General features: G+C 44.0%; 1 protein-coding gene across 3 annotated transcripts; it reads right to left on the bottom strand.

Annotated features, from left to right (window-relative positions):
- Window positions 1-6,549: 6,549 nt before the first annotated feature.
- On the bottom strand, window positions 6,550-114,791 carry grm3 (glutamate receptor, metabotropic 3). Of its 3 annotated transcripts, none has more exons than XM_079567806.1 (12): window positions 114,754-114,791; window positions 74,552-75,082; window positions 68,765-68,908; window positions 56,360-56,629; window positions 51,518-52,100; window positions 21,772-22,014; window positions 20,549-20,738; window positions 19,712-20,021; window positions 19,129-19,322; window positions 18,920-19,052; window positions 10,855-11,032; window positions 6,550-7,264 (listed from the first exon to the last, which is right to left on the bottom strand). In XM_079567806.1, exons 2-12 carry the CDS (start codon window positions 74,897-74,899, stop codon window positions 7,188-7,190), a joined length of 2,670 nt encoding a protein of 889 aa, XP_079423932.1. In that variant the 5' UTR covers window positions 74,900-75,082; window positions 114,754-114,791; the 3' UTR covers window positions 6,550-7,187. The 3 variants fall into 3 exon arrangements, with proteins under 3 accessions (XP_079423932.1, XP_079423933.1, XP_079423934.1); XM_079567807.1 differs by lacking the exon at window positions 114,754-114,791 and adding an exon at window positions 114,665-114,683; XM_079567808.1 differs by having other exon boundaries at window positions 7,161-7,264; window positions 10,797-11,032.
- Window positions 114,792-125,963: the final 11,172 nt, after the last annotated feature.

Below are 125,963 nucleotides of genomic sequence, written 5' to 3'. Positions count from 1 at the left end.
ACTGACACATATTATATACACAGATCACTTTTAAAGGGGACATACTAACATGGGTCATACTGGATGAACCATTTATCTGTTGGCACTAGGTCGACAAGTAATTTCTAAGGGATTTCCCACTGTTTCCAATGAGCACACATTGAACATAATGTGACAAAATGTTGAAATGTGAAATACCAAGTGAAAAGTGTCACTACTTTTAATATGTCCCCTTTAAATCCTCATTCTCTCCCTCAGCATAAGTGTGCCATTGTAAATATATGTACAACAACTTCGGTTTAAAGAGTCCCAGTATCATTTTTCTGTCAAATTTAGGTTCAAGGGAAGTAACTACTTATCATTTTACAGTTCATATAAAATTGATAATGTGTATGTTTCTTTTGGCGTTTTCACAACATTGATTTTGATTCGAGTTGTTGAACGTTTGATTTAGATTTGACAGTATTGTATTTCCATTTCTTAGACATGATTTCCAAGAGTTTGAATTTGAGTTTAATTTAAAAAAAAAAGTATTGGTATCGTAACAACGTCACGATACTAGCCCTATTCCTCAGTATCAGGTCCAAGCATAAAGAACTAGACCTCATTTGTTATGTTCAATGAAAGCAATATTTTTTTTTTACTTTTTTACATGGAAACACAATGACTGGTTGCATGAACATGTTGTGCTAGCTCCGTTATGCTAGCTCCGTTAAGCTAGCTCCATTATGCTAGTTCCGTTAAGCTAGCTCCGTTATGCTAGTTCTGTTATGCTAGTTCCGTTATGCTAGTTCCGCTATGCTAGCTCTGTTAAGCTAGCTCCGTTAAGATAGCTCCGCCAAGCTATTGTTCAGATTGAACGCAGCTTGTTGTTAGGCTACAGGCTGCAAACTTTTCTTTAGCTTTTCAAAACCTCATGATATTTTGTAAAAAGGTGAACCGGTTTGCGCTTGTGCTTCACAGCAAGAAGGTCCCGGGGTCAATTCCCACCTGGACGGGGCCTTTCTGTGTGGAGTTTGCATGTTCTCCCCGTGTCGACGTAGGTTTCTTCCGGGTAACCCGGTTTCCCCTATCGCTAAAAACATATACAATAGGGGAATCCTCCAGCCAGTTGACCATCAGTCTGGCTCCACATCTGGAGATGGGCCCTGGGCGCGGTACTGCCGTCGCCCACTGCTCCCTGCGAGTCGTCCCAACGGCGTAGAAGGATGGGTCAAGTTTCGTTGTGCAGTGTTGTATAAATAAAGAACCTTAACCTAAGGTTAAGAGGCTAAAACTAAGTTGAAGATCTGCTTTTGACTGCTAATTGCACATATGTAACTTATATGTTTTCTCTATTTTCAATTAAAATAGTTTTTTCTAGTACACTGCACTTATTGAAAGCACTATGGTTCAGGTGATGTAAAGCACTATACCAAAAAGGTTGATTGATTGATTGATTCCAACTCCTCTCCATCCTCCACCAGAGAAGCTCCATCTGCTTTATATGTGGCCACCACTTTTTGGCAATTCACAGGGCAAATGCTGGGTGTCCATTGCATGATTTTGTCCGTCTGCGACGAACGACCACTGGTTGTGGGGGGAAAATCCCAGGTTAAGGTCGTACAGTGAGACAGGGACAAAGATTTAAAATGGAACCGCTGTACGACCAAAAACGCAGAACTTGCCTCAGCTAAACACGTGCCGCCTGTAGCCTGAAACTGATACAACAAAACTTTGAACGTCTCTTTGAACCATCGCACAGTGGAGACGAGAGCAGCTCACGATTTTACAATCCCCATGTCGTGCATTGTGATGTCTTATAATCTTAACAAAATAAATCGCACAGTGGACACCAGCACATGGGTAATTTGAATTATGCAGCTTGTAAATCTGTTTTCTCTCCTCGTTTTTTTTTTTTTTATCCTCGTAAGGAACAACTAACTGGTGTGTGTAAGTTTCAGGGTAACGGAACTAGCGCTTTAGTGCAATGAGACACTCACAAGAGTTTCAATGGATTTTTTCATACAAAACGCGGCGGGATGGTGAGAACATCATAGCCCTATATTCCTCAGTATTGTAAAAAACATTAGTATAGAGTCATTGCAGAGCCGTACCCAGCGCTGCCAGACTGAGATGAAATGCATGTTTAAGAAGCGCATGTGGCGAGGCCTGTTGGATTATTATTAGCATTCCACATGAGCAGAGCCCGCGGCGCGAGTGGGAGGAGGCGCCGGCTGCGTCGGGAAACACACGCCTCACTATGGCCATTACGATAAAGGGATTCCATGATTAGAAATAGAAAAAATAACATTTGTATCAAAAGGAAAGACAGGAAAAACAACAACCACAACAACAGAACGGTTCGTAAAAGATCAGAACAGGTGAGTGTGTCGCCGTGTAAACAAATATTTAAGTACTTTATACATGTTAACTCAGCTGCCCTTCCTCCCCAGTTTCTCCCTTTGTCAGAGTCTTAAAGGGGCCACATCAGGCAGAAGCCACTTTTTAAAGAGTACTTCCACTGGGCACGCAACTTCCTCACTTATATTTGATCTTGCGGTCAAATGGCGTCACAATGAAAATGTGTTGGATTTTGGATTGGTTTTCATTGGCGCTCGAAGGCGGCTCACTGCAAACAATGGCCACGTCACTGCAAGTGTTTCCTTTACGTTTTCAGACACTGATTCGTCTGTTAATTTGACCCAATCTCAACCTTTTTCGGCCCACGAGCGTCTATTAAACACATCGTGGTCCAGGATCTACACTATAGGCGCACCAGGTGGATTTGCATCACTGAAAATAATCGAATAAAAGGATAATGAATAAAATAGAGTCCCGCGATCTATCTGCTCATCCCTTTGCTATCTCCCGGTAGTCCAGCCAGACGCTTCTCCATTTTGTTCAAAAGAAGGATCATCTGGAGAACAATCACTTCTGGATTTTACCAGTATCAGTCCACTCATGGCCCAAGAGGAGAGAGTTCATCGCACCAAGCGACGGAAACGGTCGCCATACTCTTCCAAAACATTAAAGATGGTGGCACTGTTTTCCTCTACTCTTTCATCTGTTTTAAATCATTTGGAGAAACATAGAATGCCTAAAACCGGAGCAGAAAAACTGTGTTGGAAGAGTTCCTCAAGATAAAGGAGGTTTTAGAAAAAGCTTCCTGCCGCTTGTTCCTGCAACTTATCCAGCGTTTCTCTAATTGGCTGATCCCGTCTGTCAATCCCGCCCACCAATCAATGATCACTGAGCGAGGAGAGTGAATGAATAATGCTGTGGGGGCCTTGAAAGTTGTTACAGAATAACTCTTCAAGGAAGGTTCTTGAGTCATCTTCTGTAGAGTACAGAAGATGACTCAAGAACCTTCATTGAAGATCTACAACGCCTGTGCGACTGAGAGCCTACACAGAATAAGGTTTGCTGGAGATATGGTGACATTTTCTTTTAGCTTCTTTAAAGTTTTTAAGTTTTTTACCGATCAAAAGACCAGTCGAAAGATGGCAAAAAGTATTGCATTGCATCAAGCACGCTGCAACCAAAGTTTGAATAACGGTGGAGCTACTCATTACCGAGTTCATGTCTGGAACTTTGATTTCTGGTTAAAGGGGGTTTCGGGTTTTTTTTTTTTTAGATTTTTTGTTTCTTTTTAGGTGTGGTCCTTGAAGTGATCATCTGTAAGTTTGCAAAGTGAGGAGAGATAGAAGGAAATTTGAAAGAAAACAATCAAATTCCTCCCCTCTTCAATCAGAAAGCCCTTTTTGTTTTGCAAAATCGAGAGCAGAACCTTCAAAGGTAAACGATCAAGCTCCTCCCCCTCCCTCCTGATTGGACCTGACAGGCTGGTTCACAGGAAAAGCTCGTCTCATTGGTCAACGCGGGAGGATACTACACTCTGATCAGTTAATATCCGGGAAGGAGGGACTTTACAAAAATGATATATACATTATTACTTACTTTACATCCAAATGCAAGACCATGTGGTCGATTTTGCACAGTTTTATAAAATTTGTAATACATTTAAACTTAACTCAGCCTATTCCAGATTCCTTGTTTAGTGTTGTGTTGCATACTGAAGATCTACTTGGATGCAACCGTGTAGTAAGTACGAAAGCATCTTTCAACTGGTCTTAAACTTTTGACCGTGACTGTATATTAGGCCAGCCAAAAGGTAAAAAAAAAAAAGACTCAGTGAGTAAATGAATGTTAAACTTATTAAACTAAACTAAAGTTCAGAATTCGTACCATTCTTGCTCATCTCGATCTCTCATTGGAAACAATCTGAGAGTGACGCCTCTGTGCATGAGGTCTTCAAAAAGGTGACTCAGAGCGTGACGTGGCCCCCTGCAGACGACAGTAGCGCCCAGATTGTGCTGTTTCAACCATCAGTAGTATAGTACAAATATACAGACACGTTAGAAATGCCAACAACAGTAGTTATTATTACAATGAAGACCTACAAAAAGCATGAGTAAAAAGGAGCGGGAGTATTGCGGAGATGACCAGGGTCCGAGCACGACTATGTACACCGCGGCATAACAAAGCTATCAAAACAGGCTCCAAAAAATTCTTCCTAAAAACTCTTTTTTTTTTTTTTTTTTTTAAAGTACCGTTTTTTCTTTTCTCTCTTTTTTGTTTTGTTCTACTTACAACAATGTGAATTCTCTTTATGTACAACCCTAGAAAATAATTTAAATTTTAGTTACACATTTCTACATCTGCGTTACGAGACAGTTCTAAGTCCACAGAGACATGGGAGTTGGTCTGTTTGTTTTGTGTGTGTGTGTGTGTGTGTGTGTGTGTGTGTGTGTGTGTGTGTGTGTGCGTGTGTGCGCGTGTGTGTGTGTGGGTTTTACTCCATTCATTTTCCCCCATAGACTTTAAAGGTCCTGTTTTAAAACACTGGGTCCCACCACGTGATGTCATCCCGTGTGCACACCTTTGGATCACTTAGCCACATCTTAAAAATCAGGACCGAGTAGCTTGTAGCTGTCATCTGTACTGGGTTGTTTTTCGTCAACGGGCTTCTAACTGAAACTGTACAAAAACACTAAAGTCTGGTAAATGAGTCGTTTTGATTTTTTTTCTTTTTAGATCTTCTTCAATACTTATTAAGCAGTCATTTGACAGACAATAATCTATTTTACATCATAGATAAAAAGTGAAATACTGATTCGTCTTCGTATCGCTGATGGACAATCCCGACTCCATTTCAGCGTCGAACCGCTGGTTTAATGAGCCTCGGTATCAACCTCTCTGTTCAGACTGACCCGGTGTCTGCTTGTTATTGTCCTGACCCGGACTGTGTCTAGACTCATTACAGCGTCGCCGATGTTGTGGCCACTGTAAAAAAGGGCTTGTCTGAGGCCCTGTCCATACGAAGTCAAGCTGAGGACCAAACGCAAAGATATTTCATCAGTCCGGTGTATCGTCCATACGAGCCCGGCGTTTTGGGGGTCTGTAAACAAACATTTTCCAAACTGGGTACCAGGAAAGATCTCAAAACGCCGTTTACGTGGCGCCGTTGCTACGATGTCAACTATTACTAAAACAATGATATCACAGCACCAGAGTGGTGTCTGTAATCCATCATCTACTGACCTTATAATGAGTTTTACTCATGGATCTATGATGGTTTTTCTCCGTTCCTCTTTGCTCCACTGCAGTCCACAAGCCACAGGTGACAAGTAGAAAAACACGAGTCAGTCTGTGTTTTTGGACTGACAGGTTTTTCTGCTTTAGTCCCGTTACGTCTGAAGAATAAACTCTCCTCCTCGTCTCTTCTGTAGATCGTAAATCCTTGAATCAGTTTCATTTTCACTGTTTACATTCCACATAAGTTTACTGCACATGTGCCTCTACATCTTGTTCTATTATCTGTGTTAGCGTCACAGCGCCTCACACAGGCCTGGAAGATGAATTGCAACGTTGTCACAGACCTGAGTCAACCCATGTGGACGCACACATTTACTAAGCTGGCTTCATGCTTACAAAGAAAGTTTCTGAAAATATAAGCATTTTGTCTTCGTGGGGATATAGCCTAAGTGAAGGCAGAACATCCTCAAAGCTAAGTTTATATCCACGCGAAAACAAAACGCTTAACATTTCAGAAATTGTTTTGATAAACACGAAACCAAATGTGGATTGACACGCGTCTGTGAAAACGCTGCGATACATCTGCCAGGCCTGTGTGAGGCGCTGTGACGATACCACGGAAAATAAAACAAGACTGTCGATGGGCCAATGCGCTGTAAACGTTTGGAAAGTACACAGAAACACGCCGTAAAAAAGAACCTGCTTCATGGATTTCCGATCTACTACAGAAGAGACAAGGAGGTGAATTCATTCCTCAGACGTCTCGGGACAAAAGCGGGGAAACTGTCAGTGAGTGTACTTTCACTGTCAGTCCCAAAACACAGACTGAATGGAGGCTAACCCTATGGTATTTCCCCCCGTGTCTCCTGGGGCTCGCGATGGGAAAGAGGAGATTGTGCTGTAAAACTCATTCTAAACTCAGTCGTTTACGGATAACAGACACACTCTGGGACCTAGTCTGGAAAATGTTCGTTTACAGACCCCCAAAAACGCCAGGTTCATGCGGATGATCAAATATTTTAGCGTTAAGTCCGGAGCCTGACTTTGGCGTGGACAGGGCCTAAAACAACCCGACACAGATGACGACCCGAGAGCCTTTTTCTACGACAGAGTACAACTGACACAAACATTTAAGCTAACACATCTGAAAGCACATTAAAAAGTCCGGTTCACGTATAATTTTGGATCTTTCCATGACAAGACATAGAGTTATAATGGAGTAACCCCTAATTCTATTGATTGCACATTTACCTTGTTTTCCTGTGATTGCACATTTCTAACCATCTGCACCCTACTGCGTTTTAAGAGCTGCTGTAACAAGTATTACCTGATTGTGTTGAATCAAAGAAAAAATATTGTCAGATACAAAATATGGCAACATGGCAGCCACTCTCTGTTGAAATGTGCGCCTTTTTTTTAAGTCTATGTGAAAAATGAATGGGTGGATTCCACTTTCCGAAACGGGAAGTGCGCGCCCACCTTGAGCTGTGTGTGCGCGCGCAGTGTTGCGTTTGTTACGGGGAAGGGGGGTTCGACGGAGCATTCGAGCGGCAGGGCGTGGCCTAGCAGTCGGTTGGGCGGGGCCGGTCACAGACATTGGGAGGGGTGGGGGGGTGGGGGGTGGGAGTTGGTCACAGAGAAGACGTGGTGGAGTCGACGATCTCCCTCCCGTTGCACACCGCCGGGACGAAGTGGGCACTCACCGAAGCTGCGGGAAGACAACAACAGAGCGGAGTCTGTAGTTAGCACAAAGATCCAAACGATTTGACAAACATTAGACTGATTGTTCTAAGATCAGGGCCAAGGGTAGGTGAAGGGGAGTGGAGAGTCGGGGACGGACATTCAGCCAACTGACAGAGCTGGGACTCTAACCCACAGCACTGAGGACGGAACGTTTTTTTGTGCCTTAAAGGGACAGTCTGTAAGATTGCAAAAATGAGGAGCGAGAGAGAGAGTGAAATTTGAAAGTATACAAGCCAACTCCCTCCCCCTCTCCTCCTGATTGGACCTGACAGGCCAGTTCACAGGAGAGCTCGGGATTCTGATTAGTTGCTGAGATCAACAAAGGAAAGGGGCTTTCAACATTACTCACGCTACATTAAATTGCAGGCCCAGTTCAATTATACTTGATCTTTTAAATTTGTGAAACATTTAAACTTACAGACTATCACATTAAGACTATCCCGGCTGCACCACAGTGCACATTGTAAACTTGTCTTAATAATTGCGGTCTTTGTTTAATTTGTTAATGGCATGAGACCAGATTTTGTTTTTTTCTAGTGATGAAACAAAATGTGACCTCCTTTAGTAAAATTGAATTATAAAGCATTTGTATCAATTTCATGAACTTACAGGCGAGTTCTCAAGCACTTCTGTGAAAGTGACCCTGCCCAGGGACACAACCGTATATATGTACAAACTTTTGTAAAAGAAAGGAAAAATTAAAAGCAATATTGTAGAGAGCAGACTGACACCAATACTCTTAAAGGAACAGGCCACCGTTTTTCCCAGACTGAGATATGTTCTTACCTGAGCTTAGACGAGTTGATCCGTACCTGACTGGTCTTTGTGCCCGTGGAAGAGCGTGGTAGCTTCTAACTGGGAGAGGCCAAATGCTAACAACATCTTTGGTTCATTTTGGGGGCACACACAAAGACCAGGCAGGTACGTATCAACTCGTCTAAGCTCAGATAAGAACATATCTCAGTCTGGGAAAAACGGTGGCCTGTTCCTTTAAGGTGTCAGGAGAGATTCTGAATAGTGAGTGCAGGCTGAGAAACAAAATACGCAATTTTGTGGATGTGCTGCACTCGATTTAACATTTGATGTGTGTTACAGTACTGTAACAGGGCCGCAAACCGAATATGTAAATAATTGACATGAGTAAAATATGCACAAATGACTCGGCTGCTGCTCCACTTTTGCCTGAGCTTCCCGTTTTGCACATGAGTAAATGCTTAATAACAAACCCACTTAATCACTGTTGTGCTGTGACTTGTTTATGATTTTATGTTGTTATGTTGAGCCGACTTCATAACAACATATACATGATGATGATGATCACTTTATGATAATCACATACTATTAAGCATTTGTAACACATAGGAGAGCAGATCATTCATCAATTCTTATCCTTATCATCATTCATTGTTTATGAGCACAAAATAATGAATGATGTTGTTTTCTCAACCTTAACCATTGCTGTTACTGCGTACGGCTTCTATTTAGGTGCATTGAAATGATCTACAGTTGATTTGAAGAGCCGTATTGATTAATGATTAAAAAAAAGTGTTCCCCAGTGCTTGACAAAATGCGTTACAAACTGGCGTGGCATTTTGTGGGATTTCATTTTGCTGCTGCAGAGCTCCGTGCGGGCTGTCAGCGTGAGGCCCCAGTCTAACTAGCTGATGATTGGACGTGTCAATCATGCATTAATGATAACTGCTGCGGCGGCGGCGGAGGAGGAAACGCTGGGGTGCATTTAGAGCGTGGCAGGCGCGCGACACTGGATTAGCACAACACAAGACAAGTCTCAATTTGACATTGTACTGTCACCGACCAGAGTGAGGCAAGAGATGCGTAACAGAACGAGCTCACGAGGCTTTTAGGAATGAAATGGTGTCAATCCTCGGTCTTGTAAACTTCACGCAAGCCTTTTGGAGTAGACCATGTACACATACGCAACTCTTGAAGCAAAAATCCTGGTGCATTTGCTGCCAAAAGCCAAAAGTGTCACCAAATCGAAAAAAAACAAGACACAATGGGTTACAATAAACTGAAGATCCTAGTTTTAAATGGGTTTCATTGGACAACAATCAAAGGGACGAAGCTATGTCTACACCATCAACACAACACAGATGCCGTGTGACTCTCTGGACATGTGAAGTCTCTCATTCTCTCAGGAAGTATTCATCAGAGTGAAGCTTAAATTGTCAACTGGACTGGGTTTGGTTGAGTTGAGGACATCTCGCTTCCTTTCACAGAAGCCTCTTCTTCGCTTTCATGGTCATAATGTGACAGTGGACCCAACGCTACAGCGGACTATAAAAGGCCCTTCCCCGGAAGAGGAAACCAAAACTGCCAATCTATGCAAGTTGTTACAGTTACAGTATCACTCTGTTAGCAAGTCTTTGTTTTTGTGGAGCAGGAGTAGGAGAAAAACGACAGAGGATTTTCAGACAACACAAGATCCTGGTGTATTTAAAATCTGTCAACACATTGAGACAGAAGTTAGTCCATCCTCGAGACAAGACACCCAGGTACAAACAGAATAATGTAGTGTACTCCATCCAGTGTCAGGAAGATCGCAGTGAGCAGTACAAAGGGGCCACCAAGCAGCCCCTCTTTAAAACAATGGCCCAACATTGCAGGGAAAACAGTAGTGATCCAATGTCAGCATCGCCATCCAAAAGCCACTGAGCCAGCTTAGACAAGTTCACACATACCTGTCTGGTCTTTGTGAGTGTCCGTGGAAGAGCTTGGTCGCTTCTAACTTCACTCCGTTTGGAGCTATAGGAAAAAGCTGGGAGAGGCCAAATGCTAACAACATCTTTGGTATTTTTGCGTGACTGAGGGCATGCGCAAAGACCAGACAGGTACGCATCAACTCGTCTAAGCTCAGGTAAGAACATATCTCAGTATGTAACAATGGTGGCCTGTTCCTTTAAAATACTAGCCTCTGGCTCAACAAAGACGTGCTACTTGAGTCATACTGTAAACGACTTGAATAAGAGGTTTTGGTTCCCCCTTGCTGAGAGGTGCCTGTGTCTTATATGGACCGCTCTGGATTGGGTCCAGTGTCACATTCTGACCACAAGAGCTAAGAAGAAGCTCCTGTGAATAGAAGCGACAATTTAAGCTTCACTCAGATGGACTCTCTGGAGAGTTGGTGCTTATCAGTATCGCTTCCCTAACCTTGACACTTCATGAATTCTTTGTGAAAGTCGGCTGTCCACCATTTTTATGTCCACTTCCGGGTTTCTATCCAATATTGGCATACTGCCCCCTTTTGGCAAGAGCTGTGTTACAGACCCGTGACCGCGAGGCAGATAAACCGGGTGTTCAGTTTAAAAAAGCCCATCAGACGCCCAAACATTTCAATATAGGCACCATTTTCCAAGAGGGTTCCCAATGATTCCTATACTGAAAATAGGCCAATGTCAGATCCCTGAAAATGGAGACACACTTGTATGAATAGAAGATATATCTGTAAAATTATATATATAAAAAAAGGTTATAACCAAGGTGAGTTTGGCGTGTGCAGTCACACCGCTGAAGCTCCGTCTTATGGCGCCGTACCGTGGGATGCGTAGGTGGTGGCGGCCCCGCTCACGCTGAAGCGGTTGAGGTTGAGGCGGTGGCTGGTCACGTTCTTCTGCGGCTGGAACAGGATGATGTGCACTTTCGGAGCGAACATACAGCCCAGCACCACGAAGCCGCTCAGGCTCACCGAGATGCACATGGTGGTGGTCTGCACCTACGGGACAGAAGAACACAAGAGTTTAGCGATGGGATTGGAACTACAAGACCTGTAACAGCGGAGAGGCAGAGTGGTACCGGGCTGTGATTGGCTGACAGTGACAGACAGGTGACAGGAAGTAGGAACGAAGCGCAAATCCCTGGTCTGTGTTTACACCACAACAGTATTTAATTTCCAAAGCCGTGTCAAAAGTAAATAAGATAATGTAAGAGGTCCTTACCCAGACACGCTGAGGAGCAGACAGTGCAATTAAGACGGAGACAGTGATGGATTTACTCTATGCTAATTCAGAGGAAAGTCATTTCACACAAGATGATAGATTTATGATAATCTGATCGACTCTATAAATCACTGCACTGTTCAACTCAAATCAGCTGACTGACATCAGACTAGTAAAGAGGACAGTGTAAAACAATCACGTACAGAGGTGTGCCTTATTCAGGTTTTTTCTCACTGTTATTTCTATCGAACAGGGAAAATACATGTTTTTTCATCTTGGTTTTTGGCTTATGTCTCTGCCATTACTGTGACAATCCACATGAAACAGAAATATCACAATGTTCAGTGTCTTCTCTGTCAGCGTTTATAAACTAAGGTCCAATTATTCTCTCTTAAAGGTGCCCAATAGGGTTGATTGATGAGGACCCGAACATGTATCAGAATATTTGTTGGTATAAATCATGATATCAGGTTAGTAAATGATTAAATTCACTGATTTACTAAAGTACCCTCCAGGAACCGCCACCTTAACGTGGTGGAGGGGTTTGAGCGCCCGAATGATCCTGGGAGTTCTGTTGTTGGGGGCTTCGTGCCCCTGGTAGGGTCTCCCATGGCAAACAGGTCCTAGGTGACGGGTCAGACAAAGAGCGGTTCAGAAGCCCCTTATGAGAGACCAACAGGCCCGGTTAGAACCATGAGGCCGTCCTTCTGTGGACCCACCACCTGCAGGAGGTGCCATATGGGGCTGGTGCAATGTGATTTGGGCAGCGCCAACAGCTGCCCCCACGACCCGGCAACGGACAAGTGGAAGAAAATGGATGGATGGAAGGGTCTCGACGGAATCTAAAAATGTTATAATTATGTATTTTCCACCCACGAGCTTAATATAGAGATTGCTGTTACCCTACCTTACCTTGTTTCTTGTTGTCTGGTGTAAAAGGCGAGTTTAGACGGACACCTGCACAGCGAAAGAATTGCTCTGAGAAAGCTTCCAGGATGCAGTGGTGACTTTATTAATACCCTGGAGGGTAGCACATTTGTTGCTGTTTCCAAAAGCACACAGGAGGTTTAAAAAGTGTCTAAATCTGTGTCAAAGTTGACGATGCCTGGACCAGCTCCACTCCGCAGCCTGAGCTCCCGTTTGTTTACTTGCTGCGCGTGATTTGTTATCATTCACACCGCTATGAGACAGATTGTTATCTTGGGGAATATTTCTACTGGTATAACTGTACAGTTAAAATATCGGACCAAGTGCCCACAAGTGCCCCAAGTGGTAAATATTCTAAAAACATTTGCGTGATGTTGGTCAGCAGAAAAGATTTTCAGCCGTAAGATGAATGTTGCAGGTTTGTGAATCCAATCACTTCCAAATAATGATCAATTCCAACATGTGTCAGTTTGCATTTTTTTTTCTCAAAACCTGTTTCTGTCCCATACAGTTGTACTTTTCCCTGCTCTCCATCTAATATCATCAAATAGACTGCGTTCATGTGACATCACAGCATTCTAAAGAGCCTATTGCTTTTTTTTTAGGACATTTTTGGTCTTGTACAGAGAGATCATGGACCCAGTGACTGATATTAATGATCATTTTTGTAATTCATACATTTTCTATTTAGATACGACTTGTGAAAGTGTAATGCAGTTAATAGGAAAAACTCTCTCCTGCCCCCTACTGGGTACTGTGACGTCAGAATTTATGAATTACAAAAATGACCATTAATATCAGTCATTGGGTCCATAGTCTCTCTGTACAAAAACAAAATAATTTTACCTTTATCTTTATATTATAGGCCTTTAGAACGCTGTGACGTCACCTGAAACCACACAGTTAACTACACAGGCCTCTTTGAAGAAGGGGATTGGTTATTCCTGAAAACCATCTATTTTGAGAAATGCTATCTTTATTCATGTCCAACAGTAAATTAGAAATAACATATGTTTGAGTTACAGAGGAGTGTAGAAGGATTAACACAAACGCTTAAGTGAGGTGCACATTATCAACACATTTGGGTAATGACAGTCCAGGTATTTGGTCTTGATTGATGGACTGGCAGAGTGGTGTAGTTTTATATAACTGTTGAAACAGCCTGGCTAGACTCCCCTGTCATCTTTTGAATCAACAAGTCCTGTTCACCCACCCAACAACTGCTCACCGGATCTCTCTCTGGAACCATGCAACGTGTAATGTTACAAAATGGTGCGAAACAATCCTGTCAATCATCGACCTGAAAGCGCACACTTTGGTGCTTCCGGACTAGAAATACCTTCGATAAATATTATGATTAGTGCAAGGGCAGAAGAGAGTGTGAAGTGTTATTCTATCCCTCGTTCTCTTCATGTTCACAGGCAGACGTGGCATCGTAATGACAAGCTACATCCACTGTCAGTCCTATTCCGATCTAACATGGTACATGAGCATTAAAATTAAGTATTCATTCTGGTGCTTTAGTCACTGGTGAGGAATATATTGAGGCTTTGATATTGATTCGCGCATCCTTCGGCAACGCAGCATTTCACACTGACTCCAATAGCCTTATTAATGATGCATTTTACTTCACGAAACGAATGCAACTCACACTCTCAATAAATCAGGCTCGGAGCAGTCACCTGGAAGCTCAACAACTGTCTAAACCTATGACTTTTGTGGCTGAATTTGAGTTTGAACGTGGACACGACTTGGACCAACTTCAGACATTCTCATTAGGGGTGGGAAAACTGACGCCGTGTCTGAATTCAAATATCTTGGGGTCACTCTGGATTCTAATTTAAATTAAATTAAAGTACATATTCAGGATATGATTAAGTAAATCAGATATAATGCCATTAACTGCTGACATATTCGATCTAGTCTCTCTTTGGAAGGATATTGCACGCTCTTATTTTCTCCCACCTGTTCAACTGCATCACCTGGACCGGCTGGAGAAACCGCAGTTAGACCTTTAGAGTCAGTGCAAGCCTGAACATTTGAAGATATAAAGCTGTTCAAGCACCATGCTGTGACATCTTGACTAAATACAATTTCTTTATCTTTGAAAACTATCAAACTTTTTCAAATTCATGTTTGGTGTTCAAAATTTTGATGGGTTTTGCTCCTGGATGTTTGCAAACCTTTGTGAGCCAGCGCTGAGTGAGCTCTACAAGATCCACGAGAGGAGCTTCTCCACATGACTGCATTACACCTTTTCATCACTCGACTTTTGGACATTCAGCTAATAAAGTAAAGGCCACTGTCTTGATGGTCACTTAAAAAACAGCCAGCGTTGCACACACTAACCACTATTGTGCCGACCCTCTTTGATTCATCCTCCCCAGGTACTGACTTTGTTCTGGTGTTTGTATTTGTATTGTTGATGTGTCTTGTCTGGTTGTATGTAGGGGGTGTACGTTTTTTTTTTTAATTGAATTTGTAATGTTGTAATTAGCAACATTTATGTTATAATTGTGCCTGGTCCCCTTTAAAAAAAGAAAAAAAAAAAGGAAAAAAAAGAATAAATACAAAATTCCCCTCCTGGAACCGCCACCTTAACATGGTGGAGGGGTTTGAAACACCTGAATGATCCTGGGAGCTCTGTTTTCGGGGGCTTCGTGTCCCTGGTAGGGTCTCCCATGGCAAACAGGTCCTAGGTGACGGGTCAGACAAAGAGCGGTACAGAGGCCCGTTATGAGAGACCAAGAGGCCCACCATGAGGCCGTCCATTTGTGGACTCACCACCTGCAGGAGGAGCCATAAGGGGCTGGTGCAGCTCAGACAGCCCCACGACCCGGCACCAGAAAAGTGGAAGAAAATGGATGGATGGATGGAAATACAAAATTCGATTTTAAACCTATTAAACCTCCCAGACAAAAAGACATATAATAAGCTGACATGAATACAAATACTTTTTATATTCACTTCTGCCACCTCAGGTCTTACGCGTAACTGCGGGTTCTATATTAAGCTTGTGCATGACGGCGCTTTGGACCCGAATTAACACCTGCTTTAGTGCAGTTGTGGTGAACAGGTCTGGGCTCATTCTACACATTAGGACATGGCTGGAACATGTAGGGGGATGAAAATACATCATTTTAACAGTTTTAAACTCCGTATAGCCTCTTTAAGGGAGAAAACTTGCAAAAAATGTCAACATTGAGCACTGCATGAAAAATCTATGTTTTCACCTGCCGTGTTTCGGCTTAAAAGTTCCATAATGCACCTTTAATGCTTCAAAATAAAGTAATTGAAAATGGCCACTGTGAACCGAATCATTACTTCTCAATACTTCTCAATTAGGCTGTGCGGTCCTCTTGCTAATTGTGGCCATTGAAATAGCCATTAATTTGATTCCTTTCTCCAGGTCGGGGGGGGGGGGGGGGGGGGGGGGGGGGGTGAGAGTCTCCGCTCTGAACCGGCCTTCGCTCTGGCGTTTTTTTTTCCTTCCCTTTCCTTTTGCTTTTCCGACAATTCTATCTAGTCGCTCTCCCGCAGTAGCTCCCGGTAAGCGCAGCCGCAGCCTTGTGCACCGCCGCATCAGTAATCATCCCGGACCCTGCCTGTGCCTGCCGGAGTTTGTTTATTTACCTCACTCATCTTAAAGTCAGATTCCAAGGCCGGTGCACGTGGGAAGGTGTTTGAAAGGGTTTGAGGAGGGATGTGGCGGCGGCGGTGTTGGTGTGTGTGTGTGTGTGGGGTGGGGGCACATCAGCACTGCTCTCCTATGCCCTTTGATTGTGCCTGTGTGCAGCCTGTAAGTGCGCGGGGGCTGGGGGAGAGTGTGCGTGTGGAGGGGGTGCAGGCAGGTAAACCCCATCTCTCCGCCTCTCTCTTCTCTCTCATCCGCTAACTCTGGACATGTGTCAGCACTCCGAGCAGGCCTGTCATCTCCACAGTGCAGAGTGTGGCATTTAGAGACGCTTTGAAAAAAAGGAAAAAAAAGGAAAAAAAAAGGAAAAGTCTCGAAACTCGGCGTGTGACATATTTGACTGCGTGATTTGTAAGCGGGCAGAGTGTTAAAAGTTCACGCTCGCTTTTATTCAAGTTCGAGTCAGCTTTATTGTCAGCTCTGCCGCAGTGGCCGTACAGAGATCTCAAAGTGTGTTAAACCCTCGGGGGGAACAACAAAATGTTAACAATATAGAGCGATGTCTGTAAAATAAATATATGGGGAAACGAGGGAGATACTGCAGTTTAATAGGAGGGAAATACATTTAGAGATATCAACTTCAAACTTTTCCACTAGATTATCGAAATAAATATGAGAAGGAAATTCACTGCAAGTTTCCTTTTGTTTCATTTTTTCATATTAAAACAAGGCATTCTGTATACTAAATGGCCTACAATTTATTTCATATTTTCTGTAACAAAATCCGAATTATGGATAGAGCCTGTTTTAAAGCAGTACTAAGTAACTTGTTTACCTTAATAAATCCTTTTCATAGTCCCTCTGAGGGTAATATAAGTGTTCATGGGATGAATGGAGGGTCTTTTATCTCATCCTGGTGTCTCTGGCCAGAAAACCACAATTGCAACTTGACTGCCACCGGACCGGAGCCACCAATACACACTAATGGAATCACAAAAAAGATGCTAACAGGCTAACGGGCAAAGCTAACTGTAGGCTTGCGCCACTTAAACACGTCGCCGTAGTATTTACTCTCATGGACAATTAATAAGTTAAAAAAATCGCAACTTGCTACGACACCTGCAGTTGCGCTTATGGCCTCTAGGGGCAAGAGTTACTTAGTACTACTTTAAATGTATGCTTTTATTTTGTCGATATATAATAGTTACTATGGCTGGGACAAAATATTTCATCGGATCGCATCGTAATACTTTTTGTTGCGATATCAAGTATTGATACTTTATCAAGTATTACAATACATGTGTTGCACTTTTATCATGCACTATTTTGCTTTCTAGTAACACTTTGTTAGCACTTCGTTACATTTTGTGTTAATGCACTTTTCATTCTGAACACTGTGTTCTTTTAACACATCATAATTACTTACTGTATCGCAATACGCATCAGATTGTGAAAAAAGTGTAACGTACAGCCCGAATAGTTGCAGAACAAATTTTCAAGTTCAGGCTTTGGAAAGATATTTTAAAAATCTTAATGAACCTTCAAAAACACCATTAAGTACAAGACTGGACTTTTTGGTGCTTCTAAAGTGGAGATATTGTTGCAAGAGTGTAATATAAACACATTTTAAGTTTCAAAGTTTATTACAGTATTTGAACTTTGGAGTTGGATCTTCTACAAAGGATATGACCATATTTGGATTTTAAAGCGCTGTGAAGGAGGCTGAGAACGTCACTACAATACCAGGCAAGTCATGTTTTTGTGAATGAAGACGGCACTGGACAAAATATGATGCAAAAAAATCTGACAGACAAATGAGTAAAGGGCCAATTAAATGATCGTCATTCACATACATCCTCTCCTTATTCCTTCTCTTTCAGCTGTTTGCATGTGTGTTTTCTAAGTCGCCCCAGTCTAATCTCCAAACCTTCCTCTTGACAGGTCTCGCCCGGCAATTCCTCTCCTTTTGCTGTGGCGCCATGTGACCAGTGGAAAAGTGGATTTGTGGTGCAATAACCCGGCTGCATTGCAATAGTGTCCAGATCAGCTGCAAATGTATTCAGACGTTTGGGCAAATCAATAAAGAGAATTCATGAGGTGAATCTGCAAGGACGACCAAGCCCTGCTGACCAGCCCAGCATCCATCAACAAAACTCAAGTGTGCTTATCTTATAAACAAGTTGCACAGCAGGCGCCTCTCTGGGCTTAAATTCACAGAGGCCTTTGAACCACATATACCCCTATATTGACCACCTGTCCCTCATTTATCCCCTTTTTCCTCCGTCCCGCCTATTGAGATAATGTCCCACTTTTTCAATGTTGTTTGCATAGAGAATGATATGTTATCCACACTCATTGGATATGTTTTTAAAGATATTGATGAGCTGTTTATTATACTATTATCAACTACCATGCAAAGAAGCCAAGAATAAGCATATCCATGGGACCTATTAGCATGGTCACCCTAACCCCTAACCTTAACCTTAACCTTCCTTATCAATACTGAATGAGCATCCCTTGATATAAAGTGTTCCTGATTGTTTTGTGTCCTCTCACTATCCCGATGTGTACTTTTAGGCCAAAAGACCAAACAAAATGCTTCAGTGCTAGTGTTTATGTAATCTAAGCGTTAATGTCTCAAGTCTGTCACTCCACATCACACAACTTTTCCAACTTTTACCCCTATTTGAGACGCTCACCGGCAATAGGATGAAATAGATTACTGATATAATATGGACACATGTTTTTAATTATATAACCTGGGGCTCAACACGTCCAAGTGCAACTGGCAGTAGGACGTTCTAATGGCAACTCCACCAGAATCATCACGCTGAACACAGGAGCCCCACAAGGGTGTGTCCTGAGTCCCCACCTATTCGCCCTGCAGACACATGACTACACTGCACCAGAGATGTAGGTCAGGTTATTAAAAATATTATCTACGCAAATCAAATAATTGCTTGTTTGGCATCGTTTTTATCTTGTGGTACAATCGTGGACATGGCCGCTTCGAACTGGCCTGGCTATGATTCACTTAAAACCTCAGACTCGCTTGTCCATGTATGATATTCTCCGTAATCGGGCGTAGGCGAGAGGAGCTTACTCTGTAGTCACTGGAGGTGACGTAGAAGATGGGCAGGAAGGCCAGCCAGATGATGCAGGTGGTGTACATGGTGAAGCCGATGAACTTGGCCTCGTTGAAGTTCTCCGGGCATTTCCTGGTTTTGAAGGCATACCTGGAGAGAGAGGTCGTACACGGCGGTTGTCACTCACTTGTATATCGATTGAGGAAGGTCCTGACAGCTGACTCACCATGTGCAAAGGACGACCAGCAGAACGTCGTAGACCAGGCTGAGCAGCATACTGGAGTCCCTGACATTGCACTTGAGGATGACCGTCTGCCTGCGCTCGGGCAGAGTGAACCGCCGCGTGCCCGGGACCTCGAGCAGCAACCACACGGACACCAGGAGAAGCTGCACGGAGATCAGGCTCAGGCAGATGAACACCTGGGCAGAGAGAGAGAGGAGCAGAGCTGCCAATCTGTGACACTACAGGCAATACTCGTAAGATTTTAGAGTCGTCAGAGGGAGTGGACACAGGGACCCGACAAACCAAATATTTATATAAAAGAAATGTATGAAAATTACCAACTAATAAGGAAAGATTTATTTCAATCATCATTGTTATGCCCATTTATGTGTTTAAGAAGAATGCTACATCTTCAATGTTTTAAAAATGTTGTATTTTATTTAATTTCAAACATTCATGCAATGGTTCCAAATTAGCACAAAGCTAATTAGCCTCCACTGTGATTTTGAAGAATTAATATGTTAAATTTTCCAAACATCATTATTGATTTTGCTTCTGGAATTGCGGTTGAGCCTCTTGATCTCACCTGAGACGAGGGGCTAATGAAGCGCGGTCTGGCCGGCCCTGCCCCATCCTTGACCCCGTTGAAGATGCGGCTGATGCGGTTAGTTTTGGTGAGCAAGGCGGAGTAGCACACGGCGAAGGAGGTGCCCAGGCCCAGGCGCCGCAGGGCGCACACGGCGGGCGAGGGCTTAGCCAGAAACAGGAAGGTGAGGCCATAAGACATGAAGACACCTGACAGCAGGATGTAACACAGCTCCCGCCCGGACGCCTTCACCAGGGGCGTGTCGTTGTGCCGGACAAACACCCACATCACCAGACCTGTGCACATGAACCTGGGGCAAGGGGTGGAACATGGGTGGTACACATTATATGACCTCACATATAAAGCATTTAAGCACCAAACCCGTCATGGACAACAAGAGAATTAGAATTTAGTCAAATGATTCAGTGCAAGTTTTACCTTACCTACCTTTTATTGACTGGACAAAGCAAAGAGCTCTACATGGCAGAGCCTAACTAAATAACTTTTACATTTGTCCATGACATAAATGTATATATTGAATATTAAACATGTAAAGATAATTGCAAAATGTATACATGTACTTTCCTTCCGCAAAACTAGTAATTACATCAACAAAGCGTTCCTAAAGCGCAATCAAAGTGACTTTAGGTAACTAAGGATTAAAAACATATTGGGTTTTACATTGGGTGAGGATATGGATAAGTCATATTACCATGAGATTGATGTGTGTCCTTTTATTCTCTCGTCATGATCAGAGTAACCATGTAGATCGCGGACACCCATTTAACATGCTATCACAAATTTGACATTTCTAGCTTGTCCTTTCCCAGTGCTCACCCCACACACGCGATGGTGATGGGACCGATCGCCCAGGCGTCCTCCCACATGATGTAGTCCTCAGGCAGGTCATAGCAGGCGCTCAGGTCCTGGGTAGGCCACTGTCCCGGGGCGCAGGGGGTGCACGTGAACTCGTCCGCCAGATACTCATGGGCCTCACACGCCGTGCAGATCCAGCAGCAGTATTCTCCTGCGCAGGGAGACAAACAGCCAGGGCAGGAATGTGACTGGGACAAAGGCTCCTCATTACGACGGTATGTCACACGGAGGGAAGACAAGATGGACATTCCTGCCTCACAAATACGGCCATGTTTTTGTATCCACAAAAAATGCTTGTTTACTTTGTGGAAGACGCCAGCCTTGAAAGTCCACGGGAATAAACACGCACATGTGCATACGTTTACGAGGTTTTCAATCCACTTTAAACGTTCCCGGTTTGTACTCAACGATGTTTTTAATATTTTTAATCTGATTCCTCTCCTCTCCTTTCTGCAAATTCAGCCGGAGCCTTTCTACCTCGCTTCCTCCGGCTCTTCCTATACTCTTCTTTGCCATTTCAAAAAGAAAGTAGGGGCATTAGCTTCAGTTCGACACAGGTGGGACAGAGATGGCTTCATGAAGAAGAAAGAATTACACTGAAATATTGGATCAACAACACAAGACAAGACAACAAGCGTGTTTCACATGAGAAAGGCCTTGTATCTGATTTTCCAACCCTCTTTTTCAAACCAAAAAAGGGAGCTAGGAAAGTTTGATTTGTTTGTCTGAACTTAGCCATAAATATTCCAAATGCATTCCAAACATCTCGATTCTTCTGCGGGGACGGGTTTGAGTGTTTAGCCGGTGCAGAGCCTCCTCAGTAAGTGTAGAAGCTGCTGTGAACATTAGTTTAGTTCATTTATTTAAAGAACAATGTGCACCAGACTTAGCACCGTGCTAATTTCCATCATTTAACATGCACTACAGTATAAAATACAAAACAAAAGGCAATTTGCAAATACAAGTGCTATATACATAATACTAAATAAGTGTGCAATCTCATCAAGTTACAGTATGCTGCACATGGCAGCCATTTCCCACCCCCACAAATGTCTGTGAATAGAATATATCTGTACTACAAGGAGACAAAATGGGACAGGTACTGTGTGCAAACCTTCTTGCCTCGACTACACTGGTTTATATGATTCTGAAAAATGTCACATTTTGAAAACAGCCTCTCCTACCCGCCTGCATCTTCTTCATCTCGTTCCGGGCACACGGGTCGCTGCACTGCGAGGTGGGCACCACCTCCTTGGGCCACTGGATGAGATGGCTGCTCAGGCTGAGGCTCTCGGCCCAGTCCCCCACCGGCACGTAGCCGTAGCGCTCGCCCAAGCGTTGGTAGCTGAAGATGTTGTAGCGCCCCACGCCATCGCCCTGGGAGTCGAACTTCACCATGTTCTCGCTGCCCGGAGGGGAGAAGGGGGCTGAGCGGGGAGGAAGGGGAGATAAAGCAGAGGAGAGAACAGATAAGAGCGGGCCGGGCAAACAAAAAAAGTCGACTGACGGATGTATTGATGACTTTTGGGAAGGACAGAGTAGAGTGGACGTGGGGAGACTTGACTACGGCGGTCAAAGTCAAAACAACAAATGGTTAAAAAGTTAAAGTATATTTTGAGCAGCATATTTAATATACTAAAGCTAAAATCATTTGCTATGTTATTGCACTAAGCATTCAAGTTCAAAACCCTGAATAACTTAGTGCGGAAAATATTGTCTGTCTCTGGCAGTGCTTTGTTCGTCAACAGCTCAGTTGCATCATATGACCTTAGAAGTTTATATTCTATGTGAGAATACAGTTTATTATACTTGATTTGCAAAACTAAGGACTCCTGTTACAAAACATTTTCGGCACGATATTCAAACCATAACTACAAACATTTATTGTAAGAAGGCGCTGGCATTATTGTTCCAAGCTGAATTAAAGGTGTGGGGAACAGGAAAACCTCTTCTAAATGCAGCCAGTTGAAATTTTCACATTGACCACCGATCTGTGGCCCCTCCCACTATATAGGCTTCAATATGCGGTAAAAAGATTTGGACCTCCCTGTCCTAAATGCTTTATTTGGGCTTTTGCAATCACAATATACAAACCTTATGGCCAATCCAGACTTCATAAGACTCAAGACGTTTGGCTACGCTTGAATGTCAAGAATTTCATATACTTCATAGGACGCAAGATGTGTCATTCTTCCAGATGAAGAATGAATTGGCATATAGTTTTGCGATATTTAGGTTTAGTGTTAGGATCACTCATAGAACGAAATGGAAATGGGCAATATGTTTTTGCTCCGAAAAACCTCTAAAATGCACCAAAATGTACAAAACTTGGATACGGTGTAAAGAATGGGTCCGGGTATACGAATAACTGAATATCGACGAAAATGTCAGATAGATGTGTCTTACTATGTTTAATGATACATTAAATGCAGTTCTATTTTAGGCCAGCAGGGCCCAACACACTGAGTAGGAGAACCGGTAGCAGAGGAAGAAAGTTTGGCCACGGACAGGATCAGAACATATTTGGAGGTGTGTAGACCGTAAAACACACAAGGAAATCTCGTGGTGATGTATATCGGAGTGTTGGCTGGCGTATGCAGGATTACTGAAATGTCAACATTCAATAAGAAAGGTGATAAAACCATAAATAAGTGCATTTTATATGATGTCTAAGGGGGGGACTTTCTCGATAGTTGTCTACAAACTACAAACTACAACTACAAAAGTGCAGAAAAACATATAAAACAAATTTCTTTGTGAGATTACATGATCAGTATAGATTTTTTGCAACTGACACTGGAGATGAACTCGATATTTTTTAATCTTCCAAGCAGCAATTTCAACCCCTAACTTTAAAAAGCTTCATGGCAAAATGACTGTATGTTGTATAAATACAAGCTTACCATAATTCCTCTTCAGGAATTTATAAAAAAAAGAAATTGTGAGACCAGCACTCGATCAACAGTCAGGGGGGACTGTGAGGTACAGTTCCGGAGGCAACGTGCTTTCCATTAAGGCTTGTTCTAGTTGGAACACTCTACCCATGACAGTTAGAGAAAGCAGCACCTACGTCTCATTTAAGAGACAACTGAAAGAACGGCTTTTCTGCCAACAAAGGTGTGACCATTAAAAGGCATTAGGAACATATTTTTAAATACTTGCAGGCACAGGTGTGTGAGTGGGAGGGACGAGGGGAGTGTCGTATGAAAGAGATGCACTTCATGTTTTGTGTAGTTGTTGTCCTTGCCTGTTTTGTCTGTAATGTACTTGTCTTGTTTTTTATGGGACTGCGGATGGAAATTAGCCCTGAGCTAAATCCGGCATATTTACAGCACTAGTTGTCTGTTCATTAATATGCACTGTCCCATTCAAATAAATTAATAAATGAAATGAAATGAAATGTTTTTAATATAATGCTATTTTATTTGTTTGTTTGATCATGTATTGGGAATTGCTCTTGATCAGTATTCTTTTCATTGTGAACCTTTCCTTCTGTGGCAGTGTTCTGGTGAACCATGTTTGGCCGGAGCAGAGACAGTGTAACCATTGCAGTCTGTCTGAATTGTGGATTAGAATACCAATGGACACGTTTCAGAATTTGTGCCTAATTTGAGGCCTTAATGTCAAAACAGTCACAAAATAAACCTGTAATCATGACTTGCAATCAAAGCCATCCTTCTAAAACACTCTCTAAGTTGTAAAACCCTGCAGAGAAACGTAAATATTAATTAGCATTGAGTTTACCTTCCCCTCAGCCTGGCTGGGAAACACTAAAACAAAATAATAGATTCTCTTTCACAATATGTATAAAACCATTCCCATAGTGTTTATGCCAATAAAGCCGAGTGTGTTTGCTCCCACTCTAAATGCCTGGCGCTCTTGGAGACCTCTGCACAGATCAGTGCCTCATGCCTCCCCGTGGCAACATCTTCACCAAAATGGCGCACTAAATTCCACCGTGTCCAGGTTTATTGCCGAAGACATCATTAGGAAAGGCGCCCGTGAAGCCATACGGGCGTGAAGGCGGCGCAGTGCTCCCCGGACAGCCCTGCTCCTGCCCACACGCCGATAGAATTAGCCTGCGCGGGAGGCAAACTGCTGCTGATACACGGGCGGAAACAGTTTGCGGACACGCGGGTGTGTATGAAGGGAATAGCATGTGCACATATACAGGAAATGATCAGCACAGGACGGCGCTGTTGGCGAAATGTTCTCGTGGACGAAACTTAAAAGCAGCACAGCCTTAGCATTGAGACTGAATGTAGAGAAATATTGTCAATGTAGAGAAAAAGAAAGTGTGAACTGAGGGACTGGACGGGTCAGGATATTGGCTTGGAGATCCCTCTGCAGGCAGCGATGGGAATAACAAGTAATTACACACCGAAAACAAACGTTCACTGCCATGCTAGCAAATCAATGATGCTGTGAAGAACACACTGTGAGTGCATAATGGGTCCTGGGATGGATTATGGACTTCATACAGTTCATCTTTTGAGTGGTGCGCACTGAATGGGTGCTGCTGCCGGATGCTCTCTCATCGAATGCAATTTCTCCATCTGTGAGATCAATAAAGTATCATCTTATCCCTTATGTTTCATCGAGAACTCAATCAAATCCTTGAAATGCATGAAGTTGATTTTGCATGATAGCTCTTATTCAAGGCATTGCTTTTGGATTTTTTCCCCACAAGTATAAATGGTAAATGGTAAATGGACTCAACTTATTTGGTGCTTTTCAACCTTTATCAGACCCAAAGCGTTTTTACAGTCAGGAACCAGTCACTCATTCGCACTCTCATTCACACGCCAATGTACGCAGACACTGGAGGCAAGGAGGGAAAAGCGTCTTACCCAAGGACACAATGACGGTGTGCATTTGCAGGAGCTCGAACCCATGACCTTCCGATCACGAGACGACCCGCTCTACCAACTGCGCCCCCATCGCCCTAGCCTGGTTTTACCAGACCCCCGTTCGGAACTTCTCACTTGAGCTCCGTTATCAGGTGGGAGGGTTGAACTCCTTTGAAACGATTGGATCTGATTTTCAAAGAAGACACTTTCTGTTGAATGACTCGCGGAGCAGATGAAAGCCACTGCACATCAAAAACACTAAACACTGTTCAGACAATGTTGGTTCACATGAAACAGGTTGCGTTCATGTTCTAGAACAGTGCTTCAGTAAGTGGGGGCCCCTGTTCTATTCTAGAATGTGATGAGAAACAGTTTTTGAAAGGAATGTCCAAACCTGCCACTTTCACCTTATGGCTGAAAGTCCTTGAATCTGACCAACATCATTTGGAATATTGTCTCCACTTTCTGACACCTTTTAAGACAGTCATTTGACCTCAGTTCATGTGGATTGTCCTAGTGAAGACAGAGATGTTAGCCGTCAACCAAGACCAAAAATAAACTACACGATCATGGAATTCTTTCCTGCCCACCAACTCAGGCTTATACTATGGGCTCTTTAGAATGCAGTGATGTCACAACCTATTGCAAAAGTTAATGACATGCTATACACAAACATTGCTCATAGACTAATATTAGCTTAAAACGACTAAAGAACTATCCACTGCTGAGTCACGACTGGTAAACACTTCAACAAACTGCAGTGTCCAAAGGGAAAAACAGGAGATTCAGCTGAGAATATCCCAAAATTCTTCAAACGGTGCTAACTTTGAATAGGCTGTGTTTGTGTGTGGGAGCGAGGTTGAATGGGGGTGCCACAGATCAGGGTTTGTGCTGAGACTCGGTGGTTTTGACAAAGTGCCGATCACTGGAGCGCTACGGCGTCTGTCCTTTTGCTAACGCACTGCTGACACATGCTGAGGACAGAGAGGCTGTCACGCCGAGAGATAATACGCCCGGCTCCACAAAGCATGGCCAGAGGTGTCAAATACAACGGACACTTCACTTTTATGTTGACACGCACCTGCTCCGGTACAGTTATCGAAGGGAAAGCATTTTCGAAGCACAACTCCACAAAAGATTCCAGTCACAGTGCACTTTTTGATGCATGTTAAGAATCGCTACCATTTGAGTGAAGACTGTTACATGAAGAGCAAAACCCACTGCAGAACATGTTTGTAGCGGTCTAAACTACAGATTATCTTGTTATCTTTAGAGCACATGATCTTTGCGGTTTGCCAATTTTGATGTGATAGTGATGAACCTGTTTGAGATTTGGACGTGCATAATTAAATAACTGTAATTCTAAACCTAAACCCAAGATGGCAGATAACAGGTTAATTGTACTGCCGCCACACAGCAAGAATTCCAGTTCAATAAGCCGAATGCCCATCTCGGGTCGCCCGTTGCATTATGGATAATGGAATTTCTTTTGGCTACCAAACAATGTTGATAGTTAGAGTAAAGCAACAAAGAAAGCTCTGATTTGTACCATTTTACCAGCTGGAAAGTTGATGATTTAAGGTGTTTTTGCCGTCGCTGTGGAGCTTTGCTTAAAGGGGCTAGATGAAGTTGGCCATTTTATACTTCACTACTGCCACCTCGGGTCATACGTGTAACTGCACCTTCTATGTTAAGCCTGTGCAAGATGCAACAACTTTTTGAGTGCAGGATTTTAGAGGCATTTAAGGTGAACAGGTCTGAGCTCGTTCTACATATTAGGACATTACTGTATCATGTAGGGGAAGGAAAATACTTAATTTTAACATTTTTAAACTCTGTATAGTCTCTTTAACCTCTAAAATTACAACCAGGCCTGCGTACGGAGATAGACAGACATGGAAAGAACTGAAAGGCTGTTCATAGAGATGCTTCAAAAGTGACAACCAGTCCTTGTTCACATTGTTGGAATAACTATGTGAGAAAAACATTTCTGACCCTTGAAGGCGACTGTTGGACAAAGTCCAGGGTCTGAAACTGTGGCCAATATTCCTTTTTTTTTGCAAGGAGGTGGACAGTAAACATTTTTTTTTTTTTTATTCCCCGGTAAAGGCTGAAAATGAGGTAACACAGTGGTGGTTTTGTTTGCAAATGGTTCTAATCACTTTTTAGTAGTTTAGCCGTTAATTCTTCCACGCTTGCTGTGTGCAGCCACGTCCCCAGCAGTTCGCACATGTACTACTCTGGATAAACAAAGCGCCTGACCGAGCGCACGGACAGAATCAGGCAAGAGACGGACAGAAAACTACATGAGTCTCAGTAAACCAGGTCGTTTGGGTCGAGGGCCAAAATTCAGCTCCCACGGCGGGTCGAGGGCCGCGTATATTGTAGGGACTGTGGTCTCATGTATAACAAAAAATTAAACTTTTTTTCTGCTTCATCAGCCTGTGTCACATGTTTCTCAAAGTGCTACATGAAGTCATTCTTCATTCACTCCACATTCGATGGCAGTAAGTTACTATTGTAGCCACAGCCGCCCTGGGGCAGACTGACCATTTACCACGTGGCTATAATATGCTGTTTATATCCTGATCTCTTATTATTTCAGCGCTCTCTGCTGGACACGTGTGGAATTCTTTCCTTTTGTTTTTACAGACTAAAAAGCACAACTCACCCACTGAACCTATGTCCTACTTCAACCCTTGTTACCTGCCCCCTAGTGGCTGGAGTGAGCACTGGTTGTTTCTTTAAAAATCCATAACTCCGCACAGGAATGGGCTAGAGACACCCTTTTTTTTACATGCTCAGGAATTCACGCTCCTCAAAGGGCCACATTAAATCATCTCGTGGGCCTTCATCATGAGAGAACAAATTTCCCACAGAGTACAATAAAGTAAAGTATTACTTAACCTAAACTTGAGCAGGGGGCCCGCCAAGGAGGTCCAATATCTCCCCGTATGTTTTCCCGCACCCCAACACGGCTAACCTCGCTGGTGGCGCCACTGCTGAGGGAGAACGGGCTTATGAAATCCATAAATCACCGCGACAGCCCTCTCCTCCATCTTCCTCCCCTCGCGGGCCGTCACCGGAAATTCAAACTGTCATTCCCGCTCTGGAACCGCGCGCTAAACGGTTAGGTTGACAGCCAAATGAAAATGATTTTAATAAGGCGATGTTGATCATATCTGGCGACAAAAAGATGAGATACCAATCCATTACGGAGCAAGTTGGCACTTAATAAAGTTGGGAGTAATCCAAGACGCTTCTCTTAATGAATGCTTTCACCGAAACAACTGTGTTACTTACGACATAATGGATGAGATGAGTTTTTTGATGCGTCCACAGTGATGACACATGAAGATTGCAGCAAGTGCGAATTCAAGACTAAACATTCTGTTAATGGTGAAAAGTCCTCAAAATGGCACTGTTGACAGGAAAATAAAAAACATGTAACTGAAACCCATATACGTAGTTGCAACCTTAAAGAAAAAGGGGGGTGGCAGTAGGGTGGAGCTTCAGAGTTCAATCCTCGCACCCACCAGTGAATACTTTGGTGTCCTTGTCTCTTTGAGAGTCTGAGTGGGAGTTTGTTCTTTTACCTGATTTTATTTATGACAAACAATGAAAGAGGAAGACGCTAAATTAAAATGTTAATTGTGTTCAAACTCATATTAACATATTTGTAGCTTCCCATTGGAGGAGTTTATAGGCACAGTTTACATTTTTTCAGGGTCACTGCCCAGAAATGCAAGAAAACCTGTGAGTTCATGAAATTGATACAAATGCTTTATGCACAGTGTTCTTCACACAAATGTCAGAGTTCGTAATATAGGACAAAACAAAATGTCCTCCTTTAATGTCCTCCATTCAGTATTGTAAGCTACAGTGTCCTTTATTGTCCCCACAGGGAAACTTGTCCTCTGCATTTGACTTATTCTTCGATGCTGCTGGGGCAACCCGTAAGGAGCAGTGGTCAAAGGTTAAGGTAAAGGTATACGTTATTAATCCCCGTAGGGAAATTCATTCTCTGCATTTGACCCGTCCTCAAAGCCGCTGGGCGACCTGTAGGAGCAGTGAGCTGCCAGCGTGGGCCGGCGCTCGGGGACCCATCTCCATGATGTGCAGCCGGGCTGGTGGTCAGAAACACCTGGCTGGAGGATTCACCTATTGTACATGTTTCTAGGGGTGGGGAGACTGGAATACCCGGAGGAAACCTACGCAGATACGGGGAGAACATACAAACTCCACACAGAAATGCCCCGTCCCTGGTGGGAATCGAACTTGGACCTTCTGGCTGTGAAGCACGAGCGCTAACGTACGACGGCAGTGCCTTTAAGAAAAGCTGTTTGTAAAAAGGGCTACAGAAATAAAGTAAACTGAACGCTTCATCAACATTAAAGTGCACATATACAAATGGGACTTTTGACCTTAATTGTTTTTCATTTAGACTTATTGGGAGTTGATTAAGCCTCACCCACTGAACCTGTGTCCTACTTCAACCCTCGTTCCCTGGACATGGACAAGTGGGTCACGTAAACCAACATGGCCGTGCCTCGCTGACGTGACAAAAGAATCTCATCACGAGCTGGAGGTGCTTAGAGGAGCTGACAAAAGCACCTGGACAGCCCCAGAGACAGGGAGAGCTGAGAGGGCAGGTACAAACACACGACACAAGCATCATACGCTGTGGTCTCAAAAGTGTCACAGCGAAACAAGCGCTGACAAATGGGCTCCTGCTTCAGGGCGCGGAGGTGAAGCGGGGCTCCAGAGCTGACGCGTTTGAGCTGCCAAGTTTCATTTGAAACAGCCGTATTTCTCACTTCTGGACCAATGTGCTGTTTGGTCAGGGATGATTCCAACCCCTTAGAGCCTTTTGCAATATTGCACAACCAAATTTTGCAATAGGGATAGTTTGGCAATATATTGTACAGTTGGCGGATTTGACGATGCAATCCCAAGCTCTAAAGTCTCTTTGGGCATTGCAAATTGACATGTATAAGAAACAACCCCTTGGCAAGATTATAATCATGCAAAATGAGTCTTAAGAATCATAAGTGATCTGGATTTATGTCTGTACTGCATGCCAGAGTGTGATTACACGCACTTGAGTATGCTCTATCTAATGATGGCGTTTGAAATATGTTTACCACAGAGCTTATTCCATATTTATTTGGTTTATTTGATAGAGACAGACACAAACACATAGACAAACTGTAACGTAAGTCTGATGTCTGCATCATAGGGCTTATAGCAGAAGCTAATTTGCAGCACTTTACAAAAACAGTACAAAGCATGCACTTGGTACATGACACATTATGGCAATAGCAGATCATTGGGCTACATGTTCGCTGCATGTAACCACTGTGGCAAACTCGCTAAGACAAGCGATCGCTGTTATTGTTTACTCCCGCAATTTTCGCTGGATGTTTTGGTGTATGGTCGGCAACAGCTGATGCATCCAGGCCTCTGACACGGTTTTATAAAATGATCGGTCTGTCGCAATGCCCTGTTTATGAACATTGTTTTTTGCCGATCATAGGATTCTTATCATTTGTTTAAAACATAAAAGGCCTACCACGGCCCCCAGATGCGACGACATCGCGATTGCTCGTATGGATTACCAAAACCATACCATTTTTTGGCTGTTGGACTGTCACTGGGCTGTCTTTGGCAGATGGTAGATGAAACACAACTGACTGATTAAATATACTTGAACACTTACTTCTATGGCAGGTTGATTTTATGTAGTGTTAGTTTTTTAGAGCCATAGACAATAAAAAATACTACACGACTGCTCCTCACTCCTCCCCGTTTGCCTCAATGACTACACTCGAGGGGGAAATCATGGCGGATTTATAGACTCCTCCTCCCCAGCTCTGACGAAGCTTGTTCTTAAAAAGGGCGGGATCTTCACTGTGGACTCGGCCCTGACGTGTAGTTCGCGCAGCTCCAACGCTAACAATCCGACCCTCATTAGTACATGATTTAAGACAATTAGAAACCAGGCTTTAAAGTTGTCTAAAGTGCACTGCATTCAAATGGGAGACTTGCGGCTGTATGGAGGTACTACAGCAATGGCCGCCTTTAGTGTCGTCGTCACAAAGCAGAGCAGCCAGCGGCCATTGGTAAAGCCTCGATGCAGAATTTTGCTTTGGGCCCCAGAAAATATAGATCTGGCTCTGCGTCCAATCAACTCAACTTTATTGAACGAGCAATGCAATCGGGGATCAATTGGGCAACACAGCTTGGATAAAGAATGTCCCATCATTCATTTAATTGACATGCAGTACATGTATTTCAAAATCCGTCATTGTGCAGATGTTGGTTACAAAATAATATTGAATTAGTTCTCGTGCAAAATTTACAAATGCAACAGCGGCCTTATAGGAGACAAGGATCTTCACCAGTTGAATTGTTCAGCGTTCAACACAACATGGTTCACATCCAAAATTGGTCCATCAAATTCTCGTAAATGATAATGCCAATTCAGCTTCAGCCAAAGAATCACAGTTGACTTACGAGAAGGCGCTGGTGTGGAGCCCACTCGTCAAATCGTGCGATGATAAGTTAGAGAAAAACACTCCTCGCTTCACAAGTTCACGTTAGCTGTAAGTGTTACAAAGCAATACTCTAAACAATGAAGTTAAATCACAAAGGCTTTCATTGATCAGTCGGAGTGGAGAGAAAAAAGAAGAAGACGTTATTTCAGAATAATTAGAAGCATGGCATAAAGTCATTTTTCATTTCCAGGCTGAAGAATTAATTACGTCGCCTGCCATGCTGGACTAAACCGAAGCCCAGGAGGATTGTGGGTATTAGGGAGAGAGTGGTTTGGATGAGTAAGTCATCTGAAAGCGCACAGGCGGGCTCCGGCTTTTTTCTCAATGAATGTGGACGTAAGCCATGCAACATCAGTGTCTCGACAAGCCCCTACATCCAAATCACCGATATCTTCCATTTCAAATCCAGTCTATTCAATTATATTGAAGCCTCTCCATGTTTAAGCTAGCAGTATTGGTATATTTAAAGCAGTACTAAGTGACTCTTGCCCCTAGAGGCCATAAGCGCAACTGCGCTTAGCAAGTTTTTTTAACTTATTATTTAACTTATTATTTATTTGTCTTAGAGAGTAAATACTACGCTGACAGGAAAGGTGAAGGGAGAGAGGGATATTGTACATCCAATTATACAATGGAACTAATGATGCTAGCCCGCAGTTAGCTTTGCCCATTAGTATGTTACCTTCTTCTTCATGATTCTATTAGTGTGTATCCAATTTTTTTGGACAAGCATGGTTTTCTGGCCAGAGACACCAGATGAAAGATGAAAGACCCTCCAATCATCCCATAAACACTTAAACACGGTACTTAGTACTGCTTTCAAAGCGTAAATGGTTTTATCTGTTGCAGATCAGATGTTCCACAAGTCTATCACACAAATGCTAGAGACAGAAGAAGAAAAAAACACCTCACCCTCTTGACTTTTAGTTCTTGCAGTAGTCAAAACCTTGATTGTGATTTGATATCGACAAACCTCACGTTTACTTTGTATATTGTTTTGGTTCATGTAAATCTATGGACGCGTCGAGCTGCTGTTGACCACAAACATGGCAGATTTTAACCATAACATTTCATTCTTAATAGTTCATCCCAAACGTCTTCACTGCCTGACCAAATAAAAAAGATCACACGCTCTAATATTCCATTTAGCTTTGAGTACAGCGCGCTTTCGAAGAACAGTGCAAAGTCTTCTCCAGCACATCCCTAAGATTTTCATTGGGGTTTAAGATCCGGACTCTGTGGTGGCCAGTCCATGTGTGAAAAAGACACACTCCCTGAACTACTGTTTCACACTTTACTGTAGATGCGTACGTAATATAGCAAGACTTGAAGAAAACACAATATCTGTTGAGCTGGCATTCAACATTCCTGCAGAAAATCATGATTTTTCCAAAGATACTCATAGCCTTTTCATGCCAGGGAAACTATTTTTAGCCAGTGCCAAATCTGTGGATGTGGGGGAAGGCAATGTGTTCTATGAAACTCTCCAACATTCCATCCAAACAGTGTGTAAGCGTCAGCTCAAATGTACATATTTGCTAGATTAGCACAACCTAGAGGCGGGACGATTCCTTTAAACATATTGCATCACAATCCGAGCAACGACCAAGAAAAGGAGCTGGGAATAAAGTGTGAGCCGATGAGCGATAAATTTAATAGAGCTGTGACTACAGTGAATCGTCTCACTCCTACCACAAAGGCACACACAAACAAAATAACAAAAACGACTTTGACATGATTCTTCTAGAGGAGGGTTTGTCATAGGCTTACGCGAACCCCCCATCTGAGTCTATTTTTAACGCCGCCAGAGCAGCGACAGTGGGGGAGGCGCTGTCAGCCTGTTTTGACACCTGTAGTTCCGAATGTAACAAAGTATGAATCATTTGCTGACTTCCAACAGTTGAGGACGTTTGTTTTTTCGTCCTAAAAATATGCGTCGGTCCTATAGGGTTGCTGCGATCCAGGTGTATTTGCATAATAATATTTCAGTAATTATTGGCTCACTTGAGATGAAGGAGCACAAATGAAACATGAAATTAGTGACCAATCCGGTGTCCAAAGCGCGTGAATGAAAAAGGTTTTCCATTGACAAGTCCCTAAATGCCACTGACAAGCGCCAAGCCACCAACAGATTCATTTCTGTCGGTTTGTTCAGCCCTTTAAAACAATGTCTGGTTTTGCACTGTTCCCACACTGCTTGCTGAAATCATCACATGTACACCTGAACTGAAACTGATCGGCGTTTGAGCATTGTTGAGGTCTGTCTCAGTAGCCTGCAAAAAGTAAATATCAAGCATTGGCTTAAATGACAGGAAATGTATCTTGTTTTGAGCGGTTTTCACACATTTAGACACTTTTCCTGATCGGACCAAGTTTACTTCGCTTGTTTGAGGACATTTCATACCAGTTCTAATGTAGTAATCTCGCTTGAAATAAGAAAGTAATATTGCCAATGAGATAAGACCAATTTTCTTACCCCATTGGCAACGAAAAGTACCTGAAATAAGGACGAAATGTATTGAAATGAGTCAGAAACATCTCAGAACAAGTGAAATAATCTAGGACAAATGCCCAACAACTTAACCAGTCAAAACAACAAAAAATTGGATTATTATGCTCAAATTGAGATGTTTATACTAGTCTAGTTAATTACTTTTTGCAGTGTAGCCTGGCAAGACCTCAACGATACCCTTTTTATTCTTTAATATATATCAGTCTGGGACCCGTACAATCGTTGGCGGTCAAATGATTTATTTGCGGTCACGTGTTCGCGTATGTGGTCATAAAACTGAAAAGCAGCCACACCTCGCCGATATTTTACCATGTCAAATAATAGAGGAATCTGCCCTCGGTGGCCAAAAAGAAATAGACCAAGCCAGCTTTTCACTATTCTCTGTGTAATTCTATTTCTCAACGTCATCTTGTTGGCTAGGGGACATGCTCAAGAGCCGGATTTGGCTCCTGGTCCAGACGTTGTCAACCCCCTTGGCCCCTTCGGTTGGTCATCAGTCATCAGTCGGGCGCAGTAACCGCAGTGGCCTATAGGGGGCAATATGTCAATGTTGGATGGAAGCAATGAAGTGGACAATTACAGCCGGAGAACAGTCCCAAAACAACGAACAATAAAGTTTGGCACATCAACATTGAAAGGAGAGACTTTCCAGTAATTTTTGTGACATCCGAGTCGTGTTGTATAAATAGATTTACCATTGATGGTGTTTGAGCACTTTGAGGTCTAACCTTTACTAACACACATACGCTTAAATGTCCCCTACGTTGATTTTTAGTTTCTTTTCGTCCCGTTTACCGTTCGAAATAGTTTGTATGCACCAGAGTCGGTGTGCGATCACCAGCATAGCACCAGGATTCCCTTCAAGTGTCCAAAACGTGAACATGACCTTTTAAGTTCATACAGACCTGAGCACTGGACTAAAATGATTGCATTTCCTGGTTCTGATCAGGACTCAGGCAGCAATGTTCTGAAGGAGAAGAGCTCAAACTTGATAGCAGTTTTTCATTTCATGTGGATAGGCTGAGTAATTACAGAGAAACTAGGCATAAAACCATGTCATTTATTGGCAATTCCACCGTGGAACTCTTCCTTGGCTCTTTCGAATGTTGTGTCGAGTTAAGTACAGCCTATTTACTTCCAAACCGTCCAACAAGGAGACGTCATTTCCTAGATCTTCGCTTCCCACCTGATTTTTGACAGTGTGTTGCTCTGCGCTGCGTGCTCCGGAGTGCCGTTCCTTTTCTATCTGTCTCTCTCCATCTCTTCTCAACCCTCTCTTGTTGCCATGGTAATGACGAAGCCTCCTCTCCGAGCGATCCCTCCCGCCTCGGTCCCGGGGAGCCTCGGTTCGGGTTCGCACCCTCTCGTCAGGCACGGCTGGACTTTTTTCTTTTTTTCCCTGTTCGGACATTTGTTGCATGTTAATTAGCCGGCCCCCTGCTTTTCAACCGAGTCGGGGACGGTTATTCTTCTCCTCTCACCAGCTCGGAGCCCAGACACCCCCCGGCCCACGCATTTCTCAAAGCCATCATTCAACTCCCCGCACGCGAGCCTCCTGTTCAAATAGTGTTGATAGATGCGATATCCTCGATGTCTTTCTCTTCCTCTGCGTCTCTAAGGGCCTCACTCCCCCATGTCGTTCCCCAAACATATGCAACGCTGCTGAATATCTTGGGCGTGTTATTACGTATGATTTGTCCGATGAGGAGGACGTGTGTCGCCAGTGTCGTATGTTGTGCGCCCATAAAGACATTTGCTTCACGTTCTGTTGGTGTTAAATTCACCTGTGGGCGGCCAGCCTTCAGAGATCGATAGCGGCACACAATGATGTTCCAAAGCCCTGTTCACGCGGGATTAGGATGACCTGGGGACGTCGGTATAACTGAAATGACCCAGGACGTTGGTCATTTTTAGGGACATTTGCACGGGATCAGCAATGTCAATAATTCACTCCATTTTACAGACTTTTTATGTCGGGAAATGATGGATTAGAATAGATCCTGAACATGCAACAAGCTGACTCTGCTGTTTATCCACTTTTGCACGTGATACTCGTATTGCACACGGGCCAATGCTTGGCAAATGACCCCCAAAGTGGACATTGGGAGGTGGTGGAACTCTGATCTAGAAGCCTCAGAACGCTACATTAGGCCGATATGTGGAAGGCTGTGTACAGATTGCATGTAGCAGAAGGTATTTTATATTATATATGTTATATTATATTTATATGTGCTCTTGTTTCAGATACTCTCAGAAAGTTAGAGCAACTGTCAGTCCTCCCCCATTTTAGTTAATCAGATAAAAGTTAGTTAATCTGGTGTATTTTATATATTTTGTAGAGTAATGAAAATCAGAACTGTCTACATTATTATTACTTTCCTAAAGAAACAAAACGAAAGAAAGAAAGAAAGAAAGAAAGAAAGAAAGAAAGAAAGAAAGAAAGAAAGAAAGAAAGAAAGAAAGAAAGAAAGAAAGAAAGAGAAAGAAAAGAAAAGAAACAGCTGTGAAGAGGAGACGCAGGCTTGACTACTCTAAAGACTAAACTTTAGCGACAATTCCTGACTTTTTTGTTGCTTTTAAACCGGGCAGATTAAGAGGATCAGATCAGAGGAAACATTGTGTGAAAAGGGTCGTCATTAAGCCGTAACCCTGCACTGTTTTATCGCCTTTTCTCTTCTTATACATCCCAAATTAATCTCTAAAACCAAAATATAAATCTGATTGTTGTGAAATAAAAGTGGGCAAAAGGAAGAGTATAGCTTGGGAAGAGTATAGCCTCTGTCAATGGATTAGTTGTCTGTAAGTTTTTTTTGCCGCTCATCTATCTATCTATCTATCTATCTATCTATCTATCTATCTATCTATCTATCTATCTATCTATCTATCTATCTATCTATCTATCTATCTATCTATCTATCTATCTATCTATCTATCTATCTTCCTTTTCTCTCACCCCTCTCTCCCTTCCCTGTTTCTCCTTGTCCCTTTCCTCTCTCCCACTCTTTCCATCCCTCCTCTCCCCTCCCCTCTTCCTCTCCCCTTTCCATCCCTCCATCTCTCCTCTCCTCCCTCCTCCCCTTCTTTTTTCCCTCTTTTTATCACTCCCCTCCGTCTTCTTTCTCTCGCCTGTGTGCCAAAGCAGAGGCGGCCGTGCCTTGAGGGCCTTATTGAGCACAGAGCTTACTGCGATGTTTAGATGCTAGAAAGCAACCTTCACTCTTTTCACTCATCCTCCCTCCCTCCTCCCTCTCTCCATCGCTCCGTGTCTCAGCGCCTTTTTTTTCTCCTTTTTTTTCCTTCCTCTCTCTTTCGCCCGAGCTTCTGTCCGAGAGCATTCCAAAACAGCACCTCCCACACAGACTTCACAGGGTTGCTGCTCTCTCGCTGCCTCCCCCATCGCTCGCAACTTCTTCTTTCCCTCTATTGATCGTCTGCAAAGCCTTTCCGGTCGTCTATCCATCTTTCTTTCTTTCTTTTCTTTTTTTTTTTCTTCTTCTTCCACGCTATCTCTCCCTTCCATTCTTCTCCCCCGTCACTCGCTCACCCTCTCTTTTTTTCCCTTCCTTCCCGGCTGCTTATCTTGTCACAGGGGTGCATCCTGTACGGCTGTTATCTTGGCCTCCTCTCCCCCCCCCGGTGGGACGCCGCTCCTCGGTCCCGTAAGGCCCTACGAGTCCGCGGGGAGGGTAAATATAGCCCCCTTTCTGCATATTGCTCCGCGACGGCCGCATGCGGGTCACGTCACAGCCGCGGCTTTTGCAGGGGGGGGGCGCAGATGTGGAAGGTCAGCAACCCTCCGAAGGATTGAGAGAAATTGTCCCCGTGAAGGACAATGCTGCCCCTAATGTGCCGGTTATATAAGGCGAAATGTTGAGGTTTTTTCAAGATCGAGTTGTGCTTCGTTTCCGTTGCAGTATTTTAAGTCCACCGCCTTCGCCGCCCGCGAGACGCATGCCTTTGGACGCCAAGAATGTGGCCATCTACGAAGACGGGAGGGGGGGGGGGGGGGGGGGGGTGGCGTCATGCGAAAGGGATTATTTGGAGCTTTTTACAAAATTGCCTGTCCACACGCTCTGATATTTAGTTGTAGCGCCTTTAGCTTAGATCATTGTTCAATCGTTGTTCCTATAAGCTACTGCAATGTCGAAAGATGCAATACTTTCAGCTCTTGTATTGATGATCGGAGAGTGTGGCCACCGCGCAAAGCCTTCTCCAGCACTTCCCAAACAGTCTCATAGGGGTTAAAGAAACAGGCCACCGTTTTTCTTCCAAACTGTGATATGTTCCTGTCTGAGCTTTGACGAGTTGATGCGTACCTGTCTGGTCTTTGCGCGTGCACTCAGTCACGCAAAACGACCGAAGATGTTGCTAGCGTTTGGCCTCTCCCAATGTATTCCGATTAGGGATGGGCACCGTTAAATGGTTCCTACTTGGAACCGACCGGAGGCGGTATCAAAATTTTTTTATTCTTTCGGTGCCAACTTCCGGTTCTTTTTCTCTACAAACGTCAATATATGACCAGCGCAGTGTGTTTAGAAAAGTTTAGCTGAAAGAAAACCATGTCCTGATGTGGATCTGTCCTGTCTCTGCAGCTTAAGAGGTAATAACGTCCTTTCTTTCTTTTTATTACTGCTTAAGTGGAAATTGTGCTCAAAACACGAAGTCACAGGCGACGCTGCTGCTCCTGTGTAGCTTCTGCTGTGCCGTTTTAGGATTTTTTCCTGAACTATATTTTTAATACACGTTATTTTTATTGAATTTAAATAACATAGGTATCGAAAAAAGTACCGTTAAGACACCGGAACCGAAAAGCAGGTATCGTTAAAGTACTTGGTATCGAAAAAAAAACTAACGGTACCCATCCCTAATTCCGATAGCTCCAAACGGGGGTGAAGTTGAAGCGACCAAGCTCTTCCACAGGCACAAACACCAGGCAGGTACGTATCAACTCGTCTAAGCTCGGGTAAGAACATATCTCAGTGTGGAAAAACGGTGGCCTGTTCCTTTAAGACTCTGTGGCGGCAAATCCATCTCATGCTCCCAGAACCACTCTTTCACAATGTGAGCCCGGTGAATCCTGCATTCATGTACTCCTTGTCATCAGGGAAGAAGACATCGATTGATGGAGTAACCCGGTTGTTCAGGAGGTAGTCGGCTGATCTCTTTGTTTGGGCACAGCGATCCACTCCAGCTTCACGTGTCTGGTCACAAGCAGGACTGTCAGCCCGTCAAATCTTTTGTAAAAGTTTTATATCGATTCAATCACAGACCACGCTGTCACGTCAGGAACCGAACCAACCACAAGTCAAATGTTTCCTTAGATGTGCTTAACAAGGATCTGCCTGTATTGTTTTCTCGCTGCCATGTTTTGATTGAAACAGCCATTACAGCCAAGTTTTTGTCAGCGACCCCAGATCAGAACAGTTCACTTTTGGTCAGGCAGTGAAAGTTACAATCTTGCTCCCTCATCAAAAACATATCTGGAGTTGTGTTTTGAGGCATCCACGAGTATTTGAAGCAACCTTTGGATCTTCCTCGTTGACCATTCTGAGCGCCATGGCAGCAGTTTGTACGATACTTTACCTCCAAGTCTTCCTGCGGGGGTCCATGTAACAAGAAACCTTGAACTATCTGCATGAACTGGAAAAACCCGAAATATCATTCATATTAATCATTGGAAAAATCTTCTAACCGACTTTATTACAATGGAATACACACCACCGCCTTACACACACAAAAAGTAATTAACTAGATCAGTATAAACATCTCAATTTGAGCATAATAATCCAAATTTTAGTTGTTTTGACTAGTTAAGAAGTTCTTAGGCATTTGTCCTAGATTATTTCACATGTTTCGGACTCGTTTCGATACATTTCGTCCTTGTTTCAGGTCATTTTCTTTGCCAATGGGGTAAGAAAATTGGTCTTATCTCACTGGCAATTTTATTTTCTTATTTCAAGCGAGATTTACCTTAGAACTGGTCTGAAATGTCCTCAAACAAGCAAAGTAAACTTGGTCCGATCAGGAAAAGTGTCTAAATGAGTGAAAACCGCTCAAAACAAGATACATTTCGTCAATTCAAGTCATTTAAGACAATGCTTGATATTTACTTTTTGTAGTGCAGTAACTCAGCAGAATCCGAACCCTATGATCCAACTCTTTCTGATTTGATATTGCTTTAAACATATTTCTTTTGCTCCATCTCTTACTCTTTTTCTCTCCTGTGTCTGAGAGCCAACTCCCAGTAACTCCTCTCCACTAGAGAGAGAGAAAAAAAAAAGAAACCTTCCCAAGGACCTTCCGGTCCATAGCTTTGCTCCCTCCATCGCAGGGCACCGACAAGCAAAATATCCGCTGTAGCTTCACTATAACAAAGCAACAAATCTGCACGACAAATCTGTGGCCCAGTAATAGATCCAGCTGGTCATGATTTTGAACACTCGAGGGTGCATTGGGGAATCTGATCAAAACTGTTAGAACGCACCAGTAAAACACCACTGCATCATCTCAAATCTTTCAAACAAGTGCCTGGATTCTTTACCATAAACATTGTGAGAAATACGATTATGTGTTCCCCTAAAAGAAGCTTCAAATGCGGCACTGCTCCAGGTCTGTTATTGATAACGGAATAACGTCATGACAGAGTTAAAAGCTCAATAAAGGTTAACTTTTCATCTCCCGCAGCAACCGTTTCTTCTTCTCAGGGCCATGCGTAACCCTTCACAGCTCCGTCACAGCTCACCCCTTCAGTGCAGAGCAGCGAGAGGAGATAACTGCAACGACAACTAGAAGCACTCTCCAGCATCTTCTGATTCCACCAACATTTTTCATTTGTAAACTACAGCCAGAAAGTGAGTCTATGTGCATAAAAACACAACTTCACCTCTTTTGTAGTCTGAATACTATATATTCTGAATATAAAACATTTCCCCTCTGTGTGTACAGAGTTTATAAAGAGCTCAGACAGCTTTGCTTCAACCTGGTCCAGACAAAGCTAAGTTGTGACTGCCACACTCAAAGGGAGGCTGTTTCATATAAAAAAAATGACAAATGACAACAAAACAAGCCAGACTTAGCCTCATAAGCCGATCTTACGGAGTGAGTCAGTTTTGTCAAACAGCCCTGAGGTGATGTGGCACAGTCTTCTTCATTACTGACTCCTAATGCCACAGTGCCCTGGCTGATATACAGCTGATATAGAGCACATCAGGCAGACATGGTGAGACCTAAAATAACATGGTTTAGGAGATGCCTTACTGCCCCATTAGAGCTTGAGAATAGGTAACTGCTTCCTTCCTTCTGTCTGTCTGTATGCACTTGAAACACACTAGGCATTGAAAAGAACTGCTTTTTTGGCATTCTTGTCAGAGGCTCCCGCTGTCAGCCTGGGTTAACAGCACACCACACCCTATTTGCGCCTGGTTGTCAAAAGTAGATGTATTCTTTTTTACACTAATTCTATGGTTCCAGAAGGGTTTTCTGCACCGGTGCGCCTACGTATTGTCAATGATGATGGAGCAGAGCACAGCAGCAGGTTAGAGGAGCGAGTCTGTCTCTTTTCATAACTGTCCTGATCTTTAAATGCTGATCTGAGTTAATCCTCCCGCGCACTCTTTGAAAATGCCCCGAAAACAACCCAAAAGCAGGGTTCAGCGTCGATATCCATATTATACACTTATCATTTGTAGCTGTATACTCTTCTGGTTTAATGATGCAGAAGGGTTTGGGTTTAGACTATGAATTGGTGTAAAGTAGATGTAGTGGTGGGACGCGAGTTAATGATGGTAAGTAATTCATCACAATTAATCACATTTAAGCATCATTTATTTCGGGGTTGTAATTATTTTGGATGCTTCTTTGTGTTTTCCTTCTTTTGGTGGAGATGGGAGGCCTGTGTGATCATATCAAACACTTCAAACACAATCGCAGTTTAATATCTTTTGGAGAATGATCTTTTTTAAGGTTTGGGTATTGACCGAAAGGACAAGATCGCGAATACAAGCGGCCGAAATGAGTTTCCTTCGCAGGGTGGCTGGGCGCACCCTTCGAGATCGGGTGAGGAGCTCAGTTACCCGGGAGGAGCTCGGAGTAGAGTCACTGCTCCTTCACGTCGAAAGGAGCCAGCTGAGGTGGCTAGGGCATCTGTTCCAGATGCCTCCCGCGGGATGTGTTCCAGGCATGTCCTAGTGCAGGGGTCACCAACGTGGTGCCCGCGGGCACCCAGGGGCCCTTTGGGGCATGTCCAGTAGCCCTTGGGACTTTTTCTAAAGTGTAAAACACTTAATTTTCTTGAATCTAATTCTTAAAATTACAGTTTTTTTGGTTCTTGTGACTCAGTATGAGTTTAAAATGAAGCTATTTTAATATGATATGGGGTCAATATCCTATAAGTGAACGAACAGAGTACGTTTAAGTCTTTAGGATTTGTTTTTAACTGGTAGCCCTCGAATAACTTAATGCTCTTAAAGTAGCCCTCAGCTGAAATAAGGTTGGTGACCCCTGTCCTAGTGGGACAAGGCCTCGTGGAAGGTCCAGGACACGCTGGTGGGACTATGTCTCCGAGCTGGCCTGGTGTCGCCTCGGGGTCCCCCCAGAACAGCTGGAGGAGGTGTGCGTGGATCGGGAAGTTTGGGCATCTCTGCTGAGACTGCTGCCCCTGCGACCCGGACCCGGATAAAGTGGAAGAAAATGGATGGATGGATCTTTTTCTAAAACAAATTTATGTGGCTGACAGTAAAATGTTTTTGGCTTTACACCACGTTTGTTCCAAAGTAATATCTTACAGGAAAAAGGAAACTGAACAAGTGTCTGTGCCACTAATCACAATAAACCTTATTCAATTAATTAATTGTAATTTATCGGGAAAAAAAGTCCTATAGCATTAAGTTAACAAATAAATAAATCATGGCCGGTAATGGACAGGTGCACCAGTGCAACCAAGGAAAATATCTAGTCGCACCAATGAAATTAGGGTGGACTACTCTGACTTTTAACGTCCAGATGAAGTGATCGCCGATATGAGGTGACAAGACTATACTGGAGTATTACGGCTGGTGGACAGAAAGTTTGGTCTAAGAAGTTTAGCTGAAAAAATGTTTCAATAGAGCGCAGAAAAACAACGTGTGAAAATGTTTCTACATGTGTCACTTTTTTTCCCTTTCTTGTTTGGCAAATGTACCTCGTGATGATAAAAACAGCCTCCATCTGGTGGAAAATCTGTGACATTTGAAATTCTTGACGCTAATTTATGAAGAACGAGTGTTGAACGTGATGACAGCGCGCTTCCCCCACGCTCGCCACAATGTCGACTTCACAACTTAATGATGCAAATACATTAGAGTGAAAAAGGCTACACACTGGATGCCTTCATATTCATTGAAAAAGAATATGCAGATTACGCAATGTGGTAAATATTATGGTTTAGCCCTATTTGCACGGGATTAGAATTACAGACTGACGCCCTCGGCCGATCCATCTCATGCTCCCTGAACCGCTCTTTCACAATGTGAGCCTGATGAGTCCCGGCATTGTTATCTTGGAATATGCCTGTGCCATCAGGGAAGAAGAAATCCATTGGAAGAACCTGGTGATTCAGGTCATCAGCAGATCTCATATAGTGTTGATGAAGCTAGACCTGAACAACTGCAGCGACCCCAGATCAGAACAGTTTGTCACATCCAGGTGGAGTTGTCATGATACTAAAACGCCAAACTTGAAAAAAAAACCTCAACACTGATTTAGATACCACGCCAAAAAAAAAGAATGTAATACGTAATACGAAGTCTAATTTGTTCTCTCTAATTCTTAAATTCATTATCAGCTGCAATACTCGGCGATTTAACCTATAATATAAAGTATTAACTGACTGGATTTGGCCCGTGATCATCATGTTCAACACTTTCTGTGTCGCCTTCGTGAACAGTGAACAGTCACTGCTGTCACACTCATAACAGTGCATTCATTTAAAACAACAATGTTTCAAATGCACCTTTAAAATGCCTGCAAGTGAGTCCAGTACAAACAGTAAATGTGTAACTGTACAGTTGACATTGATATCATGTAATTTTGTAGAGAATTTTAAGACAAAGCGGCTTAATAGAGTTTGGGAATGTGATGTCATATCGCTAAGCATCATGGGATTGGCAGCAATGATAAGCTAATGGAGATTTTAAAAGGTAAAATACTGGAGTTATTGTTCACATTAAAACACTTAGACACCACAGTGAGTTAGATGTTATTTACCAGCAGTAACTCAACAGCTAACGGAGTTGTTCCACGGCTTTTTTTCTCCACTTTTTAAACAGTTTTTAGCTAATGTTAGTGTATGGAAAATGTATGCAAACAGCTGAAAAGGTGGCGGATCTCCATGGTCACAGTGGTATTTTCCGAACTCTCTTGGTGCGTTCATGTGGTCCTCGGGAACTCTGAACTGCTGGGGAATTCATGTGAACGCTTGCTCAACTGGGGAAAACAAGTCAAGATGAACTTCCCGACTTCCGCACCGGACAGCGGAAATCAGCTGATTTGTTCTTTTATCGTCTAACATGAGCTTTTAAGTTAAACACTGCTACTTTTTCGGGTTTAGTGTTAGCTGTCGTCATCCTCGTAGTGCGAGTCAGACGACTGACATCAACGCTAGCAAAAATGAAACTTACGTGAAATTTTTTTAAACTAACAAACCGATGTTTAGCTTTTGAGATGCTAAGAACACATTTGAATGATAAAGGTTTTTATTTGATGACGTCAAAATCCCCTCTTTGCCACATAAAAACCACATGAACACAAACCAACAATGACGTCACATCTCGAGCACCCCGGTCCACATGAATGTATATCCAATGCTAACTGATACATGAAAACAAATGGAAGCGGCTACTAGGGATGTCACGGTTACCGGTGTAGCGGTAAACCCCGGTGGATTACCACGCCCGCGGTTTAGGCAAAGTGAGCCTTATGAGCCGCCGTCTCATCTGCTGAAGTTGCCGCGCAGGCGCCTCTGTAGCTACAACCAAAACAAAACTTTCTCGAAGCTGGAATCATGTCCGACACGACAGCGCAGGATCTATCAGCCTTCAGAGAGGACCAAGCACATTTTGGGTATTTTTAGAAAGCTGAAGGACTACCTCCGCACAATGGCACAATGCGTTACGGGGCTCCGGGTGGCAGATTGCAATACATTCACTTTCGTATTATGAATTTAATAATGATCACTGTCTGATTTTCCCAAATCTGCAAAGCGAAAGCTCACAGGAAGGACACAAACTGAGAACAATTTTCCTGATATAGATGGTTTATCTTGTTCAAAAATATTCTTCTTCGTTTCTGGCGCTATAAATAGTACATGTAATACCCTCGAAACGATCAACAACACATCGTTATAGTTCCTTTACTTTGATATGAAAAGTTTTTGAAACGATTTCAGTTTGTGTAGGACTATCAATGCTTTCTGAACATATTAACACACATTAAAAAAAATACTGCAATAATACCGAAAACCGTGATAATTTTGGTCACAATAACCGTGAGGTAAAATTTTCATACCGTGACAGCCCTAGCGGATACGTTAAGCTGTGCATAGGAATGAATGGGCTGCAAAGCTAACGTTAGCCACACTCGCCAATACGACAGTTTTTTATCAAAATGTCTGCTCTTTTCAACACGGTCCAGCAGCAGTAGTCATATCTTCATTTTGACAATGGATGCATTTAGTTTTAGAACTTTATCCAAGGTTTTTGTAACATTCAGAGAGGCATTTAGCTCGAGTAAAAGCAGTGCACACTGGCTATGTGAGCGGAGCAGCAGGAGGGGCAGCTTCGCACTAAACCGGCATCCAGAGCAAAGGACAGAAAGTATCGATCCCTGCTCAATCACGAATATTTTAGCATCAAAGTTTCAAGTTTAAAAAAGTACTTTAAAGCAGATGCAAATTCACTTTTAAACACATTAAAACAATGTTCGCTTCCATTAAACTGACAAATTGATTTACCTGGGACTAGAATTAGCCGAGGATCTTTGTCAAATTACCACATATTCCAAATTACCAACATGGCAGAATCGCACAGGCAAAGAAACTCCGAGACCTCAGAAAACTTTACTTCAAATGATGAATGAAATATTTATCACTGCAACACAATCTGCTTTATAGTGTGTAGTTACCAACGTCTCTAAAAAATGTGCTGCAAATTTATCATGCAATTTATTATACAGTGAGAATCCTCCAAATCTCCTGCTTTGACGACAAATTTTCCATTATTTGGGTGTTTTGACAATCCATGCAGGAAGCATCAAACACTTTAAGGGATTCAAACAAATAAATGCGTTTCCTTTCCATTTGCGCCGCGGTTAAGCTGTTGTTCTCGCATATGCTCTTTGACAAATATACGTTTCCGACGCACAAGGCGCCATCTGGCACAAAGTCTGGAGAGTGCTAAGATTATGACGGCGCTTTAATTTATGAGCTACAAGTGTCGAAACGTGACAACGGCACGCCTTCCCCCCACCACCTCCCTGTCACTGAAAACAGATTCACTTTGAGTTTTACAAGAAAAGTTTTTGACAAAATCATCATGAGCCAAAATTCTCTGATTTAGCTTGGAGAATATTTACATTAAGAAAAGTCTATGATTACAACTGTACGGCTAATACTACTTCTTCTTCCGACTGGCTCTTTGACGGAACAGGCCACCATTTTTACATACATATGTTTTTACCTGAGCTTAGACGAATTAATGTGTACCTGTCTGGTCTTTGTGCGTGCGCTCAGTCACGCACAAAGACCAAAGATGTTGTTAGCATTTGGCCTCTCCCAGCATATTCCTGTAGCTCCAAACGGGGTGAAGTTAGAGGCGACCAAGCTCTTCCACGGGCACAAAGACCAGACAGGTACGCATCAACTTGTCTAAGCTCAGGTAAGAACATATCTCAAAATGGGAAAAACGGTGGCCTGTTCCTTTAAAGTTAAAACGGTTCGAACTGGATCTCCATTGTGAAAAGAGCCTAAAGATGACTTGTCAGCCTCTTTTTACTAGTTGTGACGCGAGATTTAATGCACAGACATTTTTTGTGTGAATATCAGTAATTTTAGATTATTTTGATTTAAAAAGTGTGCCTTTTATTGATATTGAGTGTGTGCCTTAGATATTGTGAGGTATCTGGCTGGCTTTGCATCCCAAAGACTCCAAAGAGCTCCAGGTAAAGAGCCATAAATCCCATCACTAATGTCAATCCAAAAACAAAGACTGAATGGATTCCACTCTGGAACCTAGCTTGGAAAACTATTGTTTACAGACCCCCAGAGCGCCAGATTCATGTGGATGACATGCCGGATCAATAAAATATTTTTAGTCCTGAGCTTGACTCCGTGTGGATGGAGTTTGAATCAAAAGCGTTGCCAGTGTGGCTCATCAAGCTTCACTAACCCGACTTGGGAAAACATATTCTCTTTAAATAGCAATATTGTAAGCATACATTTTCTTATTAGGAAACGCCTGGAAGCGGCACCTTAACGTGGTGGAGGGGTTTGAGCACCCGAATGATCCTGGAGCTCTGTTCTCGGCGGCTTCGTGCCCCTGGTAGGGTCTCCCGGGGCAAACAGGTCCTAGGTGACGGGTCAGACAAAGAGCGGTTCAGACGCCCCTTATGAGAGGCCAACAGGCCCGGTTAGCATCGTGAGGCCGTCCTTCTGGGGACCCACTACCTGCAGAAGGAGCCATAAGGGGCTGGTGCAATGTGATTTCACAACCCGGAAACAGACAAGTGGAAGAAAATGGATGGATGGTTGGATGGATGGATGGATGGATGGATGGATGGAGTCTTTATATTTCTGTTTATGTCACAAACATTTCGTACACATGGCAGGTCAATCAAATGCGTGTGAATGGGCCTTTATATGTTGTAAAGAATATAAGTTCCATGCCGTTTGACTTTATAGCCTTTACAACACTGTGCCCGCATCAGCCGCAAACCTCACCAAGATACGTCTTCATCTACCAGAAATGGACTTCAGCTAATAGAAATAACACCCACAAACTTTCTTCAAACTGGCAACACGTTTAAGTGCGCACTCTCCCCAAAACTCTCCCCAACTTTCTGAGCAGCCCAACTCGAACGCAGCCTCTGTGTAAATAAGCCAGTTTCACACCTCAGCCTCTCTTCTCCATAAAAAGCACCTTAAACCTGCCTTTATAGCGCTCTCCGTCTGTGCGCGCTGTCACCCACCGCTCATCATTTCTGCAAACTCCACTCCGCTCCAACATTCCTCCCTTCCTTTCCCCCCTTCCATCCCGCCGCAGCTTTCGCCTCTTTAGATACGTCTCAGAAATTAAGGTGAAATTTTCAAAGGCATCACTTCATTCTACCTTTTTTTTTTCTTCTCCCTTCTACCTTCCTTATCTTTCAGCTTCCCCCCAATTCCACCCCAAACTGCGCTGTTTTGATGCCTGCGGTCACGCTTTTTTTTGGGAGGGGGGAATAAGCCCCTTTTTCCTCAAACCTGTGTCAGTCCGCCCCCTCCTGCCAAACGCTGCGAGATTTATTTATAACTTCCTTCTTTTTTTCATATGCCATCTGTCAGTCAAGGCTACCCGATGTCTCCTCAACTGTTCGCTTTCTCCCTGCTCTCCAGACGCCGCCGACGTACTGAGGTGGAGGGGGGGCGGCGGCTATTATAACACACACAATCTCATTACCGCAAAGAGGCGAGCGGATACGGCTCTGCGGATTATGCGCTTACAAGCGAGCCCCCCGTTCCTCAAAAGCGACTTGTCAATAATCGCGCTCGGGTAATAGGTGTCAATGGAAGCTTGATGACAATACACTACAGCAATTAAGGGGGATTTCCGCGTGTGTCGAGAGGTTTGGGGAGCCTTTTGAAGGACAGAAAAAAAAAAAAAAAAAAGACAGTGTAGTGAACATGACAGGACTGTTAACAAGCTCAGGCGCTAACAACCCGCTCCGGCTCACGGCTGGCTGCGATTCTCCAGACCGGATTCCCGCAACATGTCTATTCAGCCGCGGCTGCACCGAGGGTCTATCCGGGTTGCATTCCGGCTCAGGCATAAGGAAAGGCGCTTTCGACACGCAAACGTTCAGGACAATGCGTGAAATGTAAATGAACGTGTGATGCAATGCTTGGCACATCCCGGTGAACACTAATCCTCTCTTAACTTTCCGCAGATTAACAACACCTTCATGGTCACCTCCTAATTTCCCATTGAAAGGGAGGAGCGGGAGCTTATGGAACCCTTCCTCACAACAAGTTTTTTCCGCAGTGTTCGTGTCTGCGGGAAGACCGGTCGTGCTCTATAATTGTCGCGTCGCCCGCAAAACGCCAGAGCAGAAGTTTCTTCTGAAGCATCGCTGTGTTGTTCTTTATGACCTCTCACCGCTGATTAGCTGGATTCAGAGCGCTATCTGTTGATTCCGCACTATCTGCTGCACCGTCCTTTCAATGTGCAGTTGTTCCTTTTAATAATAGATATTTTCATTCGTGCAACCTAATGATTTGTGCAGTGGATTATCAACTTACCAAGCATAGTAACAATAGGGGTGTGTATTGCCTGTGTCGTATCCTGATACATAGGTCGTGATGTGATACGATATAGCCCGATTATGGAGTATTAGACGATTATTTTACTACTTTGGCAACAGCTAATCAGTAAACTAGTACACATCTATCGCTTCTGTCTGTCTGTCTGTCTGTCTGTAATTAAACTTAAAATGTGAAACTAACATATGATAGACTCATTACATGCAAAGTGACATATGTACAGCCTTTGTTTGTTATAATTGTGATGATTGTGGTTTATAGTCCATTTTCAAAATATTCTTCTTTTATGAGTTTTTAATTTGGTTTTTTTACAAGCGGGGCCATTATAATCAAATAAATAAAATGATATCAAATAAAGACTATACATATGTCACTTTGCATGTGATGAGTTGATCATTAGTCTCACAGTTTAAAGGGACTATATGGAGTTTAAAAATGTTAAAATTAAGTATTTTCCTCCCCCTACATGTTCCAGCAATGTCCTAATGTGTAGAATGATCCCAGACCTGTTCATCACAACTGCCTCTAAATTCTGCACTGTGTTACTTCGGGTCCGAATTGCCGTCATGCACGAGCTTAATATGGAAGGTGCGGTTACACGTATGGCCTGAGGTGGGAGTAGTGAGTATAAAATGGCTAACTTGCGTCTACCCCCTTTAAGTTGAATAACAGAAATGAATGCACTTTTTAACAAGATTCTAATTTTCCAAGTTTTGCCAGTTTCGCTCAAACACGGGGAATTCAAAACCTTGTCTACTCCACAACTAGCGTCACTCATCTCTCTGTGGCTCATCTGTGCATTAGATCGGGGACATAATGGCATCACCGTGACTTCACCACCTCGACACAAGTTTAACATACTGTAAGCCTGCTGTACTTGCTTTCCCCTCGGCTTTGCTTTGTCCCGTAATAAAATGCTACAAAGATAAATCCATTTTGCATTGTTGTGTGGTAAAAACAACACGCCAAAACATGGTGAAGTGGAGAAAGTAAGGGGATTGCGGCAGTACAGAGCAAAAGCAACAAAAGCACAAAGCTGGTGGCTCTCGTAATAATCCAGGTCTGTGTCTTTGCTCAAAGTGCCTCGGAGCATCTCAACTCCTCCTCCTCCATAGTCAAACTTTTGCAATGTTTCTCTAAACTCACATGAGATTCTATTGTTGCTCAAGCAGGCTGCACGGTGCACTGCCATCTAGTGGGGGGGAGTAAAAGAGCAGGACCAAAGAGAGGCGCTGCAATATACATTTCCCCCCAAAATAGATGTGTAAATATTATGCGACAAACTTTGATTTTCCATCATTTCGCAAACTGACAGGGAGACGCTGAAGGGAGGCCTGACAGGACCATCAGCTTCACACATCTTGGACGACGTGGATCCAAGTCATTTCCCGCTCCCCTCTCCAAATTTCAAACGCTTAGTTGTGTTTTAGCAGCGGATTGCACAGAGGAGTTTGGCGGTCTTACCTGAGAAGGTGACATTGAGGATGAACTCGCGGTAGAGCCGTCGCCCGTCCAGGGCCTTCATGGCGTCGCACAGATGGGTGGAGTTCACGCATAAGCTCCGGTGCATGTTGTGCAGCGCCTGAGCCATGGCGTAAACCGCATTGATAACAAACATGATTTTGGACTCTGGCTCGAAAGTGCTCTTGTCTATGATCAGGTCTTTGCCACAGGGGGGCAGGTGCTTCTCTCCGGCCAAAGAACACTGAAACCTCTGCTCCCAAAACTCCTTGAACCAGGGATTTCGGTGGTTCCGGTGCGGGTTCAGATTCAGGAAGTACTGGTTGAACTCCGGCACGTGATTGGCCGTCAGCTCGAGCGTGATGGCCCCCTCCGCGGTGACCTCGTTGCCCTTGACGATGCTCTCCTGCGCCCCCCAGCCGTCGCTCGCCACCCAGATGAAGGAGGTGTTGAGGCGGGCGGCGGCGGCGAGCAGCTCCCGGGCGTCGTCGCTGCGCAGGAAGAGCACAGCCACGCGGGCGTTGGGCTTCTGCAGCAGCTGACGGATCACGGCCTCGTACGACTTCTTAGCGTTAGAGCGCCCCACCTGGATGCAACGGGGAATACAGGAGGTTATACATGTGACGTCAATAAGAGCAGTCAAAGTAACGTGCACCAGTGGATTTCAAACAAGGTTGGTGTATCACTCAGGGTCATCTGTAATGTCAGACTTTCATTTTGACTAGACATTACATTGAATGCTTTAGAGTTTGTCTGGTTTTCACATGGCGGAGCAGAGGTGTGTGTTCTTCCCGTAGTTCCAGTGTCCCCCACCACTAATAACATGTACAATAGGCCCGGAAAAAAGAGAACGCAACTGTGGGACAATGGGTGTAAATTAGCCAATGGCTGCAAACTGCCTTGGCGTGTTCACGTGTTCATTGACATGCACTGTTTTGACCAGATAAACAAAAATACTTGGTTTACACCCAGTCTTGACTCAATTGAAGTCTATTTCATACCCAGTTTAGTCCTGATTTGATAATATTAAGATAGACTGCTATTTGTTTATGGTCAATTACATTATTGACATGAAGTCGAGAGAGAATCCATGTTTGCGTATCAGATTCCTCCAACACAGCATGTTCCTTAAAATCATCTATCTTCGCTGTGAACTCCGCCCTCCCGGATGGACAGAGCAGCAACGAGCCAATAAGGTTCTGCCAGACCTGTCACTCAAACTCATTGCTTAAACTTTTGAAGTTGGTTTGGATTGGTTGGTTGGTAAAGTCTCTAACCTCGCGAATGTGCGATTGATTGAACACTGCAAACATATCTGCGTGCGGTGTTTAGACTGTTCCTTGTCTTGGAAACACCACATTGACTTCATCTGTAAAAAGACAAAGCAAAGAATATATTTCCTCCGTCGCCTGCGGTGTTTCGGAGCGTCTCGTCAGGAGCTTCTTCTGTTCTTCACTTCTGTGATTCTCAGTGTCCTGCAGTACTGTAGAACCTGTGTACTGTACAACCTGAGTGTACTGCAGTACTGTAGAACCTGAGTGTCCTGCAGTACTGTAGAACCTGAGTACTGTACAACCTGAGTGTACTGCAGTACTGTAGAACCTGAGTGTCCTGCAGTACTGTAGAACCTGAGTGTACTGCAGTACTGTAGAACCTGAGTGTCCTGCAGTACTGTAGAACCTGAGTGTCCTGCAGTACTGTAGAACCTGAGTGTCCTGCAGTACTGTAGAACCTGAGTGTCCTGCAGTACTGTAGAACCTGAGTGTCCTGCAGTACTGTAGAACCTGAGTGTCCTGCAGTACTGTAGAACCTGAGTGTCTTGCAGTACTGTAGAACCTGAGTGTCCTGCAGTACTGTAGAACCTGAGTGTCCTGCAGTACTGTAGAACCTGAGTGTCCTGCAGTACTGTAGAACCTGAGTGTCCTGCAGTACTGTAGAACCTGAGTGCCCTGCAGTACTGTAGAACCTGAGTGTCCTGCAGTACTGTAGAACCTGAGTGTCCTGCAGTACTGTAGAACCTGAGTGTACTGCAGTACTGTAGAACCTGAGTGTCCTGCAGTACTGTAGAACCTGAACCAATCTGGACTGAAACACTTGATTAAAATCTGCTCAAAGATTGTAGGACAGCCCCTGGATGGACTGTACGAGGCTGCGTACCAAAACAACACTTTACGCTATCTATCTATCTACACAGTAATATCAATCTGGAAAGGCTTTGGTTTAAATCGTTTGTGAAAAGGATGGACTTTTTTGGGATATTTGCTGCTGATTGGATCAAGCGCACCTCGTATTAGTCAATCACAGCCCGGTTTCAAAATGTAGGCACTAAAGCCATAAGCAATTTACTTTTTAAGAATGTCTGTAGTAGCGTCTCGTGTTTTTCTGCAGTTGTCATCTTATTGAAAAAATTATTTTGTTGGGAAAAAGTGACAAAGTGGATCTGAGCCCGAACGTATCAGTTCAAGCCTTTTAAGGTGGGTTTTAAATGAGACTGAAAATTCTGATTTCCCCACAATCCAGTGTGCAGCGCTTGGTTATCAAGTCCACAAAGGATTCCATATTGAGCTTCCCGGTGCCGCGGGGTCACTACGGGTTGGTATTGCAACGATGTCAGCACATGACCCGCAATTTCTGCTTCTTCCATTAGGGCCTGGGAGGTTCTTTGGAAGGTCAAATACATTTCGTGAGGTAGTATTAGAGTCACATGGGTTGAGCGAGACGAACACACCTCTGCAAACAATTGGATGTTCCGCTGTATACAACAGATTCTGCATTTCCAAATAACAATTCACTTATCTGGGGTTTTACAAATCTGCCGTCGCCGCCCTGCTCCTGGCTAAATCCAATACAAATCTGAGCGTGATTGCGGCTGATACTTGCTCCCTCCGTTCTCCTCCTCGCTGATAACGCGGGCGCAATATAAAGCGCATTTGTGTTAGATCCGACAGCGAGACCGAACGCGCACATTTAACACGCTTAATCTGTTAGCCGCGCCGCTCCCAGCCATACATCAACATCTCCATGCGCGCTTCTTTCAATTTGCCATCTCCCTCTGAGCAATGTTATTTTAAATCCGCGCAGATCGGGCCGGCAGATACCTGCGCTCATCGGATTACGCGTTCGGTTCCACGCCTCACCTTTTCTCTCACTTCTGTATGGTTTTATTAATTGCGACACGGAACAAACAGCATCGAGGCGTGACGTGGAAAGGGCAGGAAAGGAAATATGATGGAAGTAACTACACGAAAACTTGCTTGCTTAGGAGGATTCCTTGGGATGGCTGTTTTTCAGATGTGCATGTGTGAATTCCTTTTTGGTGCCCAAACTTCTTCCTAACTTTCCTGACTCATTCCTGAAATCTTCACAGGGATGAGTTTAAAAGGGAGTTTCACAACTTTCAGGGAGTGGAGTGATTTCGTTACAAAACCAGGCTAATTGTTTGTTTTTAAAGGAATAGGCCACCGTTTTTACATACTGAGATATGCTCTTACCTCACTTTAGCCGAGTTAATATATCCCCGTCTGGTCTTTGTCCGTGCGCTCTGCCAGGCAAACGGAGCACATACGCAGCCTCTCCCACATGTCACATAGCTCCAAAAAAGCTCACGATAGAAGCTACCAAGCTCTTCCACGTGTTCCCTATTTCAATAAAGTTACGTGAAGTGTTTTCATGCGAAGTATATTTACACAGAAATGTAGCATGTCGATTTTATAAGCAAATATAAAGGGGCACTATATTGTGAGGCGTAATGATACGAGGAGTAAAATGTCCACGCAGTAACTCCTAAAGACTTCCCCCGCTCACTTCCGTCAATAACCTTTAGGAGTGTATGTGCTCCGTTTGCCTGGCAGAGCGCACGGACAAAGACCAGACGGGGATATATTAACTCGGCTAAAGTGAGGTAAGAGCATATCTCAGTATGTAAAAACGGTGGCCTATTCCTTTAAGCATCGGTGCTACTTCCTGGTTTACAATCACCACACTCAGACTGTACAGCACTACTGTGAAGTAACTGATGTGCAATAACTTCTATGAAAAACCACATGCAGTAACCTCTGCATCATTGTCACTTTATCAATCACCTGCACTGTGACTGCTTTAACATTTACTGTAGATACTTTCATTATCGTATAGGAACAGGCCACCGTTTTTGCACACTGAGATATTTTCTTACCTGAGCTTAGACGACATGATGTGTACCTGTCTGGTCTTTACGTGTACGCTCAGTCACGCAAAAAGACCAAAGATATTGTTAGCATTTAGCCTCTCCTACCTCTATGGACCCAAACGGGGGTGAAGTTAGAAGCGACCAAGCTCTTCCACGTTTTCCCTATTTAAATACCGTTACATGAGTTGTTACATGATCCAAGTAGAGTTAAACAAAATTAAACATGTTGATTTTCAAGTGGATAAAAAGGTACTGTACTGTAAGTCGTAATAACACCTTTGGAGCACTTCGACGCCGTTGTTTGTGTAACTATACTTGGATTGTGTACTTAGATACTTTAGATCAGTGATGTAGCATAACTGATCTAAATGGATATTTGGGTCTAGGGCTAATTTCCATCTGTCGTTCTAAAAGTCCAAGGTCGATTTTGCAGGATATGCCTATGGTTCTGTTATGGTTAGCTTTATTCAGACATGTTTGAGAAATTCCAAGAACGGACCTTGCTTTCTTCCATACATAAGGTTGAAAATGTAAACACCAAAGCAAGTGCATAAATCAAGGGTATCCAACCTCTCCTCCTTGAGTGACCTTTTACAAAAACAGATTCCAGAGAACTTCTTTACCGACATAATCCTAAGGTGTTTTGCAAAATGCCATGCCAGTATATCGCACTGCACCTTTTCTGACGTAGCGATGCAGATGTTCCTCATGCGTGCTTCATGCTCAAAGGCCTCGATGCCGGTCTCGCCGTAGTCTCCCTCCGAGGCCACCGTAGACACGTAGGTCCAGTTGAAGTAGCGCAGGATCTCAGCCATGGCTTTGGCCTGGTAGAAGTCCGGTGGCACGGTGCGGGCGAAGTAGTCATAGCGGGTTTTGTCGCTAAGTTTGGCGCTGGTGGAGGCGTAGCTGATCTGTGGGATCTGGAAGAGCCTGAGGAGATTGGCAACCTGCAAGACACAGAGAAAAATGGTGAGGAAGAGGTAGAACGCCCAGGTTTGTTCAATATAAGGTCCATCAAAGGAACCAACTGGATTTTCTTGACTTCTTGACGTTGAAGAAGCTACATGTTTCACAAAATCCACTTCCACATCAGTTTGACTTAAAAATACAAAATCCCATATTCCTGTGTTAGCCTGGCCAGCCAGACCACATGCTTTTCCTATTGTTTACAAAGACCTGTATCTGGTATCAGGGGCGATTTATTTGAATTCCCAATGGGTGCGGCATGCGGCGTATTTTGTAAACAAGGAAGTTAGAGGCTTACTATGTATCCACCAGAAGAGCAGAGACAAATGCGAACGATCTACATTGTTTTTGCCACAAAAACGTAAGCATAAAAAGGGGTCATTACCAATATTCCGTTTTTAAAAGTAGAAGAAATCAGAATGAATGCCCAACAGCTGTTTCAGTCAATGTACAGTGGGGAAAAAAAGTATTTGGTCAGTTTCACATAGACATTCTATTGGATTTTGGCGAAATACTTTTTTTCCCCACTGTACGTTTGGAACAGGACAAAAACTTAGTTGACGATAAGAAGAAAATCCTCTTAGAGAAGATGAAGTATGAACATCTGCTCAGGTACTTTTAACACATTGAGTGCCCGTATTATTACAGAACTAGACACTCTAATACACCTTATGTGTGATTTTGGTAGCTCTGTGATGAACAGAAGTGAAATAAGTGACAATCAAAAAACTTGTAGTGGTGTTGCGTTGACACGTCTCTCGCTCTCTGGAGTGCGTTTACAAAGCAGAGCGGCTTCCCATGGAAACATCGGAACAGTTGAGATTTTAACGTTTCTCTTAGTTTTTAAATGGTTACAATCGGTCCAACGACGGCTGAGAAACATCCTGTTAGATTCTTCAATCCGAGAACCAGGCTGTTTAAATGCATATGCGATTAGCGAAAGCGATCGATCTGGGGCAACACGCAACGTTTCAAAACGTGTCAACAATGTTGTTGTTGGAAATGTAATTGAAATGGAGATATTTACGCATTTGCCTCTTCCCATAATGTTAGTGTCCAAACAGAGGGGATAGAGAAGGAGAGAGGAGTTAATCGGAAAGGAGAGTGTTTCATAAAACACACAATATCTCAGTTTCTAGAAGAAGAAAAAACAGCTATTTTGACCAAAACTAGCCTCTGTTTAGCTTAGATTTCTCAGGAACCGAGGCACGTAGAATTAAACTGTTTCCACCTATGGAGAGCTTACAGTCTCCCCTTTGTGTCCTCATGTCTCCATTGCTATAACAGAATACGCTGTGGTGCTACAAATATCATGACAAACGGTCTGGATTGTTGGCACTCTCCAGCTAAATCCCCAAAATAATACAACATTCAAAGTGTTAAGAAAATATTTTAGTAGAGTAGTGACAAAGTGGTCTTTCATTGGATCGATATAAAACTTTCAGAGATTTGATTGGCTGTTCGCAAAGTTCCAGGCGGCCCTGCTTTTGAACAGAAACGAAAAGCAGAAGTGGAGCTGGCCTAAACCCCTCGATGGGAATCACTGAGAAATGTCCCTTCTCTTAAAAAAAAAGAAGTCATTTTCAACTCGTGTAGCTTTGAGACTTTCAACCGAACATGACAACCCCAATAAAAGCATTAAAAAAAAGTGATTATGAGACTGACAATCTTGACAGTGTTCTGCGACCCACTTGCACTCGGCCTCGACCCACGGGGGCCTCGCCTGTTTCCCAAACCTGACCCATGGATATCGATCATGTACCCTCAGCAATCCTGATTATGGCAATCCTCTGTGCGTGAAACACAAGGAACTAACACAAAGCTTTTTGGCCTGACTCATGCATTAGTTATGGCCATGATGAAGTCTATATAATATTCCCTTTTAGCGCTGATCGGGGGCCCGTTCCAGCGCGCTCATTATCATTTTAGTCACGCGCGCCAACGCTAACATTGGCTGCAACCCTAGCGCTCGGGTATTCGGCGGCTGTAAACACCGAGCCACTCCGCCGGATCCTCGCTCTAATCCCGTTAGCCCGCATCATTCCGCCTTTTTTTCCTCAGGTCTCATTCAGAGCCCATTGATGACTTGTTTTGACAACATGTTGCAATCTCCTTAGCGGAGTACCGTGACAGAGGGCTAAAACGGGTGAGCGGTGGAGGATGTGGCGTTTAAAAAAAAAAAAGATGCTGGCAGGTGAGGTAAAGGTTGCGAAAGGTCAAAGTGAAGTAGGGAGGCGGAGGGTAACCGGATTGATGTCGGCAACAAAGGAGAGTGTGTTGGCGTGGAGGACTATGAAGGATTATGGTCATTTGAAAACAATTGTAGGATAAGCTCCTCGTGGTTTAAATACGGCACTGCCACTAAAGCTGAGGCCGTGAACACAAGTCTGATGATAAGTGAACAAGGACCTCAAGAGTTACTAAGCAAACTGCTTTCAGTGTGGGGCTCATTCTCCTTTCTGATTGGATCTAGGGACTGGTCATGTTTATGAAAGAACTACTAAAAGTCTTAAATTTAGGCCGCATCGAAAAAGTATGAACAAGCTTAAGAACCTCCTTCTCTTAGGAAAAGGAGCTGTGATGGTTCCTTTGTCCGTGTCTCAGATCAAATGGCATTGACCTGTGGGGTTCCCCAGGGGTCAATTCTGGGGCCACTCTTGATCAATTTGTACATGCTTCCGCTAGGTCAATTAATGTCAGGAAACAATGTATCGTATTAGGCAGACAATTATGCAGACGATACTCAGATCTATGCTTCACCGACAGTAGGTGAACATGGGCCTGTAGATGCACTGTGTCACTGTATCAAACAGATTAGTGTGTGGAGGCAAAATAACTTCCTCCAGTTAAATACAGATAAAACTGAGATCATTGTCTTTGGGCCACAAAAACACCGAGAGGTTGTTATTGGTCATCTTGAAGCTCTTTCACTGGGACCCAAAAGTCAAGTTAGAAATCTCGGGGTAATCATGGACTCAGACCTGAATTTTAACGGTCATATTAAGTCCATTACATCAGTGGCCTATAACCACCTAAAAACATTGCCAAAATAAAAAACATAGTGTCCAAACCAGACTTTTATGCATTTGTCTCCAGCCGGTTAGACTATTGCAACGGCCTGTTCACTGGCCTTTCTAAACGAGTTGTTAGACAACTGCAGTACATTCAAAATGCTGCGGCTCGAGTCATGACCAAAACCAGGAAATATGACCACATTAGTCCAGTGCTCCCGTCTCTGCACTGGCTTCCTGTTGCTCAGAGAATAGAGTTTAAAACAGCCCTGCTTGTGTATAAGTATAAGTCCCTTCATTGTCAAGCACCAAAGTACATCAGCTGTGTGAACCACCTCGGGCCCTGAGATCCTCAGGGAGGGGTCTCCTGGTGGTTCCCAGAGTCATAACCAAACACGGTGATGCTGCGTTTCAGGTTCATGCAGCAAAGGTCTGGAACAGCCTCAGTGAGGATCTGAGACAGGCCTCAACCCTGAGTATTTTAAGTCCAGGCTGAAAGGACACCTTTTTACTGCTGCCTATGGAGGAATTGTAACAAATGACTTGTTTTATTGATTTTCATTGTGTTTTTAGTGCTTTTTATTGTGTTTTAATGCTTTTTCTTATAGTTTTTTTTACTGTGTTTGGTGTTACTGTGAGGCACATTGAGTTGTCATGTACATTTAATGTACCATACAAATAAACTTGCCTTGCCTGCCTTGCCTTTAATACCTCCTTTAACAGAGGAACCTCGTGATGTTCCTCCATAAGGAGCTAGGAACAAAACACAAACCTCTGTGCGGCCACCCGAAGGTTTCCGAGCTCAGCCGATCTCCGCAGGAGAGTGGAATGATTGACAGTTTTGCTGAGTGACATTTCATTAAATAAAAACATTGTCCTAAATATATGAAAATATAAACCAGGTCATGCAGCTTTAGAGCCACAGCAGCATCTGGAAGTTTTTTTTTATTGGAAATCCATGAACTTATGGCAACATTACACACTTTTGTTTCCATTTTACAAGAACAAAACTTCATTTGCATAAGATCCGCTGTGAAAGCACAGACGCTAATGCAGCTGTCTGCGGTGAACTAAAGGACAGGATTTGCTTAAAATCAGTAATAATTGAACAGTGACGTTTATAAAGAGTTGTTTATTTAACACATCATTTTGACATTTGTGCAGTTGCTCAGATTATTTTGGTAATCACATACAATTTGTGAACTTTCCTAACCCTGTTCAGATTGTCCTGGCGGACAGAAGGGGCAGCTGAAGCTCCTGTTTATAACTGCAAAAGGTTCCTCAAGGTCGGCTTCAAAGGTTAAAGGAACAGGCCACCGTTTTTCCATACTGAGATATGTTCTCACCTGAGCTTAGATGAGTTGATACGTACATGCAAAACGACCAAAGATGTGGTAAGCATTTGGCCTCCCCCAGCATATTCCTATAGCTCCAAACGGGGGTGAAGTTGGAAGCTACCCCACTCTTCCACGGCCACGCTAAGGTTGTAGACTAGTGCGCTCTGTGAAATCTTCCAGCTCCAGACCTGACTCAGTAAGTGGGCTGGACACGGGCTGGACAGACACCCATGGCCACAGGTGAACCGTATCAAACTTTATCCTGCGAGGGGAAGGCGAGGTGTGGGTGAGCATGCGCTTTTGTTTAGATCATTTGATGCCACAGCCAGAGCGGGACCATGAGTATATTCTCTTTCTCTCGGGACTAACTCACAGTGGGATAAATTAAGTTTGTTGTTTGTCCCGTGAGAGCTGATGTAGCCTAAATGCTGAATGAAGTACATGAGGCAGCGCGATGTAAAGAAGGAAAAGATGATGAGGCTAAAAAGGGGAAGCAGTGCTCTTTACAGTCAGGGCCTCAGTTGACTTTTCTTCTTTTTTTTCTCTTTTTTTTTTTTACAAGCGATGCCCTCAAGCCACTGTCATTTGGCACATGAATGACAGTCTCGTCTGAACCAACGCAGTTCTTGCGCCAGGCGTAAGATCGGGGCTCATAAAACTTGAAACCTTGAAAAAACTCATTTGCCTTATCTCTTCAATAGGCGTTTAATTGTTGCACTGATTCAATGTTTCTTGATAGAGCTATGTGGCAGATTGAAAGTGAACTAATATTTTCTCATATTGGTGGAAATGTCTATATATATATTTTTGGGAAATTGAGGTGTGTTCCAGGCAACTGGTATCTTCCCCACTTGAAATTTACGATTTATGACCTCAGAGCGTTCCAGGTGATTAAACTCGTATGTAAACAAAACGGCTTATGCTAAAACAGTTAGCTTATACGATAAAAACATAATTCAGACCATGCTAAATAACATTATATAGAAGACTATGATCAAAAGTAACATTCACTGATGCAGCGGTTTTGTTTAGTTATCATTAGCTGTGCTCCTCCATTGGAGGCTGCCATTACTGTCTTCATCTTGCTTCTGAACTCGGAGCATTCTGGACAGCTCCGAGTTTACAAGTTGTAATAACGAGTTCCAAGGCATTTTTCAAGGTCGGAAATTTACCAGTTGCTAGTTTGCTGGAACACACCATTAGTTGCTCGTAGCACCTACAAATACATTTTCCAATCTTTTCCTTAAAGGTGCATTATGGAACGTTTCAGGCGGAAAAAAAACGTTGATATTTGTGCGTATTTGACCTTGTGGCTGTGTGAGTGATCTTTGCTTTCTTTACTTTCCATCACAGTGGTCTCTATGACACTCCAGGAACAATTGTTTTGTAACAGAGAAGGAGGCTACAATCTAAGAGGGAACTCAATTTTTAAACAACCCCAGATTCATAAAACCAAAAAAAGCTTTTGTGTATCAGTATGTGGAGTCAAACTATGGAATAACCTGAAGGGAGACCTCAAGGAATGTACAGACATTCATCACTTTAAAATACTTTACAAAAAGAAAGTTATGTATGAATACTTAGCCGAAGAAGGTATTATTGATACACAGTATATACTTATGTAGATTTCTTTGAATAGTACACTTTGGTTCCGTGACATATAAATTGTATATAAAATTATGTTTATATGTATTTGTCGCAAGCAAACAACGTTTATCAGTTATATTGATGTGTTTGTGAAAGGAAGCAACCACTGGAGGGGCTGGTGGTGTGGCGGTGGGTGATGGCAGGGTGGTGACTGGTCGTGTGGTGGTTGTGGCTGGTCCTGGGTGTGGTGGGGGGTGGCGTGGCGGCGGGCCGGTGACGTAGTGAGGTTGTTGTGCAAGGGGCGCTGTATCTTTCTACCACTAGGTTGATATGTTGCCACATGACGGAAAACAGAAGGAAAATTGAAGTGATTGGCACATTTGGTTGGAGAGCACAAGTTCAAGTATCGTCCCTTTGGATGGTTGAAAACTACAAGTCAATGTGCATTACTTGAATAATGTTGTAAAGAAAGAAGGAAAAAACATTAACAGAAAAAAAAAAGAAGTAAAACCAAACTATAAACAAATCGAACTTCTCAGATTGGTCACACTGACTGAACGTGGCGTCCTGTCTCTTGTTGGAGGGAGATTTGTGTTTCACTGGCTCGGCGGCTTTGGTGCGTTGCTGGTGTGTCGTTGCGTTGTCGTCCTGCTGCAGCTGGGATCGGCTGGATCGTTGTGCTGACTGTTGCCATCAGGTTGTTGTGCATTGCCCTGCCACCGGCTCCAACAACATTAATGTAAATATGATATCAACAGGGGTGGGAATTTATAAGTTATACTTCCTCCCACTCCTTTTCGAGTTTATGTACAGCATTATGTATATATGTAAGTATATATGTCATGAATGCATGTTAAAATGTCGCAAAAGCTGCACATGTTAATGTAAAAAATGGTGTAAAAAATGTATATATATTGTACATTGAACTCGGAATAAACAATAAACAAACAAAGATATTTGGTAAGTGGATCCGTCAGCAGTGAAAACCTTCCAAACAGTTGATCCTGGAGCGTCCTAAAGACCACCATAATGGAAAGTAAAGGCGCCATGCTGACCACTCATACAGCCGCTGGGTCACTACAAGGTCATAAACACACTACAGAAATATCAACTTTTGTTTTAGCATAAAAAGTTACATAATGCACCTTTAACAATATTTTAAAGGTTCTTACAGAGAGATTGTTTGATCTGCAATTCTTTGCCTAATTCATTGCATTTAATTTCATTTAATTTAATTTCTTTTTTTTTTTTTTTCTTTTTTTCTACAAAACTAAACAATATCCTCCAAGACCAAATCGTAGTAACTAATATCAACGAAATTAAAAATGAAACCTGGCTCTATCCGTGTTTTCGATACGTCAACCTCAGCATATCAAGCTGGAGGAATCGGACGCGGGACCTTCCTGCTGTGGGGAGAGGGTTCTAACAACATGCTGAGTCAAGTTTCACCTCCTCTCCAGCCCCTCATTCATGTTGTTTGCCTTTTTGCTTTCCTCACTTAACTCCCCCTTGAACCTTCCTAAACTCCTGACTCAACTTTCCTAATACAGTCCACACTGATCGAGGGAAAAGGAAAAAAAAAATGTTATTACCGCTCTTCAATGGGTCCGTATTCTGCTTCATTCTCCACAGCGAGCCTCCCTCCAAAAGCATGCAAAGGGCTGAATGCGCAAAGATAAAAAATGTAGAGAAATGGAATAAAAAGAACTACTGCAGAGGAAGAGGAGGCACTGTGTGGTTTTAAAGCTTGGGATGCTAGTCACACACGCGCGCCCGAGAAAAACCAGCATCGGCTATGTAAATGCCTTCAGGGGTCTGGAATTCAGTTGTGCATGGTTAAACATAAAATAATTCCCGATTACTTCATTTAAGCCGCAAAGGACGAAAGCGAGGCCCGAGCGGAGAGAGGGCGGCTTTCAGTAGCCATCGGAATGCGGATCACACCGAGAGAGTCTTGTAAACACACCAGGTATAAACAACGCGGGGGCACGGAGAGCGAGCGAGAGGCGGGAAACAGACGCAGCGGTGATTATTCTGTGATTTCTGAAGGACATTTGAAGACGTGTCGGCCGGGGAGAGATTTACAGTTTTCGATTAGACGCTAAACGGCACTGACGGCGCCAAGCCACCGACTGATTGGACTCATTTCTCTCCCAAAAAACAAAAAAAACGTGACTGTTTTGTCAAGACTTTGGCGCATAATTCATGGTTTGAATGCAAGTTCTCAAAATTCTGTCTCCGTCAGACGGCGGGCACGTTGTCGCTCCTTTGAACACGTTTGTAGTCGGCGGCGCTCGTGATGCAGAAAGTTAATACATCTGCTCTGTTTGTGAGTGCGGCTCAGCTTTTTTTTAAACAGGATCCAGGTAGATACATTTCATCACGTCTGTATCAATGTTTAGATGTCTCGATTAGGGTCAATATAGGACATTTTACTTGGGAATTTATGGGAAAAAACTGGGAATTAACACAACTGAATGCTTTGTTACATTAACAGCAGCTTGAGAATCTGATTTGATAGTTAAAATATCTGAAATATCTATCACAGAGAGATGAAAAGTGTCCAACAAAATCATCTTTGTGAGATACAAGCACTAGTGCTTAATGCTCTTTCCAAAAATAATGATGGTACAAACAGCAAAGTTATAGATCATGATTTTGATTTATCACTCTATGATTGGCTGAATTCTCACTCAGACCCTGATGTACAGTACGCTGACCAATACAGTACGAGGAGTGGGCGGGGCCTGTGTCTAACGCAGAACTCCATTAAACAGAACAGACCTAACCTACTATAGAACAATCAGTACAGACTGATACTGCCTATCCTTGGTGAATACTGTATAGATGGAATTGGCATATTCCATTTCTCAAAGCCCTTCTTCGTATTGGACATACATCTAAAACACTGTCCTCTTTAAGTGGGATTTATGCTGACGGTCACGTTTTGTGTAACATTTACTGGTGAAACTCTAAATTTATTTCTGTAATTCAACTTAAAATGTTCAGCGCAAATTCAACCTGGGAGATGTACCTGCAGCTTTCATTCATCGCCTCATCAACGGCAACCTCCACTAATCATCCAATCACGGCCCCAGCTCAAGCCGCACCTTCTCGTCAGCCAATCATCGCAGCCGCTTATTCCTGCTTCAGCCATTCATCGGCCAGGATCCCCTTCTTAAGCCGGTCAAATACTCGACCATTTCCCAGCCGTGCTGCGGCCCTCCTCCGCCCCTCCTCCACCTGGCCTCTCTGACTGGCCGCCCCCAGGTCTCGTCCTTCCACCATCAGTGTCCGGGCTCCGGGGGAAGATTCTGCCCATCATCCATCAATGCCATGTATTCCATATCGATAATGCAATATTCCTCCGGGGTCCGAACCCCAATCACATTTCATGTTCAATAAAACCTCTCTAATGCAGCCTGTCTTTGTCAGTCTCTTCAGGGTGAAATAGACTCACTGTATGCAGAGTGACACATGTCAAGCCTTTATTTGTTTTAATTTGAATGATTTTTGTAAAAACCCCAAATTCAAAATCTCAGAAGATTTGAATATTACATGAAATCAATAAAAAATGATTTCAAACAGAGAAATGTCAGTCCTCTGAAAGCTATAATCATGCATACTTAGTACTTAGTTTTGGCCCCTTTTACTTGAATTACTGCCTCAATACGGCATGGCACTGCTGAGGTGTGATGGAAGATCAGGATGCTTCAATAGCTCCTTCAGCTCTTCTGTATTGTTCGGTCTCATGTCTCTCATCTTTCTTTTGGCAATGGATCAGATCAGGCGAGTATGCTGGCCATTCAAATACAGACATCTGATGGTACTTTAGGCTGTGTGGGCAGGTGCCAAGTCCTGCTGGAGAATGAAATCAGCATCTCCATAAAGCTTGTCTGTTGAAGGAAGTATGAAGTCCTCTAAAATCTCCTGGTAGACGGTTAAGCTGACTCTGGACTTAATAAAGCACAGTGGACCAACACCACGAAGACATGCCTCCTCAAATCATCACAGACACACAAACATTTTTCAAAATTCCCAAAATGTCTGAGCTTATGTTCCCATTCAAAATGTCCAGAAATTGATAATGAATTTTCCGCCCGTTTGCAACCCTATCTCAATTTGAGACTTTGACAGCAAATGCTGTATTCAGACTGTGGGTCTTGATGGGGAATATCTCTGCAAGGTCTTTCACATTTCTAATTAAATGCGACTTGCATCTTATCAACTCTCTGAGCGCATCTCCAAAGTGACCTGGAGGCGCAAAAAGAGGAAGATTTGGAAGTAAACATGGATTGAAACAGAGTGCCGCATATCTGGCGATGCTAATGTTGTTGTGTGAATCGTGGAGTTAACACATTTATAACCTAATCCTTGTAGGAAATAAGACAGAGTCATGGGGCAATGGCCTTTTCGAGGCCGTCGTTGCGGCTTCTGTCCAGAGAAATCTGTGCAGTCCGGCGGGGGATAGTGAGGTGAGTGGCTTCACTGACACAGACTTCATTCATCATCTTGAATGTCAAAGAGAACGCTTTGTTTTCCTTCCCGCTCTTGGCTACTCAGAAGCAAGATGATATTTGTAGTGCATGGATGAAGTGTGGGGCAGATGAATGCGACCTGGTCATTTCAGAATGAAGTCGCTCTGGAAAATATCAAATACGTATCGGTTTTGGGAGCTCATATGAAAGTGCCAGCTGACAAAATTAGATGTGTGTTGCTCACATCGTCAGGAAGAGATTAGATACAGGTCATATTGAGGCGTGATCTGGTTTGGGTCACTTTGGCCTGAAGTCTGAACACAGAAAGTTTGTTTTTTCAACAAAGAGACCAAGGACCCCACACTCTGAATTAGGTCATATCGGTATGAAGAAAATAGTGTAGAACATTGTGTCCTATCAATTTACATGCTGATGTATTTTAAATCCTGACACATACTACTGAACATCTCTTACCGTATTCAGACAGTAAGTTCGATAACAGGCACAACACACAAAAAGGCTCTAAATGGTCCAGGATAACCCAGATACAGTATGTCCAGTGAAACTTCTTAGACCAATACAAACAACTTCTGAGATTTTAGCGATCCTTTCAGTTCACGTTTCAGCCATCTTTCTAATGTTAATGCTCCTATAAAATGTGAACTTAACCCTTGATTGATCTGTCGGATATTTTAGCAAAATTCTCCAGCGTGTCAAACAGAAACAGCGGTGATGAGATTTGCGAACATGGACCGTGTTCAGAGTGGCAGTGGTTGAGGCGGAAAGGCACTCGCGCAGATTAGGGATTTAAGGAATGATAGGATGCAGCTTTTGTGCAGCCACAGCAGGCTAAGACAGAAGGAGGGTTTATGCTAAAATATGCAAATGATTCGGCGCGGTGACAAGAGCTACATGAGCTGGCAATGCGTGGAACACACCAGCGGCCACTGAGTTCAGGAGAGAAAGATGGGGGGGGGGGTGTTGACTTTTGAGAGTTTCTGATGGAAAGAAAACCCCCCGACTCGAGGTTCCACCAAGAGGACTCGGACTCAAAGGATAGGCTTCAGGACGTCTGCTGAAATCGAAACAGCTGGACAATTTCATTACGAGAATGTACGAAATGTACATCTTCTCAGGGTCAGAGATGTTAGCAGAAGGCTTGGTCATCGGATTCTAGAAATGTCAATGGCTCGATCAACGTTCTATTATGAAACGGCAATTGCAAAATCAAAGCTGCGTTCTGTTGTTTGGAATTCAAGAAACCGAGAATATGCCCAGAGAGCTCTGAAAGAGAGTGTAAGGTTTTCGGAATTGAATTGTGTTTAAGGTTTTGACATGGCTTTTTGTATGGCATTCGTTTAGGACTGGAGAAGACAAAACCTTGAGGTAGAAATGTACCTCATAGCAGAGCAATTTTGATTCTCCAGTTGCCCCTCACAAAGCTAGTGTGGGTGAAGATGGCACAGAAAACACACAGTAGCGTGACAAGGATAAACTCCACACGGACAGATTGCGAGCTAAGACGTAAGCCCACATTCTGTACAGTGAGGCAGATTGAGAGGAAATCTTGGGTTACGGTGGTTATACCAGCATCGCCAAGTCACAACAGGATTGTCACAGGTTTGGGTTTTTTAGAGAAGTTGAGGAGAAAACATGCAAATGCCGTCATCCAGCGCAGGATTCGTGAGTGAGTGGGGCTGTACCTGTATGGACACGCTGCTAAAGGAGCCTCCGATGACGCCGGCGATGGCCAGAGGGCTGTCGTCCTGCAGCGCGTACGACCCGTCGGGACAAATGAACTCCGTGTCATCCACTTTGGTCAGAGACGCCCGCACGAACTCCAAGGCCTGGCAACACATGCAGAGAGATAACCGTCAACAGCTGACTGAGGAGGATTCAGGAGTGGACATGAAAACAGAGACCTTCGCCTCAATATTTTATGCTTTTTTTCTGAAACTGTTTATTTTGCAGTCGTTGCTCTTTCAGCTTCTCGTTGAATGCTACAATTAGTGGGGAGTCGAGAATTTTGAAGAGACAAAGGCTATGTTCAGTCAGCAGTTTGGATGTTTTGGGCAAATTTCATATTTCCAATTAGTTTAGAGTTGTGTCTCATCTACTCTCCGAACAATCACATCTCCAAATGCCCAAATGAATGAATGAAAATGTCCGTACACCTCAAAGTCCGGGGAGTTCACTGTAATTCAGGGGAAATTGATCCGCATGGCCAGCCAGAATAGACATTTTTGCCATTCTTTACAAACACGTGCATTTTTCTTCGAACTCCCAATGGCCATGATTGACAAGAGTATAAAAAACAATCGGAGAAAAGAAGAGCAGAGACAAATGTCAGGGAACTATCTCACCACAAAAACTGAAGGATACAAAGAGTCCTTAGCTACTCGGTTCAGATTGTAAACGTAGGAGAATTCAACACAAATGCATCATTGGCTGTTTCAATCAATGTACCTTTGGAACCGGACAAAAAAAATAAGTAGATTTATAAACGGCAACAAGAAGAAAATACGCCAACATCTACGCAGGTACGTTCTTGTTAAGTGCATTTAACAAAATATTTCACAAGCAGTTGTCAGTTCCTGTCTTGACAGCGAGGTCTGCGATTGTCTCGATTTTGATATTGGCTGTTAAGAAAGTTCCAGATGTCCTGCTTTTGAACAGATACAAAAAGCAGGAGTGGACGGCTGGCCCGGCAAGGACACTTTTAAGCGTGTACAGTGCTGGGAGATTGGTGACATCAGTGAATTTGATGAAGCCCAGTCAAACACTATGGTCATAACAGGTGCAATCACAGCACGAGTAGGATCAATACTATATCAACCTGCAGTTTGACGACAATTTCCTACTCCAACGTCGAAATCAAAATGATCCCCTTGGGGTCCGGCCATGTTGAAGACAATAGAGCCGACACATTTACAGACTTATCGTTTTAGAGCGGCCAGTGGACTATGGCCTTTTTGTCATCATCTTTCCTGAGCCATTTCGAATGACAAAGGAGGACGTGTTGTTTCCCTTTCCACTCTCGTCTACTTAAACGCAGAGGTCATGTGCTGACGACGTGTACGTTAAATGACGGTGACCTGCATGGACATTTAGCCTGAAGTCGCATTGCCAAAAGACACGTCCAGTATGTCTCCTCCTTCATACCATATGGGCAGACAAGTCAGATAAGGTCTGTTTGCCTGCAGCTTCAACGCAGCCAAATTCTTCTGGGTGCCATATGGTCTTTATTGCCTGTTTATTCTCAATCATCTGCTGAAAGCACTCAGAATCCCCCGTGCTTCCCAGATAAGTGGGCGCCGACACCGGGTAAAATAAGTATTGGACTCTTCTCATGTTGTAGTAAAGTAAATATGTTTCTGAAGGTCCAAGTTATCCACACATGCAAAGAAATGAAACCATGGATGTCCGGAAGTGATTTTGGCCTAGTCTTTAGAGGACGGCTTCTTGGGCATTTTCACACTTGTTGGTCCGTCATTGGCCTCAACATGTTTACAGGGCGGTGTGACAGCACTAGCCAGCACTAGCCAGCAAGCAGCAGTATGTCAATGTTGGATAGAAACATGAAAGTGGACACAGTTTAGCGCATAGAACCTTGCATGGCATTATATATAGTTTTCTTTGAAACAATTGTACCCGATATTTCCAAGATTTTCTCTGAGAAGTGCTTGGATTTGTTTTCTCTTCTCTGTCAGAAATAGCAGGGAGCATCTGGATGTCGAAATGATTTTTTTAGTCCCTACAGTGCTCACGGAAACATTCTGAAGTTAAGAAACTTTTCTGTAACTAATGCAGAAAGGTTTCATCGAGGGCCGCATATTGAGGTGTGTGCAGCGTGGATGGCCACAGATCGGAGGTTATTAACGCAGTGGGACATTCACATGGGTGCATTTAGCTTTAGTTTTAAATCGTTCCTCCACACCTTTGCTTGAGCTTGGAGCGTCAAAGCCAGCGCTGTCTCACATTCATTGCAGTGAAAACTTCCATCTCCGGTGATGTGTCACAATAGAGCTCAACAGCCCCGCCCACTTCTAAAAATCCCATTCGTATTTGGCATTGACTTTTCAAAAAATGCACTCTTTATATTTGATTTTTTTTCTGAAAAGTCAGCGCAAAATGCTAATGAGATTTTTACTCCCAGCACCCGGCAAATGATGTGGGTGGGACTGTTGAGCTCTATTCAGTACGAAGTCTGAGGGCCACCAAAAAATTTGTCTGAGGGTTGCACTTGGCCCCCGGATTACACTTTGAACACCCTGGTTCCAGTGTTGTTTCTTTAGCGAAATCATTGACGCTGACCTTTAAAAAAATAATGATAATGTAACGGTGACGAGCTAACTGAATAGAACTGGGCTCAAACCAGCCAGCAGCAGGCTAAAGTCCTGCTAAAGGCTAGAATAATCCCGACTTTAGCAGGACTTTAGCCTTTAGCATGTGTGAATTTGGCTTAAGGCTAAAACAGAGGGCAGCCAAAACCAACACTGCCCCGTTCTATGCTTTTTTGTCACTTCCTTAGGCCATGCTGCCAATACCTTTTCCTGTGTCTTTTCACATTTTTACACCCAAAATAACTCATCTGTGGTTTGATTTCTTTGCACGTGTGGATTACTTTGGTTAATAAAGTTCCTTGGACCCCAGGAAGAATAGCGACAGTTTGGCTGCGCTATTGGGGATCCTTTCAATAAACATAAAAGTTTTCATCACTTGAGAGAGCCATGGGTAAGTTCGGAAGTTGTCACCTAAAGTTCCCAGAGCCATAAGAACTCCGCGGGGCCTCCGACATAATCAGTAACGTCACATAAACCGAGAAAGCGGATGGTTTACGTGAGCAGTTGTGCATGTAAGTACACTACTGTATGAGATGGAATGCATTGCCTGTAAAGCGCTTGATGATTCCCTATGTGGAGTTATAACAATACCCGGGGGGGCATTGTCCTTTTGTGAGCGGCTCATTTCCCTCGCAGCAAATCGCTTCAATCTCCGGCTCTCGTCAAGGATCATTTCAGAGCCATTACCTGCAGATTAGATCGCAATAAGACCTGATACATTTACACATTTTTACATCCCAGGTTGACGGCATAGGATTTTGATTGGCTCTATAGAAGCTCACCATTCACTTGACCATTTCTCAACTTAAAGTGTCATCGAAAGACAAACTGATTTTCCTTCATAAATGTCGCGTTTCAAGATAATTCCACTCATTTATAATAATTTATGAAACGCAAGAAGGTCCTGGGTTCGATTCCCAGACTGGATGGGCCTTTCTGTGTGGGCTTTGCGTGTTTCTCTCCACATGTCTGGATGGGTTTTCTTCATCCATACTCCCATCAACCGAAAACATGCACAATAGGTGAATGCTCAAATGCTATGAGCCACTACTAATTGTTATTACTAGCGATATTTCAATTAGTTATGATATTTTTGGTTAAAAGTAAAGCAGTGTTTGTGCCAGTTTGTGTTAATGCCAAGCCCTGAAAATTCATATGTTAAAACTAGACTATTCGCTCATTGAAATGTGTTTAATTTCTCGTACAGGATGTGGGACGGAATGCAAACAGAGGAACGCACTTATTATGTACAGGCGCGAGCTGTTGTAGCCGCCGACAGCTGTTTTCTTTCGAGTAAACTTTTGCTTTTGTCTGGGCCCCAGCAGAAACGCATTTGCATTATAGTGTTGAACATTATCATACTGTCGGGGGTTACTTAGCGTCTCTTCGCTCTTTCCTGGAGATGTAAACAAAGGCGGTACACCCACTCTTTGGACGTAACAGTGCACAGTGCAGACTTTCTTATGCAAAAATCAACTTTTCATTTTAACGTCTCGCTTCCCAGACATAACTGGAGATGTCGGGAAACAAACCGGAAAGGGGGCAGCGATTGTGCAAAAATCAACGTTTTTATTTCTGATTTTAAACTTGTAACACCTGCTTTGCTTGTTTCACGCACTTCTGAGGAATCCTGTTTATTTTGGTCATTTCTTCTTCAGTGGCTGGTTCGAAATTGCAATATTGATCTGAAACGGCGGGAGCACAATCGCGTAGTTTCACTTTCTGATTACCCTAAGCCGTTTCATTTACTTCGCAATGTTAGGAATAAGTTTAGCAAGAGATCTCAGGAGGGGCTGCCGTGCAGTGCAGTACAAAGAACAGCCACAGGAGAAGATCCAGAGATCATTCCAAGATGCACAAGTGGCTCGAAACACAGCTCCAGGTCTGTTTTCGATGAGAGAACAACACTGCAAAACGACAAGAAGCTCTAAAAAATAGATTTTTCATAATATGCCCCCTTTAACTTATAATCTCTTATAACCCTTTGACCCCCAAAAGTATCCACCGGAGCTTTACTGTCCAGAGCAACACACTGCAGCCTGCTCGGAGACCAGTCCGAACATGTCCTGACAGCTGACAGCACGCTACGAAGGTTTGTTGTGAAGGGGAGCGAGACGAGGGAGTCTTGTTTAATCGAGAATGGAAATATATTGTTTTATAACCAGCAAAGTGTTAGAGAGTTTTCAAGATGTGATTATGATTGGTGTGAAAAGTTAGAAAATAAAAAAAATCCTCTCGCATAGATCATAGAAAAGATCATAGAAATACCTTTGGATATTTGTTAAATTGAAAGTTCTATCCCCGTACAAATGAATAGTGAGGCCATGTGCAATACTAACTCATGGGAAGGGAATGTTTTGTCCTTTTCATTTATATAGATTATGTGGTTTCTTTATCATTAACATCTTCTTAAAGGAACAGGCCACCATACTTTTCCATACTGAGATATGTTCTTACATAGGTTAGACAAGTTGATACGTACCTGTCTGGTGTTTGTGCCCGTGGAAGAGCTTGGTTGCTTCTAACTTCACCCCGTTTGGAACTATAGGATTACACTGGGAGAGGCCACATGCCAACAACATCTTTGGTCGTTTTGCGTAACTGAGGACATGCACAAAGACCAGACAGGTACGTATCAACTCGTCTAAGCTCAGGTAAGAACATATCACAGTATGGAAAAACGGTGGCCTGTGTTTAGTGGCCAGTATCCGACCACACAAAATGCAAAAACGTAACACGTTTATGCAAATTTGCATCTAAGGTAACATCGCTAAAGGTCTACATATTCATTTATGATTTCTCAGGAGGCTTTGACCTCACCTCAGTGTGGCCGGTTCACAACAGCTGAAAACATCTGGATTTGTTCATAAGTTGTGATTGATGGCTAATGCTAACGGCTATAGGAAAAACACATTGAGCAGGCTAACGGACTCTGAAAAGTCTCCCTGACTAACCGACTTGGTGACTGTTTATTTCTATGCTTCTGATGCTATAAGAATGCAGCTATAGAACACGCCAGCAGAGGGCGCACAACTCTCTCCTCCTGCTGCAGTGACAGCGGGAGAGTTTGACTACGAACTGGATCAGGAACAAGCACTTCCTGTATGTTTATAGGAGGATAAAACCCAGTGATGAAAAGGCCTGTACCTGTTCCAAAGCGTAGGTGTCCCGAGAGCACGTGTCCAGTATGTGCACCCCGAGCGACACCCCCGGCAGCAGCGTCCTGTCCTGGTTGATCCGGTCGATGGCGAACAGCATGGCCTCCAGCCGCTGGATCCCCCGGGCCTCGTTCACTCGCCCGCACTCCTCCATCCCGGCCCCCTTCTCGTGCACCGGGAACAGCCCCCCCAGCACTAGGTCTCCCTCGATCCTCACCTCCCGCTTGGACTGCCCGGCCTCCCCGCCGCCGCCACCGCCGCCCCCGCCTCCGCCGCCCACCGACAGCAGGACGGTCCGGAAGGTGGAGAAGAAGAAGAGGAGCAGGGCCGGTACCATGATGTGCGCGGGGGGGTGGGGGTGGGTCAGGCGGGGCGGCGGCTATGGGCGGGGGGAGGCGTGTACGGCGCGAGGGGCGGGACTGGTAGCGGGGCGGTGATGGGTGGAGCGCGGGCCCATGAAGTGGTCAGGGAGAGCAGGGGTGGAGCGCACATGGGAGGACACAGCATCTGGGCATCAGTCCTGTGGGGGAGGAAGAGAGGGCAAAGGTCAGAACATAGGTCTCCAGATGAGGTTCCACCACAGAGACATTTTGGCGGCTGAAAAAACGTGCCTGTGATGCGGCTGATTCATCGAACACATTTAAATCCATCTTGTGCTGCTCGAAATGGAACGGAAACTAACAATGCGACAAAGGAACGACACAAGGTAAGCTGCTATTCCTCCAAACAAATACAACATTGTTCAAAAGCAAACATTTCATGGATTTGCGCTGTGCTTGAACCAAGGTGGCGTGATCCCAGATTGTTCTGAGTGCTATATGTTGTTGGAGCTGGAATACCAATGGCAGGTTTCCCAATCCCCTTGTTAAGAACCACTAAGCTAGTGGACTCCGACTTGGACTTGACACAGCTCTCTAAAATTTGGCACTGCCCATGCTACAATAACAAAAATAAGACTATACCACACACCGAGCAAACTGAAGCACCGCGTTTGCTCTCTCAAATCTCTGACCTACGTGTCTTATTTTATTAATGATGAATGGATAAATCACGCGGTTCAAGCATCCCACCGTTTGAGAAAAACCCTTTGAAGGGCCGCGACGTGCAGCGTTCTGGTGTGTGCTGGACTTAAGAAGAAACAGAAGGAGCTTTATTTACATGTATATAGCATAAAGTGCATGGACAACTTTACAGTCTTCTCAGTTGATAAGACACTGTTCTCGACACTTAGGCTCTATCCACACGAAGACAAAACTCTTATATTTTCAGAAACTTTCTTTGTAAGCACGAAGCCAGCTTAGTAAATGTGTGCGTCCACATGGGTCGACTTAGGTCTGTGAAATCGCCGCAATTCATCTTCCAGGCCTGTGTGAGGCTCTGTGACGCTAACACAGATAATAGAATAAGATGTAGAGGGCGCAGTAAACTTTTGTTGAGCGTAAACAGTGAAAATGAAACTGATTCAAGGATTTAGGATCTACAGAAGAGACGAGGAGGAGAGTTTATCCTTCAGATGTAACGGGACAAAAGCAGAAAAACCTGTCAGTGACTTTTACTGTCAGTCAAAAATACAGACGGTCTCGGCCGTGTTTTTCCACTTGTCACCTGTGGCTTGTGGACGGCAGTGGAGCAAAGAGGAGCGGAGTCAAACCATCACAGATCCATGAGTATGGATAACAGACACCACTCTGGTGCTGTGATGTCATTGTTTTAGTAAAAGTTGACGTCGTAACAACGGAGCCACGTAAACGGTGTTTTGAGATCTTTCCACTCTGGGACCTAGTTTGGAAAATGTTCATTTACAAACCCCCAAAACGCCGGGCTGTATGGACGATACACTGGATTGATTAAATATCTTTACGTTTGATCCTCAGCTTGACTTCGTATGGACAGGGCCTTACACTGCACATCGTTTTCGATCAGGGGCCAAATTCTATGAGTGCTGACAGAGGAGATAATGAACTTTGTGACAGTTTTTGTTTCATGTGGATTCCTCCAGTAATGACTGAGATATGAGCCAAAAAACAAAGACATACAAATATGCATTTTGTCAGTTACCACAGTTCGTTACCGTCAGTTGCTCCACCTCTGTTTTAAACTATAGGCCCTTTAGAATGTTGTGATGTCCCGTGAACGCTACCTATTGCTCTTTGTTGTAGAACTTAGTTGTAGAACTTAGTTGAGTTAACATAACAGACTGCAAGGCGAAGCACTACACATTCGATCGATGCAAACGCCTTCACTTTTTGCCCGGTGTGTGCGCTCTGAATGACAAATGTGTACGAAATGCAGAAATGTGCCGACAAGGACAAACAAGACTCATGGAAACATGAATTCTGTCGAAGGTTTCGACTAAAGAGTCCAGTCTATGACAAATGAATTCAATCCGCTGCCGGTGCAGTGTTGTCAATGGGATTCATAGTATATGATGGTCAACACTGTCAGCTCTCTGCTTCCTCTCTCTCCCTCCTGACAACCATCGCCTCACGCCTTGTACTGTAGATCGAGTCTTCACCTGCACTGTCCAAACCCCCCCCCCTGCTGCACTCTGCCAACGGACATATACCGCACTCCCTTCTGCGCGGATCGCTGGCCCAAACTTTGCCGAAGTTTGTGTGGACACGGTGTAACGGGATGTCTCTGTTCCCCGGGCTGAGCAGGCCATGACTAACAAAGGCGTTGTCGGTATTTTTTCTCCCCTTTTCTTCCTTTTTCCTCTTCCCCTCTCTTACTCTCCCTCTCTTTCCTTCCTCCCCTTTTGTGTTCCCTTCCCTCTCTCTCTTCCTGCTGTATCCCCGCGGTTAAGCCAGCTTAGACACCGCGCTCCCCCCCCTCCCCGTCCCGCCTCCTATAATCGGATCTCTTCCCCAGCCTTTTCTCCGTGACTTTAAAAACAAATACGCGCCGTGTTATCTTGATGTATCAATCCCCCTCTCGGCGTGTAATTACAGCGTTCGGCTAAAGTGCCTTTTCTGTTTCGTGTTCTTTTTCTTTTTTTTTCATGAAAGGAGCCTAAAATTACAGCAGCGGGGACGAGCGCAGCTGATCCCGCTTATCACACAACACCACTCAATTAATTCATGTTGTGACAGCGCTCTCTCTCGTCCCACAATCCCCCCTCTGTTCTCTCCATCCATTTCTCACCGTCTCTCTCTCTTTCTATTCCACTGTGCATTATATATCTTTTTTTTGTATCTGTTCCATCTTGTGTATATTGTAAATGGTCAGAGCTGTTGCAAGCCGTTCTGGTGCCCTGAGCAGAAACGTTTAACCACTTACTTAACCTTAAAAACCTTTTCTCCAGTTCAGTTTTTCCCTTTGAGAAATGTGTTTTTGTGAATAAAATCTTGCGCCACAGCTAATAAAAATCTTTGACGAATCATTCTTAGTGCAAAAAGCTTTCACTTGTGTGGACTGCCCCGTTGTTGGGTGATTTTTGTGTTTGTTCGAGGGAGTCCTGGGTCAAAAATAGAGGCGTGGTGTGTTTTCAGTCTGGACTTGAACTGAGGCCTGACAGACACAACAGAGTATAGGCTCTATCACCTCGTTTTTTTCCTATGGTTTTTGGAACATCCAACAGGAGCTGGTGGCTGACCTCAAAAACAATCAACAATCTGAACTTAGGTTTGCAAGCAAATTTACTCTAGACACAAAACCTGTCACGATAACAGAACGTGAAGTTCGATATGTTGAGTCACGGAAATATTGCAATAAACGTCATTATTAAAGACATTTTAATGCCATCCATCCATCCATCCATTTTCTTCCGCTTTATCCGGGGCCGGGTCGCGGGGGCAGCAGTCTCAGCAGAGATGCCCAAACTTCCCGATCCACACACACCTCCTCCAGCTGTTCTGGGGGGACCCCGAGGCGACACCAGGCCAGCTCGGAGACATAGTCCCACCACCGTGTCCTGGGCCTTCCACGAGGCCTTGTCCCACTAGGACATGCCTGGAACACCTCCCGAGGGAGGCGACCAGGAGGCATCCGAAACAGATGCCCGAGCCACCTCAGCTGGCTCCTTTCGACGTGAAGGAGCAGCGACTCTACTCCGAGCTCCTCCCGGGTAACTGAGCTCCTCACCCGATCTCGGAGGGTGCGCCCAGCCACCCTGCGAAGGAAACTCATTTCGGCCGCTTGTATTCGCGATCTTGTCCTTTCGGTCATTACCCAAATCTCATGACCATAGGTGAGGGTGGGAACGTAGATCGATCGGTAAATCGAGAGCTTTGCCCCCCGACTCAGCTCCCTCTTCACCACGACAGACCGATACAGCGACCGCATCACTGCTGACGCCGCACCGATCCGTCTGTCCATCTCACGCTCCATCCGTCCCTCACTCGTGAACAAGACCCCGAGATACTTGAACTCCTCCACTTGAGGTAAGGACTCCCCACCGACCTGCCAGAGATGCCAGAGAAACAAACTCTAAAGATTAAAAATGTTTGAAAAGTACTTATCCCACCACAGACATGTACATAGAACCATAGAACATGGAATAAAATACCGATATAGCCGATTTATCGATATCGTCATTATCGTGACAGCCCTGTAAGTGGCCCTTCCACTGCCTGATCCCGTCAGACCATGGAAGCTAAGCAGGAAGGGCCCGGTCGGTACTTGGATGGGAGACCGTTTGGGAACACCAGGAAGCCTGGGTGACTGTAGTGAATGAGTGGTTGGTGGTGGTCAGAGGGGCCGATGGCGCAGACTGCTTGCCTCGTTTCCGTTAGTCTACCCCAGGGCAGCTGTGGCTACAACAGTAGCTTACCACCACCGAGTATGGAGGCATAATGACGACAGTGTGGCGCTTTTATGAAACTTGGTATTGCTTGTAAAGCGCAATACAAGTGTAAAGCACTATTATTATTAGTCGGTTGCTTTCTATATATTTCTATAACTCTTCTTTCTCATTGAATAATGTATTTTTGTCAGCCGCATTAATAAAACAGCAGCAGCTCTGTAAACGATGCTATCTAAGTCTTTCCCCCTCTCCCATCTCTTTATCACCTAGTTCTCTCTCTTTTCTCCATTTCTCTCCCTCAACTCTTCCCCTTCGTCTCCCCATCTCCCTCTCCTCTCTTCCCCCATTCTTTGACTAATCTCTCCATCGACCTCTCTCTCTCCTCTCTTCCCATCTTCCAATCTCTGTCCCCGATCCCTTTAACTCTTATCTCCCCCTCTCTTGGTCCTACTTCTCAGCTCTCAATTCCCTTCTCTCCCCCCCGTCTCTTACGACGAGAGGATCTGCATCTGCTCTGGGACAATTAGCCGCGGTGGCGCTCGAGTGCCTCTAGAGGGAGCTCCGATATGGACAAATGGCAAAACACCGGTCCGTGGGGAGCAGGAAACGAGACTGGGAGCTTTTTCCATTGGCGGCAAAAGTTCCGAAAGCCGTCATCCGCACTGGGAGATTTACCACAGAACCGAGATGGAAATGAGGGGTTCCTTTGGTGAACTCCTCCAAACTGGATGGGTACATCTGATCAGCTCTCAGACAGAACAACATTAGTGTGAGGCAAAATGTCCGCATCGCTGAAACTAACCAGGACAGATGACGGCGAGAAGGCCAGACGCTGCAGGGGATTTAATATAATTATTTCATTTAGCACTCATGTACATAATGTAACTATAAGCTCAACTGCTCACTTAGAATTTTATAACCACTACCCTTTAATTTTCCTGTCAAAAAAATAATTGTTTCTCAACTTTTGTTGCCTATCTTGGATTGTGCCGACATCGTAAACCAAAACACCTCAGCCTCCTGCCTTCAGTCTCCCATCACCGCCTATAATAGCCTGTGTAGATTTATCCTCTGCCCCGACAGAACACACCATTGTGAAATGTACCATCAACTGTCCTGGCTGACCCGTGATAGAAGGCATTTTCATTCATTTACACGGATTAATCTTCCTTTTTAAAACAATATATAATCCCATTTAGCTCATCTTATAACTTGCGACGCAAAAATCTACACATCTATTTTATCATTCCTCAAATCAATCAATAAATAGGAAGATCTGCATTTCAACATAAAGCACCGAGTGGAATAACCTTCCAATTTCAATTCACTCTTTGACTTCCTTTCCAGTGTTTAAAAATGCCAGAGCTCGACATCTACAGAACACATGCAACTGTTTCTAATTTCTATTCATTATTATTATGTTTGATCCCTCAGTGCTGGTTTGTGGGCACAGGTCAGGACTTTCAATGGTCACTACTGCACCACTGCTCTACAGTGGAACCACTGATAGTGTTGATCCCTTAAACAGGAGGAATTGAACCTATTTTAAGCATGGTGCATGAATACTTTACACGCATGTGTGCATACGTGTTTACAGGTGTGTGTGTGTCTAGGTACATACATATTACATGTGTTTGTCTTGTATGAGTGAATGTCTTTGTTTGTATGAGTTATGTATTATATTAATGCACTTACAGTTATCGTAAAGTAAGTTGTTGTTTTTTTGGTACGTGTTTTGTGTTTTATTTGACTGCCGCTGTAAGGTCAGTCTCTGTACCCGGACTCGAGGACCCCCTTGAAAACCAGATTATTCCTCTTCAATAAATAAAGGTCAAATAATTTAGGGATATCAATTTTAAACTTTTGCTGAACATGAATGATTATAAATATCAAGAAACGTGTATTGCAGTTGCCATTCTATGTTTACGAGAGGTGACCTCCTCTGATGGTATTATAATAGTGCCCCGTTTTTCCATTCTGAGATATGTTCTTACCTGAGCTTAGATGAGCTGATCCGTACCTGTCTAGTCATTGAGAGTGCCTGTGGAAGAGCTTGGTCGCTTCACCCAATTTGGAGCTGTAGGAATCTACTGGGAGAGGCCAATGCTAAAAACATCTGTTGTCTTTTTGCGGGACTGAGGGCACACAGTTCTTCCATACTCTGATATGTTCTTAGCTGAGCTTAGACGAGTTGATCCGTACCTGTCTGGTCTTTGTGCGTCCTGTGGAGGAGCGTGGTAACATCCAACTTCAGCCCCATTTGGAGCTATAGGAATACATTGGGAGAGGCCAAATGCTAACAACATCTTTGATCTTTTTGCGTGACTGAGAGCACACACAAAGACCAGACAGGTACGCATTAACTCGTCTAAGCTCAGGCAAGAACATATCTCAGTATGTAAAAATGGTGGCCTGTTCCTTTAAGGATATCTGTCTTGAACACAAATTAAAAGCCACAGTTTTTGGCCAAAGGCAGGTCTATGACACTATGATGGACGCCCAAGCGTTCAGAGCAGGTCCGGTGATAGTTTACGGACTTTTATAAAGCAAAGAACTCGTCTGGGTTCTGACAAAATCTTGGGAATACAGACCAAACACTTCAGCGGTAAAAAGCAACAAACTCATACAGGATTGATCAAAAGTCTGCCCCTGGATCTGCTGCGGTCACTCTGGGTTCAGCCACGCCTGAATGTACTGAATCACCCGTTTTGTTTTGTTTTCAGCCTATTATTGCGCATGTTTTTCAGCCCGTGGCACCGCCCGGTCGCAGGGAGAGCAGTTGCTGATCCAGAAATGTGAATGAGCCACAATCTGCACGCGCTCTGTGCTCTTATAAAGTATTAAAGACGGGGAGTGTTAGTCTGCTGCAGGTGGAGCCTCAGGAGAGCGTGTGGAGGAAGAGGCCTGACATTCACCAACTCATCAGGGCTAAGGAGAGCGCTCTGCACAGCCACCCTCGCCCTCCCAACCCGACAGTTTAAAGAGAAACAACGGTCCACGAGGGAACAAAAGGGTCACTGTTTAACCTTTTTGTAAGAAAATGCAAACTGACCAACCGAACAGTCCACAGGATTATTTTGGTATTTTCCAATACAAATCAGAGGAAAGTAAGATTTTTGTCTTTTTGCCACAGGTCAGTCAGGCGACTCCCATAGTAATGAATAGGGCATCATCACGTAACAGTAACGTATGGATACATTTACTGTATGGACCAAAGTATCTATTTAACTGCTTTGTGTGATTTCGATGAAACTTGGATTGTTCTGTAGTAAACAGAAGTTAGTGTGCATTTTGGCATGTCCTAAAGGTTTTACCATGCAGCATATGCTTTATTTGGGTTTTTTGGAAACTGTTACACAAATCTAAGAATATGAACTTTAAACAGGTGAGGGATTATGGGTATTTGCTCATGTGCAAAACGAGTAGCAATCCAAAAATGGATAAGCACCAGAGTCACGAGACATTCTCTTGTTTACAAATCAGATCCTGAAACTGCAATACAGGCCATTTCAAATGGTGAATTAGGTGCAACCTTCCCACAGATTAACTATTTTCTAGCTTGCACTCGCACCAGTCTTGTATATTTTTAGTCATATTTTGCTGACTAAAAGTAGCGTGGCCGGTTTACCTGCATTAGTCTCATGTGAGTTTTCTTTAACATGCACTGTCTGGACTAGCCTGGCTTTAGTCATCCAGAAACTCCAGTCAATTATAATCCCCCTACATGTACGTCTGGGTCTGATCTCAGTGGCCACGTTTCATCGGTTGAATTTCAACCTACCATTCAGCGAGCGGGGGAGGCGGGGCTTGTAGGTGACGTCAAGCATTTGCGCCGCATTTGCTGGTTGTAGTTTGGCAATGGCGGCGGATACAAAAGTAAACCTCAATCCGTTCTGGCTCGGCTCCCAAATATCCAGAAATTAAAATTGAAGTCTTGGAATGCGCAAGGAATGTTATGATAGAGTTATGATAGAGTCATGATAGATTCATGATAGAGTCATGATAGAGTCATGATAGAGTCATGATAGAGTCATGATAGAGTTATGATAGAGTTATGATAGAGTCATGATAGAGTCATGATAGAGTCATGATAGAGTCATGATAGCTGCTTCACTCACAAACACTAGTGAAAATCAGATCCAATAGTTCCAAAGGAGTTCACCCCTCCCACATGAAAACGGAGCTCAATTGTGAAGGTCCAGACCCTCAGTATGAAACTAAATGAGTACGAGCGTATGGTAAAACCAGGCTATGTCCCGACCAAATAAACAAATTAATTCACATAAAATTAATCTTCACTAAAATGAAAACAGAACTATTTGACTAAGTCTACTCAAACTAAATGGCATTTTCATCAAAAGACGAAAAAGTATTGCTTTGTGGTGTCAAAATGTGTCCTTGTCCTTGGCAAAGTAACTGATGAATCAATCGAACAGTTATCGATGAACTGTTGGAGGATCAACCGAACCTTCATCTCAACCAGCTCCTCCAACTGACTCCAAAGAATCGTTTCCGAGAGCCAGATCGGCCGCAAACGACCCGGCAAGTTCAAAGTCACACCGCGCCCCCACAAATTAAAACGGCAATTATCCAAAATGCACTGGAGTGTTACGTCCTGCAGCTATCATTACGAGGTGCGCGCACAGTCGAAAGTCTGACAAACTCCACGCAGTGACCTCGGTGACTTCTGTTCCGTAACACAATAGTTTACTCCCATACACTCCGCCTCTGAAGCTAACTTCAATTTAACTGGCAGCCACTCTTCCCCCTAAATCCTGCCAAATAATACCTCTGGTGTTTAAAAGCGCCCGCTCTCTCCCAACGCTAAAAATAAAAAAAAGTCTGTTCATTATATCCTCCTGGAAAGTGCCCAAAGCTCGCCTCCCGTCTCGAGAGGAGCCACCGAGCCGTGCGGCACTTTGTATCTTTTAAAAATGACAAAAATGTTGCCAAGACAGTGACACCGAGGGACAAGCGTGCCTCGCATACCAAGCCCAAAGAAACAATGGTGAACTTCCCGAAATGGTTTGAGAAAGAGATGCAGTAAGTGGGATGGCGACTGGTGGCCTCTCCCCGGGCTTATTCCTCCTACTGACCACACCAGAGCAGAATATTCTCCGCGGACCTGGTTTGGGTACGGATGGGGGGGCACGGGCTGGTCTTTGATACCGGCGCCCGAGTGGGACCACTGTCTCAGGACACAGACAGTGTTTAACTCACTTTGGGAAAAACAAATGTTGTGGTTTGTCCAGGGAGAGCTTAAAAAGGATGTAGCATAAATGTTGAATGACAGCGTGGGGCCTGGTAACTTTCTTTTTAAATGAAATAATAAAATCTCTATATGTTTCAAACTCTTTTTTGCCTGTCACACATCAAAAATGAAACCATACCAAAACTGGAGCAAGAGGTCTGGGGTTTTCTTTTTTCTTCATTCGTAAGTACATATACTTTTCCCCTTTGAGGCAGTACTAAGTAACTTGTTTACCTTACTAAATCCTTTCCGTAGTCCCTCTGGGGGTGATACAAGTGTTAATGGGATGAGTGGGGGGTCTTTCATCTCCCCCTGGTGTCTCTGACCAGAAAAACACAATTGCAACTTCGCTGCCGCCGGGTCGGAGTCACCAATACACACTAATGGAATCACTAAGAAGAAGCTAACAGGTTAATGGGCAACTCAGTATTCACAGCCAAATATGAGTGAAAAAAATTATCTCCAGTAGTATTTACTCTCACGGACAATAATGAGTAAGAAACGCAACATACCACGACATCTGCAGTGGCGCTTGTGGCCTCTAGGAGCATGAGTTCCTTAGTTCTGCTTTAAAGCTTTCTATTCATTGCATATAAGACACCTCTAGTTACTATTACTGGAGTGCACATTTCTTGTCTATTTGGCACCTCTTGTGTTTCTTGAGAGCTGATGGAACTAGTGAATTTCTCCATTGTGAAATTAATAAAGTCCTACATTATCTACAAAGCAGTGGACTAAAAGTCCTTTATAAACATGGACAACGCCAACACGTTTTGACAACCGTCTCCATCAGGGCAGTGAACAAACACCGGATATCACAAATTTAAAAAGACAGGGGAAGTCGCTTGTAAAGACTTTCACAAGCGAGCAAAGATGCAATGGAGGATAAAAAAGGAACAATGTTTAAAAGTGCATTTGTATTCCACTTGTCATGGACGCTGGTGTTGTGGTGGGGCAGCGTTGTGGTGACCATTTGTAATGTAAAAGTGCTCAGTGGCATTTTGACTATGAGCAAGCCGAGGTAAGGTCACTACTGTTGAGGTGTCTGCTAAAGCTAAATCTTTACGTTTATTTCTCATTTGTATGAGTGTGGTATGTTTGTAGATTTAATAAATTTTTTGTCCTTTTTATTTGATTTTACATGAAAAAGATGTTTGACACAATGTACCCACAATGTGCTGGTGTCCCAGGTCCAAGGCTATTTTGTGTTTTGCACAGAACCATTTTTCGAAACTACCCCTTCTCCTGGCCGTTTGTCTTCCCACAGCACAACATACGTAGAGTCAACACTCATTGTATGTTTGCTCTCTGATGAAGGTCTTCAAGTATAGAAAAGTATTTTCTTCTGGTCCCGTTTCAAAAAACAAAGTTCCCATGCCCCAGCCAGCACATGAGACATTAGCGATGCACCATTTGTTTGCATGCAAGAAAACGGCCTCGTCTGCACCAGATTGGGCCCTGAGTGTGCATCCAATAAACCTCCTTATAAACTCATCCCTGTGAAGAACTGGGATGTTGGAAATGTGTTAGGAAAGTTAAGAATGAGTTGCTAACAGTTTAAACTTCACAAACAATGGAAGCAAACCAAGTCCAAACAAATGGTGTATTATGAGACACGGCAGGTGAAAACATCTTTGGCCAGTTTTCTCCTTTAACGTCTTAGTTTTAACGTCAGTGTAAGAAATAGAGCAAACTGACCGTGTGTGATGCTCATGTCATGACATTTGGTAAACGTGTGCCTTCAGATTAGTCTTCACTTCACTGAAAGGTCAGCGCATTCCGTCCCTCGTCCACAACGCTACGCAATCCACATAAGATAAATTTAACTTCATACAGATCGTTCCGAAAATTTGAAAAGAGTGTAAGGAGGAGACAGTGAGTAGTGAGAGACTGGGCTGGTCAGGATTTCAACTCAGCCTGGTGCAACTCGTCAGTCACTAATCCGCCAGGCGAGTGCGACTGAAAAAGCTGGCGTTATATTATCTCGTTTGCATATTGTGTCAAATTAAAGGCGATGTGGAGGACCGCTCAGCCAACTGTGCTGCGACAACAACGCGGCAGACGGTTGAGCGCAACGGTCCGATGATGGAGCGGATGTTTTTTGATCCAATAACGGGGAAACTCAAATTGAGGCGAGACACACTGTGAGCGAACGGGGTAAAATATAGTATCTTTTCAGAAGGGGTTTGGGTTGCTTGATGGGTTGACGACCAGTCCAGTGCTCCGGTCTCTGCACTGGCTCCTGTCGCTCAGAGAATAGAGTTTAAAACAGCTCTGCTTGTTACAAGTCTCTTCATGGTTTAGCACCAAAGCACATCTCTGACATGTTAGAGCTGTATGAACCATCTCGGGCCCTGAGAACTTTGCTGTGGTCCCCAGAGTCAGGACTAAACATGGTAAGAACTTCAGGGAGGGGTCTCCTGGTGGTCCCCAGAGTCAGGACTAAACATGGTAAGAACTTCAGGGAGGGGTCTCCTGGTGGTCCCCGGAGTCAGGACTAAACATGGTAAGAACTTCAGGGAGGGGTCTCCTGGTGGTCCCCGGAGTCAGGACTAAACATGGTAAGAACTTCAGGGAGGGGTCTCCTGGTGGTCCCCGGAGTCAGGACTAAACATGGTAAGAACTACAGGGAAGGGTCTCCTGGTGGTCCCCAGAGTCAGGACTAAACATAGTCAGAACTTCAGGCTACTGAGGAACTGAGGCTAAATCTAAAATGAGGATGTGAGTGAAGCCTCAACGCTGACAATGTTCAAATTCAGGCTGAAAACTGTTATTTTTCATTTTGTATATGACACTGAAAGTATTTTATCTGTCCTCTTGCTTTTTACTGTAATTAATTCATTTTTATGTTGATCTATGTATGATTTGATCTGCTTTCTTGTAATTTTATGTAACTTTCAAAGCTCAATAAGTGAGGCTAGGAATTGAGAAGTCCTTTTGAAGAACCCTTCAAAATCTTAAGCTCAAGACGGGGATATTCTGTTGAGTCGGAGCTACTTCAAGTGTGGATGTCGTCGCTACAATGTGAGAAAAAATGCATTTTTAGAAAATGGCCCTTGAAATTTCACTGATGACAATTGTGGTGATATATTCACTGTTACTATGGAGGTGTTACATGAACAGTGCACCGAGCTGCTTTCGTGTCCAATTTTTTATTTTTTTAAGATTCCCTAGATTAGAACCTGGTTCTATATCTGGCCATATTACTTGGGTCAAAATTGAATGCAAATGAATTCATAGTTAGAGGTTGCGCAAGACACTTGAAAATTGCCCTAAACTATAACATAGTGAGCCAAATGCATACAATGTTACCTAGAAAGTCCTCTGTGCTCTTTCACAACTTGTTTCTGCTCTTCATTCTACAGTTGAAGTCTTGAATAAGCTTCACCCCCTTTCTGCAACATCATTGACAACTTTCCTGGAATGCACAATTCTAGCAGCCTTTTGAAAGTCTGCATCATCAGCCCAGTCTGCCTCAGGAATTCGTAAGAATGTTTGTGGCAGGTCCAGAATTTCAAAGAAGCGCATCGTGCTGGTGGTGACAAAATCACTGATCTGCTTCCCTTCATAATCTGCTTGATTAAGGGCATCACGCTTTGGTGGAACCTCTGACCCTTCCTTCTCCATAATGTTGTGAACCATCAGCTCTTTCTGTTCTTGTGTCACATTGGAGTCGGAAAATGCCAGGTTAAGGTTAAGGCTGCTTTGTTAACAACTGAATTTTCATACTGTGACAGCTTATTTTGCAGGAGCTTTTGTTGCTGATGGGCTTCAAACCACATTCTGATGTAGAGACTTGCTACAAAGAGAAGAAACTGCAGTACGCCATGCTCTTCACATGCTTTCAAGGTGAACTGCTCTCTGAACATCCACACCTTAAAGCAGTAAATCCCCTTAGCCATCCATCTTGCTCTGAAGACCACAAAGACCACAAAGAGCTTGGAAATGAACTCCTTGAGGTGGATCCTCACCAAGGACCACCTGGTCCGCTGAACCTATGCTGAAAAGGCAAAATTAATAAATTTCAAGGAAACTTTGAGCAGCTTGTGCAACCTCTAAAAACCCTTCTGTTCCTTTAATAATTTCTCCCTAAATCATCGTATGGATGCCAAAACTTAATGCAGAGTTCTAGTCAAGGTTATCTGAAACTTTATTTTTTTTACCATGCTTTGACTAAGCCTGTCCAAACACTAGAAAAACCTAAAATATGCCTTCATTGAGAAATGCATTGCTAGAGGAAATCCAGAGAAAAAACAGTAAAAGCTCTGAGGTGAAAGGTTGTAATGTAAACAAAATCACATAATTGAGGTGATTAATGATTAAGGTCATTAAGGGGAGATTATTAATGGTTAATAATAAAACCCAAGCATCTTCCTTCTCCCCCTCCCCCTCTCTCCTAACAGGCAGTTCAGAGCTGGATGACACGTCTCCAGCTGAGAGCAGTGGTGTAGGGTCGATGAACCGTGGAACAGCTCTCCAACCTGGAAACCCGACAAGTCTGTGCGCCTGTTTGGGTTTAGTCGCATCACAATGTGTTTTAACGGCGAGAATCCCTTTTGAAACTCTGATGCCGTCTCAGTCTGTTTGCTCTGGAGTACTGTCGAGTGGAGCCGTCGAGTTAAGCTCAGAAAAGCTACAAGTTTGATCATTAATCATAAAGAAGTTGCTTCAGTTATGTAATATTATGCGAAACAAAGTTTAAAATCAGTTAATAGAAGGGCTGTGCACGAAATATCGTATCGTTATGGAGTACGTGACAATACGCGTATCGTATTAAGGCACCTGTATCGTGATACTCAAATATGTTTGTATGACTTTAGCCTTTATTCAGAAGACTCTAACTCTCTATAACGACTCCAATAAACGGCTTAAATTACAAACTGAGCTCATAAAGCATGATAAAAACCTCCCGTATGTGCACCTGTGAGAGCCTTTTTTATTTAAATTCTGAATATATACTCAACACTGTAAAAATACGAATAATCATCTTCATGATACGCATTGTATCCTGAACTCTGTATCGGGATAAGTATCGTATAGTAAACTTTGCATCGGGATTCGTATAGTTCTATATCGAGAGTCTTATCGTATGGTGAAGTTGTTGCAGTTTTGCATCAACGCATTGAAACACTGGACAACATTTTCCCTGATTGGACCAAGATTACTTTGCTAGTTTGATGACATGTCACACTGGTTTTAAGGTATTCGCGCTGGAAATAAGAAAGTAAAACTGACTGAATTTTATTTACTCCATTGGCAAAGAAATGAATCTGAAATGTATTGAATTGAGTCAGAAACCTCTCAGGATGAGTTCAATAATCTAGGGTAAATGGCCAACAAAATCTCAAAACAACTCAAATTGAGACATGTCTCTGCACAATTGTTTTACAAATGTTTTATTTTAATTTTATTGCAATCACACCATGCTTCCAAAGTCGCATGTATCTACGTTCATATGTGTGGAATATCATGTACATTTGGAAAATAATTTGCTGATATTGGTTTGGTTGTTTGTTTGTTAAGTCGCTCAAATAAAAATCATGTCAAGTTCTTCCTGGATTCAATCTGTCAGACATTATTGGATAGATTCACATGGCAAAAAAAGGTTATTGTGATTTGACTCATGTCTCAAACAGCAGCCCAGGGCCTTTAGGCCTGTCAAAGCACAACTGTGGGCATTAATTCATTCTTTTCTTCCCCCTGACGGCTAATTTAGACATTAATATTCATGTAAATTGAACAAATCTGGTCTGGAAGTGACCCTAAGCTGACTGTGTGTCCATTATCTCAGGTCTAATCTTGTGTTACAGACGTGTCGTGTGAGGCTGACCGGGGCAGGCCGCTGTCAGAACCTTACAGCGTCTCACACGAGGTCCAGCAGCAGCACATTAGACAAGACGTCTCCAACTGAGGCGCACACACTGGACAGACCGGGGCATCTGCTGCATATTCTTCAGGGCATTGCTTCCATTTGATTTGGACTCGTTTTTAATAAAGTAAAGGTGGGACACTGCAGGTGAATAGGGAAAAAATAAATGTCGAGATATCAATCTGAACGTTTTACTGACATAGATATGTGTAACTAATGTATTTTCTTCTGTATTTCTTTTCTTTATATTATGGTTGGCAAATAAATTACAAAGATCCCATCAGAGGGGAACTAGGATATCATTATGGGACAGGTTCTTGAATATAGACGACGATATTCTTTACTGTGATTCTGAAAGCATTTGCACTTTCCGAGAGGTCCACTCACAACAACACTTTTCTATCAATGAAACCTATTTTACCCGTGAATAGGTCTGCGATCCCAAACACCCTTTTCCAGCCGTACCTGACAACTTTGCCTGGAGAGAATGTTTGTTTTTGGAACATTTCCGAGCTCTACTTTTCCTGTTTTTTTTGGCCTCGCTGACCGCCGTGCGCCCGCCGTGTGCGCGTTTTGTCTGTGTTTTGTTTCGTGGCTGCGCGGCGTCCCAGTCTGCTGACACTTTTAAAGGGTGCTATGGGCTCTGACCATTAATAATTCACTCAGCGCGTTTTAGACTGATGATCCATAAATAGGACACAGGCAGGAGACAACACACAACAGCTGCAGAAGGCGCCACTCACCCGGGCTGCCTCCATCTGGAAGGAAGCGCAGCCTCATTCAAGAAACAGATCGCCTCCTTTACTATGTTTACTCGAGTAACTTATTGAAGAGGTTGGTCTTTTCTTAGCACAAAAACAACAACTATCGTAATACAAAATAACCTCTACACATAGGCAAAGAACAACCCCCCCAATATTCATACTGATATTTGTGTTCAAACATTAATTTTAGATTTCCTGTGTTGAACCCCAGGATTCTGTGCTGTAGTTGTTAAAAAAAAGAGTAAATACAGGTTGGCTGAGTTTATTTTTTTACTTTTTTTTTTTTTTTTATGCACCAAAAATGCCTTTAAGTGCTAGCCTGGCTATCGGACAAAATATCACAAGTGATATTTAGTCTGGGGACCACCAATTCATTTTCTCATAGGAAAGGTGTGGTTTATGATCGTCCATAGCCGTTTATTGGGTTGAATGTCTATCACATGTGTCTGTACCAATGGGCACTGGCTGCTCTGCTTTATGACCATGACACTGGGGGCCGCCATTGCTCCGCCATTGCTGTAGTACCTCCATATCGCCACTAGGCCCCCATTGAAAAGCATTGGAGTTTAGACACCTTAAAAACAACTTTAACGCCTGGTTTCAAAATTTTTCAACACTAGACTGGGCTAGATATTCCTCCTGAGATAACGCTGGGTTAGTCACAATATATAGAAACCAGGCTGGTTTTCGTAAAAATAATTTTTGAAATCTCGTACTTAATGAGGCTCGGACTGTTAGCATTGGAACAGCGCGAGCTACACGCCAAAAACAGGTGAAAATCCCGCCCGTATGTCCTTTTTAGGAACATGCTTCATCAGAGCTGGGGAGGGGGAGTCTGTAAATCCCCCATGACTTCCTCCATGACCGTGGTCATTATGGTAAACGGGGAGGAATGAGCATAAGACATCTATTATTTTTTACAGTCTATGGTCTGCACACAGTCATAGCCAATCGTATCATCGTATCAGATGACGTATGACAGTCGCTGTAAACTTTCGAGCTAAACTATTTAGAACACGGTCTGAAGCTTGATCAAAATATGGCGTCGCTGCTGTCATGTTGGATCCGTAAATACACTTTAAAAAGAAAAATGTTTTATCCGTAAACAAACTACAAGCTTCCGTATATCGAATATCATCGTCTTGCCGTCCCTCCTCGCTCTGTGATTGGTCCCCAAATCCATGTGAAAATTTCCGCCATGGCTTCGAGTGCACACAGCAGCATGGGGATTCCCAGGCTAGGAAATTGTATGCATTTGGTCAAAATTTTCCTGGGGGAGAACCCCAAGACCCCCGAAAACGTTACGCCCTTGCCTGGACATAATACTCATAATGAACGCATTTCTAACCATGAGATAGAAACTGTAGATTAGTGACATAAATACATTAAAAAAAAATGTATATGGGGAAAATGTATTGCACGTTTTCTATCATTTATGGTTTTCATAAAAGAAAAAAAAAAAATCATGCTAGAAATTAGACATTGTAAAAGCTAAAAAACATTGTTTAGTACAAGGTTGGAAAGTTTGTTGTCCGCATTTTCCGCTACAGTGAACATTTGGTTTCAACACTTCCAGAAAAATGCTTTCATACCTGGTGCAGTAAGTGGGTTTCACGGGGGCTGGACAGACACATAGGGCCAATGGCAAAGTTATGCACAACAGCGGCCCCTCCCTGAGCTTTTTCCTCTGACAGACCAATGTCTTGCGCAGAACGGGGGTGAAACGGGGGTGTGCGGGGGTGGAAGTGGATATGGGGGGGGGGGGGGCGAACGTACACGCTGGTGTTTTTGATCATGTTCCTGCAGCGTGTAGAGTCCCACGCGGTGCTCTTCAATACCACAGCCAGCTCTCTTCTCTTCTCAGCTCTTTCTCTTGGGAGTCAGGACACGGCCGATGCTGAACTCATAGTGGAATAAAGTTTGCAGTATGCCCTGGGAGAGTTTGAAAATGCTGAATGAAGTACGCGAGGCCGCACGATCTTCATGGAAAGATGAGGAGGGAGAAAGGGACGAAGCAAACAAGCGCTCGTTGCGGCCACACCACGCCTCAGTCGACCCCGTCTGTTGTTCAGGCCAACAGTGTGAGGCCCTTGAATCAACCTAAAGCTAAACATTGAAGCAGTGCAAGAATTAAGAGAGCAAACGAACCCAAAACCTGAAAATGTTTGTGTTTTGCCTGTAGCTTAAGGCTTCAGTTGGTCCAAAATACAGCAGCAGCAGCAGCAGCCAGACCTCTCTCATGAGATCTGCTGGAAATAGAGAGACCACATCACACCCATTCACTTCAGGAATTGATTTGAAAATCGATTGAAAGTTTTTGTATCCACTGAAAAAGCCCTCGCGCCTGAATACACCGCCGACCTCTTAATTCCACTAGACGTCCTTATAGACTCAAAAAAGGAACGGAGGAAAACAAAATCTTCCTTTGCCAGAGCTCTGGACACATTCTCGCTCATTCCTCACTCACATTCTTCCACCTTTCATTATCAGACCAGTTTCTCGGACTAGTTTGTTTGTACAGTTCGTATAGATTTGGGCTCAACACAAATGATTGCCTAATTTTCACAATTATGTTCAAGTTTCGGCATGGATTTAAAAGGAAAATTGTAGCATCCGTGCATGGAGTTAATATGTATTGACTCGGTTCAGGAGCAGGCCTCAAACAACCACGCTTTGCATTCACCTAACCACGCCTCTAATTACCCATGAGCCTTATGTACCAAGCCAAGCCTCGTCATCTCCGTGTGTTTGAAACTGTCAACCCTCCCTCCCTCCATGTTTGTTTTATTTCCTGAAGAGCTGGACTCATCTGAGACGGATCCCCCTCCCACAGTCTCACCCAGTTTCACTCCACACTATAACCTCGTGAATAAAATCTTAATTGCACTTTGTTGTGGCGTGGTCCTTGCTACAATATCTTCATTCCTCGACTGATTTATGAAGCAAAATTCGATTAGTCATGAGTAGTCCATAGGGTCGGGTACTTCTGGACATTGGAGATAAACCTGATAAATTTGCAGATCTCCCACACATTATTTTTCTATCGCAAAAAGTATCGTTCAGGTATCGGTGTCGAAAACCAAGTATGGTTAAAGTGTGGTACCCAGCCCACGTAATCGATGAGTAATCTTCAGGAAAAGTCTCTAAATTCATGATTCCCCTATCACCTGTATTGTCTCGCTTTGTGAATTTGGTCCCATAAGGTTTAGGGAACAGTGTCCTGTCAATGGAGAACAATGGATCACGGATTAAACGAACCGTACGAATCCCAAGGGATCGCCACAAAACAAGAAGCCCTCACAAAAATCCATACCGTTTAGAGGCGGCGAACGTCAGATTAACGGATCCTAATTACATCCAGTCCGATCGTCCTCCGGCATCCTCACCCCTAATCTGTTAGCTCTCGGATCGTTTGGAATCGTTGGCGCGGAAAAGCCCAGGTTCCCGTATCGATTCCCGGGACGGGGCGTTTGACCTACACCGGGGTCAGAGGTTACGGGTCTGTGTTGTGTTGGGAAACAGGAGCATTGATTTCCTGGTCCTTATGTGGCGTGCAGATAGCCAAAGGTCGGCCCGGGAACGATGTCTTTTCCTTTTCTAAACTGGGAGCTTGCGTTATCGACCCGGGTTCCGATGGGACAAAACGACAGGGAGATTAGCCAATCAGGAAACACGTCTGGACTTTCTTTGTGACAAAAACTAGAACTGTCCATCCATTTGGAAATGAAAGAAAATATGTTTTCCTGCATTGTGTGGGAAAGACAAGAGAGAACTGAAATGCTGACACATCAACGGTGCTGTAATGAACACACCTTGAGCTCAGAACAGCTCACGACGTCTCCAGAAAGGAACTGTTTGGACATTTCTGGGTTCATACCTGTTACTCAATGGAATAGTTCAAAACACTGTAGATCGTATCTCATTTAACGGCATAAACACTAAAGGCGAGACACGGCAGGGGAAAACACATACGATTTTTCACGCTTCTGGCTTTCTTGCCTTTTTCCTGCCTCTGCGAGTGTCTTGTCTGACTTTTATTTTTCCTCTTGGACCACCTGTTTGCTGTCCTCCCGAACCGCTAAACTATGGAATTGATTAACTGGAATCTCAGCGCAATTGATGAGTTTTTTTCAGTGAGACCATGGACGAGGTCGTCTTCCCTGACTGGATTGTCACAGCTCGGTTTGCGACGGACGTCGTTTTCCTAGCGGTCCTGTTGGTCGGAGGCTTATTGGATGGACTGCCCTGGATTATTGGAAATTTGGAATGACAGCACTTTGGACCAGGGAGTGACTGAGTGATGGAATTACACCAGAAAGTAACGCACAACAACGATGGACTGTTATGTACGACCTGGCTGCTCGCTGTGGAGACGGACAATAGATGGACCATATCTTGGAAGGAAAAGGGAAGAACTCTGCTTGCTGAGACCAAGAAAAACGCTATTTCATTATGAATTTCTAAACTATTACTGGAATAATTCCCTTCCTCCAGAGAGAGGAGGTTTGAAGCCGCTGGACCTCTTATCTCTCCTACTCCATCAACACTTTCCCTTCAAGGCCAAGCCACGGAGCTAAACCAGAAGGACTGAGCTCCCTGGGTCATATTTTGCATAACACTGACTTTCAGAATGTAAATAACCGCACACCCATACCTCTCCCTAACCACGCCCCCATTGTTCTGCATCTGCCTCAACATGTTTCTTCAGCCCCGCCCCCCAACCAATGGCCGGTCATCGTGTAGTTCCCATGTCTTGATGTTTCTATATGTGCTTTGCCTTAACTTCACTGCCTTAACTGCTTCAGCCTACTCCCTTTTGGGCATTATTGTGCTTCTTTTCTTTTTCTTCTAAAAACTTAGCTTGGAATTGCTTAAATAAACTAAACTAAACTAAACTAAACTAAACTAAACTAAACTAAACTAACTTAACCTGATTGTAATTTCGCATTGTCTTCTTATGTAAGGCGCATTGAGTTGCCTTGTGTACGAAATGCACGGTATTAATAAACTTGCTTTGCCACTGTGGTAGCCTTGCACCTGGTGATGTGTGTAAATTTAAACTGCATGTACGTATGTATATTCCCTAACCATATCCATTATATATTTTGTTTGTTTGTCTTCTCTCTTTTGATAGATTGATATGTAAGTTGATTGAAGTTATCTAGTGCCAAGTAACAGTTGGTTGAGATGTTATCACATTCGAAAACTAAGCAAGATCCAAAGTCTCACCTCATATAGCAACATAAGATTCACGTGTTGTGCCTTAATCATCAGGATCACTGAAACTTGTGTGAATGAAGTGGAATCCTTTTTGCCCGTAGACTGTTGCAACACGTTTTAAATTTGTGCGGGGAAAAGCTATAGGACCTTTCAAAACCCACAGCTATATTGAGATCCATCTGAGATCCATCCATTATAAATGAACACAGTTGACCGCTTTGAAAGTTATGACATCAATCTGTTTTGACTTTCTAAACTCTGGTGCCCGTGAGCGTCCGAGCGGGAGGACTGCTGAGTGCGCTGTCCGGAGCCGTGCTGGAGATGACTGAATCAATAGTTATGATCGCAAGAGCTTTATGGGACACATCAGATGGCCGTGTGAGTGCCGGCGACCACAGGCCTCTGCATCCCTAATGTGGAATTGATTGTTGTGGAAACGGACAAAATTCACCGTTATAACAGCTGGGGCCTGTGGCGAATGTCTCTCCGATGGTTTTAAACGGAGCGTGTCGCGCAAAATCGAGCTTTTGAGCTTTGAAACTTATGATTGTGTTGTTCCTTGATCAAAAACGAACGGAGAAGTAATGTGCTTCTGTGATGCAGTTTTGAGGAACCCTTTTCCATTAGACATTTGTTAGTCACCACCGTGGGAGTGTTGGATAATTGAAAGAGCAGAATCTTGGTAACGTTAAACTATAAAAGTGGAGGTACAACTGGTGTGGAAAAAAGAAAAGTATCGAAAGAAGGTACAGAAAAAGATATATCTTTATAAAAGTTTTGAGGCTGTTTGTCCAGGGACAGCACATGAGGAAGTGACTTGGTAGTTTTAGGTCAAATCAAAAATACACATTTAAAAGATAGTGTTTTATGGAATAAATAAACATTATTGTTCTGTTTTCTGGTTCTGGATGACAAATATGTTAGTATATGTATCGAAAAAGGTATTGCTATGGTATCGGTATCGGAAAATGGGGGTGGTATGCGCAACCCTCACCGGACACACTCTGCTCCAGCTCTAGAAACAATCATATTCTTTGGAAAGAGACTGTAAAGTAGGAGGTATCCGGGCAAGACCCGCAGCTAAGCAACACAAATCTTCTATCAATTGTTCTGACCTATGTTTGTTCCCTGGAGAATAAGACAGATTATTTTCGTCGGCTATGCTCTTCCCAGAAGATGGTGAAAGACTGTTGCGGCTCGGAGGGAGCTGCGCAGGAGGGAGAGGAAGGAGGAGCTGACCAGTGCAGGACACCATGCTCTCACCGGCTCAGGTTGGGCCACAATGGCGGCTCAGGACGAACCCAACACCTGAACGCAATGACAGATAAAGCACTTACTTACTTAAAGTTGTTTGGGTGATTTTTGACACATGTGAAAATAGGTACTCAGATATGATCACAAAAAAAGCTTTGAACCTCGGCTTCCGCTCCCTGCACAGTTCGGGCCCCGCTGCGCCGCTCTGACGGATGCGCCGCCGGGACGCCGGGGTCGGGACATGACAGTGAAGTAGATGGATGCCCTTACAAGGAGCTAATTCTCGCCCTGACAGCCCGCCTGCCTCCGCGCTCATGATATCCCGATCAGACGCACGTGCTCACATAACTGTCAACCCGCGCGGCCTTTTGTAAAGATAAACAGCCACTTTTAATCAGGACGTGTCAAGTGAACGGTGGGGCCGCGCCACAGAGGACGTGCTGCGTCTTGTACCGAATACTGAGGAGAAGTTAATAAGCAGAAGACTTCATTCAGCCGACAGTCACCGTGCAGCGGATGAAGACGATTTTATATGATTCTACCTGAACTTGTTATAGTTCTCTCAAATGGAAATAGAAATTTGGCGACACGAAGAAGCGGGACGTGTTTCCATTGGATTTAACAAGAAAAGGAGATGGACAGGTTGTTTAGCAGTACTGACAAAGTCTAACTAATGTGTGACATTTGATCTGTTGTGTAAGGTTGTATGGTTTTGTGTACCATGTTAGACAATGAGGAAAACGCAACGCTATGGTTTTGACCCTTCTGGTATTCTGGCAATGGGGGCCATCTTGCTCAGTGAGGCCCTTCCTTCTCGGCAACGCCCTTCCTGCTCACCGAGGCCCTTCTCTGGAGTATTACCGCAGACAGGTGTAGGGTAATAGGGAGTATTGACCCTTCACCACTGTAGAAGTCCGAGGGAAAAAGCCGGATTGGTTTGGACAGTGACAGATGCCTTTTTAAAGCAGAGCCGGTGGACACTTTAAGTTGTGCTCAGTCGAGTGTACAAAGCAATTACCGCAGTGGTTGAGGCAGTAATTATGGGATTTTTTATTAGAGTCAGCATTTATAACCAAACTGTGATTGGTCGGGCACTAATTTACCCCTCTGCAGTGCTGTTCACATACTTGTAGTATTTCTCCGGTTCACTTAGGCCTAGTCCACACAGCCTCGGTTAAAAAGAAAAAAACGCATCCACACTTAACCTTGTATTTATTTGTTGTCAAGTGTATTAATTGGTAAAATCCATTACTTGCTACGCAGCTGTATAAACTGTGGTCCCAAATGCACCGTTATAGCTTTACAGACCGGCCTAATGGTGAGACGACAAAGGCTATACCTCGACAAACGAAATGCATTTGCTGTTTTTTCCTCCGTCAGATAAATGTGAGCAACTTTCTTGACCAGACTGGGTGCTGATCACTGACAGCAGACTGACCTGACATGTACTAACTCCAACAACGGCGGCAGCGAGGACCGTGACATTCGTCTCACCGTTTCCTCCGAGCGGACGACTTCATCTCAAGGTTCTCCTGCAGAAGTTTAAACTTTGGAGAATGTAACACGAAAGCACAACGGCTGTTTCAATCAATCAGAAAAACTTTCAGCACAAGGAAACAAGAAGAAAATCCTCTGAGAGAAGATGAAGCAGGTAATAACGTGTTTGGCTTATGGTTTATTCGGTTCCTGTCGCGACAACATGCTCTGTGATTGGATCGATACACAGATTTGATTGGCTGTTGGCACAGTTCTAAAGGCTCCTGCAAAAGTCAATTATTCCACGTTCATCTCGTCTGGAACAGAAAGCGTTTTCCCCTGTTGGGAAATGCACCTGAACGCTCACTCAACTGGGGAAAACAAGTGAGGAACTCGGGCCAAGACGAGCTTCCAGACTCCCTCACCAGACTGTGGAAATCAGCTGATTTCTTCTTTTATTGTAATGTGAGCTTTTTTGTTAAACACAGTTGCTACTTTTTTGAGTTTAGTGCGAGCTGTCGTCATCCTCGGAGTAACAATATTGCGAGAGAAGTGCCTGATTCTAGCAAAAAGTACATTTATGTGATATTTTTTCAAAACTCCCAAACTACTGCTTAGCTCTTGAGATGCTAACAACACATTTAAACGATTAGCTAACCTAAATGCTAATCAGTCATAAAATATATTTTTTTTTATTTTCCAATATCAAAATCCCCACTTTCCTGCAGAAAAAGCTCATGAACACAAACCAACTGGGGACAATGATGTCACATGAACGCAGCTTTAGTATAACACGGTCGGCACAGCAACAGTTAATAAAGTCTACCTCCACCTATGTCACTTCCTGTCAGTGTCCAATAAGGAAGTGCAACAATTCACATCACAAAAAATGTCAAACTAATGAAAACTGGGTACATTTATTCATTTGCAAAAATCTGAAGTGTAGTTAAGGTGTTAACCGCAAAAAAAAAAGAGTAATTTGTCCAATGTGTCAAATATGTGTTGGGAAATTTTAACTTTGTAGCTTCAAAGTTAGAATAAAATGAGTAAACTGTCATGGATCGTGTATTGTAAGGTGTTTTCATATATATATAAAAATCTGCTATTACACTATAAATGCATTGGAGTTCACAGTATCAATCTTTCAAATGTAGTAGAATAAAAAAACATTCTACTACTGCTGACTCTAAGATTATTTGGAGAAAAAAAAGCCCCACATTCACATCTATTTCCCCCCCCCCCCCAAAAAAAAAAGAACAAACAAAAAAACATCTCAAACAACAAAAAAGGGCAGATGTTTTCAAATAGATAGACAGTAAATAAAGAAGAAAAAAGGTCAGTGCTGCGGCCGTGGGAGCTGTCCACAGGCCGCGGTGCTGATCCGGAGACGCAATACTTCCCCAGGCTGACGCAACCCCGGCGCCAAAGCGTTTGCATTCGCACGGAAGGGTTTGGCTGCGTAGTGAAAGCGCATTTTGTAATCATTTCCTCATTCCTCATCAATAATTTCCACAAAGCTCTCCTAATGGTTTGTTAATGATCTATCAGCCCCTAAAGTGTGATTGTCTTCACTGTTTAGAGCGTGTAATGTGGCTACTTTTAGGTGCTTATGAATATTAACGACGGTTCAGGTTTGCATGAATGTTTTATGAGTGATTAAGTGTTCACCAATGCATTTGAATATGTAACAACATTTACGACAACATATTGTACATTAATACAAAATGTGGTTTTATTACATGAGTAGAACAGAGCCTAAAAGCATACATGGAGGCTTGTTTCCTCAAAATTTTAACCTCTTAGCCCCCACTTGAACCTGACATTTTCTCCAGTTTGGCTTTACGCAGATCTTAAAGTGTCTGGAAAAAAGCGTCAACATAACAAGGATGAAAACGCAATAAAAATGTGACCCAACAAGATTGACTTAAAAAATAAAAATAAAAACAGAAGCTACAAGAGTGACAAAAACATTGAAAAAAAATGACAAAAAAGCAATGGGAAAAGCGATGAAAGGACACAAAACTGACAAAGACTTTGAAAGCTTTCAAATGAGGCCTTACACTGCTGCTCTCCAGTCGAGAAGCTTTTAGTTTTGGGTAAAGCTGAACTGGAGAAAATGGCTCCGTTAAAGCAGGGGTGTAAGAGGTTAACATAAACGGTTCCACAACCCACTTCCTGGTACCGAGAACCAATGGTTTAAAGGAGAGGAAAAGCATTTATTTATAGTATAGCCGCCCTGGGGTCAACTGACAGAAGCGAGGAGGCCAATCTGCGCCATCGGCCCCTCCGAACCAGTGTTAATTTTGACAACATATTTTAATTTAGTTTTAGTCTTAGTCTTTTGACTAAAATGTAATTCAATTTTAGTTGAGATTTAGTCAAAAAAATCTTTTCAATTTTAGTCTAGTTTTAGTCGACTAAAATTGCATGTCAATTTAGTCGACTACATTTACGACTAATTTAGTCGACTTTGCATTTATAATATTCATGATAATCATATTTAATCTTGTTCCTCTGCTTCATGGAGCTGCTCCACATGAACAAAGCTCAGAGCTGATCCTTTGGCAGAGAATTTACATGATCTGAGGCTCTTTCAGTCGGTCAATAGAAGTTTGGATGATTTTAGTCTCTCCCTTTCATTTTTAGTCTTATTTTAGTCGACTAAAATATCTGGACATTTTAGTCATAGTTTTAGTCTCATGAAAAACTTTTAATTTAGTTTTAGTCCAATTTTAGTCGTCAAAAATATCACTTTGACTAAAATTAAGACTAAATATTTTAGTCGACGAAATGAACACTGCTCCGAACGCCACCACCGCTCACACACACAGGCACGAGGAAACTGGAGAACCTGGGGAGAAAATGCAAATTCCGCAGAAAGGCCCCCGTCCGGTCCAGCGGGGTCAAACTTTCTCACTGTGAAGCACGAACACTAACTGCTGTGCCACCCACAAGCTCCTCCAGCAGAGTGGGCCTGTCTCCTTGTCGACTGCAGGTGAGGGACAGGTACAGACAAAGTGAGTGCTGTCTAAACTTAGCCCCGCATCTTCCCTCTGTGCGTGTGTGAGAAGGACCTCTTTAATACCCCCATCATCCGTCTGGGCCCAGGGGGAGGGGCTACGGTCTAGACATCAGTAATTTTCCGGGACATTTCGCAGACATAAGCCATGTCATGATTTTTAAGGATGGATAATACAATAAATAATAACAATCCTTTTAATCACTCATGTTGCTGCTATGTCAGGCCTGTAGTAGTAGTTTTCTCTTATATATGTTTTTGATGGATAACGGACAGTGTTTGGGTCGGTGTAATGCTGTGGAGCTGTAATCACTTTAATACACGTGAAAACGGTCAGAGGTGTTAGGAAAAGATCAATGTCGTTATTGTTTAACTAAAAAACAAAAAAGTTCTTATGGGACCAAAGCATGACGAGACGTTTTTCTGCGTTTACGTCACATGTGTCAAGGTCAAGGCCCGAGAGGATTTCATGTGGCCCTTTGAGGAGCATGAATTCCTGAGCATGTCAAAAAAAAAAAAAAAAAAGTAAGTCTCTAGCCCATTCCTGTGCGGAGTTATGGATATTTAAAGAAATACCCAGTTTGCTCACTCCAGCCACTAGGGGGCAGCTTAAATTTTAAAAAATGGAAAGAATTCCACACGTGTCCAGCAGAGGGCACTGACATAATAAGAGATCAGGATATAAACAGCATATTATAGCCACGTGGTAAATGGTCAGTCTGCCCCTGGGCGGCTGTGGCTACAATAGTAACTTACTGCCATTGAATGTGGAGTGAATGATAATGACTTCATGCAGCACTTTGAGAAACGTGTGACACAGGCGGATGAAGCACAATAAGTATAAGCCGTTATTTATGAGGCCACCGTCATTTACAATGTTCACAATGACACTTGTGCCTTTTGTGGAGGAATTCACCAGCTCAGTGCAGCCTGTCAGCCTTCATCCACATTTCCAAAGTGTTATTTTAAGTAGACTACATAGCCTACAAAAATGAATTTGTTGAAATACAAATGCTTAAAGCAACACTAAGTAACGTGTTTACCTTAATAAATCCTTTCCATAGTCCCTCTGGGGGTAATGCAAGTGTTAAAGGGATAATTGGGGGGTCTTTCATCTCCCCCTGGTGTCTCTGGCCAGAAAACCACAATTGCAACTTCACTGCCATCGGACCGGAGCAACCAATTACACACTAATGGAATCACGAAGAAGAAGCTAACAGGCTAACGGGCAAAGCTAACGGCGGGCAAGTGCAAAAACAATGATCTCCATTGTCTAATTGGTTGAATATCCCTCTCTCCCTTTGTCTTTTCTGTCAGTGTAGTATTTACTCTCACGGACAATGAATGAGTAAAAAAAACATATGCTACGACTCCTGCAGTGGTGCTTATGGCCTCTAGGGGCATGAGCTACATAGTTCTGCTTTAATGAAACTGACAACAACGTGACTAAAACCTTCTGAGTTTTTGTCCGACTAAAATGTGACTAAAAAGACTAATACTAAGAGGGCTGCAGAAAACCACACTGGAATCGATGTTTCCATCATTGGACTTCATTATGTGGGTTAGAAACTTGCACAGGACTAGAATTACGTAAGTCCTTTGCGGTTTGTTTAATTACTCGATAGGTAAATTATCTCCCAAAGATCAACACAACAGAAACTCTGAGGACATCCTGCAAAGTTTCCCTTTTTTACCCCAGATCCTTTGGTGTTTCTCACCCCGTGCGAGCAGGGTTTTCGTGTGCTTTAGTCTAGTGGGGGAGCTTCCAGTGGAAATGCGCTCAGTCTCATTAACATTAGCTCTGTGGGGCTTTGCCTTCAGCACTCCCCTACATTCTACTGCGCACACTGCACGTGCAGGAGTGTGTGTGCGGGGGAGATGAATCGCTCACAGAGAACTCATGGGACTGACTCAAAGGTGACAGCGCTCCCCCGGTCACCTACAGAGCAGAGAGGAACAACGCAGAGGCAAACTTTTGTAGCAGCAACGCGGTTTGAAGCGTTTCGTCTTCTGAAAAGAGGAACGGAGTCTCATCAATGGGCATAAACTGCGAGGCAAGGCACGTTTATTTATAGAGCTGATGATTCCAGAACATTATGGGTATTCAAATTCTCTATTTGCAGGCTCCAACAAGTGAAGAAGTGTTCCCGAGGAAGGCTCGCCTGGCCGCTAGGTGTGGCAAGAAATAAAATACGATTACAAAAATAGCATGATCGAGAAAAGGCGATTATTAAGGATGCCCTCCCACTTGTCCACCTAAGGGGCAGAGAGTCCATCCTGCACAGTTTGTTTGTGAGAGAGCGCATGTGATCCACTGAACTACTGCGTGATACAACTGTTGTATTTGTTGCGGAAAATGTAAGTCATTTTTATACGTAGCTCTTGTTATCTTCATGCCCATTCTCCACTGGCAGACAGTGCTCAGCCCAGTGCCTGGTCAACCCGGTGGGCGAGCTTTCCCACTGCCGAGGCCACGCTACTTAGTAACGCGTTAGAGTACTCAGATTACGTTTTCCGAGTAACAAGTAAAGTGACGCGTTAGTTTGGGTCTTGATTATGTATTGTGTAGTTGTTGTCCTTGCCTGTTTGTCTGTAATGTACTGCTTGTGTGTTGTGGCTTATATGTTTTATATTTTGTATGTTCTTGTCTTGTTTTTTATGGGACATGTTTTTTTATGATGGGAATTAGCCTTGAGCTAAATCCGGCATATTTACAGCACTAGTTGTCTGTTCATTAATATGCACTGTCCCATTCAAATAAATAAATAAATGAAATGAAAATAAAATGATCTTTCTTCTTCACCTGCAGTGCCGCTCACTGACAACACGTCCCGTCAGTGCTGGTGCGCATGCGTGTGTCCTCCAACACTTTCATCAACTCAACTCAGCAACATGGCAGGGTTCAGCGAGCACGTTCACATTGTGGAAATACTTGTATTATTTTGAACTTACTGGAGAAAAGGACAGTACAACGCTGGTGGTGAAGCTAAAGAGGAAAACAACGATGAAGCTAGCCCTGGCCTCACAAACAACAACACACAGCTTTTGGCAGCATCAGTCCTTCCAGTCAATGTACTCAACAAACTCGTAGCTTGATGTGTCCAGTTGAGTATGGTGTGTGTTTATTACTACCAGTTCAATGCACTTTGTAATGTTTAAGAGCTCCTTTACAGACGTTCTTTTTGTTGGAAAACGACACAGTTGCTTACCTTCATAGCTGCTTCTTTCCTCAAGTATTTGCCTTGGCCCCTCTGAATGATTCCATAACCTGCACTAGAAAGCAGATTGTCCACATTTTGTCCTCATCGCAAAACTTTTTAGGCCGTTCTGTTGTTGCTTTAGTACGGCGCACATCTGTGGGGGCGTCTCCCACAACATCTGCAGTCGTGTCATGTGGTAGAAACACAAGCGTGACAAGGCGAGTACATAGACCAAGGTGTGGGGCGCACAAGCGTGTTATGTGGAAAGGTGCCTTATATAGACAAACAGCGCTGTATGATGATCAGGCCGCGTGGCTCGGTTTGCTTGGGCGGGTGTGAGGGCCGGCCAGCAGGGGGCAGTTGATTAGTATAGAAATGTGAGCATATTTAGTATAATTTTGACTTTTTGAATTGTCCAAAGAAAATACAGAATTTGCTATTTATCTTATTCCGCCACTTTTGCCTCTTTAGCCATGGATCAGCACTTCCTTTGTATTGACGCTTGCGGTAGAGCACGAAGTCCATTCATTAAGCGGCGAAAGAGGGAATCTGATGTTTAGTGGATTGATCTGTGTAACATGTCCAATATTCATTTACACCAACAAAAACGGCTTTGTGTCTGTGAAGTAACCGATTTGATCTCGACTTCTCCAGTCCAATGTAAACTAATAAGAGTGAAGGGGCGGGCACGATTCATGGAGGCGCTAAAGGGAACTTGTTTTTTTTTTAGTAAGTAAAAAAAAAATCAACTGAGCGTAAGACTAAAATAATCGTGATAATACATTTTTCTATAATCGAGCCCGACCAGAGAGTGGAACATAAAGTGGACGTGCCCGCTGCTGCGACGTCATGCGACTGTCCAAAATCAAAGCAAACGGCGTGAAGAGTGGTCGATATCGGGTCAAATAAAGGCTTTTACTGGGCTGCAGCAGGAGCCCGCGCTGCTGTGTGAGACTGTGTGAGAGTAAAGTCACACATGACATAAATCTATCAACATTCATCGCTCGGGGAGATGCCGTTTGACTTTGAACAAACTGACTTCGATTGGTGCAGTCCAAGCCGGAGGAGATTAAGAGAGACGTGTCCGTGTGAGTAAAGAAGTGGACAGAGAAAAGGCAGGAGCGGCAGAAAGAGAAAGGCATTAGCGTCGTCCAATGAGTAAAAAAGTGGATGAATAATATATTTATCATTTGCATAAGTCGGTGCTGACTGTGGAGATGCACCAGCCCCAGATTATGCAGGGGCCCATGGAAAAAGTAGGGCTGGGTACCGTTAAACTGTGCCAGTATGGTATGGATGAAGAAGTTAAGGTACTAAAATGAAAGTATCGAAAGCAGGTATGGAAAAAATATATCTGTAGATCCAAGTTTTGATGCTGTTGGTCCAGGGACAGTATTGTCATGTCATGCCATGTGTATTTGTAAAAGATGACCCGAAAACAGTTTTATGGTCCCGCTCCAAGCCTGCTGTGACAGATCAGGCTGTTCACTGTCCAACAGCGGAGTCAGGTGTCCAGTGGCAGCGCCTCCCCCTGGTGAGGGCTCGGTTGTACAAAGTGTTTTGTGAATGCAAACCGTGCCAGTCGAAAAAAAAAGTTGTTGCAATCTTGGCACACAATCAAACCGAGTCCACTTGAGTCCAGTTAAGTGCAGTGAATGCAACAATCTTTTCAAAAAGAAAGAAGACAAAGATAGATGTGTGAGGAGCACCAAAGAGCACTTTCACAAAAGAAAAATCACACACTTCCTGATATTTCACTTTTTGGACAGCCTCACCATGTTTAATCCTGACTCTGGGCTCTGCAATAAGCGTTTCACTTAACACTTCAATAGCCTAACCATTTGAACATGTCTGTGTTAAGTGGGCCGTCGCACAGAGCTTTTCAGGGGTGAGCAGAGGAGCCTGGTCTCCAGAGGCACGATGACCTCCGGGCCCCTGGGGGGAACCAAAGCTACAGTGATGTGCTCTGTATGAACCCACGTGTGAGGCCCCGGCAGCTGCGGCTCACCCAGCTCCACCTGTGTACATGTGTACATGTGCACAACTCACAAGCCTTCATCTGCAGCCGCCTCAATACTAAAGAGTAATCCTGTCTCCATTCCCCTCATGGCCCTCCTGATGATGTCACAAGGTGGTGCTCTCCTCTCCTTCTCCATCCGACACTACCGCCATATTCTAAATGCTTTCACTCAATCAGCTTTAGGCACATCTTCCCTGATACATTCTTACATTCCTGTTCTTCAGTTTGATTATAGCCAATAACATTTGCACTGACATCAGTCTGGGACAGAGTGAGGCGCGTCACCGCTCTTTTAACACAAGCAGAAGAGCTTCAGTGTTTTCCCCCACTGATCACCGAAACAATTTAGCCCAGGGATGAGTGAGTAAAGCACCACAGAGAAATAGAGGCAGAGTGGTTGTTTTAAAAGAAAGAGAAAGACAAAGTTCTACTCTCATTAGGAGTTCTTTCTTGTCTCTTTACCGCAGCTCTCGTCTCTGTCCTCAGAGTTTACAGCAAACCCTGTGTCACTTACTGTCTGTGTTATCCAACACATTAACTGACCTGTGCCACGTCCACCGGGGTGCGGGGCCACCGGGGTGCGGGGCCACCGGGGTGCGGGGCCACCGGGGTGCGGGGCCACCTGTGTGTGCTGCGTGTTGGCCTTTAATCGAGCAGTTACTTCTGCTGATCCGGGACATGGATTGGGCTCGATTCAGGATCCGGGACAAAAGCTTTGATTTTGGGACGGGACTTAAGGTCACCCTGGACCAGGATGCTGCACCTATGGCAGAACACTGATCTGTCCTCAGCATTGGGGTTAAATGCTGCATTTCATAACTTTTTATCCATTAAAAAAAAAGTTGATATTAGTGTGTGTTTGCAGTGTGAGCCAGTGCTGAATGAGTGATTACTTTCTATGTGGCCTCGAGGACGCTCTAAGATCAATAGCCTATAGTAGTGGAGGGCAGCTGAAAACTACATGGTGGTAACTATGGCAACAAAGTTGTCAAAATGCAGATTGGAGGAATTTCTCTATAGATATGCATGGCATCTCTGGAATCGCCCATATATGGTCATGTTTGAAAACAGTTAAAGGGGAAAACAATTTGGAGAAAAATCTAAACTTTCTCTACTGAATTATGAATATAGTTTAAGATAAAAAGACACGGGGAGGAGCAAAGTGTTTCAACAGCCCATTAATACATTAAAAAAAAAGAGAATGCTAACACGATGCTATATGTTAGCAGTGTGCTAATGCTAACGCTAGCTAGCGCTTGCTATGACTTCTACTGAACAATCTGCTGTGAATAAACATCCATATAGACTTGACTTTATTTGCATGATAAATAATTTGATAAATGAAAATGATAAAATTTATATTTTGCCAGGAAATGGCAAAAAAAAAGGGTTTCCCAAAAGATTCTATTTTCCCCCCTCGGCGAGGCCACGCCCCCTTCTATGGCGAGATGCCGTCTGTATCTATAATTCCTGGGCCAACAAAAACTGTCACAAACTTCCAAGTCATCTCTTCGTATTGTTTTCTCTGCAGACAAAACCATCTCCATGGTTACACATACATTCTCTGCAAAGAACCTTCCAGAAACCCCCCAAGAATTGCTCCTAGAGCGTCCTCGAGGCCATCATGACGGAAAATAGCCACTAAACTAACCCACCATACAGCTGTAGGTCACTAAAAGTTCAAAGACGCACTAATATAAACTTTTTTTCTCCCACATTTAAAGTATTAAGTCCCGACTGTGACTCCTTAATAAGAATCGATGAACTGTTTTCATTTGCAACAAACTGAAGGACAAAACCTAGTCCACAAAAAGGTATAGAGCCTTTAAAAGTGTTTTCTGTGCAGTCTTAAGTTTCATCGGATATTGAATCAACTGATTTTGCATAATAATAAAGTGCCAGCGTTGCACAATGGAAAAAGCACTCAGATATTCCCGTAACTGTTAAACGCTCCATCTCCCTGAACACCATGTGAGATGAATAGGCAGCGTGTCTGTACACAGGTTACGGAGGCCATCTGCATCTATACAAGGACGTATGCGCCATAACGGCCGGCACACGGCGCTCACGTGGGAGGCCCCTGCCATCAAAAAACAAAAACACAACATGGAGACCGGGCTCAAGGCCAGAGCCATCGAGAAAGAGCGAGCGCGGCAGACCGCCATTAACCGCGTTACCAAACTCGCACAAGGCACAAGGACACCTGACGCCCACTCGCTCTCCTCCGCCTGCCCGCCTTCGCCTCCTCCGCACGGGCGGCGTCGGGGGCTGCAGACGCCGATAATAAATGACTGAATGGACATAACATCTCGGGTTTGAACTGATTGATGATGTTTCAGGGAAGGTTTTGGAAGATGTGTAACAGTTTCCATCTTAAAGACGACTGGATTGTAAAGGAAGAAGCCACACATTTCAACACAAACAGGTCTACAAAGTTTTACCTCTGTGACTTTGAGGCGAGACACTGCAGTCAGAAACCTTTGCTGTGCTTATGACCAATATAAACATGGCAAAACATTACTGCAAGTTTTCTGTCATTTTTTATGTTTTATATAGACAGTTCCAAGTTGGCCTGCAGCGCCCTCTGCAGACAGTAGTGGGGCCGACACTTGTTGAAGACACACCGGGGCTCGATGACGGATTATGGCAGTGGTTCTCACACGCTTTACACCAAGTACCACTTCATATAATGTTTGACCTTCCAAGTACCATCACATCCAGACGGAGATCGAGTCTGGACTAAAACGCGGCCTCAAAAGGGTCATGTTACGTCTATCAACCATGGACCGGTGCACTCTGTTAAGTCTGGCCGCATCTGTAGACGCCCTTGGCTCTGCGTCACATATCCACAAACGGGACAAAGAAGACACGCTTTATTTGTGAGGTCCAACGCAGATGTAAAAGTGTTTGGATTTGAATGCGGCGGCGTCGAAGGGAAAGCAAGTGAATCGCCTTGTCTTGAACCCGCGATCCTCTCATTACAAGGCAAGTGCAAGCTGAACCCGTAAGGAGCAGGACCAGGGACTCACCTGCAGATGTTCAACGATCAGAACTGTGGAGGATTAGCTCAGAAGAGGAAACCCATCCGGAGAGTAAAGCTGAGCACACACTACATGATTTTTTTCAGTCTGTAAAGATTTAGTGAAATCGACTGGGTTTAGTGCGGTTACAGGACGACTGGAGGTTCACAGTACACAAGCTTCATCTCTCTCTTTGTGTTCCGATTGGTCAACAGTGTCATGTGATCACTGTCGGCAACAACACAGATCAGTGCTGCGGGTGCGAGTCGGCGACATGAAGAAGCGGGAAGTGTTTCCTTTAGATTTAATAGGAAACGTTGGCGGACAGACATAATTCTCGAGACGGCGGAGAAAAGTTGCTGAATAGAAGTCTGACCCTAAATTCAGTAAGAGGCGCTAATCTCTGTTTGGCCATTAATCAGGCAAGGCAAGACAATGTTTGTTTATACCACGCATTTCGTACACACGGCAACCCAATGCGCCACAATTGACTCCGTGCATTAAGCTAACGGTAACCTCGCCGCCCCAAGAAACGACGTCCGGTTTTGCTAGCACGGAGCTTCAAATAAAAGCACCGTCGCATTCATTAGTTCGTTCAGCAGTTCATTAGTTCAACTTTTTTTTTTTTTATGTCTGACTGTTAACAGACATAACACAATCAATATCTCAACTGAAAGAAAGTTATTTTTGGATGATTTGGCTCGTCCTTGCTCTGCAGCCTGTGCTATCTCTTGTGCTATCTCTTGCTCCTGACACAGGTATGCAGCTCCAGTTCGTCTCAGCTCGGCCCGGGGGGAAGTAACGGTGAAGTTGCTACGATGATAAAAGCCCTGGGATGTTCATTTTTTGCCCCTTTGCCCCACGGATCAATGATAGCATGGAACTTTCCTAAGGTATGTTGTTTTTGTACAACAGGTCAAAGGCTAACCTTAGCTCTGCCGCTGCTAGCTATGTCTAAACTTTAAACTGTATATATATATAAAAGTGCATATCGGGTGAGTTGTCCTTTAAAATCCACTGTTTTTCTTCTCACGCTGCAACAAGTGCAAACCATGCTCTGAAAAGACTGGTCCTTATCGTAAATTTTATCGTAAATTGTCACGGAATGAAGTCAGAGCGGACACGTGTCTCGTAACAGTGGCACTTAAAATGTGTGTATTTAATTATATTCTTGTTATGTAGCGAGTACCTGCCGAACTATTGAATGAGACGAGCTGTGTGCTTTTATTCTGGCGTGCTGGACCGGAACCGGAAGTTACTTCCCGGGGAGGCGTTGTTACCGTTAGCTCCAGTGCACAGAGTCAATTAGTTGTTTATCCCACAGTTATGACAGAGGAATAAAAAGGGAGGAGCTTCAGTGTTTTTCGATTTCTTGCGACGGGAGTCTTTTGCACCCTTCTGCCGCCCACATTACACCATTTGAACACCCCCGCTCTCCACACACACTACCTGATACCCGACAAAAAAAATCATGTCGTGTGTGCTGAGCTTAACAAGCAAACTCCCCTCTGAAAGGTGAACACGGAGATCAGTCATATCTCGACTCAAGGACGCGACAGCCGACATTCCAATGCACCACAAAACACTCAGGTCTTTACACATGACAAAGAACTCTATTGTTGACACGCAGAAAGAAATCACACATGTTTATGATGAGCTTTGCGACGGATGTCTGTATGCAGTTATGTTTACAGTTTACCCACTGACTGCTGCAGTCCTATTCAGGGGCTCCAAACACAGCTGCAGGCTTCCTCGGTTACTCCCATTAGATAAAAACCGACGGTACTCGGGTTTTAGGCAAGACCCCCTTTCAGTCGGTTATGGATTACGTGATCATTCCTTATGTTGTAGTAGATTACTGACACCAACAGATTGATAGATGCTTGATAGATGCGGGTTATTACAGCAGTGAAGCAGCGGGTTTGTGCTGAAAGTGTTGGGAGGTTCAACAGGGGTCGCCGGGGGATCGATTTTTGTCTGCCTGTGGTTTTCGACTTTTTCTTGTTGTTTTTTTTTGTCTCAATCCCCATCATAATAGCCGCTGGTGGTGTTCGCAACCCCCACTGACATTTTCCATCTAAACTACAGACAAATAAATGCCTTCCCGCCCCCCCCAGACGGAGCTCAGATTAGTACACAGTGACTTCATGTCATTTGTAATGTACTTTTAATGCATACATTCCATAAGGCACTTTGGAATACGCTGGGTACCGTTTGTGCTCAGCAAATAAACTTGCCTCGCCTCTACCTCAGTCAGCCGTCACTATAGCAACCCCCCCCCCCAAAAAAAAAACAAAACTGTACGCCGTCCTATAAATAAAGCGCATTCATTTCAAAATATTCACTCATTTATAGGGCTGGGTACTGTTAAAAGATGCCAGTATATCTTTAGATCCAAGTTTTTATGCTGCATTAAAGAAAAGGACTTCAGCTTAAATAAAAAAATATTTTTCTTCAAAAGATTTTGCCCAATTTTTAACATTTTCTTTTCTTATTTTTGCAAAAAAAAATTCTCAAATTTTCCCATTTTGTTAACTAATATTTTCCCTATTTCTGCCCATTTTTTTCCCTCCGATTTTACCCCTATTTTTGCCCCATTATTACATTATCATTTTTCTCACATTCCCTGACATTGGAGATGAATCCAATATTACAAACTTGCCTTACTTTCACACATTATTGCTCTGTTTTCTGGTTCTAGATGACAAATATTTGAGTATCGCTCAGAAAGAGTATCGTTCAGGTATCGGTATCGAAAACCAAGTAGCATTAAAGTACTGGTGAGCCCTACTCATTCAAAAGCTTCTTAACAAATAAACTTTTTGGGGTCGGCTCTGCTCAAAATGAAAAGAGACATGAGAAGGAAGGAAAATTCCAAATTGTGCAAGGACAGGAGAAAAGGTGGCCCTTATGTACAGTATGGTTGCGTGATAGATACGTCATGTTATCTCGTCTGTTATGCCCGTTTTCAGTTATTAGCCCGATTATGAGAGATTGTGGAGATTATGTCTCAAAAACGGAGTAAACAAATGTCTTTAAATCATCTCCAAACCAGGGAGAAGAGCCTCTGTTCTCATTAGGGCTGGGCCAATCGTGATCTGATCTCCAGGACCATCCGGTAACATCGCCATATCGCGATTCAGTGGTTTCTATGTTTAACACAGTTCTGCGCTGACACTTTTCTCACTGCTTCTACAGTCGGGATTAAAACCTGAACTAAACCAGGAGAAAACCACGTCTGAACAGGGATGAAAATCGGACGATATCACAGACTGAACCTGGAATAAACCTGAGACTAAACCACGAGGGAAGCGCGTCAAAACATTGCAAGGACTGAAACTCTCAACCTTTTTAGATTTCACCCAACTCCAAAAACTTCCTGAAAAAAGCAACAAAACAAGCGACAAAAATGGGACGTAAAATAGGCACAAAAAAAGCATCAAACGAGCGACAAAAAAGGAATGAAAAAGGGACAACAACGTGACTTAAAAGAAAGCACCAAAAATGCGACTAAAAAGTGACGACAACGCTAGGAAAAATGTTGTGATCGGTTTTTGTAGGTCTTAGCTTTCAAATGAGGCTTTACACTGACCTGTAGGCTGTGGATTGGGGTAAAGCTGAGTGCTCGGTTAAAGGCAATTGAAAATTATTTTTTTGTTTCTTTCTTTTTGGCCATATCGCCCTGCCCTACAATTCTTTCATTCAAAATTCCGAGGTCGAATTCAACCGAGCCCGCACTATAATAATAATTTAAATAAAAAGTCACACCGCCGCCTCGTCCCGCGCTCCTCTCTCGGCATCCACCTGTGGGGCCCATCATGCAAAAGCTCCCATCTCCCTCCACCTCCACCACCACCACCACCTCCTCCTCCTCCTCCTCATCATCTCCTCTCCCCCCCAGCTCTAAAGCATCGCGCCCGGGGGCATGCCTCTGCACAGCGCCCGACCTCAGATAAACTTCTCCACCACTGCGTAGAAAAAAAAAAAAAAAAAAAAAATGCGCAACTGCGGCTCCACTCTTTGTTTCACCTTCTCCTCATATACTGCAGAGATTTACCCGCGTTCACCTATGCGTGTTTCTTGCCTTCTCCAACTCAAACGCACCCTGACCGAACGTCGTCTCTTCCCCCATGGTTAAAAAAAAAAAAAAAAACGATGCGCAAAGTTCAAAAGAATCCTCCGTGCCTGCCCCTTCTTGTCTTGCTTTCTTTCCCGCGCGCTCGGACGGACCCGGACTGACACATTTCGTTTCCATCCCGCCTTACCTGCGCTCTGTCGCCTTCTTCTCGTTCAATATTTGCCCGTGACACCGCAGCGCGTACAAGTACAAGCATATAGCGTGCGTTTGTCCTACCTTGACGCGTGGGATTACTTGGGAGAGACTGGAGGAGGAAGGAAGGGGATGCAAAAAGAAAAAAAGAAAAAAAAAAAAGTCTCAATGCGCAGGAAGTTCTGTCCCGGTCCGAGAGCGCGGCGTTAGTGGTGTACTCTCCCGGCTGTTCCCTCCGCGTAGACGCACTGACAGAGGCTCATCGCGATCCGGGCAAGGCAAAGGCAAGGGCTCCGTGGACTGGCGCGTGCACGTGGGTGAATGCGTGTGTATGTGTGTGTGTGTGAGAGACAGAGAGAGAGAGAGAGAGAGAGAGGGGAAGAGAGAGAAACAACAGACGCGGGAAGCTGTGCCAGAGGATGCTACAGTCTCCTAGCAACAACAATCGATCTGGCGAAGGAGACATTTTTATTGGGTAGAAAAAAAAAGAAGAAAAAAAAAAAAAACTTAGAGATTCATTCAGCAGCCGCCTCCCCTGAACATGTTTACCACTCGGAGCGGCTGAGGTGTTAAGCGCGATGGGGAGGGGGGTGGAGAGCGGCCGGTGGCTGGTCCACGCGGGAGTCCGGTATCGACACACTGCGGAGCCAACAGGCTGTACCTCCGAGGAGCGGAGTGTCTGCAACATGAAACATGCAGCAACTTCATTCAGCTGCTCACATGTGCCACTGGTGTGTAGGCGATGTGTTAAAGCCACACTGCGGAACACTTTGGGTTGTGTGCAGAGGTGGTTTATTTACTTCATTATTCTTAAGTAAAAGTACTTAGTAATATTACTTTGGTACAAGTCAAAGGCTGCACAGTTGTTTTTTTAAATAGAAGTCAAAAAGGCGTATCTCACTGCCTGGAGAATGGAGTTGCCGTTGGTCACGGACATGTCTCCAAGACGTCCCCTGGAGATAAGGCTAGTCTCGAGAGAACAAACAGGTTAGTTTTCAGAGGAGACTTTTGTAGACTTTTTCCAAATTTCCACATGGTCTCTGAGACATATCGGCATAGTCTCTGAGAGGTCTCCACATGGTCTCTGAGACGTCTCCGCATGGTCTCTGAGACGTCTCTGCATGGTCTCTGAGACGTCTTTGCATGGTCTCTGTGACGTCTCCGTATGGGCTCTGAGACGTCTCCGCATGGTCTCTGAGATGTCTCCGAGACGTCTCTGCATGGTCTCTGAGACGTCTCTGAGACATCTCTGCATGGTCTCTGAGATGTCTCCGAGACGTCTCTGCATGGTCTCTGAGGCGTCTCTGCATGGTCTGTGAGACGTCTCTGCATGGTCTCTGAGATGTCTCTGCATGGTCTCTGAGACGTCTCTGCATGGTCTCTGAGACGTCTCTGCATGGTCTCTGAGGCGTCTCTGCATGGTCTCTGAGATGTCTCTGCATGGTCTCTGAGATGTCTCTGCATGGTCTCTGAGACGTCTCTGCATGGTCTCTGAGATGTCTCTGCATGGTCTCTGAGACGTCTCTGCATGGTCTCTGAGACGTCTCTGCATGGTCTCTGAGACGTCTCTGCATGGTCTCTGAGACGTCTCCGCATGGTCTCTGAGACGTCTCCGCATGGTCTCTGAGACGTCTCCGCATAGTCTCTGAGACGTCTCTGCATGGTCTCTGAGACGTCTCCTCATAGTCTCTGAGACGTCTTTGCATGGTCTCTGAGACGTCTCCGTATAGTCTCTGAGACGTCTTTGCATAGTCTCTGAGACGTCTTTGCATGGTCTCTGAGACGTCTCCGTATAGTCTCTGAGACGTCTTTGCATGATCTCTGAGACGTCTCCGTATAGTCTCTGAGACGTCTATGCATGATCTCTGTGAGGTGTCCACGGTCTCAAGCTGTTGTGCCACAAATACTATTTGTTGTCCTCAACCTGTGAAACGTTTCTGTGACGTCCCTGCAATGTCTCCGATACCTGTCAGATACCAAGGAGATGTCAAAGAAACCTCCTTTTTTTTTTTTTAAAGCTGTTTTAAAAATTAAAATCAGGCCGTAATTACATTGCAGAAGTTGTGCTCTTCCTGTTTGACACTATGACGTAAAAAACGTCAGAGTGTCACAACTCAGTGGTTTTCCAGCAGAGGGCGGAGCAGCTGCTCAGAGAGCAACATGGCTAAAAGCTCCAAAAAGTTGATTTTGCATGATATAGGACCTTTAAGGCAGTTGAAAGGTCTTATACTTTATTCTACTCACTTTCCAAAGTCCTTTTCAAACAGGCGCCCTCCACTAGACAATCTGTTTTATTTTGGGAGATTCCCTGCTTTTCAGGCGAGACACTGTACAGCCGGGGTGTCAAACTCATTTTGGGTCGCGGGCCGAAATTCAGCTCCCACAGCGGGTCGCGGGCCGCTAATAATAGAGAAGTTTTTTTCCAATAAATAAATAATAATAAGCTGTGATTTGGTCAAAGCCCCAACTTGACTGTAGCTTCATTAATAACAATGACTTACACGTGTATTGCACTTTACAAGCCTGTGTCACAAGTTCCTCAAAGTACTACATAGTAGTCATTATTCATTCACTCCACACTCGGTGGTTGTAAGCTGTTATTGAAGTCACAGCTGCCCTGAGGCAGATTGTCCTTTTACCACGTGGCTATATGATGTGTTGTTCATATCCTGAGCTCTTATTATATCAGTGCCCTCTGCTGGACACATGTGGAACTCTTCCCTTTTTTAAAAAGAAAAAATACTACCCCCTAGTGGCTAGAATGAGCATTCTGGTTGTTCTATAAAAAATCATAACTCTGCACAGGAATGGGCTAGACAGGAATGGGCAACTAAAGTAGAAATGGTGTTGCAAGAGTGAAATGAAACCCTCATTTGGAGAAAACAGACCCCTAAAGTTTTGTAATGTCTGCACATTTGCAAGTATTTTTTTCCTATCTCTGTCTCCCAGAAAGGAAATGACCATATCTGGATCACACAGTCATCTCGGTCGCCCTTCGCAGTACACGTGGATACAAAATATGTCAATATTTGTGAATGAATATTGTGGCTCATTGAGTTGCCTTGTGTATAAATAAAGTGGCCTTGCCTTGTTGTAGCAACATCCTGGAAATCTCCGGCTCGCTAGCAACAAAACATTACAAAATAAGCATTGTACAGGGTGAGTTTAGTCTTTTTTATACATGAAAACTAAGATGTTACGACCATTGCGTGAAAAGTCAATGTTTTCACCTGCCGTGTCTCGCCTGAAACTCCAGAACTTCTATATGTCTAGTTGGCCAAGGTCTTGTTGTCTTTTTAAATCTTGGAACGAAGTACTATATGCAGGACGATTCACGAATATTCCATTTTCCCCCTCATACTAATATACCCAGTGTCTGTTTTAGTCTGAGGTCATTAGAATGCAAGAATGCAAGCTCTGGTTCGACTGACTCTCCCTCTTCACGCATGACTGTCTCCTCTCGCTCTTCTCTGCGCAAACCCATAATCCACAGCCCGTCTCTGGCCGCCGATGCCAAACGTCGTCTGGATGTGCAGAATCTTCATAACAAATGATTCATAAGCCCGATTCGTGCGGGATTACAATTGTCAAGGTTCCTCAGGAGAATGGCAATGATGAATGACTTCTCCTTTTGCCCGTGCCAATCCACCATGTCGGTAATTTGGTAGGTAATATTACTAATTTGTACTTGGGCAAATTCAGAAAACTCCGAGGTCGTTGGGTAGTTCTCGTCCCACGTGAATTAAACTTTCAGCAAATAATGACAATATAGATCTTTGTTTTTATTATTTCACTCCCTTATTTGGAAATGGGCACAGGAAGTGGCATAAGTGCTAACATTTCCATAAGTGAGTAACCCTGCACATTTTGTCCGTCTCCCTTGACATGATGTAATCGGTTGGTAACCCGGAGTCCATGCACCTGCACTAGACTCCAAGTCACCTTGCAACATAACCGTGTTTCCTTTGCTGGCTACACTTTTTATATACTTAAAATGAGGGCAGGTTTTGTTTATAGTGACTTGGCAGATTTTATTTGAAATGCCAGATGCCCTTGTAAAGGACCATTACACAATCCCATCTTGTGTTTCTAAACACAGGCTAGCCCTGACCTGGACAGACACTCATGTGGTCCCCAATCTTTTTCCTCCTACAGACCGGAGCAATTTCCTAGGGGGAGTAAGTCACAGTGGGAAAAATCGAAAAAAGTTCGAGATGAGGAGGCTGCGAAGGGGACGCAGCGGGTTAACTGCCAGATTCCACATTCTCCATGTTCACCCTGTTCCACTCCGCCCTGACCTCCACAGCAAATGTGGAGCTATTTTAACTGTTAAGAAACATTCCACATCATCCTCTCCACTCCGAGCCACCTACGTTGCCGCCCCGACTCTCCGCCTCACCATGATAAAAATACATCCATCCATCCATCCATTTTCTTTGCTTTATCCGGGGCCGGGTCGCGGGGGCAGCAGTCTCAGCAGAGATGCCCAAACTTCCCGGTCCACACACACCTCCTCCAGCTGTTCTGGGGGGACCCCGAGGCGACACCAGGCCAGCTCGGAGACATAGTCCCACCACCGTGTCCTGGGTCTTCCACGAGGCCTTGTCCCACTAGGACATGCCTGGAACACCTCCCGTGGGAGGCGACCAGGAGGCATCCGAAACAGATGCCCTAGCCACCTCAGCTGGCTCCTTTCGACGTGAAGGAGCAGCGACTCTACTCCGAGCTCTTCTCAGGTAACTGAGCTCCTCACCCGATCTCGAAGGGTGCGCCCAGCCACCCTGCGAAGGAAACTAATTTCAGCCGCTTGTATTTGATCTTGTCCTTTCGGTCATGACCCAAATCTCATGACCATAGGTGAGGGTGGGAACGTAGATCGATCGGTAAATCGAGAGCTTTGCCCTCCGACTCAGCTCCCTCTTCACCACGACAGACCGATACAGCGACCGCATCACTGCTGACGCCGCACCGATCCGTCTGTCCATCTCACGCTCCATCCGTCTCTCACTCGTGAACAAGACCCCGAGATACTCCTCCACTTGAGGTAAGGACTCCCCACCGACCTGTAGAGGGGAAGCCACCTTTTTCCGGTGGAGAACCATGGCCTCGGATTTGGAGGTGCTGATCCCCATCCCGGCCGCAACACACTCGGCTGCAAACCGCCCCAGAGCAGCTGAAGGTCCTGGTTTGTTGAAGCCAACAGAACAACATCATCCGCAAACAGTAGAGATGAGATTCTGAGGCTCCCAAACCGGACGCCCTCCGGCCCCTGGCTGCGCCTAGAAATTCTGTCCATAAAAGTAATGAACAGAACCGGTGACAAAGGGCAGCCCTGGCGGAGACCAACACGCACCGGGAACAGGTCTGACTTACTGCCGGCAATGCGACCCAAGCTCCTGCTGCGGTCATACAGGGAACGGACAGCCCTTAAAAATACAGAATAACTCTATTTTCAACTAGATCAAGATCCACAGTTCAGACTGCAATGTATCACTACACATGTGCTCATTGCTATTTCTCAGTTTGGAGAATGTCACGATAGTTGTGCACATGCACAATAACACCTCAGCTCCTCTTGACAGTCAGTTTACACCAGCCTTTTGGAATGAACCAAATTTCCTTCTCTAAGGGCTAAATGTGGTGACTGGTTTCGCACAAGATTGTTTAGTGCCTACAAGCTCTTTCTACAGCTTCGCTCATGAAAAATAAACCTGAAGTTTTGTTTAGGGCTGGTTATTGATTTGGATTTCCCAAATCAATTAGATTAAATTCACTTCAGAAGGTCCCGATTCGATTCGATTCAATATGAATGTTTTTTTAATCAATGAAGGACATCACGCAGTAACAGTTACAGTAACAGTAACAGACTTGGATATGGAAAGAAGAACTAATGCTGCAAATAGTAGAACTTGGTGCATTAGTAAAAATATGAACATATACATTAAGAATTGAACCCGATGCTGTTACATTAATCATGTTCTTTTTATTTACCTGACCAAAACAAAAATGCAAGACGTCACATGGCATCGTTATGGGAGAACGACATATCGAAAGGATCAATTTCATTTTTTTGATTCTATATCGGGCCATTCAAAGGACATTTAATACATTAAAATGATGTAATTAAGAAAGATTAATGACTTTCATTGAGTGTTGGTGCTGTGTAACCATTCCGTCTCAAAATGCTTGCCCCTCACCTGCAGACAAGTCCACAGGTGGATACTCTCGACCTTGCCATATCCAGACAACTTCACCGGACTAGTTCTGGTTATTTCAGTGCCCTATTTGCCTCTGGCAGACTGGAGTTTCCACCCTCAAGGCAGAAAGCAGAAAAACACTGCGGTGGGAGCAGTTTGTTCACTCTGCTGACTGCGGAGTCTACGGGCCAGGTCCAGCTGACTGAAGAACAGCTTCCTCCACCAGACTGTCAGGGCGCTGAACCCTCCCTCCAATATACTGTTTGGAACTTTATGATAAAACATCTGCACATCTATCTCATGCAAACCTCCACAGACAATTAGCCAACTGCTCTTCACACCCAGGCTGCTGCTGCTGCTGCGGGATCGGGGCTCCGGGAGTGGGAAGATCTCTGGGCTCTCTCCGTCCCTCCCATCCCATCCAGCGCGCTCCCCTCGAGAGGCTTTGCTGCACTCATAAAGGCCCCATTGTGCCCGTGGCATGCCCGTATGCAAAAGCCCCCAGAAAAACAGCTTTGTCCAATGAGGGCCCCTCCACGCTCCCCCTCAAACCTCTCACCCTCTCGCCCCCGCAGCATGGGAGTTTTGTGCCCGCGGACCGTGGCATGGCAGTCGAGAAGCTGAGAGGCGGAAAGAAAGTGGAAATCGGGGGGTGGGGGGAACCGACCGAGTTAGCCAGGAGAAGGGATTGATGGGACACAAGAATGATTGTAAGGGAGTCCTTTGGGGTATATCGGTACCCAAATTGCCTTTGTCACGCAGCTAATCGAATCTGATGATTACTTACGCTAATTCTCGGCTTTATAATCTAACAACATTTAGCTGATTGACCTTTGACCATGAGTTAAAATGTGAGTGCTTAAATAAATCTGTCAATGGATTTTTTTTACTATATGTGCGTATGTGTAGGTTTCTTCCGGGCACTCTGGTTTCCCCTACCACTAAAAACATGTACAATAGGCCAGGATGAAATGAATGATGTGTGTGTCTACCCCATGGGAAACTGTGGAAACATGTGTGACTTGATAAGGTCAGAAATAACTGAACCAAGGCTGGTGCTTCTGAAACAGTGACTGAAGAACAAAACGCACATGGTTCCAGTGTTTCTGTTTTGTCATATCTGTCCTACACTATTGTGGAGGGATGGGGAGAGTTCAGCCTTGTCGATGAAGCTATGCATCAGTGGGTTGGACCTGGAGCAGATCAAGACTCTACAGCTTTCTCCCCGATGAGACAGAAGAGGCCGTGAGATGGTGCAGTCTTCTTCATGATGATGTTTTAGTCCTGATTTTTGTTTTCTGTGCGTAATGAAGCCTCGGCGTTAATTCAACCTGGGAGACTAATTTCAGCATCACCTTCCTCCAGCCAATGATCGCTTCCGAGTGGGCCACACCTCCAACTCAGCCATCGGTGTAAGAGCCGCACGTCTGTAGCAGCCCATCATCGCCCTTAAGCCCCAGCAATCATGGTTCTTCCGCTTCACAGCTGCACTACGACCAACCTACGCCCCGTCTCCACCTTTTCTGCAGATGGCTCCTCCCTGCTGTATCCTTCACGGGTCTTACATACCACCACCAGTGTCCAGGCTCCCGGGAAGACATTCTTAACTACAAGCTGTTCATCCATACATTGATGTCTACCGCCGGGGTCTGATCCCAAAACTAATATACATGTCAATAATCACTGCTTTTGTCTGTTTGAGTCTATTCAGGTTGAATTGACTATAAACATGAAGCTACAAAACATACAGTGAAGGTGGATCAAAAAGGCACAAGTGAAGAATTAACATGTAAAGCCCAACATGTTTGTGCATGTAATTTTTGGTTCCTGAACTGTGAGGAGCTAAGCCAATTCCGTATTGGTGTACATCCCTGAAACTGGCGGCTGATGGGATGAGGTTTGGCAACATGGAGTGGTGAAAGGCCCATTTGCATGTCCCACCCTCACACATGCTCTGGCTCGACTACAGAGGCCACGGAGGGACCGGAGGTGCAGCTGGGGCCGAGCCAGAGCTGATCCCTCGCCTCTGCTCCAGATCGTTCTTGTCCCAAAGCGGGTGAGAGGAGAAGCCTGTGGAAGCAGAAGCTTCAGATGAGCCTCATCACGCATCAACTTTCCCAAGTGTTTTATATAGCTACATCCTCATACCAAGCCCTGAGTGGGGTTTTGTTTTCGAGTCCATTACATTGATACAGCTGCTTTTTCGTCATGTCCACGGGACACGTTGGGACAGGCAAAGTTCGATCTCCAGGGCCAAGCTGTTAACTGGTTTGTAATTGGATCCAGACCGCTTCATTATAAGGACATATTTTTTGTAGTAAGTATTTGGTTAGATGATTACTTAAGATTATTATTTTAACAAACACTGAATTATCAATCTATTTTCCTGCTGAATAAAGATACAGACACATGGTGAGGAGAAAAGTAGTTTATCCATCCATACATCCATTATCTTCCACTTCCGTGGGGGCAGCTGTTGGAGCTCCCCAAATCATATGGCACCAGCCCCTATTGCTCCTTCTGCAGGTGGTTGGACGACGGCCTCACAATTCTAACTGGGCCTGTGGGTCTCTCATAAGGGGCTGAACCGCTCCCGTCACCTAGACCCTACCAGAGGCACGAAGCCACCGACACCAGAGCTCCAGGATCATTCGGATGCTCAAACCCCTCCACCACATTAAGGTGGTGGTTCCAGGAGGGGAGAAAAGTGGTTCAACATCCTGTAAATACTTAAACCGCTCCAGGATCAATTGTTTTGTAGGTTTTCTAGTGAGAGGCTCTGTGAGCAGAGAAAACCTTAGATCCTGGAGCGTCTTAGAGGCCACAGTGATGGAAAGTAAAGGCGTCATGCTGACCACTCATACAGCCACTGGGGCAAATACACACACATATCAACTTTTGTTTTTTGCTAACCATCTGAATTTCACGTCAACGTCTCAAAAGCTAAACTTTAGTTCATTTTTTAAAAATCATGTACATTCTCTTTTGCTCACATTAATATTGAGCATTTCTCTCACAATTATGTTGTCCGAGGGACGCCAGTTCACACTAAACTCAAGAGTTTAACTAAGAAGATCATAATATACAATAAATTAACAACTGGAAAACTCGACTTCCGCACCTGACTGCGGAAATCAGCTGATTTGTTTCCCCCAGTTGATCGAGCGCTCATGTGCATTTTCCAACTTCCAGAGAGCCACATGAACGTGGCATAATATTTAAACTTCCCCTCCAAGCTCTTATCTCCCCTTCTGCGTACTGAAGCTTTGACAGATGGTTTTGCACTTTGGATGTAAAAAAGGCTTTGCTCGTAAAGCTAAGGAAATTCCTCTTTCAACTTTTATCATGCACCGTTTGTAGCCAATGTAGATATGGGGCGACGGTGATGCAGTTGGTAGAGCAAGTTCATCCTCACAAAATGCCAACCAAGAAAGTAGCAGGCCTATATTCACGAATACTGTAGCAATGATTTCTAGGTCAAACTAAAAGGTCAATGTCTGTTGCTTGTAGTTAATTGGGAAATCAAAATAAAGTCATTGTCCCTGTAAACTCAAGTGTTTACATTCTGAAAATCCACTCTTGGTCTATTTACACTATTTATCTTTTTTTTTTCCCGATTGAAGGCCGCGTGCTCTGGCTTAGCTCATGCGGAGGAAGTGGTCCGCTGGGACTGCTCTCCACAGCTCGGACTTCCTCCCGTTCCCCACAGATTGCTCTTGTCCTGTGCTAACACAATTATCCGCGCTTCATTTGTCCCGCTGCTCTGTCCGGCCGCGTCCCGTGATGGATGGTGAGGGGTGAGGAGAGAGTGCATCCACTGCGGTCGGACAACGACAGCTACTCGCAACCATCCGCGGCCCATGACTTAAAAACAGCACTGTAGTCGGCTGGAGAAAAGTTAGCCAGCAGCTTGTTGTTAGCAGTGACCTAAAGCGAGATAAGCTTTTGGTTGGTTGTAAGGCTTCCAGAAAGGTCACAAACTGTGAAGGATCAAGGCCAATTACGAGTGACAGTTAAGTCAAGTTATACATTATTAATCTCTGTATTTGACATCCTCAATGTCGCTGGGTGACCTGTAGGAGCAGTGAGCTGCCAGCATGGGCCGGCGCTCGGGGACCCATCTCCATGATGTGGAGCCAGGCTGGTGGTCAGAAACACCTGGCTGGAGGATTACCACTAACCTACGCAGACACGGGGAGAACATGCAAACTCCACAGAGAAAGGCCCCGTCCAGGCGGGAATTAAACCCGGGACCTTCGAGCTGTGAGGCACAAGCGCTAACCACTGCACCACCGTGCTAAGGATTGGTCTATTCTAACAAAATATAAGTGAACTTTTAAAACTCAGTGCCTCCTGGTGTCTGCACTTTTTCCTTTTCTCATGAATGGCATTGCAGGAGGTGCCACTGACATACAACTCTTTTAATCCTGTATATATTTCTGTATATTCATAGAGGTTTATATTGCAACTCATTGTGAAAATATTTCATTAAATATGGTCAATGTATCGCAGGGATCTCCACCAGCAGCTCTCCAGCCCCTTCCAACAGCTCCCCAAAGACTTTCTACATTTCTACTCACACTTGATGAGCTACATTTGAGATGCCCTTTCTTTATATCCTAAACACATTTTGCAAACATTTAAGGGAATATAGTAACGTTTAAGAGGAAACTCTTCAGTTCCTCAGTTACGAGTGAGGTCAGTTCGCGCATGTTCTACCAGCCTCAAACGAGTGTGAGTGACCGCAGGCTCGGACAGACGTGGGTCAAGCATCTTTATAAATGAGCGAGAACTGTCGTGCATCAGCGAGACTTATCTTTGCAGTGCCAACATGTCGAGTCGGGAGCTGAACTACATCCTTTTGTTTACGAATATTAAAGGGACCCCTCCTGGAACCGCCACCTTAACGTGGTGGAAGGGTTTGAGCACCCAAATGATCGTGGGGGCTCTGTTGTCGGGGGCTTCGTGCCCCTGGTAAGGGTCTCCCATGGCAAACAGGTCCTAGGTGAGGGGTCAGACAAAGAGCGGTTCAGAAGCCCCGTCTGAGAGACCAACAGGCCGACCTTCTGTGGACCCACCACCTGCAGGAGGAGCCAT

The sequence above is a fragment of the Gobius niger genome, assembly GCF_951799975.1.
Source record: "Gobius niger genome assembly, chromosome: 12".
Taxonomy (NCBI): domain Eukaryota; kingdom Metazoa; phylum Chordata; class Actinopteri; order Gobiiformes; family Gobiidae; genus Gobius; species Gobius niger.
This window is presented reverse-complemented; position numbering and strand designations above follow the sequence as displayed.

What these genes read in the sequence shown, in the direction of transcription:
- grm3 (XM_079567806.1), bottom strand. Translation starts at nt 74,899, where the DNA reads ATGGTACCGGCCCTGCTCCTCTTCTTCTTCTCCACCTTCCGGACCGTC. An exon ending in TTAGCAGCGTGTCCATACAG is followed by an intron (nt 56,630 to 68,764) that starts GTACAGCCCCAC and finishes TGTGTCTTGCAG; the next exon opens with GTTGCCAATCTCCTCAGGCT. An exon ending in CCTCAATGTCACCTTCTCAG is followed by an intron (nt 22,015 to 51,517) that starts GTAAGACCGCCA and finishes CTCCCCGCTCAG; the next exon opens with CCCCCTTCTCCCCTCCGGGC.